At 37.1% G+C, this 118,830-nt stretch overlaps 2 protein-coding genes across 2 annotated transcripts; one reads left to right on the top strand and one right to left on the bottom strand.

The window, feature by feature from the left end:
- Window positions 1-9,628: 9,628 nt before the first annotated feature.
- Window positions 9,629-64,473, top strand: LOC140776608 (uncharacterized). The gene is made up of 9 exons (XM_073120359.1): window positions 9,629-9,982; window positions 12,777-12,838; window positions 14,898-14,952; window positions 16,364-16,462; window positions 18,099-18,185; window positions 28,767-28,883; window positions 29,605-29,697; window positions 52,612-52,642; window positions 64,070-64,473. The coding sequence occupies exons 1-9, from the start codon at window positions 9,887-9,889 to the stop codon at window positions 64,252-64,254; spliced, it is 825 nt and encodes a 274-aa protein (XP_072976460.1). The 5' UTR covers window positions 9,629-9,886; the 3' UTR covers window positions 64,255-64,473.
- A 12,897-nt stretch (window positions 64,474-77,370) lies between these two features.
- Window positions 77,371-79,111, bottom strand: LOC140776354 (probable inactive patatin-like protein 9). The gene is made up of 2 exons (XM_073120021.1): window positions 77,871-79,111; window positions 77,371-77,774 (listed from the first exon to the last, which is right to left on the bottom strand). The coding sequence occupies exons 1-2, from the start codon at window positions 78,846-78,848 to the stop codon at window positions 77,532-77,534; spliced, it is 1,221 nt and encodes a 406-aa protein (XP_072976122.1). The 5' UTR covers window positions 78,849-79,111; the 3' UTR covers window positions 77,371-77,531.
- Window positions 79,112-118,830: the final 39,719 nt, after the last annotated feature.

The raw sequence follows: 118,830 nt of genomic DNA on the forward strand, positions 1-118,830 counted from the left end.
AAGATCAAGAATATGGTGGACTGGCCGATTCCTACTAATCAGCGGGAATTGAGGGGATTTCTTGGGCTGACGGGGTACTATCGGCGATTCGTTGCCAACTACGGCAAAATTGCTGCCCCACTGACCTCCTTACTCAGAAAAGGTGGGTTTCAATGGACGGGCAAAGCTACGGAGGCTTTTGAAGCCTTGAAGACCGCTATGTCTACAGCTCCTGTTCTAGCACTACCGGATTTCGGCAAGCCTTTCGTGGTGGAATGCGACGCTTCGGGTGAAGGCATTGGAGCAGTTTTGATGCAGGAGGGCAGACCCGTGGCATACATGAGCAAAGCATTATCAAATCAGTCGCGACAGCTATCAACCTACGAGCGTGAAATGCTAGCAATTCTACATGCCGTCACCAAATGGCGACCCTACTTGATTGGCCAAAGGTTTACTATCCGCACGGACCAGCGTAGCTTGCCCTACTTCATGGAGCAACGTGTGCACACCCCAGCCCAACAAAGGTGGGTTACTAAACTCCTTGGGTATGACTATGAATTAGTCTACAAAAAGGGGATTGAGAATAGAGCGGCTGATGCTCTTTCGCGCCAACCAGATACAAGTGAACTCGCCTCCTTCTCAGCACCAACATCTCTTATATCTTCAGATTTGTGGAGAACCAAAGCAGAAGATCATACCATGGAGGAGCTAGAGTCAAGGTGCAAAGATCGCTTCCCAAATTTCAAACCTTGAGGACAAGGTTGCGGAAGCGTGGTGGATTGATACGATTCGGACTTCACCGACATCGTCTCGAGTTTTAGGATGAGATTGAGTTTTAGGATAAGATTGAGTTTTAGGATAAGATTGTGTTTTAGGATAAGATTGAGTTGTTGGTTAGCCTATAAAAGTATGTGTAGGGCAACCAAAATTTTTATTGAATATTGAGAATTGAGTTTGCCTTGCCTCCTTCATCTTCTTCGCTCCCGTTCCCTCAATCTCCCCGGCGACGCCGCTTCTAATCTCCCTCGACAGGCCAATCACCCTAGTCCCTTAGGAGTGGCCCTCTTCTCCCCCTTCTTCCAATTTATCCATCGCTATCTCTAACCTTTCCATCATCCATAACCCTTCCACCATCACTTTTACACCGGTGCCACCCCATCAACACCGGCCCTCCACAATCCACCATTACCTAGGATTTCGTGCCTTCATCCACGGAATCCAAAACAGAGTATCCTGACGTTCGTCCACTAAACGAACGATATTTCGAGATCCCCATCTCCGATTCGCCTGAAACTAGATCCGTTGGAAAGCTCTTTTCCTGGCCTACAACATATCAAAATTTCACAGCGATCCAACGGCGGGATATTTCGGGATCTGATCTCAAAGTTCCGTGCAAGATCGTATTAATCTTGAATCAGAGCCTATAGCCGAGGAAGGATCGTAACACACATGAAGGTAACTCACCACACATATGCTCTAGCGAACAGTAGGTGTCCGATTATCTATGCGCACAGACTCAACTGACCTCGGACATGGGCCACGAGATATCGCATATCAGCAACCATAATCATCAATCCAGGCACCCTTAACCCTAGCGCCTACTCAGGTACCCACATGCTTTTTTTTATTAACTTTCCTATCAATGAGATTTATGCATTTCCTTCTATAGGATAGATCAAGTGCATATATTCAATACTATAACAAGTCATACATATTAGAAGTAGATGGTAAGGAAGTCAAGAGGAAAATAATGTAATGCAGTCTTATATATCTAAAACATATATATCCCTACTAGTTTATCACATACATACTCATGATGGAAATCATCTTGATATAAAACCATACCAGTTTAATCATCTCCAATCATGAGCAAGTGTTGGCTATCATGCAGGATACCAAAACATGCATATACATAATTATATAATAAATCCTAATTTGAAAAATGTGTCTAGGGGATAAGACTAATAAATCCTAATTTGAAAAATGTGTCTAGGGGATAAGACTACTCAAAGTCTGATCATAAGATTAAAACCATGTATCCCTCACATCCGTCAACCTAGTGCTAACTCATCGCCAACTAGGTCCATGGGGTTTCAAATAAGGGGTTTCGAATCTAAAAATATTTAGGTAATATAAAGTTAGTTATTTATCCAATTAGGATCCGTTTGTGTAATGTATGATGATTTATTTGGTTTAAAATTTCTTCTTTTATCTTTATTAAATGATTTGATTTATATCATATATTGAATTATAATAATATTAATATGTTAATATTCTAATTTTAGATTTATTTATAAAACCTTAGTTTGCTAATTATATATTAAGTTTATAATAGTCAATCTCTTTTGATAATAAAAAACGTAAAAGACCTACATGTACAATAATACAAGTACATATATTATATAATTATACTTTAATTATTTTGTGACTACTACTCTTACTAAACCAATTAAGAGTTGCATATAAAATGATCTTTACTTAATCATGTAATATAAACATTAAGTAAGTCTACTATTTTATTACATGCATTATAATGTATAAGTTGTATATAATAATAATAATAATAATAATAATAATAATAATAATAATAATAATAATAATAAGTTAAAAGTATATTTATGTACAAATATCTATAATTATAATTAACTAAAATTACACTAATTACACTTATCTAATAACCATGTTATTATATATATATTCTTAAAAAATTTAAATATCTAAAACTCTTATTTAGATTAATTAAATAAGTAATTTAGATAGGTGTTGCTAGAGAAGAGGTAAAATTACGGGAGGAAGAAGAAGTAGAGGAAAAGAAAAAAGATGAAGAAGAAGAATAAGAGAAGGGAAGGGAGGGAGGCTCACCACGACGGTGACGGCGATGGCGTCAGGCCAACATCGATAAGAGGAGAGAAAGAGAGAGCGAGAGAGAGAGAGAGAGGTGATTGGGAGAGATAGGAGGGTAAGAGAGAGAGAGAATGAGTTTGAGAGAGAGAGAGCTATAGAGAGAGATGGTAAGGGGGTTGCGGCGGTGACGGCAGTGATGGCGACGGTAGGCCGGCATCGGCAAAGAGAGAGAGAAAGAGAGTGAGTGAGTAAGACCGAAAGAGAAAGAGAGTGAGAGAGAGTTGGAGAGAGAGCTATAAAGAGGGAGAGAAAGAGAGGTGGTGAGGGGGGGTGCAGCGGTGGTGGCAGCGACGGCGGCGGTAGGCCGGCGTCAATGAGAGAGAGAGAATGAGAAAGAGAGAATAAGTGAGAGAGAGACTGAAAGAAAGGGAGAGAGGTTTACAAGGAGAGAGAGAGGCGGTGAAGGAGGGGATATATGGCAGCTACGGCGGCGGCGGGGCTCACCGCAGCCAGCTAGCCCGGCCTGATTGGCCGGGCCAGCGGTTGTGGGCACACGTGGCGCCCTTAACGTGCGCCCACAATCTGCATCGCATAAGCTCGTGCCATGCAACACTAAATTTTTTTTTCCTTTTTTTCTTTCTTTTTGTCTCTTCTTTTTTTTCTAATTTAATTTATATATTATTATTATTATTGTTATTAATATTATTATTTTAGTTTATTATTTATTTATTTATTTATTTGTTGGGTTACTATAAAAATAATAAGAAGAGACACTCCTAAAGTGTATCCATGCTCAAGACGATATCGGTGAAGTCTAAATCGTATCAAACAATTTTATACTTAAACTACAAATTTGTACTTAAACTAGGGATTCTTCGTTTTGCATTAAATTGAGTTCGAATATGAAGAAAATTTGAATACAAAATTTATAGATCATGAAGCCACTGATCTTATCTAATTAGTTTTATATTATTTGGACGTTGTATGTATATCTTATAAATATTTTTCCAAAACTATATAGAATTAAACTATGAAATTCACTTAAATACATTGTAGCCCAAACTAAAAGGCTTAATTATTAAGCATTTTTATAGGTAAATACCTCATGGGCCAAGGGATGTGAGTTATCATCTTAAAAATTTTAATAAAAAAATGCTAATGAAATTATTGTTTTACTTAAGAAAATACTAATCTTATCAGCATTTTACTTAGGGGTTATTGTAAAATAGATCATTTTGATATTTAAGTATAGGGGCAATCTATTTTTTATAAATAAATTAAAAAATAAATCTATTTTTGATCAACAAGTCAGAAATTCTAGTTTGAGTACTCTTTTTTCGAATTTTTGACCAAACTAGACCTCTTTTTTTATTTTATTTTACCAAAATAGACTATCTTTTAAACTTATAACCAAATGAGGCCTAATTCATTGTAGCCCTAACAATAACACTAAACTAAACAGCATTTTTAAAGACGCTAATTAGTTCAGTATTTTTATCGTTAGGTAATTTTTTTCTTAACTACGAAAAGATTAAGTTAAAAGGATTTATATACATAAAACGATGAACTGATTGTTGTTGCGAGTTCGAATGCCTAATATTGCGTTCACACATATAGAGAACGTATTTTGACCGTTTGAACGCGATCGGGATGCGTTCAAATGCACGACAGGAAAGTTGAATTGTAATAGAACTCGTTTATGGTTAAATTAAGTTGTAATAGGATTTGTTTAGAGTATTTTAATATTTAGCTACCCGCTATATATGTGGAGAAACAGCCTCTATTGATTATTGAAGATTGGAATTGGTTTTCATCTAGGGTTGAGCCATCTTCTCCCTCCTCCTTCCTCGCCTTTGGTATCTAACCCAAATTCTAGTCTATGGTTGAGATTAATCTTGTATCACTTCTCCTTCCTCTCTCTAGCAACCACTCATATTTGGAAGCTCCCTTCTCGCCCCTCATTTACTTCCAAGCACTAATCCATCCACCATATGCATAATCATATCCATAACCCTAACCACGTATTCCACATTCATCCCACTATCTTCTGACCTTCAGTTATTATTTTATATGTAACTTTCTATCTACTCATCCGATCGTTATACTTATAGATGTATAACATATTTAAATTTCAGATCAATCCAACGATTAGATTGATCCCAATTACCTTTATAAGTTGCATGATAATTTCTATCTAGATTATTAATTCAGATAGAAACTCATCTTCACCAAAAGCAACCGTAACATTGATCAGCGTTTTAGGACTAGACAAAAATGCTGAATTGATTAGCATTTTTGCTTAGAAATAAAATGCTGATTAATTTAGTATTTTTATTAGGGCTATAGTAAATTAGACCCTATTTGGTAATAAATTTGAAGAGTAGTCTATTTCGGTAAAAAAAAATTGGAACTGTGCTAATTTTAGAAATGATCATTGGGCGGGCCGGGCCGGGCCAGGTTCGGGCCGGGCTTTTCGGGCTAACTGGGCTTAAGCATTTGTCCACGGCCCAACCCACTAATCACTCGGGCCATGCTAGAATAGTCTAGCTCGTTATCGCCCATCGACCCGTGAGATATCGGGCTGGCCGGGTCGAGCTCTGCTAATTAAGATTTTTAGCGAACCCGACCCGTGAGATATTGGACAAGAACCAGGACGCTGGCTTTGGCGGCGGCGCCGCGGCGAAGGGGGCGAGATCTCGTGGCCGAAAGGTGGGGTCAATGGCAAAGCTCCAGATCTCCTACCTCCAACTCCGGAGCCGTAATGTCCTGATGAAGCCGCGGACACCGAGAATGGAGTAGAATTTCGATGGTCGGCGATGCTCCATCGTAGATCTCAAGCAAATCTCACGTTGCTCGAGCAATGCCTTCTACGAGGTGCCGCCAGAAGAGCCGCCATTGTGGTATATCGACCGGAAGAGACGACGCCGACGAGGACAAACATGTCCATCTAAAATTGACTGCGGGGATGGCGCCGCCTGAGGCCAAGATCGATGAGTTCTTCCCTGTGGCTGAGCGTGCCGAGCGGTGGCGGTTTGTTGACGACAAGAATGGATCCGAGTGTGACAAACACAAGGGTCCAAGGTATTGAGGTAGGTAGGCTACCGCTTTCGGTCGCGAGATCTCGCCAGACTCGCCCCCTCCGTAGCTTAGGGCCTTGGGCAAATGGGCAAATGGAGATTGTCAGATTGGAGAGACAGAGAATGAGATAGTTGTGGTCTTGTGGAGTCTTGTCATGATGTCATCTTATGGAGTTGTGCTATTGTGGGTGGTGGCCAGCTGTTGCCAATTGGCCACTACTCATTTGGCCAGTTTTTTTTTTACTTGAGCTGTCACTTGGCGGGATTTTTAAGAGTTTTATATAAAATACTCCACATTATTATTCACCTAAATTTACATAGTACCGCATTCACACTGCATTCGCACTGCGTTCGAACACGTTCGCACCACATTCACACATATAAAGAATGCATTCAGGCCGTTCGAACGCGAAAAGCCGGCGTTCACACATACAGAGAACGCGTTGTAAATAAAGTAAATGAAAAATTAGAATTAAAATAAATAAAAATAAATGAGCAGATATAAAAAATAAATAGTTAAACAAATGAGTAAATAGAAATATTTTTATAATTAAACAAATAGTTACACCAAAATTAGGAGGATTTTTTTGCATCACTATAGAATGAGCACATCTCAACTAGGTTGGCACCTACCCACTTATCTATCATTTGTATAATTCATCCATTATTTGTAAAAAGTATAATAAAAATACATTAGTCATTGAGATTTAAAAACTTAAATTCTATATTTTCTATTGCAAAATGGTCGTTCATTTGCGATCTAGATTCGACAGCATACCAATCTTGTAGGCACACCAGCGTTTCAATTGTTTCTTTTCCCAAACATGATTTACGTTGATCAATTAACACCCACTTGTACTGAAAGTAGATTCTGAAGGTACAATAGACATATGAATTGTCAATATATCACGGGCCGTGGCAGCAACAATTGGAAATCTCATCTCATTTGCTTTCCACCATACTAAAATATCTATTTCATCCTCACTTATAAAATGATTGTAATATGTTTGAAGCTCAGTGATTCCCCCTGACGTTGATGAAGTTCTCCTCATTTTAAGTCGGGCAAGCAATGACTTTTTAGTACTACCACTTTCAGAAGGAATAACAGAAGATGAAGGCGTGGAAGAAGAAGAACCATATATAATAGAATAATCATTAAAAAACCTTTCAAAATAACTTTTAAAAATTACTGCACGAGAAACATAGTCATCTTGTTTATCTTCATATAAACCATTAAAAATATCGAAAAGGCCGGTCTCTTTAAGTTGATATTCTAATAAAATGACAAAACCAATAAGTAAAGGAAAATGTTTAAAATATTTAGCATATTTAGTTTCCATTTTTGGTAAGATATTATGTAAAGTCTGATTATTTTTAAAAGCAACAGAAAGTTGAATAATATTAACAAGTTGCATACCAACAATTGTAATTGTAAGAGAATAAAAGCTTGATAACATATTAGTAGCATCAAAAATATTTTTAAAAAATCTTTTATTTTTTCTGTATTTTCCCATTCTAAATCAATAGGACATTCTAGTTCGTTATTAATATCTAAAGAAACATAAGAAATTATAGCTTTTTGATATTCAAGTACTAATTCTAACATTTCATAAGTAGAGTTTCATTTATGTTGTACATCCAATTAAAGTTTTTTAGCTTTTAATCCACACCTTTTACACATATTTGCAAATCTTCTAGCTATTTTATCATTAAAAATAATATGATGTATAATTTCTCTAATTTTATGAATTAGCTCAGCAATTTCTTTTAGATCACTTTGTATAATTAAATTTATAATATAACACATGCATCTATTATGTAATAATTCACCGTTACAAAGTAAAGGAAGAAAACATCGAAGATTAGAAATTGAAGAATCATTATTAGATGCATTATCAAGAGTGAGAGAAAAAAAATCTTATTTTGGATATTATAACTTGTTAACTCTTGAATAATAGTACGAGAAAGATATTCACCTGTATGACTCTCATCAAGCTTTCGAAAAGAAATTATTCGTTTTTACATTTTCCAATTATCATCAATAAAATAATAAAATGTGTGATTATACACATAAAAGACCAATGTTGGCATGAAGTCCAAATATCACTAGTAAAAGAAATTCCAGATTTTAAATTTTAAAATCTAAAATTAATTTTTATTTTCTTCAGCAAAATATTTTAAAACATCTCTTCTAATTGTATGACGAGAAATTCTTTTAAAAGCCGGATTAAAACCTCTTTGTAAACAACCTTCAAGTTCCGGATCATCACCCATAGCAAAAGTTTTATTTCTACGAATAATATATTTAACTATTTCTTTACAAGTATTTTTATAATGCCATTGAAAATTAGAAATATTTTCAGAAGCACCTTGATTAAGCAACATTTGACCAATATCAAGTTAACATTTTTTATGCTTATCTTTAACATGCCTCATTAGATGAGTAGTGCCATTCTTAGTTAATGCAGAAAAATCATGATTACATTGAAGACATTTAGCTCTACAATCTATAACATTACCTTGGCCATCTTTTGTTTCAATCCTTTTAAAATACTTCCAAAGTTTGAACTTTAATTTCTTAGAACTGCGTGATGATGAAGCCGAAGCCAGAGTTTTCATATCAGGTAGAGGTTGAGATGCGGGTGTAGGATTAATTGAATCTCCACCCTCCAATTGAGATTCTATATGATCATAAAGGAATCTATATTGGAGATAATTTGCTAATTTGAAGACTAAAAATCTTGAAACCTTTAATTTGGAAAGAATTCGAGAATATGTGATGAATTTAGAAAATTTATCATCTATTTTTAAGCATAAGAAAAGTTAAAATTACCAAAATACCCCTATAAACTAGTTTATTTCTGTGAAAAGGGTTAAATGGTAAAAAAAAGTAGAGGTCCTATTTTTCTAATTTTCAGAATTTTTTAGCTATTTTTAGAATATTTTTTACCGTTACATATTTTTTTAAAAAATATTTCTGTTCTTCTTTGTTTAAAAAAAAAGTATATTAAAAAAAATTAAATAGTACATAGGCTGATATGTGATGGGAGATGGGCTAAAAAATTTAAACAGTACTTATACTTGGACTGAATTGTGATGGGAGAGATGGGCTAAAAAAATTATAAAATGGTACAGTGTACAAAATTTCATGTTATTTTTTACTGTAGCAACGGGTCGAACAGGCGGGAGGGCCTAACGGGCGAGCGAGCCTAACGGGCGAGCGGGCCTAATGGGCGGGATTTTGGGCCGGGCCGGGCGAGCAAAGGGTTGGCCCGTGCCGCCCGTTGGTAGTTCGAGCCTGGGCCAGACCGGGCCCAAACTGGGCTCAGGTCGGGCTTAGCCCGGTCCAAATCGGGCCAGGTTGGGCCAGGAACGGGCACGGGCACGGGCAGGCTGGGCCGATCTAGCTAATTTAGTCAAGAACTTACAAGTTTTCTACTTTAACTATGAAATTTCTTCCTTTAATAAAAATAATAACTCTTTACAAGGGCAAGGTTGCTAAATCAGAAATAGAAATATCAAGCTTGTTCCATCAACATCAAGCTTGTTCCATCAACATCACTATTTTACTCTTAAATGAAGGGTACAAAAGTAAATAACTAGGTGATAATAAGATTGGACTATCAGGAAAGCTTATGCGGTAATCACACCCAGCGAAGAAATCGGAAAGTTTGGTGGTGGCCTTATAATATGAATCTACAAAAGGATCCACCACCGACGGGACGGGATGCGTGTGCGATAGTTTTGCTAAGAAACCAGAGGAAGAAAAAGAAAACCCCCCCGCCCCTCCCCTTCTTCGTTTTCCCCAAATCATCCATCCACATTTCCCAGGTTTCGATTTGGCACTCAGCCGCATTTGATTTGGCTATTATATATAGAGGCTAAATCTGGCCAACGTCGGGGGATTGAGGTCGCGGAAGGCCGGGAACGCGGTGGAGGGCGACGACGAGGAGGACTGCAGGCCGTGGCGTCGGAGGCTGTCATCCATGGCCGTCTCTTGGTCATCCCTTTTCAGGATCTCTCTCCTCATCCTCCTCGTCGCCGCCATTGTCACCGCTTTCATCACCCTCCCCGTCGAAAAGGTAAGTTGTGTTCTCTCTTGAATGATTCTTTCCTTAATCTTTTTGTCCCTTTCACGGCATGTTGTTTTATTTTGGTCGATTTGAGTGCGTTGGTTGTTTCTGATTCTTGTCGCAATATGTTTTCCTTCTTCGAATTATAAAACTGGGTTCTGAATTGTAACAAGGGAAAAATAACACTTTTGAATCTTGTTGCCAAAATTGTGAAAAATTTCTTTTCTCGAGTTTGTTGGGAGTTTATTCTAACGACTATTTAATTCTGAGAATCTAAAGAGTGTTGACCTAATTCTAGGATTAGGAGTGGAAAATAAATGTGAAGAAGCAACAGAGAGATGGTCTATACAAGAGTTGTTAGTTGCTGGAATGACTGTTATTGGTGGATAAATAGTTCTATGTATACTGGTTGTCTTTACTAATGAACTGTGAATGTATAATTATGGAAGGATGCCATGATGAATTTGTCTAAATGACATAAACCCAGATGGGTCGGGATAAAAGGAAAGCTGGACATCTTGTCAAACTTTTGTCATGCTAGGGCATGTTGTTTCTATCTGGACTTCCAAAATTCTGTTATCTTTTTCAATACACTCTAATAATGTCAAATTTTAGTTATCCTATTGACACCCACCTAAAAGTGCATAACGAAATTGCTTAAATAAAATGAGCTGAGAAGCATGATTGGCACACTAGAATTTAGTTACATTCCAAATGTGCCAAAATAGATTTGCAATTTGAGTGAACAGCCTGTGATATTATTGAGAATTTGGAATATGGACCAAAGACCACTGTGGAGCAGAATCTGATACTGGTAGTCGGAACGACCAAGTGCTGGTTATTGTTTAAAAGAAAGCAAGATTCCAATCAAATACTTTTCATCTAGCTTGGCAAGGGGTCTCATCACAGCTGTCTAACCATTAGTATGACCTTGACCAAATACAGACCTGGATTGAAGTTCACGGTAGCAATGAAACTGAGTAAATGGGTTTAACCCCAGTAGAAATTCTGTTCATGAAGGCAATGTGTGCACCTGCTAGATATTGCCTGAATGATAATATGATTTCTAAACCTAAACCAAACAAACCCTAAGGCCTCTTTTACTTTAGAAATAAGATCAATTCAAAAATATATATTCTTGTTTGTTATTTTCAAAATGAGATCCTTATTTTAGGAATAACTATTATTGTGTTCATTTGTATTCAGGAAGAAGAGTGTAATAATTACTTTTGATGTGATATAAAATAAAGAAAAGATGGAAAAAAATATTTTATTTTTTATGAAATTACCATGAATACCCTTTGATTTGATATAAAATAGGTTGATTGGATAGGTATCAAGAGTAAATTAGTAATAAGTTAATGTGTGATATAAAATATAGTTTTAATAACTAGTGTTTGTATTATAGAATATTGTTATTATGATGTTCAGCTATTATTTTGGAATAAGAAATTATATTCCATGAAGAAAACTTGGACACAGTGGTTTAAATTAATATCTGTTATGGACTGACTAGAGTGGCTTTGATTATGGTGAATGATGGTAGATGGAAAGGGTGGAAGGAGGGTTGATGGCGATGGTGATGGTGAGGAAGATGATGAGTAGTGATGGCGGTAATGAAAGGAGATTAATTTACTTATACTTTTATGTTATCTTATTCTTATTCCTAAGATAAATTTAAGGCTAGAATACTTTCTCAATACTTAGATGCTTAACAAGGAGTTCAACTCCTTTATATATAGAGGCCGATTACAACGAGTCACACTAGGGCTAGTTCTAAAGACTGACACGACTCGAATTAAGATTTGTCTTAAAGGCTTACACGGCTTAATTGGATTTGTCTTAAAAGCTTAATTTGACTTAACTAGACTTGTCTTAAGGGCTGTTATGACTTATTTCGACTTGCCTTAATGGTTGTCATGACTTATTTCGACTTGTCTTAATGGCTTATATGATTAAATTAGACTTGTCTAAAAGGTTTATATCATAAAATAATTAAAAATAAGTAGACTCGATCAATCGAGCCCAATATCCCCGTGAATTGATCCAATCAGATTCGGATCACATCAATATCATTGTAATTTACTAGTCATGCCATTAGATTAGATTACACACAAAAGTGAAAAAAGTTTTTTTCACTTGACTCAAAATGTTTTGACTACTATAGTACCTTTCAGTTCCTAGTTCCAGATATTAATAACAATTGACAACTAGGCACAAACCAAATATTTGAATAGGTCCAAACATAAAATTTTTTGTTTTTTCCATGTTTCTTATAATCTTTATTTTGTACTTTTTAAAAGGTTAGTATATACCATAAAATAGATCCCCACTTACATAAAAACTGCTTTTGTAATTTTTTTGTTTACTTATTCATTTGTCTTCAGTATAGTATTCTTGGACTTCTCCTTCCTTTCTGGTAGATTTATTCAATAATTATTAGGACTCAAGGACGATTTATATTTCAAAGAGTCATTATTGCTGTATACGTATTACTATTTTTATAAGTCCACTGCTTAATGCTCCTTTTACTTCTGATGTAATTATGGCTATCTTAACTCTTACCTATTCTTAGCGTTTTTTCTTGCAGAAAAAAACCTATTATTAGTGATATTATATGCTGCTTTTGGGTTCGTTTGCTTCTTTAGTTTATCGTTTCTTAGTATGGCCTTATGCTCTTAATTTCTCGTTGACTTCTTTATTCTGATCATGTATTAAACTCATCGTGCTAATCAAGTTCTTTGCTGTACTAACGCAATGCTCATTGACCCATTGTCATTTCTATTTTTATGTTTTTGGACAGATTTTGAAGGATTTTCTATTTTGGATCAAGCAGAATGTTGGTCCATGGGGTCCTCTTGTCCTGTAAGTATTAGTGCTGTGCTATGCTTTGACTATCGAAACTGCTTTTTTATTTGAACAACCTTTTATTTGGTGGTTCTAGCAGCTCTAATGAGTAACTGTTACTACGGTATCTTGTTTCTTGTTTCATTTCTGACTGACATGACGGATCAAGTTTCCAGTTGAATTTGGTTGATACTTGATAATCTTATAAATGCAGGTTCCTCACATATATACAAGTTATATATATATATATATTCCATACTGTGGTAGACCATGCTATCTTTAATCTTTTAGTGTTTCATGTCTGCCACTTATGTCAATCTGTGGACTTTTTTTTCCTCTTCTTCTCCATTGCTCTTTCTTTGTGAACACCTTGCATCATTTGTCGTAGGTACTTCATGTAGCATATCCTGATTGGCATTGTAATTTTTAATTTGAACTTGTTAGATATCTTTTCTTTTTTCCATTAAATTATTCAAATGAAGCGAGGAAAACTTCCAAATCTTTATTATATACATATTAAATATGTATGGATATATTTGCAGTTCTGGAAAGCTATTTTGTGAATGCAACATTATCTAGTGCTATGTAGATAAACTGTCAAACTGATACTAAGGATTTGTTACATGCTTGCTTTTATCTTATGTCTTCATTCACTATCAATTGCTAGTATAGAATATCAAATTAAGTTTTTCTTGTCTTTGATATCTTCTTACATTTTCCATCGAAAGATGAGATATTCTAATGTGGCAAACTATGTGAAGTAAATTAAGCCATCCTTCCAGGAGGATCAAGGCTTCAGGCTCCTTAATAGGGCTATTGATCATCCATGTAAAGATCCAAATTGTTAAACTATTTTTTGACTTTCTCTTTCTTGTGCAACAAGTATTTTTGAATTTTGACTAAGCAAGTTTACTATCTAAAAGTCATTTGCATGGAAAATTTTTCAGGACTCAGAGCATTAGTTAAGCTAAAAGAAATTAAACAACAAGCTAGATATGTTTGTTAGATATTTTTGGGACTTCTAAATGTGATATTAATCCACAGTTTTCCATCTAGAGCCCCAGGAATTTGGCTGAGTGGTGCTACCCAATGAGTTTTACTCATATCTCTAAATCTGTCTCGGGTACATTTAAATACTATAGCTTCGGTGGCCATACCAATGGATGCTCAAGAAAGATGTTTTCATAACCAATCTAGTCTACTTTTCAAGTAATTGTACTTCTTTAATATTGTTCACCTCATTTACAAATGTTGCCATTTCACTGTGATTTATTAAAAGGTACAAATAATTAGGGCAGCACTATGTACATTATAATTGATGCCACAATGTCTGCAGCTCCTTGGAATAGCTACACCCTATCATGGAAAGGATTGAATAGCAATTATTAGACATGGACCTGCCTAAAAGATACTCATAGTATCTTAAAGTTTGCGTATTATTATTTTTATTTCTTTCTTATTCAGTTCTAAGTTATCCTTTTAAATTTAAATAAATGGATGGTATTCCACTTTGGCACTAAATAGGCTTGAATAAAACAAATCTGGCTTATTATTTCTTTCCCATCAAATTACCAACATCTAAACATCATATTTGGAGAAGATATATATTTTAAAATTTCAGCAAGAATAGAACAGTTATGAAACATATTCAAAACAAGGCCGAATCTGATTGTTCGAGGATGAAACTAGTAAGATTGCTTTTTTTGACCTTAATTTTGAGGGCGGGGATTTGGTGCAGGCTAATCTGTCCGAATTAGTCTTGGTAGCCATGGGATGCATGTGTGATGAAGCGCCCGGACCAACCTACTCGAGGTTGGCCCTTACTAAATCCTGATCCTATTTTCAGACTGTTATAGGCTGAAACCAATCCATTTTGGCCCTAATGTTTTTCTTGTTTCCTTCTTTTCTAAGTACCAAGACTGGAACTGATTGAAACTGAAACTGAAACTGAAACTTTGAACCATCATTTATTTGGAACACAACTATAGTCTATATTATTTCTTGATGAAGAAAATCATGAATTTGAGAATTCTAGATGCGAGATTGATGATCAAACACTCTCTCCTCTTAATTACAGGGCTATTGCATATATTCCTTTAACAGTGCTAGCAGTTCCTGCATCAATACTTACAGTAAGCATGATTATCTTATTGTAACTTATCATAAATATTGAAAAATACTTTTTTTATTAACTGTTATTCTTGTGAATTCTGATTGATAGTTTGCGTCACTTATCTTAGAATATGTTATAATTATGTGGATCTATCAAATTATCATTCTTAAACTGTTCTATTATGTTAATTATTTTTCCTAATCATGTGCAATCTTTGGTTGATTTTTGTACCCATATTTGGTACTACATGAAATGCATCGTATAGTTCTTCTACATACAAACTTGGGAGCAGTTAAAAGTTCTAGATCATTCTGCAATGACAATAATATTGAATTGCACCTAGATCCTATTTGTAGTAAGAAAGTAGGCAACCATGCAGGATTTAAAGTACTAAGTTTTTGTTTTGTTGCACTGGTTGGGCTTTGGGTGCATTAATTTTGGTATTTTTTTGATAGCTTCAAGTTTGGTGATTTTGTTTGGAATGTACCAAAAGAATATTAAGTTTCAGAACTTAAGACAAGCTAAAGGATAAGAATATATGCTATGAACAAAAGAGATTATAGGGTATGCCTATTTTGAATTTGATATAATATATGAATTGCATTAGTTGCTTGCTTTCTCAGCTGCAAATATAAGAATATTAATGTCTAGACGAGAAAAGAAAAGTGCAACATTTGTCACGACTTAAAAATCAGAATCATGACCAAATATGCACCTCAATAAACTTGAAGAACACGAAGCCTTAGCAAAAGAATTATCTAAATTCGCAATAATAAAAAACTTAATATGAATTACTTATTGCCAAAGAAATATACTAAATAATAATAATAGTAATCAAATGTCACCACTAATGTGTCTTTAAATGACATTCAAGTTATATGTTTAATTCATTATCAACTAAACAAAGTCTTAAAGTATTGGATAACTATGTACGCATATAAAAAAATATATTTATATAATCTTTTAGCACAAGAAAAGAAAAAAAATAGATGATCAAGAAATGTATCAGAGTCGTATCCTGCCGTATCGGAAAATTAAAATTAATTTTTATAATTTGGATACTTCTCCAGCCGTATCCAATACATATCGGATCATAATCGGTGCTATATTGGTATCTGATACATATTAGATACTCGTATGGAGGGGCAAATGAAGTATTTGTGCTGTATTTGTATCCGATATGTATCAGATACTGGTATGGAGGGGCAAACGAAGTATCCTTGCTTCATAGGCTCTTAGTAATATCTTTTTAATTATATTCCATGGAATTTTTCAGACGTTTGTTTCGCTTTCTAATTGCTTGGGAAATTGGAGTCGTTAATGTTTCTCCCAAGTCCTAACATGAATTTCTTTCTACAGTGTATCTCTTTAGTTCTATGTTGTTTCCTTTTAATCATAATGCCTAATTTCTATGTATGCTAATGTGCCAGCTTGGAGGTGGATATCTCTTTGGTTTACCCATAGGCTTTGTTGCCGACTCTATTGGAGCAACAATTGGTGCAACAGCTGCATTTCTCCTTGGCAGAACGGTATGAAAATAAGTTCCACTCTTTATAATTTTTCTCCGGCAGGCTAAGTAGTATGTTCAGACAATTTCATTTAGTGTAACGATTAAGAGTTATTTAATCCACCTTGTTGCATACTTTCAATTGCGGGGGCCTTTCACACCAGTTGATACAGGTTTTATACATAGTAGTATATTTCTTGATGTTTGATTTTATGTTCTTTTAAATGAAAATGACTGGTAACTTAATGGAAATTGACTGAACTTCTTTTTATAATCTTCTTAAGAATCGTACCTCTTTTAAGAGACATTTTCTCTTAGGATTCTTCAATCTAGTTTTTGAAGTCAACCTTTTTTTTATTATCATGTCTTATATCCAAAAGGAGAAAGTGACATTTTTCATGGAGTTTGTTGAAGTAATGACCTCACATTGCCTCCATAGGTTTATAAAAAAGAGGTCATAGTGGACATATTAGCGACATTGTGGCAGCATTTTGCTCTTCCTGAACTGGAAGTCCTTTGGTTGCCTCATATGGGCAGTGCTATTAGTGTTCGATGCTATGGCATTTTCCATGTACTTATGGAGGCTGCCATTAGCCTTAGCACCTGAAAGTTCTAGCCTTCCAGGTGGTTTTTTTGGTCAATGTTATCCTCTTATTGTTTTCTATAGGTGTAATTGGATTAGTTTTGTTAGGCTATTGAGGCTTGAAATCTTTGTCTTTTATTATCCTTTCAAAAGCTTTGGGTTTGTCTAATAAGTCTTTTGACTAATCATATACAAAATAATGGACAACTTTGCATGCATCAGTTCCTCTGGGATGGAAAATCTTGACTCTGCTTGAGATTGAATCCACGTTTTACTTTTATCAGGCCTATTAGTGGCCACTGGCTCTTCAGAATTTGATATTTTATGTCCACATGGTCTTTTCTAGTGATCAATTTCATTACCTGAGGATCAATTATTGTTCGGTTTGGGTCAAATATCATGAAAATCTGAACAATCACATTAGCTTCAACAGATATAATTGTCTCATATAGACATGAATCTTAATATGTTTGGCCTTTCATCTGCATAATTGTTGTAATTATCCCACCTGAACTTCTGCAATCCTGCTGCAGAAAACAACGCAGAAAAGGACTAAATTAATGAAACAATTAAAGTGAAAACGCTAATCTGCATAATGATTAGAGAGTTATTAGGAGTATTAGGAATGATAATATGAAGGTTAACTACAACGCTCTAGTATTCAACTGTTAATAGCAGTTAGGTCTGACAAAAGAATTGCAGCAGATTGAAAAGAATTATTGCAGAATTTCTTAGAATAAGAAATGAAATTCTATGAATCAACATGTATAACCAATCTATGAAAAGATAGAGTTAAATTACAGGAGGAAGTAGAGGAATGCAAATACAAGAGGTTTGTACTAATGGACTTGCAGTTTAAATTTGATCTGATTGTTTTCCCATTTCATTTGGTCCTTTAGCAAAACTATTTTGAAAGAATAAAAAAATACTCATTTGATGTATCTTGTGCTGCTTTATTAATTTCATTTTTTCTGCCTGCACAATTTTGCACCTTAAATGGTGTACAAGATTTTAGTACATATACAATGTTGTTCATTAATCCACTTACTTTTTTTATCCTGTAATTCTTGTACAGATTGGGAGGCCTTTTGTTATTTCAAAACTGAAGGATTATCCTAAATTCCAGGCAGTTGCTATTGCAATTCAGAGATCTGGCTTTAAGGTAGGAGTTTGCTCAATATTTTGTTTATACCTGTTTTTAGACAAATCTTTGAATTGATTGATAATTTTATTTTCTAATAACTTCATAGGCATGATATGTATGGGAAGGGCATACTTGAAATGTTTCATATACTAGTAGGCTAAGTTATATGACCATTTTCATAAGGAAGGCTGAATACTTATTGGTAGAGTCATGACGATTTGAGGTGCTTGCTTACAACTTTTCTTTCATTTAGTAGCAGACAAGCACTTCAAACCAGTGTTTTTTTAAAGGCAGCTGCCATGGCGGGGCGGCGACCTAATTGCCCTGCATGCAACTAGGCAGCCTACTAATGGCGGGTAAGTTGCCATTTGTTTTTTGGATGGCCTCCTTTTCCTTTTGGTGGCCCATGTGGCTCGCTTAGTTGTCATAGCGAGTCGGGTAAGGTCAGATAGACTAATTAAAAAAAAAGAAGAAAAAAATCAGCTGCTAGCCCTAACCCAAATACCTGACTGATCTCTCATCTTCCTCTTCTTCCCCTCTTGAGCGATGGCAGCCGGTAGGCTTTCTTTTCTTTTTCACTTCTCTTTCTTCTTTACTTTTTCCCTTTCACTCTCGATACCGATGACAAGTGATCGCCTTCTCTCCCTCCCCTTTGCTATCTGATGCTTGAAGTTACTAGTAAGAGATTGAAAGAAGAAAAGAAGACAAATATCACTCTTCCTCTCACTAGCTAATAGCTTGGCATGCACCCACTTTGACTAAATGGTCACTAGCATAGAAATGTGAAATGCCCTCTCTCTCTCTCCCTCCTCTCACTAGCTGACAAATGTGAAATGTCCCTCCCTCTCTCTCACTAGCTGGTATGCACCAGACCTACTTTTATTAATTTTAAATATATTAATAAAATATGTAATGTAAATATATATATATATATATATATATATATAAATTATGATATTTTGTTATGATTGTATATTACACTTTTAAAAAATTTATATAAACTATATTAATATATATAATATATCTATAATTATTATTTTTTATATATTAAAAATATTAAACGGTTTTGGCACTCGTCTTTCGCCTCGACACTAGGCGATAGGGTGATTAGCCACCATGTGCTGCCACCTTTTAATACATTGCTTCAAACTTTAAATTAATGTACCAAAAGGCACTTGCTGAATGTGAGCGATCACTCCACAGCATAGCACTTAGACGGTACACAAAACACCTATATGGTTTAGCATTTTTAATATATAAAAATTAAAAATAATTATAATAAAATATATATTACTATGATATATATATATGTATATTTATATATATGTATATATATATATATAATTTTTATTAGTTCACCAAAATATAAAATAACATAATTACAATTCACAACCATGACCATAATATTACAATCATTATTAATATATAACAAATAACATGCCATGCCACCATCAGCACGGGGCGTGCCAGTGGCATGCATTTATAATATTTTTAATAAAATTTTTAGGATATTTAGAAATATTTTTGGGTCTTTGGTATGTTAATCTTTGGTTTTTGTTTTAAATATATGTATTAAAACCTACATTATAGTGCTTTATCTTTAGATTATTTTTGTAAATGACCTAGTTTATTAAAGATAAAATAACAGTTAAATATGAATATTATTCAACAAATAATATGATTGAATACATTTATTAAAATTAATATTAATGATTGAATACTCCATAATATAATTAAATACTCTATAATATAATATTAAGGGATAATTCTTTTCACCCTCTGAATTTTTTTTAGTACACATGACCCTGTGAATTATCAGAAATATCTCAATTGATCCCTTCTGTTGGGGTTTCATCACCCATTTTCGTCCATAAGTTATCACGTGGTAATCATGTGACAAATATATGACAGTTTTATCCTCATAAGCATGTGCAAGTCACATGCAAGCTAAGTGGAAATTTTAGGTGGGCTAAAATATCCCTCATTCTTAATAGATTTTGACCTCTTAGGCACCCATTGCCACCCTCATTCTCATCGTCATTGCCCTTTTCTCCGAGCCCGATCTCTCTCCAAATGCCTCACGCCCATTGCTGCTCTCTTCCTCCCTATCGCCCTCCTCTCTGAGCCTGGCGTCGCTGTCGCTGTCGCCTTCTTCTCTGAGCCTGGCATCGTCGTCGCCCTCTTCTCTAAGCTTGGTGTCGTCGCTGTCTTCTTCTTCGAGCCCTCTCTCTCTTTCCAAATGCTTTAGGAAATCCATCTTTACCACCTCCATATCTAAGAGACCCTTCTTCTCTTCGAGACAATCTGACCAAGACGTAGCCTCGATTGTCCCTCTCTTCGTCGGTCATCGACCCAGCCATAGCCTCCGAGACCTCCTATCACTATCGATGGATTGGTCGCCTAGGCTTTCATCTCGATCCTCTCCGGCAGCCGCGAAGAGATCAAGCCCATTAAGCTCTTGGTGATGAGGAAAGTGGCAGTGGATGGGTGGTCGGCATGGAGTGCCTATAGTTGGCGGACAGAGAGACCGTGCCAGATGCGAATAAGGACTTGGCAGTTGAAACACTCACACCTTCAAATACACGTGTAAACCGTGTGGGTAAATCTTCCCACGCGGTGCATCACATGACCTGTCAGTAATAGGATTTCACAAGGCACATAGCAGCATAAGTTCAAACCATAAATAAACTTAACCATAAGAGTTCGGATACAAGTTCCACAGGCCACAATAAGCCTTAAAGATACACATCTAAAATACAACGCTAAAGTCCAAAATACAACGTCAATTATAACGCCTTCGCAGGGGCTCAATACAACTAATTGACATAACTAAAATAAAAAGGCAAGCTACTTGTCGCTACCATCACTTGCGTTCCCTAGCTCTGAAATAATGCCACCAAGAGGTGGTGAGCATATAGCCCAACGAGTAGGATTCATACAATCTATAACAATGAAATAATAGGTGCATATCCAATGTATGCCTATAGTTGCTAGCAATAATAATACGCTTGTTTAAATGACTTGCTATGAGTTACTAAATCAATGCAATTAATAAAGACTACATGTCATTATCTTAGAACATGCCAACTCCTAATCATATCAGGATAAGTCATATAAAGCTTGATACAATCTTTTATTCATACAAACCTCCATCATAGTGTTCACATGTTAGCCTTTGAGCAAGATCATGGAGTTACCAAGATGTCATTGGACTATCGAGAAAAGAATCTTGAGATATATTTATGGTACCCTAGGAAACACAGATACTTTCATACTCTTGGTATATCCGTCTTAGATATCATATCAGATCCGATACTCATCGAATACACATTGGGTACTTCTTTAAGGTATCCAATTTTATAAAAATAAAATTAATGTTGTAGATACTTTTTGGATACTCGTGAGATTCCTATCAATATAAGTCAAATTGAAAGAGATTATTACCTTTCATTTCTTATCAAAGCTAGAAGGTTTCTTGATGTAGCATAAGCATTGACGGGTTCGTGATTTCATTCTTGAAGACGAGGGTGTGTTGATATCGTTCACCAAGACGAAAGAAGATTAGCTCAGAAAAAGAAATCTGAACTAAACTCTTAATAGAAAATTTTATTCATGAAGAAAATGATCAGAAGTCCCAAAAATATAGATGTAATTAGTTTAACTACTTGGAACAATCCTCCAAGAATAGGAAAAGCTAAATTAAAGTTCCAAATATAGATCTGCTTTCTCCCTCTGTTGGCATTGAGTGCGTCACCACCTGTAACACAAACATCAATACATATTAAATAAGAACTAAAGATAGTTAAAATAACTAAATGATAAGATTTAATGCTTCTTTGACTCTATTAAGTAGGGTTTGAGTTCTGATTGGGCTTGGGCTGTAAATTGGACTCCATATTGTTGATTATCCATGGGCTGTTGTTTCCCATCATTCTCCTCCAATTGCAAAGAACTCGACCTCGAGTGATGATATAGGTTGCCTTCGGATGATAGGTGGAGATAATTGCTACGTTGAAGGTTTTGGATATGCCCATATCATCGGGTAGGTTTATCACATATGCATTGTCATTGATCCTCTTCAAAAATTTAAAAGGACCCGAACGTTTCTGCCTTAGCTTGCCACGAACTTCCGCAGGCAGCCTCTTCTTGCACACATCACCTGATCACCCACCTTAAACACTTGATGCTTCTGATGCTTTTCTACCACTGCCTTGCTTTTGAGATTATTCTACTTCAAGGATTGCTGTACTTCCTGGAAAACCTTTGAATACTTTTCTACTAAAGCAAATGCAGCTGCACTAGAACCTGCACTAGAGGGAAGTTCTACAAGGTCCACAAATGTCTTGGACTCTTAGTATAAGCAATGGAGAAATGACTCCTTCCAGTGGAACAATTAACTAAGTTGTTGTAAGTGAACTTAGCTTGTGCCAAAACAAAGTCTTGTTGGCTCTTCTTGTCTGCACAGATGCATCATTTCCTAAAGAATGGTTCACTTTTGTTCGATCATCAGTTTAAGAATGTGCAGTTATTGAAAACTTCAATAGTCCCAAAATTTTTCCATAAAGTTAGCCAAAACACTGCCAAAGATTTGTTGTCCCTATCCAAGGTGATGAAAAGGGGGACACCATGCAAATGAACAACTTTTCTAAAGAACAGCCTGGACACATGATGAGCATCAGTTGTGTTACGACATCGAATGAAGTGTGACATCTTGAAAAATGATCCACCACCACAAATATAGCATCACTTCTCCTCAGTGTTCTTGGCAAACTAAATACAAAGCCCATAGAGATGCCATCCCAAGGAGCATTAGGAATAGAAAAAGGCATGTATAAACCTGTGTCTTGCGATTGCCCCGTACTTATTTGACAAGTCGGACACCTTTGCACAAACTACCTAGCATCTCCTTTAAGTTGAGGGCCAGTAGTAACATTCCTCTAAACCAGCTATGTTCTTGTCTCTACCCACATGGCCATTCAAGTCATTGGAATGCATCTCCCTTAGCAACTTGTCACGTAATGAGTTACTTGGAATGCACGATCTGCTCCCCTTGAACAAATACCCATCTTGGACAAATATTCACCTAAGGGTTGCTTTATCAGATATTTAGCCTAAACATCACCAAAATCTTCATCATTTTGATTTAGCTTCTTGAGTTGTTCAAAATTTGAAACTTTAGTAGTAGTAACAAGTAGGGTGGCATGACGACTTAAGAGCGTCTTGTGATGCCCATTGAAATTTTGGTTGAAACCGAAGTGCCATGGCAGTCCAAGCGCTTAAGTAGTACAATAGCAAAGTTGGACTCGAGGGATACTACGGTAATTAGGCAATTCTTGAGCTTATTCGCTGCTAGACAAGTCTTGAGCTTTTTTGCTACTGGACCGATAATGATAAAGATGATAACTTTTGATCTTATCCGTAGCCTCCCAAATATTTTAGAGAAGATATTTAGGTATTTTAGTAGCTAAGTTTTTTTGGCTTATATAAAGGCTCGTATACTTAGTTGTAAAAGGTATCTAAGTTTTAGTGAATGATATAGAAGTGAAAATTTCACTAAGAAAGTTGTTTTCTTTAAGTGTTATTGAAGCCTCCTTTTCTTTTTTTTATTTTTACACTATCTTTATTTTGAGGTTTATTTTATATTGCGAAGAAAATGGAGTGTCGTGCGGATTTGCCAAACGATTAAAAAGGTTAAGTCTGTGATGTCTGCTACTCGGTTAGTAATTCCAGATTTAAGCAATAACATAATTCAATCTTTCAAGATAAGCTGCCAACCTAGACAACATGCGATCAATGTGCTTCTGCCCACGGAAGTGCTTGAGAGAATGGTGGTCTGAATATCTACATGTGATCAATTAACTCCTATTGATTTGTTGACCACTTTTGTCTTGCTTCACTTAACTTTTCACTAAAGAATGCAATGGGCCTCCTCTTTCTTGGTGAATATTTTAGCACCGCTAAACTAATCGAGTAAGTCATCAAGCCTAGGGATAGGAAACCGGTACCTCATGGTTATTATATTGATACCACGGCATCCACACACATCCTCCATCTCTCATCCTTCTTTGGAGTAAGGCAGGCATGACACAAGGACTAATGCTCTCTCTTATGTGCCCCTTTTGTAACAGCCCTTCCACCTTTTCCTTCAAGATTTCATACTCCTTTGGACTCATATGATAGTGGAGCAGATTTGGTAGGCTAGCTCCAGGAATAAAATCAATGCCATGTTGAATATCTTGCGTTGGAGGTAATTGTGTTGGTTCTGCCATTACGTCATCATATTTTGCCAATAAGCCTTGAACCTCCCTAGGTGCGGGCTGTATATGTTGCTCTTCTCCCTTTAGTATTAGGAGACTACAGGTTTTGGCACTTTTCATGTCTCCACAGACTCATCCTCCCTAAGAGACATTGAGAGCAATGCCTTCTCCATTTTTGGCGAAGTGTTCTCTCGTTGATTTGGAACCACAACTATCCGCTTGTGATCCCAAGTGAAAGCATAGGTTTTGTCCCTCCCTTTCTGAGTTGCATCAACATCAAAAATCCACGGTCTGCCTAATAGCACATGGCATGCATCCATCTCCACAACATCATACAGAACTTCAGATTTGTAAGTCTTTCCCAAGGACAAGGGCAAATAACATTGTTTTGTAATTTTCATGATAGGCCCCTTCTTTATCCAAGCAATGCTATAGGTGTTGGATGCCGCCGTGTTTAAGCTTGAGATGCTCAACAAGGCTTTGTGAAACCAGGTTCTCACAACTGCAACTGTCAATTACCAGCTTACACATTTTGTTAGCCATGGAACATTTACCTTGAAAGATCCATTTGCGTTGTGTCTCTTCAGGTTGTCTTGGAGTGTATAACAGCCTACTTACAATGCACACCACTTCCTCACCATCTTCCTCGGCCACTTCAAGCCATCATCCTCCTTGGCTGTTTCATTGCCATCATAATCCTCCTAATGCTCCCGCTGGGTGACATTGGCAAACTCTTGTCTAGGGCAATTACTAGATCTGTGCCCTATCTCATTCAACTTGAAACATCAAATTCCCTTTGTAGTACTTGCTTCTTCTTTTCCTTTGGTTCTGACTTCTTAGATTCAGCTCTTTTACCCCATGAATCTATGGTTTTGGTTTCAGCTCTACTTGATGAAGCTTTGTTATTGGGGTCGAACCGCTGGTTCATGGGACTCTGGTGTTTTCTTTGGTTGCAAGATGCATTGTGCCCTTAATGCCAAACACTGAGCTTCATCAACTGACCTATGTTTTGCATGACCAAGCGATCTTGAACACCATAATTCAGCCCATTTAGATAACATGCAACTTACTGGTCTTCAGTTTCATTCACATTATGTGTAGCTTGCAATTGTACAAACTCTTCGGTATATGAGGAAACTGAATATGTACCTTGGTAACAATTTTAAAATTGTTGGAAAAGGGTTTGCTCATAGTCAAACAATAGAAAACAACCCTTTGAGAGTGCATCTGAACCCAACTCCAAATAGGGGGGCTGTCCTCTTGATCTCAGTAGATCTTGGTGACGTTGCCACCATGCACCGGCACCTCCACATAGTCTGTAGGCTACAAAGTCTACCTTGCGTCTAGGCTCAACTCTCATAATTTGAAAGAAACGTTCTACTTCATATGTCCAATCATGAATTTGTTCAATGTACCCCATTGAATTAGGGCAGGTCAGCCTTCATTTTGTAGGAATCACCATGCTAAACTCCATTCCTTGCATGCGGTTTGAACTCTTCTTCCAATTCCTCTTCATTTTCATCTTCCAAAGCTTTATGTGGAGGAATAGCATTTTCCTTATCTAGGTTCTGCCTTCTCCATGCTTCCATGGGTCCTGCCCGTTGGGCTTCTCGAGCTGGAGTGTTGGTTTGCAAACCTCTAACAAGTTTGTTTGCATTTTAATGCTCTTAGTCATCTCTTCTACATGTTGCTCCATTTTTGTAAGACGTTCTCCATCTTCATACTTGTGCCATCTCAAGACTCGGCTTTGATACTACCACCTGGCACAGCACAAGCGTTGATAGGTTTGTGATTTCATTCATGAAGATGAGAGTGTGTTGATATCATTCGACAAGATGAAAGAAGAATAGGTCAGAAAAAGAAATCTGAACTGAACTCCTAACATAAAATTCTATTCATCAAGAAAATGATCAAAAGTCCCAGAAATTATAGATGTATAACTAGTTTAAAATACTTGGAACAACCCTCCAAGAATAGGAAAAGCCAAATTAAAGTTCCAAATACAGATGTAACACAAACATCAATATATATTAAATAAGTACTAAAGATAGTTAAAGTAACTAAATTATCAGATTCAATGCTTCTTCAACTCCAGTAAGTAGGGCTGAATTCTGATTGGGCTTGGGCTGCAAATTTGGCTCCATATTATTGGCTATCCATGGGTTATTTGCTCCCCATAATTTCTCTTTGTGAAAAGGCTGTGCTTGCTTGTTTATTTTATGATCTTTATTAGGAAATCATGTTACAATGGTCAATTTCTCCTCATTAATAGATTAAACTCGCTTGTTCATTCTACACCATATCAATAATATACTATGTAATATATTGGACCTTTATTGTGAATGGTAGTTCTTTTAGTGGATAAATTGGGGATCTCTTTATATAAAATATTATACTCAACAATAATATATAATTCCGTAATTAAGAAAATAAAGGTACATAAGTTCACCAATATATTTTTAGACATAAATGTATTCTTAACTTACCGTATCTTTTATTTTCAAGATTTGTTGTATTGGCGTATTTGTATTCTATATCCATATCCATGCTTCATCGGTGGTACTTTAGATGAAGGTTTTACCTACAAAAGTGTTAAAATTATGCTTAATTGGCTATTTTGATAGTGATTAAGGTAGAAACATTGATTGTAGCAAGAGTATTTTTGCTATATTTTCAATGTCGGCTTTAGTGCAATTTCATGGATTTTAAAGATGGAAGACAAAGTGAATCTATCTACATGGAAGCGAAGTATATTCTCTTGATATTGGCAAGTTTTTAAGTATTATGCCTAAGGTGGATTTTAAAGGATTCAAGCATACTCAGAAAAAAGGAACAAACTTATTTTGTGACAATAAATTAGCAGTTGCACTTGCAAAGAACCCAGTTTTTTATAGCAAAAGTACACATATTTGGGTCAGGTATCATTTCATTTGAGATTTAGTCATAGATGATGAAAATGAAGTCTAGTACAACAACACCCAAGATCAATTAGCGGACATATTCACAAAGTTGCCGAGATGGATCATTTACCAAATCAAAGAACCTTGGTGTGGAAATGATCTAACTTAAGAGGAGAATGTTAGAAAAGCTAGCCCGTTTAACTAGTCAATTAGATTAATTGACAAGTACAGAATTTAAGGATGATTAATATGGTTCTTTAGTTTTGAGGTGAGCATTGATCTTCTCTATATCTTAGAGTTATGGCAATCTTTTGTGTTCTCTAGGAGTTAGAAAATGAAAAGTCGTATGTGGTTTACGAAGAGTCATTTTTGTTATTCTGAGAATCATATGTGGTAGACCAAATGTCATGTAAACCTCTATATATATGCGGTCTTAATTCTAAGGGATGCAAGCAAGTAGACCTTACAGTGTTTTTTACTATGTTACCTTGTGATATAGTATCAAGAGAACAATTTTCTTCTCTTCAGTTATCTACTATGTTCTCCTAACAGCCTTTCCATCTTTTTGCCAATCTCTCCCGGTGTATACTCGTCAGCATCTATTACCTTTGCTTTCATAAGGCAGAGCCTTATTGTTGTCTTCTGGCCTTAGCTTTTTTGTTTCTTAGAAATTTATTTCGAATTTAAGTAACCATTTATGGGTTCAAGCAGTTCTGACTTTCTGCCTCATCCCAGGTCTAACCAAAAACTGAGCTGATTGCCACCTTTATCAGTTATTAACCAAAACATGCTATATCTGGTGTTACTTATATAAACAGTTAGAAATTGGTTGGTTTTGCCATGTGAAGCAAGTGTAAACTTTAAAAGAACTATCTGATTTTGTCATTTGTTTAAAACTTCTCACTTTACTAGCAAAAATAATCTCATTGCTTTTTCAAAGATTGTTTTGACAAGTTATTTCAATTATTACGCCCTTTTAATTATCCTTTGAACAACTGGCATTGATGAATTGTGATATTGATTTTATCTTGAGGATTTTGTTCTTGTTCAATTCAATATGGTTTTACATCTTTATAAGGAATTGTATAAATTATAGCCTGGAGTTTGCTATAATAACTAGAGTATGCAACAAAAAATTTGCATGCTTTATTCTTACCTATTTTGTTTTTGTTGCATGTGTTGTTCATACTTAAGTTGTTTTCCTCTTAAACCCTAGGCAAATTGATCAAAAGGAAGTTAGCAGGGCATTACAGAACGGCATACTTAGAAGTATAAAATTTTCGCATTTTTTGTAGAACTTTTATAATAACATGGTTGTTTTGCAGCTTGGTCCTAAAAGGCTGAGATTTTGATTTACATTCTCTATTCTGTGATATTTAACTAGTTTCCTTCAGCAACTTGTCCTTGCATGATGTATTAATTTCTCTTTCCGCTGTCTGCAGATCGTGCTGCTACTTAGGCTTGTGCCTTTACTTCCATTTAACATGCTAAATTACCTGCTATCTGTTACACCTGTTGGCATTGGAGAGTACATGCTGGCCTCTTGGCTTGGGATGATGGTAGGCTTATTTTTCTCTTATTACATTATAGAACTTCAGTTTAGTTCAACTGCAAAGTACATGAAAGTATACCTTGATTATTTTGACTGATAATGGATAGATACCGCTGTATCTTAAAAGTCATGTGATAGAGTATGTACTTCATCATTTTCTTACCAGCATTATATATTTATATTCTACTTTCAAATTTATAATTAATATGCTTCATTCATTCTTGTTTGACCAGCATGTATGTGATCATATCTTTTTGTTGCATGTTTTTATGTGATTCACTCTTTATCATTTAATGACAACTATTCTCTTAGTTAGACAACAGTCAACATTTACAGGACAGCAGGCTCCTTCATCATTATCATATTTATGGTTTTATTTTAGTATTGAGTAATTAAGGTGCATTTTCTTCTAGTTTTAGATTGATATACTATGTAATCAGTTTTATATCAATTCTGTTATCCACTTTATGAAATCTGAAACATAAAACTCGTTTACTACAGTTCTATTTTACAGAGAAGGAAAAGATGAAGTGACATTCAAGTCATTGCTAAGTTCAAGGCTAATCAATATAAAAAAAAATAATTGAATGATATTCCTTTGTTTTTTGCCCTTTTTTTCATTCCATCAGATTCCAAATATTTGAAACCGAAATTTAATCACAATTGCATTAGTAGAATTCATATTCATTACAAAAATGGTTGTTGATATATAGCTTTGTCTTACACAGCCAATCACGCTTGCATTAGTATATATTGGAACAACCTTGAAGGATCTAGCTGATGTGACACATGGATGGGGTGAGATTTCCACAACTCGTTGGGTAAGTTTATTAAGCTTCTAACTATCACCATTGCTGCAAATGCATCCTCCTGCACCTTTTGTTGTTGTACTTTTCTGGTTGTCTCAACCATCATTTCTAGTGAATGTTATAAATAAACAAACTGTTATGTCCTTTTTGATCTCAGCTTCTTTTCTAAATTATTATATGCTTCGGTATGATCTTCTATTTTTCACTTGCGTAAGTATATTCTTGCACACAGTGGTGAATTTCAATTCAAAGCTCATATATTACATATCTTGGAGCTATTAATCTGTTCCTGCATATTAGGTTCTTTGAGAGAGAACATGTTCAATTTGCATATTGGGTTCCTTGAGAGAGAACCAAGAAGCTAGTGATGCTGATCAACTTAGTTTTGATCATGGATGTTGTGTTGATGCTACTGCAACTCGTGGCATTGGTAGTGTCGACGACACCATGTGACGACACCATGTGAAAAGGCTTTTGGTGAGGGAGAAAGTGATGAAGTTTGTTTAGAGGAAGAAAAGTGGCTAAAAAGAGTGAAAGAAAGATAATAGGAATTTATTTTAGATACATGGTGGCCTTGCATTAATAGGGCTAAAGTTCCCTTTTCAATCATGCACAGTACATTCTTCATGAAATCCTATCTTCTCTCTTCTCTTTCAACCCATTCTAGGATTAAGGCACTTATTGTTTCGTTGTATCAGAGCTTCCCAATCTCTAGGGACCTCTTTTTATGTTGTATCTCTCCACCAACAGCCTCTCTTTCTTACCGCTCGAAATCCCTCTTCTAAAACCCTCAGTCGCATTATCCTCTTGCTCTGCCGACTCGTTAGAAAATTCTCTGCCTCCTCGAGTTAGCCAGCTGCTACAGCAATTGCAGCAGCTGTGAGTTTTCCGACCTCATTAGGCTCGAGAGCTGCCGCCGACTTCATCCAGTCTCCTTGATGCCTTCCCCTCGGTTGAAGTCGGGGCATCTCATTGTTAGCTTTATGGCCTCCTTGAGCTCGGTGGAAGTCAGAGCACCCGTTGTCTTTTTCTCCCTCGGTGCGAGGTCCCGTCCTTTTGCCATCCTTTGTAGGTGCAGCAACCACCGCAGCAGCCATAACAACCTACAGTCGCAGCTGCAGTAACATTAACAACCACAGCTGCAGCCGCAGCAACAGTGGCAATTGAAGATGCAGCAGCCATAACAACCCACAGCTGCTGTTCTCTGCCCTCTTCTCCATAACAGCAGCCTCTGCAACAGCAACTGCAGTTGTTGGTTCTGAGCAGCCTCTACGGTCTTGGATCTTCGATTCTGCAGCAGCAGCAACACTGTTTTCAGCAAGTGCCCATCAAGTATTCGACGAAAGTTTACTGTGTCAAGCTCTCTTTTTCAGCAATTATGTTTTTAGCAAGTGTTCACCAATTTTTTTGATGAAAGTTCACTGTGTCTACAACCCTCAATTTTTCAGCAGCACTGTTCAAGTTTCCTTTCACCAAATGTTCGACAAAAGGCTTGAGTAGGAAAATTCTGAATCACCCTCAAGTTTGATAAATTGCAATATGTTCCAATGACATCCCATGTTCCAGTTGGTCGTGAGAGCCCTGTTCTTAATTGGCTTTCTTCTTATCACTCAGAGTGACTGGATCATATGGGCATCATCTATCGACATAGTCCTCTGCGAACGACACCTCCTTTGGCATATTGACGACATCTCTGTGGGGTGTGCACCCTCTCGCACTGTCATCCAAACCATCACTGTGACCTTTGCTGAGTTTGACATGCCCAAAAATGCTTAGTTGGAGTTTTCTTCCCTTGATTATGTCGGGTGGGCTTTGTGTGACATAGAGATAGATATGCACCTATCTCATCCTATAAGTTGATCGATCGTTTTGACCTCAGCTTTACACATTAGCTTCAGCTTAGGCTGTTTGGGCTCACGTCAATAATCAATTTGTTTAATCAAATGTGATCCATAGGTTTTAGCTCCATCATGGCACCTAGGAGGCTAGATAGGGTTAACTCTCCACCCAAGATTTTTGTGCTAGCATGGCTAACATTTGGCGTGAGCTTACGTTAATAAAGCCTACTCTATGCCCCTTTAACTCGGCGACTACATCACCACGACGAAGATCGGTTGATGGATTTCTTAGTTGCTCTATGTTTAAAGTTTGGGGATCTTACTCGTCGCCTGTTGCAAAGTCCCCTCTATCTTGAGCTTGGATAGTGCCATCACAGAGCTATAAGCTGAGGAGCTTAGGCAGCATCTTTTTCCTTCTTAGTGGGTTTGCCTACTTCAACTAATGTTGCTATCGATAGTGCTGGCTGCTGCTTCTACTCTTCTACTTGTCATAACTGATATTTTCGCTACTGCTTGCGTCACTCATTTGTCAAAATGAGATCATCGCTTATCGTGCCTTATGTGCACTCATATCGGTCATCCTAGTCATCTTGTTGCTTGCTACTATTGTCTTCATATTAGCTCGCTCCTTGCTCTAGCAAAAGGGAATCAAGCTAGGAGAAAAGTCATCACCTAGCTCATTGACTGTTGCCCCAAGCGCCTGCCCATCTAATTTTTCCATTGGTTTCACTATCAGTAGTGCGTAGCTATAGCAGATTTAATAGCTCATTCAAGGAACTCTTAGCTTCACTAGCGCGTCTATTTCTGCCTCTATTATGACTAAATCCTAGATCTCTGATTCTAGCACCTCACATCAAATGATTGATGACTCATTTATTTTCACTAGTATCACCTTTGCCCCTATCGCCCTTCCTCATGTTCACATTGTTGACTGGACTTGTTGCCCTTTCACAGATCCCAGCTTTCTGACAAGTTACAATAGGTGCTTTTTTTTCTACTTGTGTTGTGTAAGATTCGTCTGCAGGTCAGAGAATTGTTAGCTTCACCTTTCTCCATCTTCTCATGATGCTTGTCCCATTGCTCCTTTTCTTTTTTAGACTTATGGCATCGACGTTTAGGTTATATCTAGTGTTAGCATCTCAAGACCTTGTTTCGGTCTGGGTCTTTAGGTAGTAGTCATTTTTCCTATTTGTCTCGTTATACCTGTTGTAAGTTGGCAAAACATCGGGCCCTTTTCTTTTTAGTGAGAGTATTGTTGATTTCCCTTATGAACTTTAACTTTTGAGGCTCTTCTTCCCTTCGTGTATTGGTTTTCTCTTTTATGCATTTTATTGATAATTTCTCTCGTTTCACCTTAGTTTACCATGTGCATCAGTGTTTTGAGGTGTTGCATCTATGACAATTTATCTTCTGTGGTTCATATTTAGTTCGATTGATCAATTAAGAATTTTCGGTCTAATGGTGCTCGTGAAAATCTTCCGTCTGAGCTTTGATCTATTCATGCTTCTGCCAGCACCCTACCTCAATAGTTAGGTTCCTACACTCCTATTTAGAATGGTGTTGCCAAATGGAAGCATCATCATCTTTTTGAGACCACTCGTACTCTTCTCTTTAAGGCTTTTGTTTCTCGCTTTTATTGGGTTGAGACTCTTCTTACTGCTTATCAATCTAACGTTGTCATCTATCCTTGCTAGTGTTATTCCGTACAAGCAACTTATGTTGCTTTACCATCTTGTGGTTATCTTCATGTCTTTAAGTGCACTTGTTTTGTTCTTCTTTGAGGTGAATGCAACAAGTTGTTTCCTCGAAAAGCTAAATGTGTTCCTATGCATAAAGACTTATTATTATGACACTTTTACTTGTCGTCTTAGGATATCAGGCTATGTCACTTTTTTAGAAGCAATACACTTATTTATCTCTGATGCCTAGGCTCTCTCAGAGTTGTCCTTTCTGGATCTATTTACCTTTATCCTCTCTTTCATTCCTTTGGATTCCCTGGTCTTGTCGCGCCATCTGCTTCTTACATACCTAGTACTCCTTTACCCATGGGCACTCCTTTTATTACTATTTCTCTCTGCCCCTCTGAACTGCTCTCTCATTGATTCTCCTAGCCTTTCAAGAGGAGTACCCTCCACCTATGATGACGCTGCATTACTTTTACACTTACAAGCTGTGTCCCTCTTCTACAGTTAAGCCTTCTATCCCTCCTACAGTTGAGCCTTCTTCTCCTAGTAGTTATTGTCCAATCATCTCATCCTCTATCCTGACGGTTCCTATTCTTGCTTATCGCTATTCACAATGTGAGCGTCACCTTCTCGATTGTTATAGTTTTCTAATATCTTTTGCTATATGCTCTTCTTAGTTTGACACTTTCCTTGTAACTGTTCACTCTATCCTTTAACCTAGGTCTTATCGTGAGACCATCTAGGTTTTAGAGTGGTAGCTGGCAATGATAGATGAGTTTTAGGCCCTTTAAGCATACTTGGGATGTTGTCACTTGCCTGCACAACATTGTGCTTGTTAGCTGCAAATGGATCTTCAAGATTAAGTATTGACCTAATGGATCTATTGCCAGATACAAGGCTTGTCTATTTGCTTGAGACTTCATTCAGGATTATGGGATAGACTATGAGGAGCCTTTTGCTCCTGTTGCTCAGATGATTTCCGGTCGTTCTTTTTATGCTGTTGCTTCTAGTTGCTAGTGGCTTTTACATCAGATGGACGTAAAGAATGCATTTCTTTGTGGTCTTCTTGATAGGACATAGATTCTTTGTCTAATTTTCTTATTCTTCTAGGCAAAATCTGTTGATGACAATTGCCATTTATGGGCTCAACCAGGCTTCTTGTGTCTAATTTGATTGATTTCTTAGTGTTCTCAGATACTACGAATTTCAATAGAGCCCCGCTGAGTTATCTATGTTTTTACAGTCTTTTGCTTAGGATTGAGTCCTCTTTTTTTTATACGTTGATGATATGATTATCATTGGAGATAACTTGGCCGATATTCGCTCTCTGAATTAGCATCTTTGGCCCCAATTTGAGATGAAGAACCTTGTTTTTTTTTCAGTACTTTTTGGATATCACAATTGTTCATTCATCTCATAATCTTCTGCTGTCCTAGCATAATTATAATACAGACATTCTAAGTTGCCACTATCACTGATACTTATTTCGTTGCTACCCCAATTGAGCTTCATGTGAAGCTTCCCCTAACGACTGCCAGCTTCTTTCTGATTTGATTATATATCATTAGTTGGTTAGGACCCTCGTGTAATGCCCCCGCTTGGCACGGGCACATGCACGCCCATGCGCTAACACGGCACACGCGGTGCAAGCGACAGCTTGGGCGGGGCCTGACGCACAGATACCCTCTTGTGCTAATATAATTATGACATCATCAAATAAAACCTCGAGAGGACGGGGGAGGCTTGAACGCACAGATACACCTGTACTCAACATAATCCAAGGTTCCTAGTATCAGGATCGAGATTGGTATCGGCCGTCTAGAAAAACGATACGTATTAGCCGTTCGTATTGGATCAGATTATTTAATTATATAAAATTTTAAATATTATTTAAAAATGTAGAAAAATGAGGAAAAATTTAGAAAAAATGACAAAAAAATAGGAAAATAAAAATTACTCACATATGAAGTCTAAAAATTTAAAAAATGTATTAACTTACTCAAAATTAAAAATTTTGATGAATACTGAGCTGGTTCGTGTAAATTTTAATAGTCTTCATCATCATAATCACCATGAGTTTGTAAATATTGATGATCGGGACCTGATGCTCCAAAAAGTGATTCCATCATACTAGTCATATTGTATGGATCTTATTGTGTGACTTGCGTCTGAGGAGGATAATAATCAGCATTTGGATCTTGTGCTTGAGAATATTGAGAATACTGAGGATAATAGCTAGCATATGGATCTTGTGATGGCTCCAAACAATAAATACTCGATGTACCATAATCATAGGAAGCAACATTCTCATGACGACGTCGCTGATATCTATATACATCCTCAGTTTCTCTGTCTTCAATCCTTATGCCTCCTTGACTTTCCTCAACAAATGTAGATGGAGCAATCTCACCACCATATGTATCATCAGGACTATAACTAGTACTAGTAGGCATACTATCTCTCGTTGAACGACTCGTATCAGCCTCTGCCCTCGTCATGGTCTCTCCCAATATCTCATCTAATCATGGGTTATCTCTATCATCTAATAACCCATCCTCTATTTCTCTGATCCATGGAGTTAAGAGTTCTTTATCAAAAATAAGATTTAAATCAATCAGTTCATTTTCTGCTTTTCTTCTTAAATTTCTCTCCCTGAATTTCATATTATAATGATAAAAAATTAACTTTTCCAATCTTTCCATTGTCAATCGGTTGCGTGTTTTTGTATGGATTAAGGAGAAAGTAGTCCAATTTCTTTCACATTGTGATGAAGACACAGTTTTACTTAAAATTTTATTTATTATTGGCGTTAAATTTGGTGCCTCATCCCATCCATAGATAGACCACCATTCAGCTGGAGTGTTATGAGATATAGCTGCAGTAATTTTAGCAGTACTGAATTGCCTAGCTCTCAATTTATCTCTCCATCTGAAATTAGAAATATATTATTAGCTTATTACATACTGATTATTATTGAAAGTTAAAACTTGAAATAAATAATAATAAAATTATTTAATTGAATCATAACTCACTTCTTTATCGCAAAGGATTTGTTTATGAATATCGTTTGTTCTATCTAGAATCAATCATCTTCCACCACTTCCTATAACTTTGGCCCACATTTTTTTTATTGATTCTTTTACTATGTTCATTGCCTCATATAAGAAACTGATGCAAATCTAGTATGAATGCAATATTTTGGAGAACAATCGATCCAAACAAGTAACTAAAGTAAAATATAGTAAGCAATAACTGATAAGAAGTTAATTGATTAAAAGGATCACTACTAGATGGAAGGAGAGAAAACCACTCAGATAAGGCAATAGCTTTCTCAACTCTCAAATAGGTACGTTGATAGTAGAAAGGTCTAAAATATGGTGTAAGGAAAGACTTTAGAGTTTAGGTTTATCAATAAATGAAATAGTAGTGCTTTTACTTTGAAAACCAAGTCCTCTTCACGTCCGGGCACCCAAAGACTCTCTTTCACTACTGGAATCTTTTGGACAGCAGCAATAACCAACGAAAAAAGTAGAGGTTGAAGAAGAAGAGAGGTTTAGAGAAGAAGTAGAAGAGATTAGAGAAAGACCTTAAGACAGAGTAGGAGAAAGAGAGAGAAAGAAAGAGAGAGAGAGAAGAAGAAGACCACAGGGGAGAAAGTGAGATATCTCAGATAAATCTTATTCTAACTTGTCCTTCTTTCTCATGCAATAACCCTTAAATAGGTTAACAACTTTAATTCTAGTTGATTCTAATAGAAACTTATTTCCTAATAAGACTCTATTGATCATCTTACCTAAATTGATTGATCCAATTTAGGTAATAAATCAATGTGGACACCCCTCACATATAAGCTTACCATAACTATCAATTGAGATTCTAATAGGAATTCATTTCCTAATAGAATCCTAATTGATTAAACCTTACCTAAATTGACTAACCCAATTTAGGTAACAACTCAATACGGACATCCCCCGCATATAGGCTACCATATCTGTCAATTGACTAATTCAATTGATTATTTGAATTAAAAAGCAACAATTAGACCAAAATTGGACTCGAGTAATTCTATTGTAGTCAAATTAAAAGATGGTGCCCACATCAGAAACCCATCTCAGACTTATTATCATTGTCTACAAGTCTTAATACTTTGACAAGAGGCTCAAATACTACGGTGGCAATTGTAATATTATCCCAAAATACATTTCCAAAAGCCATATTTTTTAAAGTTTCATCTAAAGATTTAATCTTTAGGTTTTATATTCTTAATTTTTATAAACCACTCTTGTGATGTAAACATCCGCATAATATCATCCTTGTAGCGCATGATGCTCTCCAAAGTTAAAAAGTGAGTGGCAAATCTAGTGACATCGGGTCTGATGATCTCTCTACCACCAATCATCTCCCTGAATAAATTAAGAACATTATAGATAAAATTTGTTAACCTCTGACCTTCACGTATGACTATGTCAATTTCAGACTCCTTTGACGTATCTTCTAATATTAGATCAATACAATGTGCAGCATATGGCATCCAATATAAATGAGCTCCTTTTATCATCAGTAAATTTTCAGCAGCGTTATAATTTGCCTCATTATCAGTAACCACTTGGACTACTCTTTTTTCACCGATTTGTTGTACCATCTTATCCATTAACTGACAAATATAATCTATATTTTTGAAATGAGCAGTAGCATCCACAGACTTCAAAAATATTGTCCCCATGCCAGAGTACACTAAGAAATTAATTATATTTCTTCTGTTTTGTTTACTCCACCCATCACACATCAGTGTACAACCAAATTGATCCCAATATCGTTTAAATGTCTCAATATAAGTATGAAGTTCATTTACCTCTGAGTCAAGATATTTACTAACAATATCATTTGAACCAGGAGGCGGAACACTAGGCCCTACTGATTGTATAGCATCCACTATAGTGTGATAGTAAGGATTATCAGCTATATTGAAAGGAATATGTTTGTAGAAGAAAAATTTATAGATAGCCCTACCAATGTATTTCTTTGCATTTTTAATTATTTTGAGAGCTGTCTTGATGGAAGTCTGTGTACGACCCCTTTTTTTCTGAAAATATGTATTCATTAGTCCAGTATTTTCAGATTCTGCTGTAACACCAAGAGTCCTCTGGGTAGAACTATTGCTCCCATATTCTCTCTTCTCGTATATTAATTGATCTAGATCTCTGAAAGTTAGCACAAGTGTTTCTTCTCATCTTTCTCTTTATGCATATTTTTGCTCTTTTTCATTGCCTTCCTTATTTGTCTCTCCTTATTCTCCTTACTTTGCTCATTGCTATTATCATCAATATGTACATGATTATGCATCAATTCTTCACGAACCATTGACTCGCTTTGGTGTGTAGATTATTTATCTTTCTTTTTGCCAATTAAATGAGCTAAAATCTGTTTTCTAACTTCCAAAGACACTTGAGTGCAAGTTGTTATATTTTCTTGTCTTCCAGTTAAATGTTCTTTCAAACGGCTAACACCACCACTCATTTCTTTTCCACACCAGTTGCATTTAACACGTCTTTTATCTTGCCCAATAGTACTGTAATGTTGCCACTCAATGTTGTTATCATATGAATTTTTTTTTGGAGCTATTGATATTTTAACTCTTCAACTAAAAAGCATAAACAAAAATTAAAATAAAATATAAAATAATTTAAAATTTATGAGGCATAACTACATAAGCAACACCAGCTACAGTAGCAGTGCTGCTACACCTGCAGTAGGTGGGTAGCAGCACCTTCTGCAGGTGCAGCTGCTAAAAAAATTAAAAATTGAAAAAAAAAACTTACTCAAGGTCGCCGGAGATCGAGGTCGTTGAATCTTCGATAGAGAACGTTGTCGGAGGTCGAGGTCACTAGAGATCTACTTAGTTGTCGATGAGAAAGAGATCTGTGAAAAAGAGAGAAAGAAAAGAGAGAGAAAGAAAGAAAAGAGAAAGAGAAAAGGGAGAGAGGCAGGTGGGGGGTGGGGACAAATTATTGATGTCCCTCGGGTTGGATCCGACTGTTCCCATGCGTTTCGATCGGGATCAGTCGAAACGGCTGATCCTGACCGAAACAGATTAGGTTTTGACCGAAACGGTCGAAACCCCAGTTGAAACCATTAAACCGGTTGGTTTTGGCTGGGATTGGGATCAGCTAGTCCATTTCGACCGATCCAACTTGGGATCGGCCGAAACTGGAAACTATGACATAATCTATCTCAGAGATCAATCATACTATCCACTAAATAAACCTGTTAATATATGAATATTTAAGTCTTTAATAACCATACTACATAGCTACATAATCTGGTAGAGCCTACATAGGCCACGACAAACCATCAAGATATAACTTATCCACAAACATGAGTATACTATAGTTCAACATGTATTATACAAATCATCGTCTAATACAATAAAGTACAAATATAACAAACAACGATACAACTCAATTTCTATGCAAATTATCATCTATACCGTCTCGCACCTATAGCTCATCTCATCGTATTAAAGTATCTTCTTAGGATATCTCAAGTTACTATCACGTACCACGTATCTAGAGAGGTTAGAAAAAAATAAAGAGTCATGAGCTAAAGGCTCAGTAAATAGATTTTACTCTGAATCAGTGATGTCAAATAGGGAGTAAATTATATACTGGATAATATAAATCAGAAAGAGCATCATTTCATAAATGATTATATGAATGCGTCCTCAATAATATATAAATTAAAAGTAGGTATCTTGTCATGACTGATAAAAGTATATAATTCTTGATAATGAATAAATAAATTTTCATGTCATACAATTATCATAATTTTCTCAATATGACACATGATGCACTGATCATAACCATATTATGATACCAAATGCACTCACATATGATGCATAATGACCACTTGAAAATCAAGTATATAAGATGATAATAAAATCATATGCATTTTTTAATATCACGATGATCACTAACATCTCAGTATAATATTATCATATTAGATCATTGTGCACAGTCAACATCCAGTAGTCGGTCTCAATCTTATACTCAAAGGCTTGGAACATACTCCATTCGCAAAGAGTATCTCAATCATAACTATACCCTGCCATTCGTTAAGAGTATCAATATTCATCTAGACCGGGCATCGCACCCTTCTAGTTGATAGAAAGACGTGAGGATAACTTGCCACATATGCCTTAACAAACGGCATATGTCTGAATGTTTGTTGTGTACACAGACTAACGACTTAGGACGTAAGGCCACAGGATCGAGACTACGTTGAGCGATCAATCATCCACCAAACGCGTCTTAATTTTTGCCTACTCGGGTATTTTCAGGCTTTCTATCAACTATTCTATCAATGAGATTTCATGTTTTCCTTCTAAACGACAGATCATATGTATTTTATCCAGTACTATAACAAGTCATACATATTAGGAATTTAGGTAGAAGATGAGTCAAAAGAGATATAATGCGATGCAATTTCGAATCATACATCTATCACATGTATACTCATACTAGTCTATCATATGCATACTCATATTAGAGATTATCTGGATATAAAATCATAATACTATAGTCATCTCCAATCATATCTATATATTATCAATATACTCATATCCTAGATTAGCCTAATCAATTGTATAATAAAATATGCTTAACTGAAATCATCTCTAGGTAAAGTCATATAATCATGCTGGAGGCCAAAATATGTATATACATAATTATATAATATATCCTAATTTGAGAAAGGGATCTAGTAGATAAGACTACTTACAAGTCTGATTAGAAGATATGAACTACGTATCCTTAACATCTATTAACTGAGAGTCAACTCATCGTTAGCAAGATCGACGGGGTCTCAAATAAGGTGTTTAGGATCTGAAAATATTTAAGTAATATGATGTTAGCCGTTTATCCCATTTAAAATTCATTGGTGTAAAATATAATAAATTTAGATTTTATTAAATAACTGGGTTTACATTATATATATATATAATTATGTTATATATATATATATATAATTATGATAACCTTATTCTAATTATATATTAGGCATATAATAATTACTCTAGAATTAGATATACAATAATTTAATAAAAAATACTTGTAAATACAATAACTAATTATAATCCAATTATTTTGAAATTACTACTCTTACTAATTAGTCACTAGTTATACATAAAATAATTATTATCCGTTTATATAAAAATAATTATCATACTTATTATCCGTTTATATAAAAATAATTATCATAGCTTAGTATTTCATTTTATATAAAATAGTATATAATAATAAAATACTAAAATAGGTATATACAATATACACGAGTATTAGATTATTATCAATACATCTATATATATTAGTCTAATAACAATGTATAGCTATAGCTATATTTATATACAGATATTAATAATTATAATTAATCAATTACTATCCTAATTATACTTAGCTAAAATTATACTTATCAAAATAATTAATTATCTAAATAAACTAATTTACCTAATATAAGAAAATAATTATATAATTAATAGAAAAAAAAACAATAATCCTCTTTGCTACGGTGCTGGGCTTGATGCGAGAGGATAAGGAGCTGAGAAGGGAGAAGAAGAAAGGAAGAAAAGAAAGAAATAAAGGGAGAAAGAAAGGAGGATGAAGAGAAGAGAAAGAGGAGGGGAGTGTGGACTTGGGCCGGCAAGGAAGGTATCCACCGCTGCTGGCCAACCAACGGTCGGCCTCTCGCCGGTGGCACGGCTCCGGTGAGCCTGAGCCCAAGGAAAATGGAGAGAGAGAGAGAGAGGACCTCACTGGCGCTCAGTGGAGGTGGCGACGGTGGGCTCTGGCGGCGACACATCCATGAGAGAGAGAGATCGAGGGGAGAAGAGAGATTTAGAGGGAGAGAGGCGGTGGACAGAGGGCTTGGTGGTGGCAGGGCCCATCGCGCTTGGCCGGGCCAGCAACTGGGGGCACGTAGCGCCTTCAGCCCGCCTGCCACTGCATAGCACTGAGGCTGGCCACATCGTGCCATGCACCAATTAATTTATTTTCTTTTTTTAAGATAGATTGTTACACCTCGTCTACCTGACTACTACCTAGCCTGATATCTTTCATATAGTTGGACTTGTTACTCAGTTCAGGCAAGCTCCTCAATTTGCTCCTATAGTAATCTCATGTGTATTCTTTGATAACTTTGTGGCACCATCGACCACTCTCTTCATGCCACCAACGTCTATCTTGGCATTGCAGGTTTATTCTAATATAGATTACGCTGGTGACCAGTTTGATCAAGAGTTTACTACCATTTTGGACTATTTAGCAATATTTTTGAATTTTGAATTCCCTCTCATCTCTCTCTCTCTCTCTCTCTCTCTCTCTCTCTCTCTCTCTCCCCGAGCCAAGTATACCACCTCCACCTTGACCCGCGACTTTGGCCATGACCACTACCGGACTTTCTCTTCAGCCGGCTGTCCCCCTCACTCCTCGAGGCCAGCCCACTCTCTTCCTCCTTGTCGTTTTCACCCATCTCCACCATATCTTATATCTACAAAACTCCATTAAAATTCTTTTGGCAGAACTAGCCTGAAAACTACTCGAAAGCACCTATCACCACTTCCTCCTTCCAACTGCTGGCCAAACCTCTAGCACCGACCAGATCCATTAGCCTGAAACAAGCCCATGTCATTTCTTAATCATTAACCTACCTAAGCTTCCATTACAACCAGAAAATCCAGATCTAAGCCCTGATCTAAATCAACACCCATAAAATTTCAGATTCTATTATTGCGAATTGATCCCAAAAATGGTTTATAACAATTTTGGTATCAGAGCTTCTAGTCCCTGGCGCGCTTCCCTACATGATAAGGACTAGATCTATGGCTCAGAGAAGAGCAGAATGTCCCATTTAGGAGACACCCAACCATGGTCAGTAGGCCACCGCTCCACTTGTGGATGGACCCCACTGCTGGGAGACGACACTTGCGACTCCTTTTGGCATTCTGATTGTCAACTATACTGATGTAGCCATTCTCATCTAAGCTCTCATCACTGGCACCACAGAGAATGGTATTGAGGAGGATGAGCGGGAAGCAAGATCAGATGATTGAGAGTATGGATCGGTTAATGCCGGAAAGCTCCAACCATACGGTGACACCGAAACCACCATGAGCTCAAGTGGAGGCACCTCCATGGTGTGAAGTCCTACTGTCCACACCTATGGACATTAGGCTTGAGCACGTGGTACCCCATGGACCAAGCATGGTGGAGCCGATTTATCGTCCGACACAAAGCGGGTGCCAACCAACGGTCGACCTGGACAAGTGGGCGGATTTTGATCGTGATGACTATCCTTCTGATACGATCTCCCCTTTAGGCCAAGGTTCAATCTCTCCCGATTTTCAGATCTGGATAGAATCTGACAGGAAACCTTAGAAATAGATCCTGAAAGATGCTGCCGTCGGATCGACTTGAGATTTTGATATGCTGTAGCCCCGGAAAAGAGCTTTCCAACAAATCAAATTTCAGGCGAATCGAAGGTTGGGATCTCGAGATATCATTTGATTAGTGGACGGACGTTAGGGGGTCTATCTTAGGATCCGTGGATGGAGGTACGAGATCCTAGATGATGGTGGGTGGTGGATCGGTAATAATGGGGTGGCACCGGTGAATAAGTGGTGGTGGAAGGGTTATAGGTGATGGAAAGGTTAGGGTAAGTATGGGATAGATTGGAAAAAAGGGGAGTGGGTTGCCTTAAGGGACTAGGGTGATTAGCCGGTCGAGGGAGGTTAGAAGCGGCGTCGCCGGGGATCGAGAGAACGGGAGTGAAGAAGACGAAGGAGACAAGGCAAAAACTCAATTCATCAATAATGATTCCATAGTTGCCATCCACACCTTTAGAGGCTAACTAAATAATTCAACAATGATAATTATTAACTCTAAAACAGTAGATTTTTGCTGATCGTGTTCGAACGTGCACAATCGCGCTCGAATGCACATTTTGCGTTCTCTGTATTTGCGAACTTGATGCAGGCGTTCACAAGCGTGTTCGAACGCACTCCATCCGTGTTCGAACGTGCCCGATCGCGTTCGAACGCACATTTCGCGTTCTCTATTTTGCGAACCTGATGTAGGCGTTCACAAGCGCATTCGAACGCACTTTATCCGCATTCGAACATGACATAAAGAAAACTTATTTTTCTATGAAATAAATACTAAACTAAGAATAAAAGACACCCCTAAAGTGTATTCATGCTTGAGACATCCTTAGTGAAGTCCGAATTGTATCAATCTACCACGCTTCCATACACCTTGTCCTCAAGGTGACTGGAGTCAAACTTGCTATGTTCAGTGGGTTATCCTTAGTCAAACTTGGATACTTGTACTCCTACTGGCCCAAGGTGGGATTTAGGTCCGTCTACATTGAGTCCACTTAGTCTCGGGTGGTCGAACCAATTGACTCAATGTCAATTCATCTATAGAAATCTGGTGTATCTGATTGCGCTTGGGAGGTCGAGTTAGATGCAGTTGGGGAATCCTGATTAGGCCCACCCAGTGACTCGAGTTAGGTTCAACCAGCCACTGAACTGACTGTTGGTTGTGCTCATAATCGTTCTGCTCACTCCATGGATTAGGATCCAAGTCAAATGTATCCTGGTATAAGCAAACTCGACTTAAGTCAAGTAGAGGGTTTTTGATCATGTCCCTTATTTGACTTAACTAAGTCCCAAGTCCAGAGATGACTCACACTTCACTTGACCCCCTTGGCTCTTAGGTCCAACCCAGCTCATGTCTAGCAATTCAATCTGGTTAAGCCCAACCATGTAGCCATCTTGAAATTCTAACCACTTAGGGTTTTCAAAAAAATTTGAAACCCTTAATATTTCTCCCATAATTCTATCTCCAACTGTTGCCATAGGAGTTGCCTTGGCACGTAGCAACCTTATCTGAGTAGTGCCCACCTCTAGTAGTTGCTTTGGTAGGGTTCCCGACGGTGTGGCGGCAGTCGGCGGCGATGGAAGGTCGAAGTTGGCCCAAAAAATGAAATCTTCATCTCCTTCTCTGTCCCGTCGCAGGCACGGTACGGAGCCTTCGGCCGTCTGGAATATGAAAATAGCTGCCGGTGAGGTCCCTCTTGGGGGTGGCGGCGGTTGACTGCTATGGAAGGTTGAGGTTGACAAAAACAAAATCTTCATCTCTGTTTTCTTCATTTAGTCGCAGCCATGGCAGGAAGCTTTCGGCCGTCTGGGTGAGAAAAGTAGCAGCCCACGAGGTCTTTATGTGACTATCAGCGGTCGGTGCTGCTATTGGTGGAAGATTGCGGCTTTCTCCTTCGAGTTGTAGCTCGGCAAAGAGCTGCAACATCATCTCCGGAGACGACACTGTCGCAGTCAACCGTCGATTGACTGAGGAAAATGGTGGAAGGTTGTTGGAGGCCATATGTGATTTCTTCCTGGTTGCCGACTTGTCGTGGTTGCAAAGGGAGGTAGTGTAAGGCAGCCCAAGTGCCGGAACTCGCAGTTCCAGATCATCTCCCTCACCACTGATGAGGATTCCTGATGAGGGATATCTAGCGGCTATGTGTGGTCTTCCTCCATTCAACAGTGGTTTGCACGGTTGTCGACTCGTCGAAGAACTCTGTTCTGATGTCAAAAGAACCTTTCCAACCGTTGAGCTCGCCGGAGGAAACTGCTGCCTTGAAGTTGGACTCTTCGCCATTTCTGCAGGGATTGGGAAGGGTGCAGCCAGCCTTTTGTGGCTTGGTATGATCTCTCATTTAGGCCAAGGTTCGATCTCTTCCGATTTCTAGATCTGAACAGATTCTGCCACGAAACTTCAGAAATAGATCCCGAAAGATGCCGCCATCGGATCGACTTGAGATTTTGATATGTTGTAACTCCGGAAAAGAGCTTTCCAATAAATCAAGTTTCAGGCGAATCGGATGTAGGGATCTCGAGATGTCGTCCGATTAGTGGACGAACGTCAGGGGGTCTGTCTTAGGATTCGTGGATGGAGGCACGAGATTCTAGATGATGGTGGATGGTGGTGGATCGGCGTTAGTGGGGTGGCACCGGTGAATAAGTGGTGGTGGAAGGGTCATGGGTAATGGAAGGGTTAGGGCAAGTGTGGGATAGATTGGAAGAAAAGGGAAAAGTGGGCCGCCCCTAAGGGACTAGGGTGATTGGTCGATCGAGGGAGGTTAGAAGCGGCGTCGCCGGGGATCGAGAGAATGGGAGAGAAGAAGACGAAGGAGACAAGGCAAAGTACTTAATTCATCAATAATGATTCCATAGTTGCCATCCACATCTTTAGAGGCTAACCAAACAATTTAAAAATAATAATTATTAATCCTAAAACAGTAGATTTTTGCCGATCGCGTTCGAACGTGCCTAATCGCGTTCTCAGTATTTGCGAACTTAATGCAGGCGTTCACAAGCGCGTTTGAACGCAGTCTATCCGCATTTGAACGCAACGTTCGAATGCGATCAGGCGCGTTCGAATGCACATTTCGCATTCTCTGTTTTTGCGAACCTAATGCAGGCGTTCACAAGCGCGTTCGAATGCACTCCATCTGCGTTCGAATGCGACATATAGAAAACTTATTTTTTTATGAAATAAACACTAAAACAAGAATAAAAGACATCTCTAAAGTGTATCCATCCTCGAGACGTCCTCGGTGTAGTCCGAATTGTATCACTTTTCGTCATCCTAGATCAAAGGAGACCCTACCACAAATATGAATAGCATCCTCTTGCTGTTTGAGGAGGCTTAGGACTAGATCCAAATTGAGAGAATGCGATTTGGGGATGATTCACTCGAGGGGAGTTTCCAAAATTCAAAAGCAAAGACCTAATGGATTGGATTCATAAGGCTGAATAATATTCTCTTGGCAAGGTACTCCTAATGATCAAAAAGTTTTACTTGCTTTTATTCATCTTGAAGAAACAGTCCTTCGGTGGTCTCGATTGGCGAATACACAAAACGAGACTGAAATGTGGGAAGAATTAAGTAATGAGATCTATTAGTGGTTTGGTACATTCGGGTATGAGGACTTCCACCCTTCTCTGATCAAGACCATATAGAATTTGGCAATAGATGCCTATAGAGATGAATTTGAAAGAGTTAGTGTGTTGCCATGATCAGATTTATAGCTGAAAGTCCAAGTTTATTGTAGGCTTACGGTGTGATATGCCGAGTTGACATCAGAGCGTTGCGGCTTAGCAACTTGAAGCAAGATATCGGAGATGCTCTCTTAATGAAGGAGAAGCACACAGAGCTGAGGGTGATTTCAAGGCCCAGTTAGACTAGTAGAGATGGAAGGACTGTAGCTTGGCCACCCCAAAACATAGCCAACCTGGCGGCTGCTCCAATCAGGCCGAGGGCACAATTTCAGGTGTCCAACGACACGAGGACTGCGTCTAGGACCTCTAGACGAGCTCTCATAGCAACCTAGGTTGAGAAGTGAAGTGCTAAGGGTCTGTGTTTTAGGTGATGAAAAATTCACACCAGGTCACTGGTGTGCAAAGTCAAAAGGTAACTGTGATGTTGATTGATGGACTCGAGGGTGCTGAGGAAGACTTTGTGGATGAAACTCTAGATCTAGATGTTGCAGGAGTTGAGCCTCACGAGGAGGCCAAGGAGCTAGAGACCAAGTGAGGGCGGAACTCTCACTCCACACCTATTATGGAGTATCTTTTGGAAAAGTATCACACGGATTCTTGTTGACTTAGGGAGTACACAATTTTTTGGATGGCTGGTTGGTCTAGAAGCTTGGATTTGTGACCGACCTATTGTAGAGATTGACGTCGCCATTGGGGGACAGGGCAACCAATTCACCTTTGTAATCGCTATTGGATTTGTGATCGACCTATTGCAGCGGTATGCAATTGCGGGTGCAGGGCAACCAATTCACCTTGGATTTGTACCCTATCGCCCTGAGGAGTGGACGTCGTTCTTGGCACTTAGGGGCTGCAAAGTCTTGGGCCCGTAACATTTGATTTCAACGAGCTATGGCTCATATTTAGGCTCAATGGGAGAAAGGTATGGCTGGATAGAATTTGGTTGAGCCATTGTGCGAGTTTGCAGCAGATGTCTATTTTGTCGAGTCTACAAGACCTCTCCTATTTGATACAACTTGCTCCTACGAAGGTGGAGACGAGTCGTGGCTCAAGTATACTTGATGATCTTATTGATTTGCTGCAAGAGTTTGCTGCACTGTTCAAGGAACCAAGAGGATTGTTGAAACACCAAAACCTTCAAATACACGTGTAAACCGCATGGGTAAATCTCCCTATGTGGTGCATCACATGACTTGTCAGTAACAAATTTTCACAAGGCATGTAGCAATATTGGTTCATACCATAAATAATCTCAATAATAAGAGTCCAGATATAAGTTCCACATGTCACAACAAGTCCTCAAGATACATATCCAAAATACAATTTTAAGCTCCAAAATACGTCAATCGTAATGCCCTCGCAGGGGCTTAATACAACTAATAGACATAGACATAACTGAAATAGAAAAGCAGCTACTCCTTGCTACCCGCACCTGCTTTCTCTAGCTCTAAAATGATGCCACCAAGAGATGGTAAGTACACAGCCCAGCGAGTAGAATCCATACAATCTATCATAATAAAATCACGGGTGCATATCCAATGCATGCCTATAATTGCTAGTGATAACAATACGCTTATTTAAATGACTTACCATGGGTTACTAAATTAATGCAATCAATAAAGATTACACATCACTATTCTAGAACATGCCAACTTCTAATCATATTAGGTTAAGTCCACATAGATATAAAGCTTGATACAATCTTTTGTTCATACAAATCTCAATCATAGTGTTTACATATTAGTCATTTCATGCTCACCAAGGCATTAATCATGTTTTATCATAGCTTACTGAGTCATTCACCATACAGTGCGGATATTCTCAAGAAAATCATCCATCATATAACCATCCATTATCTTATATATCGATGAGGGATATATACACATCAACGATAGCTGTGCCACATGATTAATGCCTTGGTGAGCATGAAATGACTAAACTATTTTTTTATTGCTATGCATAACATGTAAACACTATGATTGAGATTTGTATGAATAAAAGATTGTATTAAGCTTTATACCTGTGTGGACTTATCCTCATATGATTAGGAGTTGGCATATTCCAGGATAGTGACGTGTAGCTTTATTGATTGTATTGATTTAGTAACTCATGATAAGTCATTTAAACAAGTGTATTTATGAATGACATTTTTTGGCCGCTTCTGCACTAGCATGCTTGGTATTTATAGTCGAACATTGCAAAACCACTTGCGGCATTGTGGGATGAGATGCAAGTGGAGTACCTCGTGCATATTATTTCAGCGAATGTAGTTTCAACCAACCCAGGGAAGATAGCATGTCTGGTTGGTTGGGAAGATCGCTGCCTCTTTCACAGCGTTGCTAAGGACATGTTCACATAGACGGAGAAAGCCACAATTGCTTTTGAAGACTTGGAGGAATCGATAATTTCAGCCCCTATTCTGTCTCTACTTGATTTCAGCAAATAGTTTGTGGTGGAGTGCGATGCATAGGAGGAGGGGCAGACCTATTGCCTTCCTAAGCAAGGGTTTGTCGGAATGCTCATAGTAGATATCAACTTATGAGCATGAGATGGCAATTCTGCACGAGATCAGAAAGTAGTGGCCTTATTTGATAGGGTAGCACTTTGTAATTAGGATGGACCAGAGGAGCCTACCGTACTTCATCCAGCAACAGGTGCACACTTCTGCACAACAGAAGTGGGTGACAAAGCTGCTGGGGTATGACTACGAGATCACCTACATGAAAGGAATTGAAAACTGGGCAGCCCATGCACTATCGTGCCACCTTGTTGTCGGCAAGCTTGCAGCTTTCTCCGCACTCGTTTTCTTTTTCTTGTTGGACTCGAGGGAGGTAGTACTACTGACCCAAATATTGTATGTTTGTTTTAGGAGGTAGTAGTTGATCCGGCGAGCTATCCTAAGATCGATGCACGAGATGGTTTGTTGGTGGACTGGGTGCATTCAGGTGCCTGGGGACTCGGTACTTTAGACTTATTTGTTGGAGTATTCTCATGACACTCCCACAGCAGGTATGAAAGCTTAAGTGTAAGCTCAAATTTGGCAACCGGTGAAAGCTAAAATGTTGAAGCCGACGGGCTGCTACAGCCTTTGCTGGTTGAGCAGGTGTGGGAAGATATTTCTATGAATATCATTAGATAACTCTATGAATTACATTGAGGAGCTGCCAAAGTCTAGAGGCTATTCGATGATATTTGTTGTGGTGGATTGGCTGACCAAGAGCATTCACTTTTTGGCAATGACGCGTCCATTTTCAGCCAATACTATCGCTGAGGTTTTTGTTTGGATGTTGCCAAACTTCATGGGATGCTGAGGACTATAGTTTCAAATTGATATGAACCGAACTCAGCCCGGATCAATCTTGGGTGAGGAAGACAGACTACGCAATCCGAGGAGAATATTTGCCATATATTGTGCCATCATTAGAAAATTATGAAATAGGTTGGATTTGATAATTAACTTTTTGACTTACGTTTTTGGTTTTTATACCATTCGCAGATTTGGATCACTGCTAGGGGTAAAATACGATGGAATCTCGGTGGAAGGGTTGGTGATGGAAGGTGATGGTAATGGTGGAGATGAAATGGATGTGGGTTATGATAGAGATTGCTCGAGGTCTATAGGGTGGCGGAAGAGGAAGGAGAAGTGAGTTGGTGTCCCAAGGAAGAGAGAGGGTTCGACAGATAAGAGAGGCTAGGGCTTGAGAGTGGGGCGAGAAGTTTTTAGTTTAGAGGGTAGAAGAAATGATAACTTGATAATTTCATTCATAATCCCTAATGAGCCTACCATCCACATTATATATTGGTAGCTAACTTAGCAAAAACAACCTAATAATCTTGTCCTAATATAATCACCCTCGTCGAGTGCATTCAAACGTGCCTGAGAGGCATTTGAATGTGCTTTGAGTGGTCTTTGTATTTGCGAATCCACATAAGCGTTAGAATGCAGTTTGAGCATTCTCTCTTTGGGAATGGTACTCAGGTGTTTGAACGCCCTTTTCTTGACGTTCGAGCGCACCTGCCAGAAACTTTATTTTCTAAGGAAAACTAAAAATTACACAAGAAATGGAACCATCAGTCAAATCCTAACGCAAATCATGATCGCATCTTCATCAGTGACTTCTGGACACATTATTTCAGATTCGTGTATCCATGCTAAGTCCATGGCATTAGCTATCGTCCAAGGATTGAAAGATTTCACTTTTAGTTGTATTTACTCTCTAGCCCTTTGATGAGGCAACCCAACAGCGCTGACACTAGCCATTCATAAACTCTTGAGGCTAGTTTCTCGAAATCGTCCTGGCATTGACTGACGATTCCTATTTGCTGGAACTTCTTTAAGTCTTCATCAAAGATATCATATTCAAACAGCCAGAACCTTGATGTTAACCACCGAGTAAACTCTGACCAATCTATTAATTGGTTTATCTTTTTAAACCACCGGATTCATTGCGAAGCCTAATCCTTTAGGTGGAACATGGCAAGCCTAACTCTCTTGCTAGCTGTGTTCCTTCATAGACGAAAAATTGCTTTGTCTTAAATATCTAACCTATAGGATCTTCCCCCAAAAATTTCAAAAAGTCTAGATGGGTTACTCAGTGTTGAACTCGCCCAATCTGGATGCCCTTAACTGCTCTAGCAGGAGTTGCCTCTAGCCTCCCCTCCATCCTGGCCAGCATCTGATCCTTCATCTCCGTTAGTTTTTATTTAATATGTATAGCTTCTTCATGCTCCAATTCTTATTTGCTTGTGGACGAAGAGTCAACTCTAGCGCATTGAGATGGTCCTCAACCAATGTCACCTGTGTCTTTGACATCCTCCCCAACTTTGCTGGTAGATGTAACAAAAATAATTTGAACAAGTCTTAGCTTGCTACTTTCTCTTGTTTCATCGCCTATGGTGCTATCCAAAATGCTTGTGCCATTGTCATTTCCTCATGTTCTAGATGTTGAGGTAGGGCAGGTTGCAGCATGCTTGAGTTTCATGCTTTTCTTTTGGATCTATAAATTTGTACTTTTATCAGGTCAGTCAAGCTTGAACATATTGAATTATGTGCTCTGACTAAGGCCATGACCGACATGGGGTTTGCTCACGTCTATGCAAAATATGAAACATACTTATAAATGAAGGATTCTTGACAAGATCTTTAGTGTATAAGTCCTTTTATGTATTTAGTGTTCTTACTTCTTAATGCTTATGTCAATTATATTGTTGATCTCATAATTACTTAACTTATCTTAATATAGTTTCATCATGATAATTATTTTAACTCTTCTGTTTTCCTTAATGGTTTCAGGTTGTCATAATATCGGGATTTATAGTATCTGGTAAGTGGATTTTCATATTCAATTTTTTTTCTTTTTTCATGCAAAATGCTGGCTTTAAAGTATCATTTCATCCCTTTCCCTGTGAAGTAAGATAAAAAGAGCTATCTTCCAACAAAAGAGAGCAATGTCATGTGCCTTTTGATATGTATCATTTCTAAGGTATAAAAACCATATGGTTACTGTATATTAGGAGAAATACATGTAGAAGCATTCAAGACCATCTTGAAAATTAGCCTGAGATGGGATTTGTGCATTTAAAACATTTTTCTTCAGTAGAACAGTTTAGAAAAGCAACCCAGAATCTGTAAAGATTCCTTTATATGAACAGTTTGCATAAGATAAAGTGTGTTTACTAGCAATTGGCATTGATCAGTACTAAGCATCCTGAAACATTTTTCTGAATTTAAATGGTTTAAGAAAGCTACCCAGAATCTTTGAAAAATGACTTATATGGATGATTTGCTCAAGAGAAATTGTGCTCATTTGATATGTCATATGTCAGTATTGAGTATATATATAAGGCTACATAATAAAATAAATTAAAAATCCTAGTGCACGAGGCTTCTGCTTATAAAGAAGGGGAGATGTATGCAGCAAACTTTTTGGATAATTATATTTCTGTTGGGAATACTTCTATTTACATAAGAAAATATTGTTTAGTATTAGCTACTTGCAGAGCTTGTTCTTCCTAGGCAGCCATACTCTTAGACCTTTAGGTCTCTTATATCTCCAGTGCTTTCCTATTAAATATAACTATGTTAGTTCCTCTGCGCCTCAGCTATTCAATCTAGAAAAGGTTTGATATAAAAAAGTTGGCTATAATATTGGAGCCTCTTACTTGTTCCTATTGCTTGTGAAATTTCAGTTTGATAGACCCACTGCTTTTAAAGGTGGCTGTCATGGCAGGGCTGCGAGCCGGCCGCCATGGCCATGCACCTAGGCGGCCTACTGCCATTAGCAGGCCACCATTCCTCTTCTTCTTCTTCTTCTTCTTCTTCTTCTTCTTCTTCTTCTCCTTCTTTTCTCTCTTTTTGCCTTGGGAACCCACTTTTCTTTTTCTCTCTCTGGGCTTTGGGAGTAGACTAGTTGTTTCAAAACATTGTGGGCCCTCAATGTAGAGAGGAGAAATGGTGAGATAAGTTGTCATGCTATGTATATATATATATATTATATATACTTTTAATAAAAACGTATATATATATACACACATACATATATATATATATATACATACACACAGATACATACATACATATATATATATATAGTTAATTTGTGATTTTTTTTATGGTTGTAAATTACTATCAAAAAATTCATATATCCTATATTAATAAATAATATATATTATATATAATTAGTTTTCATCTTTTATATATTAAAAATGTTAGACCGTCTTGGTGCCCACTTTTTGCCTTTCAATACACTGGATAGACTAGAGTATTCAAGAAGTTGGGAAACTTGAGTGTGAAAGGCAACTTGAAAATGACAAATATTAGAATATGTCCTATGTAGTTGTACTATACACTAATCCCCTATATATTCTATGGTGTTAGGGGATGCGAAGTATTAAACAAAAGAAATAATTAATAGGATTTTTTAACCCATATATCTTAAAGGAAATGAACACCAACTGAATTAGTGTCGCACCCCACTACTACTACACTATAGCAGAAGGGGATGGGGACTAGTCGCAACCTACTGAGACTATGCCCAGTAGAGTCCAAGACCTCCAAAGCACCTATCACAATGTTATCTATAGAAAATAGCATAGATACGAAATTAGCGCAACTATAAATTTTGTCATCTCTTTATTAAATAAAACTTGATGTCTAATTTACATTAATTCCATCAAAGGTCTATACAATGTCATATGTACTAGTTTTGACTTAGAAATAGAAGCCACATGGGGCTAACAACTATACTTAATTGGTAGGATACAAAATAATACAACAGTCAAAATCATAGTTCTAAGTTTCGGTCGATCTAGAGTGGGTTGACCAAAATTGATTATGAAGCCGATCCCGATCCAAACTGGTTTCAGCCTGGTATTGCCGATCCATTTCTGGTCGGGATCAGTCAAAACCCACCGAAATTGGGAGAGAGAAAAGGAGAAAGAGAGGGAGGATAGTAAGGAAAAAAAAAGAGAAAAAAAGGAGAGAGAAAGAGCTCATTAGAGGGAGTGAGAAAAAGAGAAAATACCTTGTCGGAGCTCGTTGGAGAAGCATCGCCCGAGAAAAATTGGAGAGGGAAAGACTAAGAGAGAAGGAAGTTGGTGAGGGAGAGGGAGAGTTAGTGGGAGAGATCGAGAGATGAGAGAGAATCAGAGAGAGATCAAGAGAAAGGAGTCGGTGAGAGAGTTAATGAGAGAGGGGAGTCAGTGAGGGAGAGAGAGTGGTAGTAGAAGACAGAGTGAGGTAGTGGGAGAGTTAATAAGAGAGAATTAGTGGGAGTGAAGGAGAGTTAGTGGGAGAGGATTAATGAGAGAGAATCAGAGAGGGTTTAATAAGAGAGTTTGTGAGGAAGAGTAAGAATTTTTTTTTATTTGTATGAGAGAGTGAATAGTAGAAAGAGAAATTAAGAAAATAATGTTTATTTTTTATTTTTAGATTTATATATGATAATTTATATTTATATCTTATTATTATTATTTTTTAAAAATTTTAGAATTTTTCTATAATTTAAAAATTATTTTAAAATATAAATCGATACAGATAGTCGATAATGCTGATACTGCTGATACGGTCGATACATATTGTTTTTTTAAACGGCCAATTCCGATCTCGTTTTCGATACTTGGAACCTTAGTCAAAATGACATAATTACTAATGTGTTATCCAAAATAATATCTTAAAATACATTTGGAATGGGGAGAATAACATAATGAGTTTGCAGCTCAGCTTAGTAAGTATAATTATTTTAAAAATCAATTATACAATAAAAACTATACCAGAGTACGTGAATAACCACAGTAGCAAATCAAGCTCCAATGCACAAATCCAAATGCATGTAGTATAATCAAAATCACGTCATACATTATATAACTTGGATATAGTTAACATTTCAAATATATAGATATATATATATATATATATATATATATCAACTCATGTAGTATCCATTTTAACTTCGGGATACCAGAGTATCAGTGTATTGGCCCCACTGATAGAGCCTGTCCCTAGTAATCCCCAAGGTAACAAGGTCTGTCCCATTTATATTTTAGGATATTAGAGTTTTTGGATTTCTATCCGTGTAATCACATATTAGTATTCATCTATTAACCAACCAATATAATACACGGTTCTAGTCAAATGCCTCAAATGATAGCATTCAAGCTCATAATCTATAACATATAGCTTTAGAAAGCCTCCAAATATCAAGTTCATATAGCATTCAAGCTCATAATCTATAACATATAGCTTTAGAAAGCCTCCAAATATCAAGTTCATATTAAGCAGAAAATCAACAAATATAACTTTCAAAAGAACAAATCTTTATAGTGCATTCATACAAATACATATATCAAACTAGGTCATCTGTAAAACCAACTCGTGCAAAATAGAAATGGCAACATCTATATTGAGCAAAGCATATAAATAAGTACCAAATAAAGAACTCATATAAACCAACTCGTCCATATCCCATAGCTCAATGATGCTTCACAAAACTTTTTAGTTGCATAAATAGGAAAACCAGCCTTACCCACAAGGTATAAAAATATTTCATTTATTTAAATACACTAATAACAAAACCAGCCTTACCTTGATATCTATATAATTGTCCACAAGAAATACCTATCCGCTTAATCATATCCAAGGATGGTTGTCTCATAGGCACGGCATGTGCCGCGGCACTTGTTGGCTGTGCCGCTAGAGGGGGGAAAGAATAAAAGGAGGCAGATTACGCACTCACCTTCAATCTTCGATCTCATCTGTAATGCCCCCGCCTGGCATAGGCATGTGTAGGCCCACGTGCCCACATGGCATGTGTAGGCCCACGTGCCCACATGGCATGTGTGACTCACGTGACAGGACAAGCGGGGCCTATCACGCACAGATACCCTCCTGTGCACGTATAATCATGACATCATTAAATACTACCTGTTAACATATCCATACTCACATAATCTAATACCAAATAAATCATACTATCAACCAAATAAACTTGTTAACATATGAATATCCAAGTCCACAATAATATATACTAGACTATAAAATAAATTATGATATCATCAAGTTAAACTTATTAACAAAATTATATCTATATCCACAACAACCATACTAAACAGCTACATAATCTGGCAAGGCTCACATAGGCCACGATAAACCATTAAAATACAACTTATAACTATTGGCACATAAGTATAATATAATCCGACCTGTATTGTACAAATCATCGTCTAATATAAAGAAGTACAAATATCAAATAATTATACAACTCAAATTCTATATAAACTATCATTTATACCATCTCGCATTTATATCTCAAGTCGCTATCTCGTACCCTAATATCTAGGGGGTTAAAAGAAATAAAAAGAGTTATTAGCTAAAGACTCAGTGAAACCCCGAGTCAGTGATATCAAACATAGAGTAAATTATGCACTGAATAATATGAATCAGAAAGAAACATGATGCCATGTATGAGCATGCATATATATATCCTCGATGACATATATATATAAATGAAATAAATGAGCATATTATATCCTTAATCAAAATATGATAAAATTATAATATAATATCATCAAATATAACAACATATGATGTATAACAATCATGATCCAGTGATACTAGTCACATTAATGATGATGCATGATGCATGCCAACCACTATATATTTGTATATGTTAGAGCTAGATATAATTCTCATATCTCTCACTATCATAATCGTCTGTGTCAACTCTGAATATCACCCCCTATGCTGGACTACGGTACCCAGCCCCAAACTCGATACACATCATGCCACAAGCTCAAAGCATACCTTGTCATATGCTAAGAGTATCTCTAGAGATAAATCATACCCTGCCATACGCTAAGGGTATATCAATGATAGTTGTACCCTGTCATACGCTAAGAGTACAACTATCTGCTATCACCATACTCTGTCATACGCTAAGAGTATGTCTAGTATTAGTCCGGACTAGATACCGTTCCAGCCATCATATCACATACATAAGTATTTTCATAATTTCCTATACATGATAGATTTATATATATATGCAGTACTGCAACAGATTATACAATTCAGGAATTTAGGTGGTAAAGAAGCCAAGAGAAAAATGATGTAATTTTGACTCTAACCATGTATCTAATATATGCATACTTCTGCTAGTCTATCACATGCACACTTATGCTAGAGATTATCTTAGTATAACATCATAATAGTATAATCATCTCCAATCATCTCTATATATTACCAATGTAATTAGATCCCATATCAACCTAATCAAATGCATGATAAAATATGCTTGACTGAAATTATTTCTAGATAAAGTCATAATTATGCTCGAGGTCAGAACATGCATGTACATAATATATAATATATCCTAATTTGAGAAAGGCGTCTTAGGGGATAAAACTACTTACATCTGATCAGAAGACCCAACACGTATCCCTCACGTCCATCAATTAACCGTCACACATCACTAGCAAGGTTTACGAGGTCTCAAATAAGGGGGTTTGGAGTTTGAAAATATTTAAGTAACATAAAGTTAGTTGTTTATCCGATTATAATCCGTTCAAGTAAAATATAATATTTTATTAGGTTTAAAATTGATTAGATTCATAGGATAGATTTGATTATGATAATATTAATATGCTATTACCATAATTTATATTTATTTACTAAAAATCCTAGTTTGCTAATTATAGAATAAGTAATAAGTAAATAGTAATTTATCTCCTTTTTGTAAATAACCAAAGACGGCTATATATATATATGATTTAATAAAAATATAATTATAAAAATAATATTATCAATACTTATTTTGTAATACCTACTTTTATTTAATTGATCATAAATTATACGCAAAATAGTCATTATCCTATTATACAAAAATAATATGCAAGTCTAGTATTCCATTTTATACAAACTATTAGACAATAATAATATACTAAAAATAGTTATATAAAATATAAATATAAATGTAAGATTATTATGAATGAGACTACATATATTAATCTAATAAATAAAAACTAAACTATAAATAAATTTATAGGCAATATTTATAATTAAAATTAATAAATTATTATACTAAAAATACTTAGTAAAATTATATTAGTTAGTGTAAATTATCAAAATAATTAATTATCTAAATAGACTAATTTACCTAACATTAGAAAATAATTATATAAAAAACAATAATCCTTTTCGCTAAGCATTGTCTGCTACACCGGTGGCGGTGGCGGTTCCAAGGGAGGTAGCGGCGGTCGACAGGTCGGTGGGACGGCGGCGGTAGTAGTGAGAGGGAGGGAGAAAGAGAGTTTGAGAGAGAGAGAGAGAGAGGAGAGACCGAAAGAGAGTGGAGAGAAGTAAAAGAGAGGCGATGGAGGGGAGGTGGCAACTGCGACGGTGGTGGGGCCCGCCGCAGCTAGCTGACCCGGCCTGGTTGGCCGAGTCGACAGTTGTAGGCGCACGTGGCACCCTCAACGTGCACCCACAATCTGCATGGCACGAGCTCATGCCATGCAATAATAATTTCTTTTTACATAATTTCTTTCTTTTTGTCTCTCTTTTTTTAATTTAATTTATGTACTATTATTATTATTATAGTTATTAATATTATTATTTTATTTTATTTTAATTTAATTAATTTATTATTATTATTTTATCTAGGTTATAACATCATCGTCGTCGCCGCTTGTTGTCGAGCTCGTCATCGCTTGTCGTTCGGGTGCCAGAGATCGTCGATAAAGCATTGCTCACATTAGCCGCTTCGACGCCGATGCTCTAGCTCAAGGAGGAAGAAGAGCTCGAGTGGGTCGGGTGCGCGTGTGGAATAAAAATACTTAAGTTATAGATCTGAAGTCGCTGATGAAACAATTCGAGCACACGAACATGAAACAAAGTACACGAGATGGCGAGAAGCATACATCTAGAAGAAGAGGCTGATGATAGTATATTAAGGGATTAGTCTTAAGTAACCATTGTGGAATCAGCTTTTAAGATGTAAGTGCAGGTCTATCAAGGTGGCCGTGGTTAACAAAACATGAGTTCGCAGGTGTGGGTATGTTCTACCGAAAGTCGACATGAGGTGAATGAGATGAAGATACGTTTGACAACGATGGCTGGGTGGGGTCACGGAGGCCAAGAGGGTCACAAGTGGTTGAGAGAATAGTAGCATGGGTTGTGGGGTGGGTGGGCTTTGTGCTTAACTCGGATTGAGGAAGGGCAATTCATGAAAGTTGAAAAGAAAATGTTAATAAAGGCAGAGTTGGTGGTATCGGGTGAAGAATGATAAGTTTGGGCACTTTTGCATCTAAGCCCCTTAACTATATAAAATTTTAGGGAAATTTGTATATAACACCGTGTCTTTTAGCTAAATTTGTATTTGCACTCTACATTTTCACTATTTACAAATCGAGCTCTGTGATTTAGGAAATATATGCAGAAAACACCCTGAGTTAGATTTAAATTAATACCGTGAGAATATTCTGTTAATTAAAGATATTTTATTTCTAAAATACCTTAAATATCTAAAATGCCTTTAGATTGATCGTTGACCTCGAGGTTGACATTGAGGTTGACCCGCGGAGAAAGCGGCCACGATCCTCGCCCCTCGTCGGCGTCCTCAAGCCTCACCGGCGTCTCCAAGGTTGACCCTGATCTCAGCGGAGCCCTCGATCTTGGCGGCATATGCCGAGACCTTGCGCTCGATGGGGCATCCGGCGTCCTCGGCCCTCACCTCTCGTCAGCATCCTCGAGCCTTGTTGGTGTTCTCGAGCCTCGCTCGAGTTCTCGAGGTTGACCCTCGATCCCGGTGAAGGGCTGCTCCCTACCATCACGATGCAGACACGGGATCCCGACAAGAGAGGTTGGGATGATGAGGAGGGAGGAGGGAATGAGGAGGGAGGAGAGAATGAGGCGGGAGGAGGGAGGAGGGAGGAGTGTTAGGTGGGGATGATGAGGGAGAAGGGTTGGGTTTAGTTGGTTTTGGGTTCGGTTGGGTTTAGTTGGTTAGTGGGTTAGGTTGGGTGTTAGTTGGTTAGGTGGTTTGGGTTTGGTTTAGTTGGTTAATAGGTTGGGTTGGATTTAGTTATTAAGTTGGGTTGGGTTGGGTTGAGGGTATTTTTGTAATCTTCTTAGTATAGTTAACTTAACCCAAAGGTTGGGTTAAATTTAACTAACAGATCTAACAACAGGGTATTTTCTACACATATTACCCAATTCATAGGGCTCGATTTGCAAATAGTGAAAATGTAGGGTGTAAATACAAATTTAGCTAAAAGGCAGGGTGTTGTATACAAATTTTCCAAAATTTTAAAACAATCCACATATGAAGTGTTATGTTATCTTTCTTTTTCTTTTCTCTATTCTTCTCTCTCTAACTCTTAGAGTTACACCAACTTACTGTTGATTCCTCATTTGAGAATTTTCTCACCCTTATCTAACTTACTATGAGGTGTCAAGCCATCACAATTAGCTAGGTGGTTACTTTGTCATGCCTAACATTAGTTAGATAGTAGCTAGATTAATAAATAACTAAGCATAATAAGTTTACTAAATTATATTAAAACCTAAAAGAAAATCGTTCTAAATCAATAAGACACTAATTTAAATAATTAATCTTTACCATGGAATATAAACTCAATTAAATCACTAATCAATCTTAGCTATCTAGTCATTAACACAAGAAATCTAGTTTTGCACAACATGATTGAGAAAACACATTCATTGCTTCAATTCTTCTCATGCTTAACTAGTTCTTTTAGACCTAATAATACGATTGCAAACATAGAAGAATGAATTTTCTCACCTAGTCTAAATAACATGAAGAATACCAAAATTACTTCAAATATGTCACTAGAGATAAATCTAAGATTCATCAAAGATTAAGGGTCACCACATTCTACTATTGTTAAAATAAGTTTTGTCCCTGAAACTGAGTAATTGCCACTAGATATCATACTATATATATATATATATATATATATATATATATATATATATATTGTATAAGGATATCACAATTAGTTATCGTTCTCTTAAGTTCTACTACTATTTTACATATTTTGGATTTGTTTGCACTCTTGTTATGAAATTGCCTCCATTTACACATGCCATACTAGATTCCATTAGTCAATATTTAATAAAGAGATTGAATTATTTGATACAATGTTCTTTTAGAAAAAGTATATAGAACTGCTAAATGTTTCAAAGAAGTATTATCCCAAAATTATTACCATGGCAAGTGCAACTGTATTACAATTGTCTAGTATATTTAAGAAAATCAGTTACATACTCGGCCCCTAAATTTATCACCTCTAATTAATTTTTTTTTTAGCCTTAATTATACAAGCAATATGATTCCTAGCCATGCTTTTACTCATATTCTTTTAAATTAGTATAAATGTATGAAGATGATGCAATGACTACAAAGTTATAAGGAAAAGTTAATAGTTCATACTAATTATAATACTAATTACCTAAAACTATTGAAGAGTTTGTCTTGCGCTTTTGTCGAGGAGCATAAGATAAAATAAATATAGTGAAAAATGGTGAAGAAGAGGAACAAGAGAAGAGAACAATGATTGAACGAGAGTTGAACGCATGTATAAGATTTTGATGCCTGAAAATGGAAGGACAACGCGGAGAAAGAAGAGGAAGAATAGGAAGAAGGGCTTGATGCGTGAGGGAAGAAGTTGGGATTTGATGGTGAGGAGAGAAAAAACTGAAAGAAGAAAAAGGGTTTTGAGCTGTTAGAGTTTTAATTAGACGGTTGGTTGGATTAAGAAAAGAGTAAATTTGGTATTGTGAGTAAAAGAGGCTCAAAAATGTAATTCAAAAATAGAGGAATTCATATATGCCAATATGAAAATTGATGGGGCTTTTTTATGCAAATTGTCCCCGTTGCTAGTTTTACTTCCTTAAAGAAGCTTAGTGTTCAACATTATCCTAGATTAATTAAACAATATTATCTGCAAACAATCCTACACCTTGCACCATGTACCATGAACCATGAATCATGAACCATGTGATCTTATCTTGAATATCCTTAGTTAATCAATCCATGACCAATGCAAACAAGTAAGGACTTCATGTTTAATATTGATGCAAGGCTATCGTCACTGGAAACTTGGTCAACTCTTCACAAAGGACCCTCATGTTAGTTGTCACTACATCATACGTCCTTGATAACATCAATGTACTTACTAACATTGATTGTCATGTTGACCGACACGTAGCCAGCACATATCGTGTTGGTGAAGTGCCAAGTGCATGGCACTGGCTGAGCCAATGGTACTCTCCCTTTCATCTCCTAAACTTCAATCTACGGTAGTGTAGGAGTTATTTGGAGGTGGAGGCTAGAGGAAGCCACTTGGGGCGATGAAGCGGGTGTCAGAGATGGAATTGTGTGTGGCGGAGGAGATGAGTTGTGGTTGCCAGGGTTTGAGAAGCCTGGAACGCTGATGAAGAAGATCTAATGAAGTGGATCATTTTTCTTAAAGTTAGGCTTTTGGACCCGTTTGTAGCATCTTTTACTTAAGTTAGATCAGCTAAGGAATATAGATAATGTTTCAAATCGTGGCCCCTTCTCTTCTTGCCATTCCGCTCCATTAGGATATGGCACGTTGACAGGGTATGCCTAGCACGTCTCATGTTGGCTGTCTCTCTAAACCAACTATGTTAATTCCCTTGGGTTTTTATCATGAGCTCTGTCCAAATCAATAAGTATAACATGTAAGTCGTGCTTCTTTCTCTAACATTTTTCACCGCTTGTCTCACCAAGTAAAATTGTTTTTGTGTTCATCTCCTTGGCATGAAAATAGTTGTTTCGCATCTTAATCTGTGTTCAATTATTCTTTCCGAGATTTTCATAAACACTCTCTTTGTTCTCTTTCTTTCAAGGATATTTGGTTTTTTCTATTTTTTACTTTTTTTATTTTTTTTTAGTTTTTTTTTTTAAGTTTGAAGGAATAGTAGGGCTATATTAGTGGAAGTTGCAGACTGAATGGGCCTATATAAGATGTTCAATCACTTAAGGCCTATATCTTTGTCAACTCCTTAAAGTACCATCAATAATAAGAATAAGGTTATACCTCTTCCCTTTCCGGTGCTAAACGAGAACCTTGTGCACTGGGCACCATGAACGTAACATGATGATGTACTCAACACAATGCTCTCTTCCTCCTAAATTCTAGTATTTTTAATATGTGATGATATATTTTGTTTGTAATATCATTCTTTCATTGGCCATGTGGTTCCTCTGCAGCTATCCTAATGATATGCGTAACAAGAGTTGCAAAGGCATCTTTAGAGAAGGCATTAGCTGAGAACCCTGAGGTGGAGAATATCTTGGTCACACCTCAATTGCCTGTCGTGTCTGCTCAAGCCTCAGGCCTACACCAACCTCTTATAATCAAGATTGACCCTTCGAACGACGATCATGAAAAGTAAATTCATCAGCTACATGTAAATTCTCTGGCTTTCTTAAAATTCTCTGAATCTTAGCAGGTTGTGCTTGTGTTAGTTTACTTGGATCCATAAGACACTAGCATGTGTGCTAGCTAGTCTCGTTCTCAGATAATGTAGCTATGTTTCTTGTTACTTCACACAACTTGAATACCAGATGTCCTACTTCCTTTTCTTAGTGGAATGCAATTGATTTAGCTCTTCCTTTCCTAGAGTTGTCTGTAATTTTAAAATGCTCATTCTGGAACGTCAGAAATTCTTGATGTGATGAATCGCAGCATGTCCGAAAATGTCGTGCTTATCTTCTCCTTTTCTAATCTTTTGTGGAGGTAACCCAGTGTTATGCAAAAAGCCTGTATATCCTGCATTACAAACTGGGGAACTTTTTAATTCTACCAGGCGTCTTGGTTCAAGTATCTACTGTTTTTGTTTATCTTGGTTCTTGGTTCTTGGTTCTTGTTCTATTTCTTGCAAACAGAAGTTTCATTTCTAAATCTATGTTTTGAAAAACGCACGCATAGCACATAGGTTGCAAGATCTAATATATTAATATGCTGAAAACATATTATATATTTTATAAAATATATTGTATAATTTTATTAGTAATAAACTAATGTGTAAATATAGTCAACAAATGGTATGATCATAACCATCAAGTAGTAAAGAGGAAAGAAATTTGAATTAGGAGGTTCCCAACATTCCATATTTCAAATATTTAGTTTATTACACTAAAATCTAATAAAAGAATAAAATTTGAGTCATCAGTAGAATCGAACAACCGGAACTCGTCTCCTTCCTAATCCTGAGGAAGAGTTTATGTGCTAATAAATTACCAAGCTGTTGTTTACTTATGGAATAAGACCAAGCTTATTTTAGAATAACTTTTCTTACCCTGATGTAGTAACTAAATAACATTTTAGCTTATTTGAATATAGTAATTATTTTCTCTCTCATCTTATTTTATGCAATTTTAAAAATAATTTAATAATAATTTATAATTATTATATTGCTCTTTGATTAGATATTATTTGATTACATATCATCTCAGCTACGGTTAAAATTCTTTCTCTTCCTTTCGAAAAATAGTCTTATGCCACATAAGTATTTGTCATGCCATACACTACAGTGCATTGTCACGCTCTGTATAAGCCATTGCATTGTCATGTTCTATAGCGCATTACCATCCATTGCATAGCTACTTATTATCATGCATTACGGCACATTGTTAATGCATCATAATACCTTGCCACGCACTACATTGCTATTGTATAGCCAATGTATTGTCATGCATTGCTACTCACTTTCACGTACTATTATGCACTACCATGCACTTCTATATACTATCATGCACTGCCATGCACTGCTATGTATTTATAAATCCGTATTTATTTTGGTATTGAAAATTAGAATGATTATGCCTATTTTACCCTTATTTGACAAGTGAATGGGGGCCAAGTTTTAGCTCAACATTATTCCTAATTCTTTGTCTATTAGGATTAGTTGCTGCTCATCTACCTCTCAACAATGAAGTGCAAGGATTGGTATTAGTAGCTTAAAGATCTAATGCTCCTCATTCCTTGATCTCAAATACATTTTGGCTACTAATGCTTTGGCAGGTGAATGGGAAAAAGTGCAGTGGTACTGGACGACAGATGTATGACGGTACCCATCATTACCATCACCCGCCACCTTCATCTTCATCCCACTTTTGCATATTTTGTCCCAGGTACAGTTAGAATCTTCAAAGGGCGTGAATACTAAAAATGTAGATTATGAAGTTATGGATCGACCATCATTGATTTTATAATTTTTTTTTGTCTATGGTAGAATATTTTAAGATTATTTTCCTCCAACTACGCGGACTATTTTCCTGCATCTAACCCTGATTGGGTAGCGAACGCTCAGTTCATATCAGTTTGGGGATCTTGGAGATAACTTACTTAAATAGGTTGTATAGTATTATCATAGGTGATCCAGAAATGGGTATTTAGTTCTTATATTGGCTAATGTATCATTGTGTAATGTTAGGAGTTAACGAGTGAAAGTAGTAAATTAGGTCGGAGTTATGAAGCTAAAAAAGTTATATGAGACAATTGCCAATTTGGTTATAAGGATATGCAAGTGTGAATTTTGACCCTTACAATACAAGTGTGATCTAAATTTCGAGGTGAAAATTCTTCTCTTCTCTTCTTCTTCTTCCTCGGTTTCTCTTCCTCTTTCTACAACAATGCTCTTTTTTTTATTTTGTTTTTGTTTATTTATTTATTTAGGTATTTCTTTCTTAATTAATGTAAATAGACTATTTAGACATTAATTATTTTAATAATAATATATATTCATTAATTTTTGTAACAACCTATCTTAAAAAAAATTAATTGGTGCATGGCACGACGTGGCTAGCCATAGCATGGTGGGCCTCGTGCCATGCAGCTACGGGCGGGTTGAGGATGCCACGTGCCCTCTTTGTCTCTTTCGGTTTCTTTCTCACTCTCCTCTCTTTCTCTCTCTCTCAAACTCTCTTTCTCCCTCTTCCCTCGTGCCTTCACCGGCCTACCGCCACCAAGGTGAATCTCTCTCTCACCCCCCATTTCTCTCTCTCTCTCTCTCTCTTTCTCTCACTCACTCTCTTTTTCACTCTCGGGTTCGCTAGAACCGAGTTGCCAACGAGAGGCCGGCCGGTTGTTGGCCAGTAGCGGCCGAGCCCCCTCTTTGCCAGATCGGTCCCCTCCTTTCTTTCTTATCTTCTCTTCTTCTTCTTCTTTCTTCTTTCTTCTTCCTTTCTTCTTCTTCTTCTTGTCATTCTCTTTATGCAACACCCAACACTATAACCGTGTTGTTTTTACTTTACTTTATTTTATTTATGTTATTTATTTAGATATTTCTTTCTTAATTAGTGCAAATAGATTATTTAGATATTAATTATTTTTATAGTGATATATATTCTTCAATATGATTATTATTAATTATAATTAGTATAGTTAATGATTAATTAGGTTATAAACTATTACACATAGATATAGGTAATACTTATATTTATTTATTCATATTTCTATTAGATTAATAGATAGTTTTGTAAATTATTATTATTATTAGATTTATGTACTAATATTCATAATATATACATTTTAAATAATTTTAACAATTTATTATAAACTATTGTGTGTAGAATAAGATACTAATCTTATTTATATCTAATTATTTTGTATAATTAACTAAAGACTATATAACTTTTTATTAATCAAGATTGAGTAAGAATCATAAAATTTATTGTAAAATAGTTTCATAATTATTTAGCTTTTATTTCATAATTATATATTTAGAATATTTTATATAAAAAGAAACAAATATTTCTCCTTATATTATAACTAGTATTTTATGATACGATTTGGACTTCACCAATGTAGTCTCGAGTATGGATATACATTATGGGTGCCTTTTCTTATTATTTTAGTGTTTTATTCAAAGAAAAATAAGATTTCTGTAGGTTGCGTTCGAACGCGTTTGCGAACGCCTACAAGTGTTCACAAATATAGAGAACGCATTTGGTGCATTCGATCGCGTTCGACCCCATTCAAACGCGGTCGGCGGAAATTCACTATTTCTAGGGTTAATAATTATCATTTTTGAATTGTTTGGTTAGCCTTTTAAAGTGTGAATGGCAACCAAAAAAAGGAGAGGGAATGGATTGAGTTTTTGCCCTAATTTTCTTCTTCTCCTTCTCTCTCGTTCCTCATCCCTCGGCTCCAGCGCCTCTAGCCTTCCTTGACCGGCCACTCACCTTAGTCTCTTAGGGGCGGCCCATTCCTCTCCCTTCTTCAAATCTCTCTATCCTCACCCTAACCCTTTTTATCATCCATAATCCTTCCACCACCACCTTATTCATTGGTGCCACCCCATAATCCACCTAGGAACCCGTTCCTCCATCCATGGATCTAAAGAATGGACTCCCTGAGTTTGCCCACTTATCTGAAGATATCTTCGGATCTTGCCATCCGATTCTCCTGAAATTAGATTTATTGGAAAGCTCTTTTTCATGACTACGATCTATCAAAATTTCACGTTGATCCGATAGCTATATCTTCAGAAATTCTCTTCTAAAGTTTCGTGCATGATCTTATCCAGAACTGAAAACGGAATATATCAAACCTTAACCCATGGGGAAATCGTATCAAGAGTGGTATTAGAGCTACTGTTTCTCAGACATGCGCTTCCTGTGATGACAACCAGAGCCATGGTTGCATGGCGAAACGAGGAGGACGAGATTTCCCCAAAGGATGAGGGTGAAACGGCTGCGGGAACTTCCACCCGCGGAACCGCCCGACCGAATTTGAATACGGAAGAGCCTAGCATTCAAGCCATATTTGGATCTCTTTTCAAACAGATGGACATCAATAATCAGTTGATGATGGAGATGATGCAGGAAATACAAGCGACAAGAGAAGCTATGGCTATCAGAAATGCACCGACGACTCCCCGACACGAGTCTACCACCATGAACCCGCTGCCACCGGTTTAGAATCTTCACCAACAAGAACCCCTGCTACCACCACCCTATGAGTAGAGCCCAGCAAGGATGATTCTGCCAGGCCAAGTTGCAGGTGAGCCTGTCTGTCGGGCAAACCTAAATGGAGATCATCTTAAAGGTCTAGACCCTTGGGCGGAGCACGGCGAACTGGAACCACGTTGGGTTAACATAAACCGAAGGAGGGATCATCAACCATTCATGATGCATCCTCCTTAGGTTAGACAAAGACTTGGATATGATCCAGACTGAGACAATGGTATCTGTGGGCGAATTGTGCATCTCGACTTTTCAAAGTTCAAAGGTGGTGACCCGGTCAATTTGGTTGTATAGGGCGGAATAAGTTTTTGCGTACCAAGGTATGAAAAAAGAGTATTAGGTGACGCTTGCGAGTCTCCACCTTGAAGATGCGGCACTTTATTGGTTTCGAGCAACCAATGCGTATTATATGATTGAAAGTTGGGCCGATTTCTGCACCGATATCACATAGCGATTTGGAGTATTGGGGTATGAAGATTTCGATGCTCTCCTCTCAAAGACTATACAAAGGACCACCATTGGAGCATACCAAGAAGAATTTGAGAGAATAAGTAGTCGCTACCAACCTCCTTGGACCGATCAACAACTTCGTAGCACTTTCATCTCGGGGATGCAGGGAAGACAAGCATAGAAGAATGAGGATGCACATCAAACAGAACTGGACAAGCCAAGATAGCCACAACCCGGTTCGACCTACCATAGTGGTAGGAAATGTAATTGGTGTACCAAGAGCTGTTGTTGTAATGTGCCTCCTTGAGCAGCCCTGAGGCTCTCCCATGATGTCAAGTATGCACTTAGAGGATCGGGTTGAGCACTCACACTTGCTCAAGTGGAGAAGCGAAGAGCCAAAGGCCTTTGCTTTTGCATGATGAGAAGTTTGTACTTGGATATCGCTATGCTAAACCGATGGGATCGGTGATGCTAATAGATGGATTAGAGGAAGTTGAGGATGAGGTTGCAGCTGAAGATGAGAGTGTGGCTGAACAGCAAGAAGGAGTAGTGGAGGAGCAGCCCGTGGAAGGCATTATAACCGCACCAAAGACCTTGCGGGTGAACAATATAGTCAAGAAAACTATAGTGAGAATCTTGATCGACACCGGGTCTACTCACAACTTTATTAACAAGAGGTCTTTTAGGAAGATTGGGCTCAAGTCAGAACCCACGGATGGGTTCGATGTGATGATCGAATATGGCACCACATTGTGGGCTGATTTTATTTGCAGAGGTATAGAGTTGAAGGTGCAAGGCCAAACTTTCACATTAGATCTTTATCCGTTAGTCTTGCGGGGTGTCGACATCGTCTTGGGGACTCAATGGCTTCAAAGTTTGGGGCCCATAACATTTGATTTTACAAACCTCACACTTACATTTCGGAGCAATGGTTGGAGAGTGCTGCTGGATGGAAACAAGCCGCTACAAGGGCCAGCGTTGCAACCGCTGTTTGGACTCCCATGTGTAAGAGACACAAGTGAGCTCACTTCTTTCTCAGCACCAACTTTTTCCTTCTTCTCAGATCTATAGAGAGCCACTGTAGTGGATCGTGATCTAGTCCAACTTATGGAGGAGCTAATAGAAAATCCATCGAGCCACCCCGAGCATGAGGAGCGCGACGGGTTGGTAGTCAAGCGTGGGGGGATCAAGGTACCAGCTGCGAGGGGCTGCGGAGACTATTGGTGGCATAATTCCATGATACTCCTATAGCAGGCCATGAAGGGATCTTACGCACCTACAAGCGATTGGCCCAAAGCTATACATGGACAGCGATGAAGTCGGACGTGAAGAAATATTTGTGCGAATGCCAAATCTACCAACGAGTCAAATCAGAGATGCTCAAACTAAGTGGGCGATTGCAACCGCTGCCATACCAGAGCATATTTGGGAGGACATCTCTATGGACTTCATCAAGGGGCTACTTGAGGTTCGAGGCCAGTCGGTGGTGTTTGTTGTGGTGGATAGGCTGAGCAAATATGTTCATTTCATAGCATTGATGCACCTGTTTTCAACGAAGAAGGTTGCTAAAATTTTGGTTCGGAAAGTGGCCGTCTGCATGGAATGCTTAGGATGATCGTGTCAGATTGGGATCGCATCTTCATCAGCGAGTTTTAGTTTGAGTTTTTCAGATTGCAAGGGACTCGAGTCAACCTTAGTTCAGCTTATCACCCCGAGTTAGATGGCCAAACCAAAGTGGTGAACCACAAACTCGAGTAATACTTGCATTGCTTTGTGGCGGACTAACCAAGGGATTAGGTCAAATTCCTTCAATGGGTTGAGTGGTCTTACAAAACTCATCGCTCTAGCATCGACATGACCCCATTTGAGGCGGTTTATGGGCGCAATCCCCCTTTCTTGCGTCCTACGATAAACTTGCGGTGGTGGATCGGACCAAGATCGACTTGGAACTTGCGAACCGAGATGAAACCTTGAGATGGCTCAAGATTCACCTAGCATCAGCCCAAAACTGTATGAAGCAAACTCATGGCAAAGGCCGACACGAGCGAGAGTTTGAGGTGGATCAATTGGTGTTCGTTCGAGTTCAACCTTATTAGCAATCCACATTGAGGTTGATTTTGAACAAGAAGCTGGGTCACAAGTACTATGGGCCGTATCGAGTACTGCAACGAATCAGTCCGGTAGCTTACCGAGTGGATCTACCTAAAGGAACCCGAGTCCATCCGGTCTTTCATGTGTCGGCATTGAAAGCCCAGGTCGAGCCTAATCATGTGGTAGATTCGACTTTACCCGAACCAATGGAGGAAGATAGCCTAGCTGAACCTGTCCAAGTCTTACGCCATAGGAGACGGTGCCATGGATCTAGATTGGAGATAGAAGTGTTGATCAAGTGGTAGGCAAGCCTACTAACGAGTCCGCCTGGGAGCTCGAGTCAGATATCATGGATCGCGTCCCCAATTTCATACCTTGAGGATAAGGTAGTGGAAGCATGGTGGATTGATACGATTCAGACTTCACCGATGTCGTCTCGAACATGGATACACCTTAGGGGTATCCTTTCTTATTGGTTTAGTATTTTATTCAGAGAAAAATAAGATTTTTGTAGGTTGTGTTCGAAAGCGGGTGGATGCGTTCGAATGTATTTGCAAATGCCTGCAAGCATTCACAAATACAAAGAATGCATTTGGTGTGTTCGAACACATTCGATCCCGTTCGAATTGGTCGGCAAAAATCCACTATTTTTAGGGTTAATAATTATCATTTTTGAATTATTTGGTTAGTTTCTTAAGGTGTGGATGGCAACCAAAAAGAGGAGAGGGAATGAATTGAGTTTTTGCCTTAATCTTCTTATTTTCCTCTCTCATTCCCTCATCCCCACCCTCCGCCACCTCTAGCCTCCCTCAACCAGCCATTCACCTTCCTCCCCTTTCTTCAAATCTCCCTACCCTCGCCCTAACCCTTTTCATCATCCATAATCCTTCCACCACCACCTTACTCATCGATGCCACCCCATTACCATTGGCCTACCACCCTATAACCCACCTAGGAACATGTTGAAAAGGGTTAGAAATCAAAATCTCCCCTTCTAAAGTTTCATGCATAATCTTGTCCAAAACTAAGAATGAAATAGATTAAACCTTAACCCAAGGGGAGATTGTATCATTTTATGATAATAGTATAATTATAGTATTTGAATCGTGCCTATGATATAGATCTAGTTATGTATAAAATAAAAGAAGTGATTCTAAATCTAATAAACCTTTATATTCTATTTGAACTAACTCTAATTGGATACATGACTAACTAATGTTACTTAAATATTTTTAGACCTCAAACCCCTTATTTGAGACCTCGTAGACCTTGCTAGCGATGAGTTGACACTCAGTTGATAGATGTGAGGGTTACGTGGTTCATGTCTTCTAATCAGATGTGAGTAATCTTATCCTCTAGATATCTTTCTTAATTAGGATATATTATATAATTATGCATATGCATATTTTGTCCTCTAATATGATTATATGATCTTATCCAGAGATGATTTCAGTTAAGAATATTTTATCATGCATTTGATTAGGTTGATCTGGGATATGAGTATGCTGATGACATATAGAGAAAATTAGAGATGATTATACTGCTATGACTTTATGTCGAGATGATATTTAGTATAAGTATGCATATGATAGATTAGCAAGGATATACATGTGTTAGATATATGGTTGGAGACAGCATTGCATTATTTTACTTTTGACTTCCTTACCACCTAAATTCCTGATATGGATGACTTATTATAGTAATGATTATGCACGTGATCTATCATATAGAAGGACATACATAAATTTCATTGATAGAAAAATTAATAGAAAAAGCATGTGGGTACCCAACTAGGCACCAAGATTAAGGGAGCCTAGATTGATAATTATGATCCTTGATATATGATATCTCGTGGCCTAGATTCAAGGTCAATTAAATCTGTGTGCATATACAATCGAACACCTACCATTCGCTAGGGCATGTGTATGGCGAGTTACTATCATGTGATTTTTATTAATTGGTGGCATACTCGATTTGGATAGATTTTGATATACCCTTAGCGTATAACAGAGTATGATTATGACTGAGATATTTTTAGTGTATGACAGGGTATGCTTTGAGCCTACGAGCAGGATGTTGAGATTGGATACCGGATGTTGACTATGCACAGTGGTCTAGTATGATGATATTATACTGAGATGTCATTGATGTCTAAAATATTGAGAAATGTATATGATTTCATTATCATCTGATATATCTGATTATCGAGTGGTCAATATACATCATATGTGGTTGCATTTGATATCATAGCATAGTCATGATCGGCATGCATTATATGTGTCATATTTGAAAGAGAGTTATAATGATGGTATGGCATGAAGATTGGCTGCTCCTTGGACCTATGTTGAAGTGCCTTTATGCGAATGTTAGACATGGATCTAGTCATACTGGTACTAGTTGATATGAACCTAATTAAGATGGTTTAGGTTGGATGTATGATGGCCATGATGGTGGCAATGGTTTGATGGATGGTGGTGATGAGCATGGTAATGGTGGATTAGAGAAATGAGAGAGCAAGAGAAAGGAGGAAGACTGGCCCTATGGTCTATAGGGATGTGGTAGATGAGGAGGACAGGAGGAGGCTAGAGAAATAAAATGGCTATAATCTTCACTAATTTAAAAATTGATGTCTTCCACAATTTTAGAGGCTAACTAAAATTTAAAATAATTCAAAATAGCCCTAATAGAAGATGACTTGATACAACTATGATTGGACTTAGTTGTCTCGAGTAGAATCATTTTTGTTTACCAAGAATAAAGGTTCTGGCTGTTGTGTTTGAACGCAGGGAAGTTGTGTTCAAACGCCTGCATACGTTCACAAATACAGAGAACACGATTTGCCCATTCGAATGCGAGAAAATCGCATTTGAATGCTTGATCGAATGCCTTCGTGCGTTTGCAAATGTAGAGAATGTGTTTAGCTTGTTTAAACGTGCCTCGACCCCATTTGAATGCACTCGACGAGAATGCATGATTTCTAGGGTTATTTCTGGTTTGATTTGCTTGTTAAGTTAGCCTCTAAATATGTGAAAATAACCCTATTGTGGTTATCAAATGAAATAGAATTTCTTCCACCATTATTCTCCTCTCCTTGTTCCTTCCTTCCTCGGCTTCGTCGCCTCTAACTATGTTGATTGGCCTATGATGCACTTAGTTAGGATCTTTTCTTATTGCATTAAATGTTTATTTTCATTAAAATAAAATTCTTGTAGGTCACGTTCGAACGCCCTTGTGAACGCCTACATCAAGTTCGCAAATACAAAGAACACATATTGTGCGTTCGAATGCGATCGGACGAGTTCGAACGCCCGCGTTCGAACGCTTGTGTCGTGTTTGCAAATCCAGAGAAAGGGCTTTTTTAAGTGCGTTTGAACGTGATCGGGTGCGCAAACACAATCAACGGGAATCCTCTAGAATTAGGGTTTCATATTGTTTTAGGATTTATTGGCTAGCCTCTATAAATATGTGAAAGGCAGCCAACTTCATTATGCTATTGGATTCTTGATTTTTTGCCTTTTATCTTCTCTCTGGACTCCTCCCTCCTCCCTCTTCACCATCCTTCCACCTCTACCGTTGGCAAGGTTTCTCCTCGCTTTTAATCTCCCTTGTCTATCGAGTCACCCCTCTTCTTTGGGATCTCGACCACTTTATTCCCTTCGTCTACTTCCCTTAATTACTTCCACAATCCACCCTCATCTCCATACCCATCCATAATCATAACATCCACTCCACTCGTCACCACCACCATCACCCATATTATTCCGTATTTTCGTTCCTATTACGGATCCAACCTAATTGGTTTCATAATTTTCTGACTACCGGAGAACATCTGACAAATATTTTACCAAGGTTGCGCAGACTGATTCCTATAATAAATTCAGATTTAAAGAAATCTTAGCGTAGCTTATCATTGGTCCCAAATCTTATCAATAGGTATCAGAGCCTATCAGCCTACCACCCTAGACCTTTATGGGAGGCTCTCTTCTCCCTCTTCTCCTAATCTCTCTACTATCACATTAATCCCATCCATTATCGCTAACCTTTTATCTCCATCATTCCTACCAGTGCCACCCCATTACTATCGGTTTACCATCACCATATTTCACCTAGGAGTCTATGCCTCCACCTATAGATCTCAATCCCTCAAATCTTCCAACCTTCATACACTATTTTGACAATATCTCTTGATCTAGCTATCTGATTCGAGTGAAATTAGATTCGTTGGAAATTTCTTTATCAGGGTTACAACATATCAAAATTTCACATCAATCCAACGATTAGATCTATCATAAAATATCTCAAACATTCCATACAAGTTTCTACCCATAACTAGTTGCAAGTCTGATCAACTCTTTCTAAGAGGAGATCGTACCATGACCTTAGCGTTGACACTTCAAATGACATTGGCGGGGGGAGGGGGCCTCCTCTAACTCTAATTGTCTACACTCTCGGGGCAATGGTGTTTGAACATCAAAACCGAGATCACTTATTCCTCAACGAGGGCTGCGGCGTTTGAATACCAATACTCAAGAGTACTTATTCTTTGATGGGGGTTATGGTGTTCAAACACAAATTCGATAGCCTTATTTTTGATGGAGCTTTAGCGTTCGAACACCAGGAATGGTTGTTCGAATGCCATAGCCTGAGACTACTACTACTAAAATAAAGATCCCAATAATAACTAGGTTTTACCAAATGATCTTGATGTCACTTGTGAATGACCTATTCGAACCCGACCATATCAAACCCATAACTAGGTGGATTCGTGAAAGAATTCCCTCACACCTAACTTTAATCCTGTCTAGAAATTATTAAAACAAACAAGACTAAGACCCTTACTAGAAATTACAAAACTCGCGAGGGGAATGGGGCAATTGCACCCTTTTGCCCGCTTCGGCCCTAGCTTCCCGCAATTCTAGTTCTCTGTGAATTTTACAAGGTACACACAAATAATTATGTTGGTATACATACAAAAAGACTAATAATTATGCAGCTCAAATTGGAGCTTCAGAAATGCAGATTGACAATGTTGTTTAGTGATCAACTTGAGAGAATAAAATATAAACCGCTGTACGTAGTTGATGCCACTCGTTGCAACCTGTTTCTTTTTCCCCCAAGTTTGTGTTTTGACTAAACTTATTCTAGGCGAGAGAACCCTACAATTCCGTCTTGGTCTGCATTGGATTCCACGGTAATTAATCTAATTTCTTGTCCGGTATGATTCTTGTCCAACCATTACTCAGATCTACTTGTTACGAGTCATGTGCTTAATAAGTCAAAAGAGAAAGAACTGTTAATTACAGATATCTATATGTACTATGTTATAGAGTGAGTACCGACTTAGTGAATTTATAAAGAGAAAGGTATATATATATATATAAGTTTTATTAGCTTAAGAATGACCATTTCCTGTGTATCCTCAGATCACATTGATAAGATAATTGTACGACGTGCGATACTATACAAGAGGGAACTTAAATAATTATAGGACCATTTTTAGATAAAACCCTACTATTTTAATTAATACTCTGCCATTAAGAATTTTGTAACCGACTCTTTCTTTTTTTTTTCTATAATTTTTAGATAATATTTTGAGTTAATTTAATCCAACTGTTTTTAAATAAAGGACATCACTAAACAATATCTCGTAAAATATTAAAATTAATTTCTGAAATATCTATTTAATAATTAAATAAATGTTTTTAGATAAGATGATTTGGTTAGGATGAGATTTTTGATATGGTGGGATGTGCTAGGGTGAAAATGACTTTAAAATGGATTTGGTTTAGTATGGATCTAACTTATAATTTTTCAAGGGTATTTTAATAATTTAATAAGTAAACTATATATCAAAATTAATTAGTCAAAATAATAATATAGTGTTTTATGAAAATTATAGAAAGAAAAGGGTGTTATTAAAAATTTCTCATATATATATATAATGCTTACGCAGTTCATTTCTAAGTGTGCATTTCACGCGCTAATTAACTATCTCAATATACAAGTGGGTTGCTTAACAAAATTTCTTAGCATCACTTGCAAATTATTTTAGGTCTACAGGATACCACTGAACTTAACTACTAACATAGTCAATAAAAAGAGCAGCAAAATTGAAAAAAGAAATCAAGAAATTTTTCCAAGAAAAGACAAGTAGCAAAAATCAACGGCCGTCTGAGAGGCACTCAACGACGTTCCCTTTAAACGGGCTTGACGGCATATCCTTGGCGGACGCTCTGGCAACGAGCCGTTGCACCAACCCTTGAATCCGTTCTTCGTTAGACTGCGTCAGTAACCGCTTGCCGCCAAATGGCAGCGACTCCACTGCTCTCTCTTTCAGCATCAGCTCCCCGGCCTTTCTAGCACCGTCTAACTTGTCCTTCTCCTCCGTTCCGAAGCCGTTTGCCTACCCGAATCGCCGTGACACTCGCCATAAGTAAATTGGACTAATTTTTACAAATTTTCCTAATTAGGAAAGGAAAACTTACAGAATAGTGTTCACCTGAATCCTGATGTAATCTGTGGGATTCCAACAAAAGGCACTGGCGAGGAATTGATCGACCGTGTCTGAGACGCCGTCGAGCACTATTTCCAAGAGAGCCATCTTCGAGCATCTCCGCGCCTTCTCGACCGGTCGAGCCGACGAGCCACTTCCGAGGGAGAGGAGGACAAGGTCCTCTACGCCGGCGACGGTGGGGAAGTCACGCTTGTTGTGTAGCACATGCGTGACGGCGACGGCGGCTGGGTTATTCAAAACGAGGCCACCGTCGACGGCGACGCACAACGTCTTCCCGTCCACGGACGCGAGCCGGCACGGCTTGAAGAGCCCCGGCGTCGCCGACGTGGCGCGACACGCGCGCCAGAGTTCAAAGTCGAAGCTCGCCGAATCGGTAGCGCCGGCGCAGGAGAATACGAAGGGGGCGGCCGTGTTGAGGTCGTAGCACGGGATCAGGATCGGCTTACACGTGTCCTTTAGGGTTAGTGCTCGTCCCTCGGGGTTCACGAACGCCTCGCGGAGCACAGATTCCAGGCTTCTCGACGAGAATTGAGTTCTCCTACGGCTGCGGAGGAGGGGGAGTACGCCGGTAGGCCGGAAGAGACGGCGGAAGCGGGAGAGGAGGAAGTCGACGGCGGCGCTGGCAGAGAAGAGGGGGCGGCCGGAGGAAGGGTCGGCGGCGGTGATCATGGCGGCTAGGATGCCGCCGAATCCGGTGCCGACGATGACGTCGAAGAACTCGGGGATGAGGGCGTTGGGGTCGCCGGAGGAAGAGCGAAGGCTTTCCTCGAGGTGGACGAGCGCGGCGCCGGCGGCGAGGCCCTTAATGCCGCCGCCGCCGTCAATGGTCAAGATCCGCGTCTTCTTCTTGATCACCTCCTCGGAGGAAGAGGGGGAGGACCAAGCATTGCTGTTTCCCCACTCCATTAGCCATCTCTTCTCTAGCTTAGAGAAGATCTCGAAGGTTAGTTTGCTCGCCTCCATCGTCCCCCTCTCTCTCTCTCTTTCTCTGCTAGATAGTCGCTAGATGATATGAGGGGAATCTGTGAGTGAGGAACGATAACTACGAAGAAGGAAAATGGAAGGGTGTCGAGGAGAAGAGGGGCAGATCGCATTCAGAGAGATTCGCCCCAGTGAGCGAACAAAATGATAGCACTAAAAGGCGAAGACAGCAGTGACAGTAGAGAGAGACGTCACGGCCTTTCTGTTGGGGACATAAAAGCCCGTAATTTCATTTCACTATTCGTATTGAGTCTCGACCATCGCACTACTTGGTGGCACTGGGAAAGAGGAAAGAAAAAGAGGAAAGAGGGAGAAATTAACGTCTGATACAACTTACAATTCCTTGTGTAATTTATTCGTTTCATTAATTACGTGCAACTGCAATAACTACTCTCTCCTCCGTACGCATATATACCCATATATACTATATATCGTGTATTCATTTGGAGAATACCAGGACGATCAAGATTCGACGTGATCGAGCACTGTGATACTCTACGTATAATACGTAAATGGTTTTCCGCTGTATGGTAGTTATCAGCGGATCTCGAGAGGGAGAGAGCATATCATGCGTTCCACGTGAGAGGTTTACCTGGCAGGGAGTTCTCGGGGCGCGTTATTGACCAATCCCGTCCTATGCAAATTTTATTTACTAAAATAAATCACTCACGTCCTAAACATTTAAAAAAAAAAGTCAAATTTTGGTTATTATTTCATTAAGAAGCGCTATAAGTGAGTTTTAACTAGAGGTGATTATTGAGCGGGCCTACCAGCTTAGACATTGTGTCCTCCAGTCAGCCCATGAGTAGGTCGAGCTAGGCCAAGTATGAGCTACACTAGAATAGTCTAGCTCGTTATCGTCCGTAGACTCGTGAGAGAGTGAGTTGGCCAGGCCAGGTCGTGCTTAATGTGTCTGTTATTACCTGTCTCCTAACTTCCCTTTCTCCCTACTTCACTACATTTTACCTATGTAATTAGTCATCAATCCAGATTCCAACATACTACCATATTCTAAGTTAAAAATTTAAAATTCCACTCGAATAAATCAATGTCGACCATCCATATATTCCAAGAGAACCTTTAGTCCAACTAAAACTCCAATTGCCATAGAAAAAGTCAATTTCAAATTTACAACTCATAAGAGGAAGCTAATCTCCATTCTTTTAATTCACTATTTAAGTAATCCAGTGAAGTGACAAACAAGATGAGCTGGTGGCTCTGGTGCACACTCAGCAGCTCCTCCCCCCAAATCCATGGAAAGTCATAGAAGAAGAGCAGGAAGAAACGGAGAACTCTGGTGAGGTGGGACAGAAAGCAGCCATTAGTGTCTCGTGGGAGCTTCTGGAGTTGAAGAGACCAAGTAGGCAGGGATAGGCAAAGGTCGTAATTGGTTTGGCATACGTGCTCTAGATGATAGAAACCAGAGAGAGGACTCCTCCAATGTTCCTCCTTCGCCATCCGCTTCTCCTTCGTCTTCCTCCATGACGGCGGCAGCATTAAGGACTCCTCCGACCCTATCAACCTCGACTCTAAAAAGCCCTCACCTCTCCTCCTTTATCAGCTGTGGGTGGATGCAACTCTGCCCCATAAACTCATAAACCCTAAATCCTGATCTAATTGAGTATACATATTATAAGAGTAATGAATTTAGACCGTCAGATGGATAAAGATTGAAGGCCGTGATCTAAGTGACTGGGTAGATCACAGGTGAGCTTTCAGATCGAGCTTTGGGGTCGGGCCAATGGGTAGGCTTTTGAGCTAAGCTAGGCTTAGCTCGGTCCAAACCTAACCAGGCATGGACGGGCTAGATCATTTGATCAGCTCTAAGTCTATCTGAGAGGGACCCACAAAACCATATATCATATGCTTGTGCATCCACAAAACAACCAAATAGGAGAATTTCATCTACTAACTAATGCCACACCAAATAACAATTATTTAAACCGTTCACTTCGGGAATATTAAAATTGCTTATTCTAGAATATCTCTTCTTATTCCAGAATATTAGCTAAACATCATAATAATACTATTCCAAAATATTACAACTATTCATCAAAATTACATTTTAAACCTACTTTTATATAATGACTATTTTACCCTTCGATTGATTGTAGTCAAATCCCACTTCTTGTCAACTCTTCTCTTTCTACTCTCCTCTCTCTCTCTCTCTCTCTTTCTCTCTCTCTCTCTCTCTCTCTCTCTCTCTCTCTCTCTCTCTCTTTCTATCTTCTCTCGTACGGTGCAGCTGATAGAGAATGGGATTTTTGATCTCATCCACCATTTCCCCTCTCTCAATCTCTTCCAGCATCTCCCCTTTCTCATTCTCTTCCACCATCTCGCCTCCCTCGATCTCTGCCAAGCTTCCCTATTTGCATTGTTTACGTACTGATGCCAAGAAACGACAAGTGGTAAAGATCATCAAAGCGAACGACCACTTGGAAGTTGCGCCAGTAAGGCCTCGTCGATCGTTGTAATAGCAGCTCCATTAGTTCAACCGAGTGAGATTTCCCGTCGTGAAGACCTCTTGGACCAAGGAACAACTAAACTGAACAGTGTTGTACGACCATTACTAAGGTCGCAATTGTTTGACATACTTACTACAATCCCACAAGATTGGCGTAGGGGAAGAAATAGATCAATCTGGTAAGATTTAGTTCCAACAATGACGCTTTATCTACTACTAGAAGGAGAAGTCCCTCCAACACTTTTGTTGAGCCAAAGTAAATTCTTTTCAACGAAAAATCTCTATTTTATAGATCCGATGATTAGTTGTAATTTTTTTTTTCTATTTGACATTTTACTTATTATTTTGATTATATATATTTCTATCATATTTTACCATCTGAATTTTATTTGTGATTCAGTCAATTTAGTTGGCTGTTAAATTATAAGTACTACTTATGTGTATCACTGTGATATTTTCCCATACAAATTTTTATTGACAATGTGATCATTAGGGCTAAGATGCTAAAGAAGAAAGATGGTGCATTATCAGGTACGAGGCATGGTAATTGGACTGATGAACGAGATGCTATTTTATTGGATCTCCTTCATCAACAATATGTGATACGATTTAGGCTTCATCGATGTCGTCTTGAGCGTGGCTACATTTTATGAGTATCTTATCTTAATTGTTTTAGTGTTTTGATCAGAGAAAAATAAGTTTTTTATAGGTCGTGTTCGAACATGGGTAGGTGCATTCGAACGCGCTTGCGAACGCTTGTATCAGGTTCGCAAAAATAGAGAATGTGATCGAGCGCATTTGAACGCTTGCATTAGAACGCCTACATTAGGTTTGCATCGACACAGAACGCTTTTTATGCGTTCGAACACGGTCAGCAAAAATTTACTATCTCTAGGGTTAATAATTGTCATTTTTGAATTGTTTGGTTAGTCTCTAAAGGTGTGGATGGCAACCAAGGAATTATTATTGAATGAATTAAGTTTTGCTCTAATCTTGTTCTTCTTCTTCTCTCTCGTTCCCTCATTCCACGGCTTTGCTGTTATTAGCCTCTCTTGACCGACCACTCACCCTAGTCCCTTAGAGCGGCCCACTCCTCCCCCTTCTTCAAATCTATCTACCCTTGCCCTAACTCTTCCATCATCCATAATCCTTCCACCACCACTTACTCACTATACCACCCTATTACCACCGGCCTACCATCACCATAATCTAACTAGGATCTCGTGCCTCCATCCACAGATCTATAGACAGACTCCTTGATGCTCGTCTACTTATTTGATGATATCTCAAGATCCTGCTGTCTGATTTTCTTGAAATTAGATTCGTTGGAAAGCTCTTTTCCAGGGCTACAACATATCAAAATCCTTTTCAGAATCCGATGACTACAACTTTCAAAATTCTTTTCCAACATTCCATGTCAGATCCTGTCCAGATATGAAAAAAACGGGATAGATCAAACCTTAGCCTAAGGGGAGATCATATCAATATGATACAAGGAGAAGGAGAGCTAAGACCTTTACAAAAGATGGTTGGAATAGAATACACATTGGTTGGGTACAAAAGATGGGTGATGAGATAAGTAGAGAACAAATAAAAAGTAGATGAAAAATGCTATGTAGCATCTTTAGACAATACAAGGGGCTAAAAGAGAAAAGCAGATGGGGTTGGGATGATATATTGCACAAGCCGGTGGCACCTAATGATGAAGCATGGGAAGAGATGATAGGTATATATTTATTTTAGTATTTCTATATCAATTTTAAACATTGAATGGATAAATATATGTTTCTAATATGTATTTTTGAACCTTTAACAAGTTGAGGAAATGTTACGGACGATGTCTGGAGAAAGATTTTGTACATTTTGAAGATATTGATTTTCTTGTGGTTAACGACACTACTATAGGCAATTATGATTTTGCCTCCAACCAACCATTTGTGCAAACAACAATTGAAAGCAATGATTCTTTTGATACACCAATACTGAATGAAGTTAAATTGGAACATGATGATACCTTGCAATGTGGTGATGGCATGTTCAAATTAAACTTTACTACCTGTCAAGAGACTTCTTCTAGAAGTAAAAGGCTACATCAAAGTGGATCAAGTAGGCAAGGTAAGAAGAAGAAGTCAATCCCTAGTGATGATACATTCCAAAAATTGGCAGAAGGCCTTTCAGAGAGAAATAGAACAAAAAATTAAAAGGTGAACTATAAGTTGGAGAAGATATCTTTTGAAAAGATAAAATTTGAACAACATACATGCCATATTCAGGACATATAAGAAATTATGTCTATAGCAGAGCAACTTTCTAGTATGGGTATTGATAAGATCATGTTTCTTTCGGAAGCTTTGCTATAAGATGAAAATAGAGTAATTTTAAAGAGTCTACAATCTGCTGAGGCTCGAACTGGATGGGTACACATGAAAATGGGCTTGCCACCGCCATCTACTTCATCTGCTCCACCAAAATCTGCTAATATTAGCACTAATTTGCACAACAATTTTAACATTCAATTTATGGATTAGATTTAGACATGATCATTGGGCGGGCTGGGTCAAGTTCGGGCCGGGCTTTTTGGGCCAACCGGGATTAAGTATTTGTTCACGGCTCGACCCACCAATCACTTAGGTCGAGCCGGGCCGGCCCAACCCACTAACCACTCGGCCTAACCCACATTTTAGCTATTTTTAGAATTTTTTTTACTATTAGCTTATTTTTTAAAAAAAATATTTATATTCCTCTATTTAAAAAATAATTAAATTTTTTTAAAGGTGTGCTTAAAATAATGCAAAACGATACAATACTAAAATGTTTTTACTATAGCAAACAGTAAAATACTGTAGCAGAACGAGGGGGCTACTGTAGCAGAACGTGCGGGCCAAATGGGTGGGCTTTCGGGCTGGGTCGGGCGGGCAAAGGACTGGCCCGTGCTACCCATGGGTAATTCAGGCTTAGGCTCGGCCGGGCCTAAACCGGGTCCGGGCTAGGCTTAGCCCAATCCAAACCAGACTGGGCACGGGCGGGTTGGGCCATTTGATCAAGTCTAATTAGATTAACATATGACATTTCTCTATTTGTATGTCCATGTATTGTTGGATTGTCATGTTGGAATACTAATTATTTGTTCATTAGTAGTGAGTTATGTATGTCTTTCAATATTTGAATTAGTAGTTTAATTGATGTTTTTCTTTCACTTGTTAATATATAATGAAAATGTATAATTTTTGGTTTATTTGACCTATAATATTTTGACATATGCAAGTAATCTAATTATGCTCCTTTATTTGCAAGAATTTGTGTACGTAGATTAGTTTGCGTGTGGGGAACTACATCATTGACTGTCTTTAGTACTATAACTACTTGTGATATGCATTATTAAATTTACTTGTTAATTGATAAATATAGGAAATTACTCACATGGAATCCAATCAAGAAGAAGTGGATATGCATTATAATACAGACAGTAGCCCATTAGATACTAAACCATTAGTTAGTACTGTGAATACAAACTCATCAATATCATTTCAACTTGATGAATTTGTAGAACAACTTATAGAGGATATTAGTTCCTCCCACCAAAGGCTAAACCTAAGCCTTGTAGAACTAGGCCTTTACTGGCCAAGATATGTTGACTAATATCTTACATGGTCATCCAAATCGTTGTATTGATGAGTTTCGAATGACTGTGGAAACTTTTACATTATTACGTCAAACCTTGGAAGAAAGAGGTTTAATTCAAAACACATAAATCTCGACCAATGAGCAACTAGGTATTTTTTTAGACTTAATTACAGTTTGCCCCTTTATACTTTGACCATGTATCACTTTACTCCCATGTACTATAAAAGTATACAAATACCCCCATATACTTTTGAAATGCTACAATCCCTTAGACGTCGTTAACAAATGCCGTAAAATTATGTTTCTATATTTACCCTCACCTACCACTAATTGGACAATTCTGCCTCGCATGGTCACATTGCCCACATAGCCCATATTGTTAGTTTTGATAGACGAAAGAAAAGAGAAAGAAAGAAGAGAGAAACCCTTTTTCTTCCCTTCTAATCTCGTCTTCTTCTTTTCTTCTTCCCTTCTTCTTCTCTTCTTCTTACCCTCTTCTTCCTCTTTAATCTGCCATTCTATCCCTTAAACTCTTTCCTCTCAAGGATGTCAAGACACTCAAGCATCGGAGAAGACACAGAACGCTAAACATTAGAGGAGATCGAGCATATCAAAGACTTTATAAGGTTTGTCCACTTAAATTTTCTGCTTTTATAAGGAGTAGATTTTCCTAGAGATATATTGTAATATCAATATCTTGGTCCCCACCCCAAATTTGGGGTTTTTCGAGGTTTAGCGAATATTTAGTACTCCACCCATCTTTGTTTGCTCTTCTTTTCAAGCATGTAGAAAAATAGGGTGAAAACACTTAAGGCTTGGTGAAGGAAATGGACTGGGAAAAAAGAGTAGAAGCCTTTTTGTAGTTCATCTAAGGAAGGAGACGAGGGAAAAATTATCTAAAACATATTCTTTTGATTTTGACCAACATGAGGGTAATTTCATCTATATATAAGTAATCTACTATTCACATGCTTGTCATGTGAGTTTTAACTCACGGAATGCTAATGAATGGATTTAGTTGTAGCATTTCAAAAGTATAAAGGGTATTTGTATGCTTTTATAGTATAGAGAGGTAAAGTGATATAGGGTCAAAGTACAGGGGGGCAAAGTGTAATTAAGCATTTTTTATATTGTGTAGCTAACGATGCATCAAATAAAACTCTTGCAGAGAAATTTCAACACTTAGGAGCCACTATTAGTTGATATTTTAATGAAGTTCTTAATGATATTTGTGCTATGAGTCATATTTTTATTCAACTACCAACCCTTGATGTTGCTATTCATCCAAGGATTGTGTCAAGTTCTTTATTCTATCCATACTTAATGGTAATAAAAATTATTATTATTTGTCTTATTACTTGTTTTATCATGTTTTCATAAAGATGATATATTGTTTAGCTAGTTAATAGTTATATACAGAATGCTATTGGTGCAATAGATGGCACCTATATAGAAGGGATTGTTAGTAGAGATCGGCAATCTGCAACATGCAATCGTAAAGGGGAAACTTCTCGAATTGGGATGAGTGTAGTAAATTTCGACATGGAATTCTTATTTCTATTACCATGTTGGGAAGACAGTGCTTCTAATATGGCAGTTTAACGTGATGCAATATCAACATGGAATTTCATTATGGCTCTCGGTATGCATAATTTATAATAAAGTCAACATTCTTTGTATTTGATGTTTGTTTTTTATGGCTAATTAATAAGTAATAGCTTTAAAGAAAATTATTACCTTGTTGATGCTAGCTATGCAAACACAAAGGAATATCTAGCTCCTTATAGAGGAACTAGATATCATTTAAGTGAATATCAACGTCGATAAAGTTTTCATACAGGTCCAAGAGATTTATTTAATCATCGCCATGCCTAACTATGTAATGTTATCGAAAGGACATTTGGCGTATGAAAGCAATGCTTTAAGATGTTAAAAGAATGCAACCATTTGTGTGAAAAACTCAAGGAAAAATTATCATGGCATGTGTTGTGGTACATAATTTTATTATTAGAAATGCATGTGAATATGATAGATATTTGGCTAGGGCTTTAGCAAGTCAAATTTTAGAAAACGATGATGAAGGACTACCTTCAAGACAAGAAATAAATGAATATACATTTGATAGTAATCAACTCAAAAATAATATCACAGCTCAGTTGTTGGAAGGACGGGACGAAGGTATCATGTATTATTGTTGGATTTATTTATTATAATTTATATATATTATATTTTGTAATCAATTATTATTTATCTTTTTCAGGATGAAATATTATGTGGTCTATATTGGAAGAAGGACTGACATGTTTAATACCTGGCCAGAGTGTCATGCACAAGCGAATGGATACTTTAGTGCTTGCTTTCACTCATTTCTAAAATTCATTGCTGCAATGAGTTCATTTTCTGCATATGTTAAATTACATGAGAAAGAATCACCTACAACATACACTACAGCACATTGTGATTTCCAACATGATGTTCTTAAAATGTTGAAATATTTTATGGTCTATTATTTTCTATTATTCATGTTGGTTATGTTTTGTAAATATATTTGAAGTTGAGAACTTCTTGGTATTAGCATGTCGTACTTGGACCTGTGGGGTATCAGTTCGGTGTGATCCCACCGCTGGTCCTTCTTAAGGTACTGATCTTCGTTTAGGAGATGACTAAGCCAATCGGTTCATGACATGTTCTTTTAAAGTATTATGATCATTCTGTACTATGTCAACCCTATGCAGCAATGTTTGGAACATACATCTAAGTTCATCCGCCAAGCCCATGATCACACCCATGGACATTGGTTGACTAAGTCTTACTGTGGTTGCTCCAAAGGAATCGGTCTCACGATTAGGGTTATCGTGGATTGAGTCTTTCCTTGTCAATGTGTTCTCCATTGATCTCCTTGTTGATGCCATCTTCCTTGTTTCCACCATTAATGGAGGTCTGAGGTTAATCGGGCTCTGATACCAATAATAGGTTACGGAATGATTCCTTCAAGACCTGAATTTATTATTAAGAAATAGTCCGTACAATCAAAGGAAAATATTCACCAAATATTCTCCCTTACTCAAAAAATTACGAAACTAAGTGGGATCGTTCTATAACTCTCTAATCTACATTTTTTATATTTACGTCCTTCACAGATTCGAACTTCAATCAGAACAAAAATGCGATATAGTACGGATGATGGTGGTGGTGACGAGTGGAGTGGATGTTAGGGTTATGGATGATAATGGAGATGAGGGTGGATGGTTGATACTGTTTAAGGGTTAAAAACGAAGGGAAAGAAGTGATTGAGATCCCAAGAAAAAAGGAGGACTCAACATATAAGGGAGATTAGAAGTTAGGAAAGACCTAGCCAATGGTAGAGATGGCTGGTTGGTGAAGAGAGAGGAGGGAGATTAGAGTAGAGATACTAGAGAGAGGATAGAGGAGGCAAGAAACTAATATTTATTAAGCATAATAATTTTGGCTGCCATCAATACCTTTATAGAGGCTAGCCAACAAGCCAAAATAACAATAATTAACCATAATTCTAGTGGAGTCTCGCCGATTGTGTTCGAACACGCCTGACTGCGTTTGAACGCACAAAAGGTGTTATTTATTTTTGCGAACCTAATACAGGCATTCGAATATGATCTACAGAAAATTTATTTTAATAAAAACAAATAACTAATGCAATAAGAAAAGACTCTAACTAGATTTATCACTCTGTGGGGATGACGATCTTATCAAAGCCATGTGGTTCGTCTCCAAGCCTTGCTCACTTGTTTTCTTTTCTACCTTCGATCTTATTGTAGCCATGATAGTCTGAAAAACGTTGACTTTGATACTAATTATTACGAACTTGTTTGATCTGATCCATAATGGTTCTACAAGATTTAGGTCTGCACTAGATTTGGGATCTATGGGTGGAGGCATGGATTCCTAGGTATAGGATGGAAGTGATGACGGAGTGGAGGCCGAGTAGTTGATGGAAGTGGCTCAACGATAGATGATGGTGGTGGTGGCTTATGGATAGGGATGCGATAGATGATTGAAGGCTATGATTGGCTTACAACTGTGATAGCGAATAAAGATGAAAATCGTACGAGGTAGAGACAGTTAAGATAGAGAGACGAAGAGGGAAAAGTAGGCCTGACCTATGAGACTAGAGGGATCGACAGAAGAGGAAAATTAGAACCTAAACGAGACCTTACCAACGGAGGAGGTGGCGCTGGTTGGTGAAGAGGGAGGAGAGAGAGATATAGAGGCCGATGGCCTAGTTGAGAGAGATGCCAAGGTAAAAGCAAATTAATCTTTCATTCCAGGTATGCTTAAGATATAAGCCATAAGGCCATATTTATAGAGATTAAATCAAAAAATCATAAACAAATTTAACTAAATCAATCTTCTTTATCTCGAATTAACCCTTTATTTTGTGGCAAATAGATTTCGAATCTAGAGAAGTCCTTAATACAAAGTTGTAGATCTGGAGGCTGGTGATCTTATCCAACCAGTTTGATATTATTCAGATGTCTATAGAATATTCTGCAAATATTTTTTTGAAACTGCGAAGAGTTGGATTTAGCTAATTAAATAAAATCCTAACCTACTAAGGTTCTAACTAAATCAAGTAATCAAATAAGATAACTAAACTCAATCCATTGAGCCCAATATCTTTTGAAGTGATCCGATCTAGTTCGAATCATATCAATTTTATACCAATGCTAGGCTAAGACATTATATACGCAATCTAAGGAGATAGGTATGGAATGTAATGTTAAGTAGATAAATATGCAATGTTTAAAAGGTAGGTATGCAATGTTTGAGAGGTAGATATGCAATACTTATACAAAATTATTATTATAATTTAAATATATTTTAATTTTATTAAATATTGGTTTATTAATATTTGTCTTTTTCTACATCTATTTCTACATATTTTATAGTTGAAAGTAACATTGGGCTCGATGAATCGAGTCTAATTATCTTTTAATTAATTCATGTTTATCTCTTGTATAAGCCTTAAGATAAGTCTAGTTATGTCATGTAAGTCCTTAAAGTAACTCTAGTTAATTTATGTAAGCCACTAAAGCAAGTCCAATTAAGTCATATAAGCCACTAAGGCAAGTTTAATTAAGTCATATAAGCTACTAAGGCAAGTCCAATTAAGTCAAGTAAGTCTCTAAAGCAGTTTTAGTTCGAGTCATATAAGACTTTAGGGCTAATACGAGTAGGAATCCTTTATACCCGATCTATATTTATAAAGGAGTTGGGCTTCTTTGTTTAATCATCTAAGCATTCAAGCATTAAAAATTATTTTAGACTTGAGTTTATCTTAGGAATACGAGTAAGATAAACTAGGATAATACGTAAATTAATCGTAAACCATTTATTTTCCTAGGAGTAAATCTAACATAGAATAATTTTACCTCCAAACCCTACCGACTATCACCTCCATGAGCCACCATAATTTACGACTGTCCACCACCATCCTTGCTCACCCATCACCCTCTGACGATTGCTGCAACATTAGATAATTACCAATATATCTAGTCCTAACCTTCCTCTACTATCTTATTTTAACTTTTTATCCCGACCTCCAGTTTATGTGAAACTGAAGCTATTAGAGTCCTAACCTATGAGGCTACAATCTATAAAAATATCATAATTTTATTAGTTTAAAATCTTTCCAAATCTTGTTCATAACAATAAATAGTCGAGAAGAAAAGGAATGATGTCGGGAGATGAGGTAGGAGATGATAGAAATTCTAGTATTCTTTCCTAATAACAAAATTACTACTTTCCACATATTTAGAGGCTGACCAAAATTCAAAATAATTCAAATTGACTCTATCATAACAATTTCGATGCCAGGCATTTGACTATTGTTGGATGGATTACACTCTCAAGTTTCGGTGTTCGAATGGCAAGTGGAAGCCGTTCGGCAGTCAATATGTTTTGGCATTCAAATGCTAGGCTACCACCATTTGAATGCCAAAACCTATGAGCACTTATTCTTTTATAGAGCTTTGACATTCAAACGCCGGGTGGCAGTAGTTCGAATACCAAAACTCGAAAGCACTTATTTTTCGATGAGCTTGTGGCGTTTGAACATCGGGTTGCGACTATTCAAATGCCATATTCTAAAATTGGTAATGTTGAAACGAAAATCCCAATGATAACCTAGTTCGACCTAGCAAATCCAATGTCCCATCTGAGGTGATTCTATCGGGCCCAGATCACATCAATTTTACATGGATGTTATCTTTTTCAATATTCTTTACAAAATGAGATTATTAATAATATTAAAATATTTACACTTTCATATATTTTATTTTAGCTTAAACAAGAGATTATTAATAATATTATATTAATTTTTTCTCACTTTTTTATTTTATAATTTAAAGAAAGAAAATTTTAATTAGGTTAATTGATACACTTAGTTAGGATCTTTTCTTATTGAATTAAATGTTTATTTTCATTAAATAAAATTCCTATAGGTCACGCTCAAACGCACGAAGGGTCGTGTTGGAACACCCTTGTGAACACCTACATCAAGTTCGCAAATATAGAGAACGTATATTGTGCGTTCGAACGCAGTCGGGCGAGTTCGAACGCCCGCGTTCGAATGCCTGTATCGCGTTCGCACATCTAGAGATGGAGCTTTTTGAGTGTGTTCGAATGCAATCGAGCGCGTTCGAACGCGATCGACGAGAATCCTCTAGAATTAGGGTTTCATATTATTTTAGGACTTGTTGGCTAGCCTCTATAAATATATGGATGGCAGCCAACTTCATTATGAAATTGGATTATTGATTTCTTGCCTCCTATCTTCTCTCTAGACTTCTCCCTCCTCCCTCTTCACCATTATTCCATATCTACTACCGTTGGCAAGGTTTCTCCTCGCTTCTAATCTCCCTCGTCTGTCGAGTCACCCCTCTTCGTTCCCTTTGTCGACATCCATTAACCACATCCACTATCCATCTTCATCTCCATACCCTTTCATAACCCTAACATCCACTCCACCTGTCACCATCACCCACGTTATTCCATATTTTTGTCCCTGCTACAGTTCTAATCTATGAAGGGCATAAATACAAAAGTTGTAGATCAGGAAGTTATGGATCTAACCCAATTAGTTTCGTAATTTGCTCACTACCAGAGAATATCTGATGAATATTTTTCCACGATTGCGCGAATTGATTCCTATAATATATTCAGATTTTGAAGGAATCGTTGCGTAGCCTATCTTTAGTACAAGAATCTATCATTAATACATAGTTTAAATAGTAAATATATTATTTTACCTATGAGAAAATATTTAATTCATTAAAATATTAGTTTATTAATACTATAATTTTTATGTTATTAGTACATATAATATTATTTTAAAAAATAAGATAGTCTATAAAAAATATTATATCAATTAAATGCATATTATTAAAATTTTATAATATTCATATTTATAAATAAATATTTAATAATAATCATAGTTTTTAAAATGTGCTTATTTTTATGAAATATTAAATTATTAACATTTATGCTCTTTAAATTAGATTTTATTTATTTAGTGTAAAATAAAAAATATGATAAGAGAGGAGAGAGAGGAAAGAGAGAAGAGGAATGATAAATTATAGGCAAATACTTCAATATACCTTTAAAAATTATAATCTTAATCCAACGGCTATAATAGCCAGTTTTCATACTCGGTACCAGTTCCTAGTACCGGTTCCAAAACCACATTCGTAAGAAAAATAGTATATTAGTTAAGAAGATTTAATTATGTGTCTAACTTCCCAATTTTCTTATTATATCTTTGAAAATCTTAACCATTAGATTTTCATCAAACTGATTGATAAATAATTAACTTTATGGTACGGAAGAAGTACTCTACACATTTTTTTTTCTTCCATTAAGATTTCTCTCTTAAATATAATTATGCCTTAATTATAGAAGATATCATTTAATATTAAATAATTTAAATTTGATTATTTGGAGATAAACTTTAATTTAAATATAATTCTCTATCTCTATCTATTAAAATTTAATTTAAATCAATCTTAAACTAATGGGAGATATATGTAAATAATAAAAAATAATAAAAAAGATAAAATATAATTAAATTTTCATCAATTTAATTATAAAAGATATCAATACTCTTATATATATATATATACATTACTCTCAGTTAATGATATATATGTCTTTTACTTAATAAAATATTAAGATAATATAATTGTTAAAAAATAATGTGCAAGATTATATATCTAAAAAAATTACCTACTGAACCGGTTATATCTTTCATTCCTATTATACCCTTAAAGATCTTAACCGTTAGATTTTCATCAAATTAATTGATAAAGAATTAACTCTTGCATGGAAGAAACCCTCTAAATTATAATAAGATGTTTGAGAGAGAAAAGAGAAGACTAATTGATAAGATCTTTGAAAGAGATCGCAGATGAGTGATAAATTATAAAGATTTTTACAAATCACACCCTACATTTTGCTTATTTTGTGATTCGCATCTCGTCTTTGGGGATTTTATAATGCGACCCCTCATTTTTTCTATAATGTTCATTTAACACCTCAACGTTACTTTAGCTAACTGACATTAACCATGTTATATAGTTTATGTGACTCTAGTTTAAAGATTACTAAAATACCCTTAAAAAGTTCTGACCTAACCTAAATCCCACAAAATCATTCTTCCCCTAACTAAACCCTAACACTACAAAATCTAAATCCTCTTATCTATAACTAAATCTTACCTCACAAAATTATAATATCAAAATCCACAATCCATAAGAATCCCCCAAAATCCCTACCACGTACAAGCCTAAAAAGCTTCCCCCAACTTACCTATTTTTTTTCATCTCTCTAACTCAAACCCTTTTTTTCTTCATCTTTCCCCAAATTTTCTTTATCTCCCTCCCCATCTTTTAAGTTGCAAGTAACAAAATCGGCTTGGCGTTTAGGGAGCTCTGAGATCTCCATGGCCTGGAGTTTGGAAGCTCTAAGATTGGCTTGACATTTATGTGATATTCTCTATAATTTGAGAAAAAGTAACAAGTATGGATGTTCATGTTATGAATAAAATTAGAGATAAGTACAAGGGTAATTTAGGAATATTATAAATTACATAATGGATTATAATAGAATATTCTCTTTCTGGTATCATTCAGTGAACATTATAGGACGGGGCGCGAATCATAAAATAGGCAAAATGTAAGGTGTGAGTTATAAAAATCCCTAAATTATAATAAGATATTTAAGTGAAATTGTAACCAAATCAAGGATAAATTGGTAATTTGGTTAGTGTGTGATATAAGATGTAATTTTGATAAATAGTATTTATATTATAGAATATTATTATTTTAACATTTAGATTATTCTAGAATAAGATGTATTCTAGAATAAAGACTTATTATTCCTGAAGTGAAAGGGGGTCTAAGTGTCCACCAATGAGAGGGAGTATCATATCACTACTAATCTAACACCATCAAGACTAAAGATTGAACGATAAGGAACATTAATGGCCAATAGCTAGTCGTCAATCTCAATACATCTTTATTCGTCCATAGCTTAACCTTCTTCTCGATTGCCTCCCCCTTTAGGCTTGTCAAATAGAGAATAATTCATTAATTCAATTAACAAGCTCCTAAGACATTTTAGGCTTAGAATTACTAAAATTTATGGTTCCTTTCCAGCCAAATTAACCAAATGTAAGCTGTCATCCATACCCTTCAAAAGCTTTTACAATCACTCTTCACTCCTTACATTACCCTTACATTACCCTTAACTTCCATTTATCAGCAAGAGTATTAGGTAATGCAAAATCAGCCCAAATCATTCTTCCCAGAAAATCTATTTAGTATACAAAAGTGCACTTTAAGAACATAAGTTTTCCTATTTCATTATTATTGTAGGAATTACACACTACACTTTCAGGCCAATTGTGCCTAGTAAGATTATCCGGAATGCGAATTTTATTATTATAAACAAGCCACATACTGGTTTTAATTTCAAAGAAATACCTGTCTTCTATAGGTTAAGAACTACTTCTAAGATCATTTCACCATTATTCAAAAATCTATACAAATATTTTACAAAAATGTATTTTTTGTATCAAACCTTGAACCATATTGATCATTTTTACTAGTAGGTTTAAACCCACAATTAGAAGATGCCTAAATTGCATTTCTTCTTGCTGCAAATTTTCACTCAAAACATTTGTATAGAAAGTGTCAATCTTACCTATCCCAACTTCATGAGCTTCTACATCTCAAGTAATATCAAACAATTTAGAAAACAAAATTGCTAAAGAACGATTTCTATCCAAATGTCTTTCCATAATTTTATATTTCTAATTACCATTTCCCAAGAGTTTACAAATTCCACCTCGAAATCAAGACCTAGTTTGAAGAACACTCCAAAAAAGAGAAATCATGTTAGAGGCTAACAGTTTAAATTCATCTATTTTTAATTTCTTAACATCTCTAACTCATAATATCTATCCAAAGTTAATTTTTAGAAGACAAAAGTTTACACCACAACTTTGCAATGAGAGCCATATTCATTTTCTTGCAAATTTAAAATTCTCAAACCTTCAAACTCTCTCTTTTTGCACACTGGTTGTCGATGTGATCCCATTCTGATCAAATCACCTCATTGATATTAGGCTTATGGCTTAAGTCACTTATCTAATTAAATATTTAATTCAGCACTTGGTTTAAGTTATTTTTAGCTTATGTTAGTTGAGTCAGTTTATTGATAAATTTAATACGGTTTGGGTTAACCAATTAGTGACTAGTCATGAATTGAGAAAATTGGAATTATCCTCCCTAGTCTCCCTTCTCCTCTCTTCGACCTAGCTTCTTCTCCCTTCCTTTAATTCTCGCCGCAAGCCCTCTTCTTGGCCGCTAGCAAATCTCTCTCCTCCGTCAAACCTCCCCTTCCCTTTAGGCACAACCACCTGCTCTCCCCTCCTTATCTCCTAACAACATCCAGCTACCACCTCAATAGGCCTTACCTTGCCATTAATCAACATCTTCCCATCAAGCCCCGTCCATCCCATGCTACTTAACCTTTAGTTACTCTTTTGATCATATCTCCTAATCTAACCAACCAGTCTTGGAGATTTTTGACTTATTTTTCTCTTCCAAGTGAACAACATATCCAGATTACACAAGATTCCAATTGGTAGATCGTCCAAAATTACCATGGAAAGTTTTGCCCTAGAATCTGCCACCAACTAGCCACAAACCTGCATTCCTGCCACTATCACCTCCTTTGGCCTTTCCTCCCTCTTCCACCACCTCTCTCTCTCTCTCTCTCTCTCTCTCTCTCTCTCTCTCTTGCTAGATCATCATCCCTATCCACAAAACTATCAACCACACCCTCACCATGTCTTGACTCCATTAAAGACCTGCAACAACCACCGATCTAGAAATCCTCCTCGCTATTATTATAAAGGTATCATCAAAGTCTAAACCTCATCCTTGATCTCCACCATTCCTTGCCATCACCACCTTCCTACACTACTTTACCATGTCCTACATTTTCCCTAACTGCATTAGCAACGTCCAAGGTCTTAAACCCCATTAGAACCTCAAGTTGATTCACCACGCCAAACAGTACCTGATCATAAGCCAGTTTTTAAGAATAGATCATAACAAGTGGTATCAGAGCCACTATTCCTCAGACACCATGGCCATGACCAGAGCCATATATGTAAGAGGTTAATAGGAGACTTCTCAAGTTGTAGACCCCATAGAAGGTATGGAGGCAAGGGTGTCCCCAATTTCAACCTTGCCATGGTGGCACTCGCCTCCACCAATATGAAGACATGGTTTCCATATTCTCTAACATAAGAGAGGCCTTGCTGGACATCAGAGAGGTCCACTCTCATAGGCAACCAAAGGAGACAAGAGGGAGATCGCCATCAAAAGTGGCAATTTGAGCTAAGGGCACATAATGGGTCTGATCAGGTCTATTGTAATATGCTGCTATCCTAATTGGTCCAATAGCTCCTTTGATACGATTCGAGTCTAATCGGATCGAATCATGAGGACATTGAGCTCAATGGATCGAGTTTATTAATTTTTTAATTGATTCATGTTTATCTCTTATATAAGCCCTAAAAGCAAATCTAATTACATCATGTCAGCCACTAGGACAAGTTCAATTAAGTCACGTAAGTTACTAAGGCAACTTCAATTAAAATATATAAGCCTTTAAGGTAAGTCTTAATTCGAGTCATATAAGCCTTTAGAGCTAAGTTCGAGTATAACTCATTATACCCAACCTCTATATATATAGGGGCTAGGTTTCTTTGTTTATTCATCCAAACATCCAATGAAGAATAAAAAATTATGTTTTAACTTTAGACTATCTTAGGAGAAAAAAAGATAATCTAGGAATAGAAGTAAATTAATCATAATCGTTTATTTTTCTAGAAGTAGATCTAAGTTAGAAACCCTAATTCTACCTCCAACTCATTGCCATCATCACCTCCACGAGCCACCCTACCTTACAGCCACCCTTCGACGACTATCATAACGTCAAATATTTACTATTTAACCCCATTCTAACCTTGCTCCATTATTTTAGCTATATCTTTTTATCCAAACATCCGATTGACGTGAAACTAGCTATTAGAACCCTATCTCGTGAAGATACCATCATCTAAATTTTTATAATTTTCTTAGGTCTAGATCAGTCCAGATCTGGTTCGTAACATCCTTCACAACCACTATGTATTGAACAAGAAGAGGAATATGGTGGTTATGTTGATTATCTGTTTAAGAGTCCGCTGCTACCCACTCCACCCACAAGAAGAATCAAACCAGCAACCAAGCACCGGTGATTCCTCACTTTGAAGAGAAAGATATTTGTGCAACTCAATGATCCAGAGCCTCAAAAACTTAATCTTAGAGTTGCTAGGATGAACCATAGAGGACGAAGGGTGGTCCATTAAGAGAACGAAAAAGAACCGACAATATAAGGTGGAACTATTCACCTCAACTTCCCTTAATTTAATAGGGATGATCCCCCCGATTGGATCTATCAACTAAAACAGTAGAGGCTTAGAAAGTGTTATTGGTATCATTTCATCTTAAGGAGATCACCATATGATGGTACCAATGTCACACCCCGATCCGGGAACATGATGGCTGCAAATCTATAGGATAAAACTCAGAGAAAACATGAAAGCCCAAATAGTAATCAAATCCTAAAATAAATTGACACAGCAAAAATGGTACTTAGCCTTCAAAGTTTTCACTAAGCAGCTTTTGAAATTCCTACAAAATAATAAGTTCTCATGAGCTAGACACAAGTAACCCACTCTACTGAGAATATGTCTAATGACAAATATCAACATGTGATAAATATAGTAGTAGAAAAAGGATCATAATAATATATATAGCAGTCTTGGAAAATAAATAATTTTCTTCTCTCTTGTACTCAATTTCAAATCAATATATGCTAAATTAAAATCATAAATCATTCATATTAACTCAATTTAAATAAATCAATAAAAACAAATTAATCTTTACTAAAAGTGTACTATTATGGAAATCGAATTATAAATCATTCATAATATTTCAATTTAAATAAATTAATATTAAACGAATCAATCTTTACTAAAAGTGCACTATCATGGAAATCGAATCATAAATCATTCATAATATCTCAAGTTTGATATGATTCGAACTTCACCGAGGACGTCTCGAGTATGGATACACTTTAGGAGTATCTTTGTTTCTTGTTTTAATGTTTAGTTTCCAAGAAAATAAGTTTTCTATAAGTCGCGTTGGAATGCGGGTGGAGTGCGTTCGAACGCGGTTGTGAACGTGGTTGTGAGAGTGTGCATTGTGCATTCGAACGCGGCGTTCGAATGCACTGTGAACGTTTGCATCGCATTCGCAAATCCAAAGAAGTGGGAAACAGGCGCGTTCGATTGCGCATTCGAACGTCTACAGCATGTTTGAACGCCTACATCACGTTCGCAAATCCAAAGAAGAGCGAACTTGATGCGTTCGAACGCGATCGGGCGCGTTCGAACACGGTCGGCAAAATTGTATTGTTTAGGGTTAACTTTGAGTTGTTTGGTTAATCTCTAAAAGGGATGTGGATGACAACCAGAGATCATTATTGAAGAATTGAGTTTTGCCTTGCCTCCTTCGTCTTCTTTGCTCTCTTTCTCTCAATCCCCGACGACGCCGCTTCTTACCTCCCTCGATCGGCCAATCACCCTAGACCCTTAGAGGCGGCCCTCTCCTCCCTCTTCTTCCAATCTATCCAACACTTGCCCTAACCCTTCCATCAACCATAATCTTTCCATCACCACTTTTCATCGGTGCCACCCCACAAACGCCGGTCCGCCTCTAACCACCATCACCTAGGATCTCGTGCCTCCATCTATGGATTCTAAATAGACCACCTTGATGTTCGTCCACTAATCAAATGATATCTCGAGATCCCCACATCTGATTCGCCTAAAACTTGATTTTTTGAAAAGCTATTTTCTAGGGCTACAACATATGCAAATTTCACGTCGATTCGATGGCAGCATCTTTCGAGATCTTATTACAAAGTTCAATGTTAAATCCAATCTAGATCAGAGAATTAGAAAAGATCGAACCTTAGCCTAAGGGGAGATCGTATCAAAGTTGAATAAATCAATATAAAAGGAGTCAATCTCTACCAAAAGTGTACTATTAAGGAAACTCGCCAAAATTGATAATATGCCATATTGTCTTTTTATTGGGTATTCCAACTCGTTGCCACATCGCATTACATAGTCACCATTGGGATGGCACTCGAGACTTTTCTAGATAGTCGATCCATCTAGGGTCATAGTAGGTATTTTGAGGTGCCTTACTAATTTTTCTACTAGCTATTAAGTAAGATTAGATCATTAGGACAAAAATCTAGGAATCTTTTTTCTAATCCCGCCAAAATCACTTGGTAGCACGTCGTAACATTATATTCTAAGAATATTTTCCTCGACTTATGTTCTTAAAAACAAATTGAGTTCCAGATCTCACTTTTATTAGTATTCAACTATACCAATCATTCTGAATCTCAAATATTAAATTCTTCAATTATCAAAATTCTCAATTCTTTAAATACAATATATGCACGAATAATCTATAAATCCAAATACTATGATTTATATAATATATATAATATAAATCATTCTTAATAAGTCAGAAAACATGAATAAATAATAATCTTTCTTTTTAATAAAAGTCTCTTATATTTTATTTATAGAAAATAAAATATATAAGCATAAAGATTTCCTTAATTATTTTTTGAAGAAAAAATATAATAATAAATAATTTTACAAATCCGAAATTCCTTTAAATTGAAGTAATTCCAATTTATTCTTATTTTCTAGAATAAAAATAAATATTGGTTATTTTTAGAAATCTGAAATTCATATAAATTGAAATATTCCTAATTTATATCTTATTTTCTGCAATAAAGAGAAATATTGAATATTTTCAGAAATTTGAATATATAAACAACAAAATCCTTTTTTTTCAAAAATAATAAATCTGATTTTCTATAAAATACATGTAGTCTTAACATATCTAATTTTTCATTGAAAATCCTTAAAACAACAAATTTCTTAATTTTCCTATACATGATTATTATATTTTAATTTCTTATCTCATAAAATTATACAGGATAAGAATTAATAAAAAGATATATTTTTCAATTAAACAATTTACTTTTTAATAATAAAAATTTAATAATATATGAGTGGGAACTTGTCTTGATCGCTTAATCCAAAATAATTTAATTTTCGCATCCTAATCATAATCTTTGCAAATTCTAATGCTCTCTATTATTGACTTCTCTTTCCTTTTTCTCTCTTTGGTATGATAAGCTCTCCTATCTCTATTCTCTAATCTCTTCTCTCTATACATGTTTTTATCTCTCTATTCTCTCTCAAGAATAATCTCCTTTTCTTCTTCTTTTTTCTTTTTTTTCCTTTTTTTTCCTTTTCTTGGTACTGTAGCACCGCTACAATGTCACCCCTACTCTCTTAACAATTCCATCAAGGGTTTTCTTCTAGGCCCCTTTTTATAGTTAAAAAAATATAATAAAAGTCCTATTAGAATAAGGATTCTAATATCTTAAAGATATACCTAAAAATTTAATTTAATTTAATTTAAATCCTAAAATATAAGAGATAAAATGAAATTCCTCATTATCTAATTATTTGTATTTTATTTATTTATTTATGTTTTAGAATTTTGGGTTGTTACAACCAAGCCTCTAATCAAGTTCAACCATTTTGGACTTAGGATGAGTTTGTAGAGGCAATATACAATCAGTTTAGGCCTACTGACTATGAGGACTTCCAAACTGCCCTCACCAAGCTCACTTAAAAGACTATAGTGAGGGCATATCAAGAGGAGTTTGAGCGCACAAGCAACCAAGTCTGTGACTGGATGGACTCACAATTGAAGAGTACTTTTGTAAGCGCCCTTTGGTGGGACATCCAAGCAGAGGTGAACGCGACCCAACTAGCTACCCTCCTCGAAGCTTTCTCCACTATGTTGATGATAGAGAATAAGCTAAGAGAGCTTTAGAATATAGCTAGGAGTGATTGGAATGTGTTGAAGGCTGAAGCCACCACTAGACAAACTACAACCGAGCAAACAGTGCCTACATGTCTGCTAAGGATAGTAGAGGTTCGCTCCTTTCAGTGGCCTATTCTAGAGGTGAGGAGACCTATTATAGCTCTTATTTAGTTACTCACAAAAGTCTAGGTGGGAGATAGAAGAATGAAGGAGCTTTGTTTCTATTGTACGAAAGATACACGCCAAGACATAAGTGCGCTCGATCGACGACAGCGGTGATGGTGCTAGATGATGTTGTTAAATTAGAGAAGGAGGTTTTAGATGAAGAGATTATTGTTCAAGGGCGCCTAGAAAATAGAGAGGAAATCCAAGAAGAAATCTCATTCCAAGCCTATGTCGAATCCGTCGCAATGACTACTCTTCGAGTTAATTGCACCATTAAAGGTTATGCCTTGCAGATACTTATCGACGCTAGCAGCATGCATAACTTTATAGATGAGCAGTTGGTCTAGACAATGGGTTTGACACCGTAGCCAATCATAGGCTTTGCTGTGATGATTGGAGATGGTACCACCCTTCAAACAAATAGCGTGTGCTGATGGGTAACAATGAAGGTCCAAGAGTATGCATTGGAGTTGGATATTCACTCATTGGCTCCATAGGGAGTGGATGTTTGAGTTAGGCACCAAATGGATCTACGACTTGGGTGTTATCATATTAGACTTCAAAGATATGTGGCTAGAGTTTAAGTTTAAAAAATATGCCCGATGGAATGGAGTTCGGCAAAATATTAGTGTCGCTTTACACTCAATGGTTTGACAGCCTAAAATTGAGTCTGAAGGAGACTTGTAGTAGATGTTGGGACTTCCTAAACAACCTTAGGCAGAGAGAGACATGCTTGATTTGCCCTAGCCACCGATTTTGGGCATGACACGATCGACCACATTGTGGCCGACCTCGTGCCCAAGTTGAGCCCAGCAGGTGAGAAAATTCTCACTTGCCGTGACAAGCTTTGGGGCTGCCACGTGTCGCTGGCTCAGCCAGCTGGCACGGCAGGCCCCGCTGCCGCTGCCATCCTCCCTCCTCCACTTCCTTCTCTCTCTCTCGGTCACCCTCTCACTCTACTCTCTCTCACACTCTCTTTCTCTCTGCATTGCCGACACCGACCCGTCGCCACCTCCCCTGGAACCACCACTGTCGATGAGATCTCTTACTCCCCCTCTTTCCTTTTCTTTCTCTCTCTCTTTCTTGCCTTGAGCTCAGGCTCGCCAAAGCCAAACCACTAGCGAGAGGCCAGCCAGCTTGACTATGCACCCTCCTCCCTTCTCCTTCTCTTGTCTTCTCTTCTCTTCTTCTTCTTCTTTACTTTCTTTCTTCTTCCTCTTTCTTCTTTTTCTTCTTCCTCAACTCTTCCCCTTTTGCAACAGTGCTGGGCTCGGCCTAGCACTCTAGTAGGGTCGAGCAAAGGGTTGCTTCCTTTTAAATTTTTTACATTAATTATATAATTTATTTTCTAAAATTTAGGTAAATTAGTTTATTTAGATGGTAGATTATTTTGATAATTTACACTCACTAGTATAAGTATTAGCTAAGTTTTTTTAGTATAATAATTTATTAATTATAATTATAAATACTTGCATATGAATTTATTTATAGTTTAGCCATTGTTTATTAGATTAATACATGTAATCATATTAATAATACCTTATTATTATTATATATTATTTTCTATAAAATAAAATACTGATATCGGATAATGATTTTTATATTAATGGATAATTATTATTATATGTATAACTAGTAACTAGTTAAGTACATGTATTATGTACATGTATTAAAATAGTCATAAGTATATATATGATGTATATTGTTATATATGATGTATATTGACCACTTGATAATCAGGTAATCAGATGATAATGAAATATATGTATTTCTCAACATCTCAGTCATCAATATCAACTCTATATGTCATCATCATACTAGACCACTTTGCATAGTTAACACCCGATACCCGTTCTCAACATCATGCCCGAAGACTCAGAGCATACTCTGCCACCCACAAAGAGTATCTCAAATATAAACATACCCTACCACCCACTAGGGTATCAACATCCATCCAAATCGAGCACCCTTCTAGCTGATAGAACTCTCATGAGGATAACTTGTCACATATGTCCTAGCGAATGGCATGTGTCCGAATGTCTACTGCACACATAGACTAGCGACCTTAGACGTAAGGCCAATAGGATCGCAACTATGTCGAGCGATCAATCATCCATCAAGCGTATCCTAACCCTCATGCCGACTCGGGTATCCTCACGCTTTCTATCAACTATCATATTAATCATATTTCATGTTTTCCTTCTAAATAATAGATCATATATATACATATATATACATATATATATATATATATATATATATATATATATATATATATATTCAGTACGATAACAAGTCAATGCATAACAGAATTTAGGTGGAACAAGAATCAAGAGAAAAATGATACAATGTAATCTCCAACCATGTAGTCAACACATGCTTACACATATTAATCTATCACATACAAAATCATGCTACAGATCAACTAGACATAAAATTATAACAGTATAATCATCTCTCATCATCTCTATTTATCATCATCATACTCATATCCAAGATCAGCCTAATTATATGCATGCTAAAAATATGCTCAACTGTAATCATCTCTAGATAAAGTCATATAATCATGTTGGAGGCCAAAACATGCATGTACATAATATATAATATAACCTAATTTGAGAAAGGCGTTTAGGGGATATGACTACTCACACTGATCAGAAGACCCAACACACGTATTCCTCACGTCCACCAATCAACCGTCACACATCACTAGCAAGGTCCGGGGTTCAAAGTCTGAAAATGTTTAAGTAACATTAGTTAGTCGTTTATCCAATTAGAATTAGTTCAAACAGAATATAAATGTTTATTAGGTTTAGAATCACTTCTTTTATTTTGTACATAACTAGATCTATATTATAGGTACGATTCAAATACTATAACATACTATTATCATAAAATGCTAGTTATAACATAAGGAGAAAGGTTTGTTTCTTTTTGTTTAAAATATTCTAAATATGTAATTATAAAATAAAAGCTAAATAATTATAAATAAGATATTCGCATAGACAAGATCTATTTTATAATAAATTTTATAATTCTTACTCTATCTTGATTAATCAGAAGTTTTATAGTATTTACTTAATTATGCAAAATAATAAATTAATTAATTAATTAATAAGACTAGTATCTTATTCTACACACAATAGTATATAATAGATTGTTAAAATTACTTAAAATGCTTATATTATGAATATCAGTACATAAATCTAATAATTATAATTTACAAAACTATCTATTAATCTAATAGAAATATAAATACATAATTAATAAATATAAGTATTATCTATACTTATGCATAATAGTTTATAATCTAGTTAATCATTAATTATACTAATTATAATTAATAATCATCATGTTGAAGAATATACATTATTATTAAAATAATTAATGTCTAAATAAGTTATCTACATTAATTAAGAAAGCAATACCTAACTAAATAAATATAAAAAATTAAAATAAAACAAATAAAAAAATAAATAATGCCACCAATGCTTTGCTACAGTGCAGAAAGAGGAGAAACTAAGGGACTTGTGGACTCGGGCCGGCGTGGAGGGCACTGGCCGCTGGTGGCCATCTAGCGGCTAGCCTCTCGTCGACGGCTTGGCTCCAGCGAGCCCGAGCCCGAGGCAAGAAACAGAGAAAGAGAGAGAGAGATAGAGATAGAGATAGATAGATAGATAGATAGATAGATAGATAGATAGATAGATAGAGAGAGAGACAAAGAAGAAGGAAGAGGAAGGAGGAGGCTCACCTGTGGTAGCACGATGACAGCAGTGGCGGGTCGGCAGTGGGAGAGAGAGAGAGAGTTTAAGGGAAGGAGGAGAGAGAAAGACCGAAAGAGAGAGTGGGGAGAAGAAACCGAAAGAGAGAGAGTGGGGAGAAGAAAATGATAGAGAGAGAGGCGGTGGGGAGGAGTTGGAATAGCGGCAGTTACGGCGGTCCTGGGGCCCACCACGCCAACCGGCTTGGCCAAGTTGGCCGGGTCGACAACTGGGGGCGCGTGGCGTCCTCAGCCCGCCCGCAACTTGCATGGCATGAGCTCATGCCTTGCAACACAATTTTTCTTTTTCTTTTTTTTCTCTTTTTTATCTCTCCTTTTTTTTAATTTAATTAAATTTATATATTATTATTCTTTATTATTATTATTATTATATTTTTAAATCTGGGTTATTACATTGACTCTCGGTTGACGGACGTGGCGAATATGTGGTTTATGTCTTCTAATCAAACAGTGAGTAGTCTTATCTCCTTGACATCTTTCTCAAATTAGGATCTATTGTATAATTATGTATATGCATATTTTGGCCTACAGTATGATTATATGATCTTATATAGAGATGATTTCAGTCGAGCATATTTTATCATGTATTTGATTAGACTGATCTGGGATATGTGTATGTTAATAATATATAGAGATGATTGGATATGATTATACTATTATGACTTTATGTCAAGATGATCTCTAGTATGAGTATGCATGTGATAGACTAACTAAGATATGCATGTGTTAGATATATGGTTGGAGACTGTATTGCATTACTTTCCTCTTTACTTCCTTACCACCTATATTCTTGATATGCATGACTTATTATAATACTAGATATATGCACGTGATCTATCATATAGAAAAAAAAAACATAAATCTCATTAATAAGAAAGTTAATAGAAAAAGAATAAGGGTACCCGAGTAGGCGCCAGGGTTAAAGGTATCTAGCGTGATGATTATGGTTGCTGATATGCGATATCTCATGGCCCATGTTTGAGGTCTGTTGAGTCTGTGCGCATAGACACTCGGATACCTACCGCCCGCCAAGGCATACGTGTGGCAAATTACCCTCATGTGATTTCTATTAACTAGTGGGTACCTAATCTGGATGGATTTTAATATATCCTTAGCATATGGTAAGGGTATAATTATGATTGAGATACCATTAGCATATGACAATGTATGATTATGACTGAGATACTCTTAGCATATGGCAGTTTATGATTATGATTGAGATACCCTTAGCTTATGGTAAGGTATGCTTTGAGCCTACGAGCAAGATGTTGAGATCGGGTACTAGGTGTTGACTATGCACAGTGGTCTAGTATGATGATATTATACCAAGATGTTAGTGATGATGGTGATGTTGAGAAATGCATATGATTTCATTATCATCTGATATACTTGGCTTTCAAGTGGTCATTATGCATTATATGTGAGTGCATTTGGTATTATAACATGGTTATGGTCGGCATGCATCATATGTTTTATATTAAGAGAGTTATGATGATGATATAACATAGAAATTTATTTATTCATTCTTAAGAATCATATACTTTTATAACATGATATCTTACTTTCATTTATGTATTATTGAGGACACATTTATATACTCATTCATGACATGATGCTCTTTCTCATTCATATTATCTAATGCATAATTTACTCTCTGTTTGGCATCACTGATTCGAGGTAAAGTCTATTCACTAAGCCTTTTACTCATGACTCTTTTTATTTCTTTTCTAACCCCCAGATATTATGATACGTGAAAGCAATTTGAGATATCTTAAGGAGATATTTTATAGCAAAGATAAGGTGAGGTATAAATGTGAGATGGTATAGAAGATAGTTTATTTAGATATTGAGTTGTACCATTATTTGATATTTTTACTCCATTGTATAGATGATGATTTTTATAATATAGGTCAAATTATAGTGTACTCATGTATTAGCGATTTTAGTTGTATCTTAATAGTTTGTTGTGGCCTGTATGACCCCTGCCAGATTATGTAGCCATCTAGTATGATTGTCATGGATTTGAATATTCATATGTTAGCAGGTTTATTTGGTTGATAGTATGATTGATCTCTGAGATAGATTATGTTAAGTACAGGTGTATCTATGTGTGACGGGCCTTGCCCATCTTGTTGCATGCACTGCACGTGTTGTGTGAGCGTGTGGGCATGCACTTGCTTGTGCTGGGCGGGGGCATTACAATAGCTCCACCCAAGGCCATAGTGAGCACGATATTATGGCTGCTCAAGACAAATTTGTGTCAAATCATTTTTGCCGACTTAGCCCCTCTATTAAGTCCAGATCTTCCTAATAATCAAAGCTTATGGGAGCTAGCTAGAAGGGATCAAGTTCAAGGGGAATTAAAGGACTCGAGCTAAATAAGCAACGCCAATTTTGGCTAATCTGAGTCAAGCAAGTTGAATAAGCAATTCGTCCACCCATCACTTTGAGGACAAAGTGAGCGAAAGCATGGTAGAGTGATATGATCCGGGTCTGACTGGATCACCTCATGGACATTAGGCTTAGCATGATAGGCTCATGATTTGAGTCACTTATGTAATTAATTGATTAATTTAGCACTTGGTTTAAGTTATGTTTAGCTTATGTTAGTCTAGTCAGTTTGATACACTTAGTTAGGATCTTTTTTTATTGTATTTGTTATTTATTTTTATTAAAATAAAATTCCTGCAGGTCGCGTTCGAACGCCTACATCGCGTTCGCACATATAGAGAACGTCTTTTGTGTGTTCGAACGCGACCGACGGGAATCCTCTAGAATTAGGGTTACTTATTGTTTTAGGACTTGTTGGCTAGCCTTTATAAATATGTGGATGGCAGCCAAATTCATTATGCTATTGGATTATTAATTTCTTACCTCCTACCTTCTCTCTAATCTCTCTCCCTCCTCCTTAACCATCCTTCCACCTCTACTATTGACAAAGTTTCTCTTAACTTCTAATCTCCCTCGTCTGTCGAGTCTTCCCTTTTCTTTGGGATCTCGACAACTTCGTTCCTTTCGTCTACATCCCTTAATCACATCCACCATCCACCTTCATCTCTATACCATCCATAACCCTAACATCCACTCCACCCATTACCACCACCATCACCCACGTTAGTTCATGTTTTTGTCCCAATTATAGTTCGAATCTATGAAGGGCACAAATACGAAAATTGTAGATAAGGGAGTTACAAATCTAATCCACTTGGTTTGTAATTTTATGACTACGGGAGAATATTTGGTGAATATTTTCCCTAGATTGCGCGAACTGCTTCCTACAATAAATTCAGATCTTAAAGGAATTGTTCTGTAACCTATCTTTTGGTACCATAACCCATTAATCTAGTATCTGAGTCAAGTGAACCTCAGACCTCTATTAATTATTGAAACAAGGAAGATGACATCAATAAGGAGACCTATGGAGAGCACATCGACAAGAGAATACTCAACCCATGATAACCTTAACCGTGAGGCCGATTCCTTTGGAGCGATCACGACAGGACCAAGTAAACCAATGTCCATGGGTGTAAATATGGATTTGACATATGAACTTAGGGGCATGTTCCAAACATTGCTGCATAGAGTTGAAGCAATTCAAAAAGTTCACAATGATTTAAAGAAATATGTCATAAACCAATCGACCTCGTCATCTCCTCCTCGACGATCGATGTCTCAAGAAGGACCAGCGGTGGAACCTCATCGAACCGATACCCCACAGGTCCAGGTGTGACATGTGAGTGTCAATGATCCCCTTCTACCTATGCCTATACATCATCCCCCACCTCCGATACAAAACCCAAGACCGGAAGTAGTGGAACCCGAGAGGCGTGCGGCACCGGTGCGCTTCATCATTGAGGATGATTGGCACTTTGAGGATGAGGTTGATCCCTTTGAAGATGGTGATGGATGTGCTCGAGGATTTAGAGAAGGTGATCAACATGCTAATATAATCATTTTCCTATACATCATTATCCGTTTATCATTTAGCAGTATAATAAACATCCATCGATGCACTAAATATGAAATATCATAGTCCTCTATATTCCTTTCATTACCGTTCTATGAAGCAATTAGTTCAACTTCCAAATCATCTATCAGTCATAATAAATAATCATATCCATAGGCTCTATTAATGATTTTATCAAATTATTTCTTTGATTAGTATCATCAAAACAACTAGCTTGTCAAAGCACACAATATCTTAATTTAACATCTATGATTAAAACCAACATATCTCATTTCTAATTAAATCACATAAACCTCATATTCATCAAGAGTCTTAACGTATCACATCCTCTATATAAAGTCCACCACATATACTACACAATTTAAACTTATAGCATCATCAACATCCTTCTATAACATCATTAATATCACCTAATAATCATAATAAAATAAGTCTGTATATTTGTAATCAAAATTCATCACCCAAAATACATGATTGTCATGCTATAATATTCTTATCGCCTAAATCAAAGCCCAAAACTAAACTAATAGTTGACATATATTTTCAATATCATACAAGATATGTCATGGGACTATCAACTTAACAACTATCATCACCCTATATTATTCAGTTCATTATCATTCTTTTCATATAATCAAATTCACACAATTAGCAACTTCTAAACTAGACCTACTATCATGTCATCCAAAACTATATACCTTACGTCTCAACTACTAACATCACTCACAATCTAATAACTATATCCATGTCATATTTCCTATACCCCTTACCTATTTAGTAATCAACTCAAAGATTTAAACGAGACGTTAATCCTCTAACAATATTGTTAGACACACATATCCCTACTAAATCACCCATCTTATCGATACAATCAAAATTTCATACCTACTAACACAAGTATCTTGCAAACATAATTTATCATACTAGTCATCCGAAAATTCTTTTCTATATACAATCTACAATCATCATATGTCTTACTTATCTATCCACAATCCATAATTATAACTTTCATAAAAATCAGAATAGTCTCTCTGCACATATATCTTTTCTATCAATCTCCTAATCTCACATATATCCATTAAAGATCAAAAATCCAAAAATATGTTATATCTGCTAAAAATAACCTCAAATCTACTGATAATAGTACTTTTGCACAAAATACATATCTCCACATATTGACAAATTTTATACTTTATCACAACATATGAATGAGTCTATATATTCAATATTAGGCTCTATAGACTATAACACCTCAATATCAATAACATCAATGCATGATTTAGTAATATCTCTTCTTATTCATTAGTCGCTCAAATAATTTCTCAATATACTAACATCACAAATTATTTTTATCTATATCATCAAAGTATTAAAACTTAATAATCTCAACATCACAACCTAGATTTCTATCTCAACCAATTAATATCAAACTCATCGAGATCGACTACTAGCGTAACCCTAAACCAGATCAACTACTAGCGTAACCCTAAGCCAAATGGTTTGCCAGATCATCCTTAAACCTGGCATTGATACCACCTGAATTATAACACCCCCGCTTAGCATAGGCACGTGCACGCCTACGCGCCCACATGGCACACGTGGCGCATGCGATAGGTCGGGCGGGGCCCGTCATGCACAGATACTCTCCTATGCACATATAATCATGACATCATCAAATAAAACCTGCTAACCTATCCATTATCACATAATCTATCACCAAATAAATCATACTATTAACCAAATAAACCTATTAACATATGAATATCTAAGTCCATAATAATATACACTAGACCATTACATAATCTAGAAGGACCCACACAGGCCATAACAAACCATTGAGATACAACTAAAATAACTGATACACAAGTGCACTATGATTCGACCCGCATTATACAAATCATCGTCTAATACAGAAGAGTACAAATATCAAATACTAGTATAACTCAATTTCTATATAAACTATCATCTATATCGTCTCGCACCTATAGCTCACCTCATCAATCTAAAATATCTTCTCGGGATCTCTCAAATGTTTATCATGTACCATATATCTGAAAAGGTTAGAAAAGAAATAAAGAGAGTCATGGGCAAAAGGCTCAGTGAATAAACTTTACCCAAATTAGTGATGCCAAATAGAGGGTAAATCATGTACTGGATAATATGAATAAAAAAAAAGAATCTTGTCATGAATGAGTATATGAGTGTATCCTCAATAATATATAAATAAAAAGTAGATAAAATGTCATAACTAATAAAACTCGACAATGAGTAAATAAATCTCCATATCATACTATCATCATAACTTTCTCTTAAATATGACATATAATATATGCCAACCATGATCATGTTATGATATCAAATGCAACCACATATGATGTGTATTGACCACTCAATAATCAGGTAATCAGATGATAATAAAATCATATGCATTTCTCAACATCTCAGTCATCAATATCATCTCTATATATCATCATCATACTAGATCACTATGCATAGTCAACACCCGATACCCGGTCTCAACATTATGTCCGAAAGCTCAGAGCATACTCCGCCACCCGTAAGAGTATCTAAAATATAATTTTATCCTGCCACCCGCTAGGGTATCAACATCCATCCAGACAGGACACCTACATAGTTAATAGAAACCTCGTGAGGATAACTCGTCACATATGCCCTAGCGAACGGCATGTGTCCGAATGTCTATTGCGCACACAGACTAATGACTTCAGACGTAAGGCCAATAGAATCGTGACTATATCGAGCGATCAATCATCTCTAGGCACACCCTAACCCTCACGCCCACTCGGGTATCCTCACGCCCACTCCGGTATCCTCACGCTTTCTATCAACTATCCTATCAATCACATTTCATGCTTTCCTTCTAAATGACAAATCATATGCATATATCTAATACGATAACAGGAATTTAGGTGGAATAGGAATCAAGAGAAAAATGATGCAATGTAGTCTCCAACTATATAGTCAACATATGCATACTCATACTAATCTATTTCATGCATACTCATACTACAGATCAACTGGACATAACCTTACAACAATATAATCATCTCTCATCATCTCTATTTATCATTATCATACTCATATCTAAGATTAGCCTGATTATATGTATAATAAAAATATGCTCGACTGTAATCATCTCTAGATAAAGTCATATAATCATGCTAGAGGCCAAAACATGCATGTACATAATATATAATATAACCTAATTTGAGAAAGGTGTCTAGGGGATAAGACTACTAACTCTTGATCAAAAGACATGAACCACGCAACTCTCACGTCCGTCAGTCAGACATCAACTCATCGTCAGGGTCCACAAGGTCTCACGTAAGGGGGTTCGGGGTCTGAGAATATTTAAGTATCATAAAGTTAGTCGCTTATCTAATTAGAATTCATTTAAGTAAAATATAACTGTTTATTAGGCATAGAATCACTTCTCTTTTATTTTTTGATTACATAACTAGGTCTATATTATAGATACGATTCAAATACTATAATTATATTATTATCATAAAATGTTAGTTATAACATAAGGAGAAGTGGTTTGTTTCCTTTTATATAAGAGTATTTCTAAATATATAATTATAAAATAAAATAAAATAAAATAAAAGGCTAAATAACTATAAGTATAGACAAGGTCTAATTATAATTAATTTTATAATTCAAACACTATCTTGATTAATTAGGGACAATGCAGTCTTTACTCGATAAAATAATAAATAAATAACTAAGCCTAGTATTTTATTTGTTGCAGAATAATTATATATAATAAATTAATAGAATTACTTAAAATATATATCATGAGGGTATTAGAAAATAAATCTAATAATTATAAATTACAAATCTATCTATTAATCTAATAGACATATAAATAAATAAATATAAGTATTATATATATTTATACCTAATTAATCATTAACTATACAAATTATAATTAATAATAATCATATTGAAGAATATATATTGAAGAATCTAAATAACATCAATAAATAAATAATTAATTAATTAATTCTGCCATTAGTGCTGGGCCGAGCCTAGCACTGTGTAGAAAGAAGAGAAGAAGTCGAGGAAGAAGAAGAAAAAGAAAGAAAGAAAGAAGAAGAAGAACAGGAGAAGGGAGGAGAAGCTGAGGGAGAAGAAAGAAGAAATAAGAAGAAAGAAGAAATAAGAAGAAAGAAGAAAGAAGAAAGAAGAAGAAGAAGAAGAAGAAGAAGAGGAGGAGAAGAGGAAGAGAAGAAAGAGAGAAGGTGAGGGAGGGGGTTGCAGACCTGGGCCGGCGGGGAGGACACTGGCCGCTTGTGGCCATCCAGTGGCCAGCCTCTCGTCGACAGCTCAGCTTCGATGAGCCCGAGCCCGAGGCTTAAAAGAGAGAGAGAGAGAGAGAGAGAGAGAGAGAGGGGAAGGAAGAGGAAGAAGAAGGAAGAGGAAGAAGGAGGCTCACCTGCAGTAGCACAGCGACAACAGCTGCGGGTTGGCAGTGGGAGGGACGGAGAGAGAGAGAGAGAGAGAGAGAGAGAGGAGAAGAAAAAGATAGAGAGAGAGGCGGTGGGAAGGAAGGCCACGGCGACGGCGGCGGGGTCCAACACGCCAGCTAGCCCGACTAGGTTGGCTGAGCCAGCGCCTAGGGCGCGTGGCATGCTCCCCTCCTACCACTGCATGGCACGAGGCTGGCCCACACTGTGGCCAACCACGTCTTGCTATGCAATAATTTTTTTTTTAAGGTTGGGTTGTTACATTAGTCGTTAGTCTAAGAATGGTAGGCCAAACTTAGTATCAACTATATATCTTGCAATCTAAAAAATTTTGATCAGAATTCGCTGATGAAGATACGATCTTTGTCAGATACAATCATCCGTGGCATCTCATGTAATTTAGCAATATCCCAAATAAAAATTTCAATAACCCTCTTTGCTGAAAAAGGGTGTGGCAAAGTTGAAAAGTTGGCATCTTTGCTAAGACGAACTATAACCACAACACCATAGAATATCTTTTAACTTCTAGAAATCTTTCAATGAAATCCATCGATATGTCATCCCAAATCTGCTCTATAATAGGAAGAGGTTGGAGTAGTCTAGCTAGTTTCATGGCTTCGGTTTTAGTGCATTGGCAAATTTGGCATTTATTGACGTAGCGCCTCACTTCAGCCTTCATTACTTGCCAAGTGCAACTTCGGGACAGTTGCTTGTATGTTCTCAACACTCCTTCATGCCCAACTATATGAGTGTCATGAAAATACTCCAATAATCATCGTCGGAGCTCGGTTTCGACGGGTACAAGTATGTGACCCTAAAAATCGGCAACCCATCTCTTTCTTCAGTCTCTTCATGCTGCCTTGGATCGACCTTCGTTTCTTGTAACTTTGATGCATATGCAAGTACAACAATACCTACAAGTCTCAACTCCTCTAAAAAAAAAGGGTGCAGAGTACGCTGCCAACTCCGTTGGTTCTAGGTTGCGCAATAGGGCATCGGCGTCCCTATTTACTATCCCCTTCTTGTACACCATTTTATAGTCGTATCCCATGAGTTTGGATACCCATCTTTCCTGCTTGAGTACATATACTTGTTGTATCAAGAAGTAGGGTAACCTTTGCTAGTCTGTTCGGATCAAAAAGCGTCAACCAATGAGGTAACGTCATCACTTGGTGATCGCATGCAAAATCGCCAACATCTCACGCTCATATATTGACAAATGCCTCAAGCTATCTGATAAGGCCTTGCTAATTGCTTGTAGTATCCTATAAAACCCAAAAATTCTTAGTTCCTTAGGGTTCTTTGGCATTGGCTACTCTAACATACAAGCTATTTTCCTTGGGTCGGCTGTAACGCCTTGGGCTGAGATGATTTGCCCAAGGTACTCCACATGTTTCTCTCCTTACAAATATTTGGACAGCTTGATCTTCAACTCATGTTGCTATAATAGATTCAAGACCTCCTTCAAGTGCTATAAATGATCCTGCCAAGTTTTTCTATAAACCAATATATCATTGAAAAAGACAAGCACAAGCATATACCGTTGGAGAAGTGGTCGAAACACATCATTCATCAAGCCTTGGAACGTTGCTGGAGCGTTCATCAAGCCAAAGGGCATAACTTGGAACTCATAGTGACTATCACGAATCTAGAAGGCGGTCTTGTGCATGTCTACTAGGTGCACCTGAATTTGATGGTAGCCTACGCGTAAGTCAAACTTGCTGAAATATGTAGGCCATACTAACTCGTCAAGTAGCTCCTCAATTACTAGAATATGATACTAGTCTTTGATGGTAATGGAGTTCAGTGCCCTCAATTACACAGAATCTCCAACTACCATCTTTCTTCCGTACCATAAGTACGGGGGAAGAATATGCGCCCTTGTGTGAGCATCTCCTTCACCATTTGAGTAATCTCCTCTTTTTGTATGTGAGGGTGCATGTAAGGTCTCACACTCGCTGGGCCTACTCCCGGTACAATCTCAATACGGTGATCTATATCTCGTACTGGCGGCAATCACTTTAGCTCTTCGAAAAGAGCCACATACTCCTGTAACAAACTCTGCAAATCAATTGAAGTGCTCAGTATCTGCATCTTGGATAGTATAGTAGGGGCCAACTACATCATAAAGCATCATCATTATGGCTAGGCAACCCCAAGAGAGGTTGTAAGGTGGCACCTTGATATGGATGCACTGGATCCAATCAGATCTATCGACCATTGTGTTTGAAGAGACATCTTGTCGAAATCAAAGGTCACAGGCCCAAGGCTCTGCAGCCACTGTGTCCCCAATACGATGTTCGTGCTGCGGATTGTAATCGAATTAAAGTCCATGACAAAAGGTATGGCTCTAAACTCGAACCTGAATTGCACCACATATGTTCTCAGCTTTAATCGACATACCATCACCAATGGTGACATCGAACCCCATAGTCTGTTCGGAAGTGAGTTCAATCTTCTTAACTAGCCGCTCATCAAGAAAGTTGTGCGTGCTCCCCGTGTCAATGAGGATATGCACTGTATGCTTCTTTATCAATCCGTTCGCGTGAAAGATCTTCGGAGGTGTTGCAGATCTAAAGTAGGCGTAGAGAGAAATACCCTCTCTAATCTTCCCCACCTTAGTCTCCTCCACTTCAATCTGTTGCTGCTCATCCATCATGTCCTCCATAACATCCTAATCATCAATGGGATCGTCCTCCTCGGCCTCACCATCAATAAGCATCACTGAATTGGTTTGTCGCGCATAGCGATGCCCCGGCGTGAATTTTTTGTCGCATCTAAAACACAACCCCTTAGTCCTTCACTCCTTAACCTAGGCAGGTGTGAGAGTCTATATAGGAGCCCTAGGAGTTGTCTTCACATCTAAAGAAAGTGTGAAAAGAAGGTCATGGTCCAGAGAGAGACCTTGGTAGGTAAATGGAGCAGTTGGGCTGCCCGGTTTCATCTACTGCTTGCTAATCCATGGGTGCTTCGTATGCCCTCTAAGTGCTTGATGTTTGTCTTCCATAAGTAAGACATCATCCGTTGCTTGCCTTAGGTTTTCAGCCTGAATTTCTTCTCTCAATCCTGCAATAAAGGTGGCTTTGAGTTGCCGGTCCATCCAAGATGGTACACAATGACTAGACACCCATTCGAATTCTTCTTGGTAAGCCCTCACCATTGTCTTCTATATTGTCTTCATCAACAATGCATCAAAATCCTCATACCCCGACGATCCAAATAGTTTGTAGATCAAACGATAAAACTCTTCACAAGTTGTTATTCCTCTATGCATTATTGCCGAGTGATATCACCGTAATGACACGTCCTCTAAATGAGAAAGATGCAAGGAGAACCTTTTGATCTTTTTCGGTGCCATGAAAGTCAAAAAGTTGCTCAACGTGGTAGAGCCAATCTAGCCGGTCACTTCCTTTAAATTTGGGGAATTCTAATCGCACCTTTCGCCCATGGATGCTAGTATCATAGTTTGGATTGAAGCGAGCTCTAGCCCTAACCAGGGGAGGATACCCCTCAGGCCAAGCCATATCTCTATGGCGTCCTTTCACTACTGTCATGATGTTATCTTCTTCATTGACAAATAGTGCTCACTGGAGAGGCTCTAAATTTCTCAATTTGGACGTGGTTTCCCTCCGTACTCCTTGGCCGACCGGTAGAACCATCATGGGGGTTTTTGGGGTGGGACTTGAGTACTTCGGGTCCTCTATTTGACCCCTCTTGAATTGCCCATAATAACTAAGCATTTTGTTGCACCATCATTTGACTCAAGGTTTTGATAGTTTGGGCAAGGATAGTGAAGAAGGTTTGCCCCCAATGCTTCAATGGACCTTGATAGCATCTGTAACGCTCCTGCCCGGCACGGGCACGTGCACGCCCACACGCCCACACGGCATGCGCGGCGCACGCGACAGGTTGGGCGGGGCCCGTTACGCACAAATACACTACTGTGCACATGTAATCATGACATCATCGAATAATACCTGCTAACATATTCATACTCATATAATCCAACACCAAATAAATTATATTATCAACCAGATAAATCTGTTAACATCTGAATATCTACGTCTACAATAATATACACCAGGCCACTATCTAATCTGGCAGGACCTACACAGGCCACAACAAACCATCAAGATACAACTAAACAATTGATACACGAGTACACTATGATTCGACCTGTAATATACAAATCATCGTCTAATACAAAAGAGTACAAATATCAAATACTGGTATAACTCAATTTCTATATAAACTATCGTCTATACCGTCTCACATCTATAGCTCACCTTATTATCGCTCAAAAATATCTTCTCAAGATATCTCAAGTTGTTATCACCATACCACATATCTGAAGGGTTAGAAAATAAATAAAGAGAGTCATGAGCAAAAGACTCAGTGAATAGACCTTACCTCGAATCAATGATGCCAAACAGAGAGTAAATCATGTACTAGATAATATGAATCAGAAAGTATCATGATGCCATGTATGAGCATGTATATATGTATCCTCAATGATATATATATGAATGATATCAATTTTCATGAATGAGCATATTATATCCTCAAGTAAAAAATATATCTCATTATGAAATTACCATATAACCTCACTGAATATAACAACATATTATGTATAACAATTATGATCCAATGATACTAATCACATCAATGATGATGCATGATACATGCCAACCATTAGATAATCGTATATGTCATAGGCAGACATAATCCACAAATCTCTCACTATCACAATCATCCATCTAAACTCTGAATATCATCCACCATGCTGGATTACGGTACTCAACCTCAAACTCGATACACATCATGTCACAAGCTCAAAACATACCCGATCATACACTAAGAGTATCTCTGTAGATAAATCATACCCTATCA

This window comes from Typha angustifolia, chromosome 14 (assembly GCF_048772165.1).
Source record: "Typha angustifolia cultivar Huaian chromosome 14, ASM4877216v1, whole genome shotgun sequence".
Classification (NCBI taxonomy): Eukaryota; Viridiplantae; Streptophyta; class Magnoliopsida; order Poales; family Typhaceae; genus Typha; species Typha angustifolia.

Excerpts from the sequence above, each read along its gene's own strand:
- LOC140776608 (XM_073120359.1), top strand. The coding sequence starts at position 9,887 with ATGGCCGTCTCTTGGTCATCCCTTTTCAGGATCTCTCTCCTCATCCTC. Across the intron at positions 18,186-28,766 it reads TTCAGAGATCTGGCTTTAAG|ATCGTGCTGCTACTTAGGCT; the intron begins GTAGGAGTTTGC and ends CGCTGTCTGCAG. Across the intron at positions 28,884-29,604 it reads CCTCTTGGCTTGGGATGATG|CCAATCACGCTTGCATTAGT; the intron begins GTAGGCTTATTT and ends TGTCTTACACAG.
- LOC140776354 (XM_073120021.1), bottom strand. The coding sequence starts at position 78,848 with ATGGAGGCGAGCAAACTAACCTTCGAGATCTTCTCTAAGCTAGAGAAG. Across the intron at positions 77,775-77,870 it reads CAGATTACATCAGGATTCAG|GCAAACGGCTTCGGAACGGA; the intron begins GTGAACACTATT and ends CGATTCGGGTAG.